The sequence below is a fragment of the Sardina pilchardus genome, chromosome 6 (assembly GCF_963854185.1).
Source record: "Sardina pilchardus chromosome 6, fSarPil1.1, whole genome shotgun sequence".
NCBI lineage: Eukaryota > Metazoa > Chordata > Actinopteri > Clupeiformes > Clupeidae > Sardina > Sardina pilchardus.
This window is the reverse complement of record NC_084999.1, coordinates 30,501,418-30,618,875: the sequence shown is the minus strand read 5'-3', so window position 1 is coordinate 30,618,875 and position 117,458 is coordinate 30,501,418. Positions and strand designations below refer to the sequence as shown.

The window sequence follows — 117,458 nt, the reverse complement described above, 5'->3', positions numbered from 1 at the left end:
ATGACGAGGAGGACCCCAACGAATTTCCTTCCACAACATCGGAAATCCTTAAATAAACAGTCTGATAGTCTATGGATAGCGCTGCCATATCCTACTAAACATGCCTTAAACTTCGTCAAACTATTTTATGTCCCGACTCGACTGTATGTGGCCTCGACACTTTGCGCACAGTAGCCTAGGCCTAGAGCCTAATGAAAGGGAGCGAGCGACATCTTTAGCCTACTGTCTATGAGCGACAGAGCACAGCAGCCAATTATGAAAAAGACTAGGCCTACCGTTAGACCAAGTTAACTTCACGCTAGGCTGTCGTGGTTAGTAGGCTAGGCTGTCTGTCAATGTTGCAGTTGAGAGAAATAAGAGAATATGGGCTACAATTCTCTCAAGTCAGTCGACAACGAAAGATAGGCTACAACATGATGCAATTGGATCGGTCTTAAATTAAGCTATGGCATAGGCTTCTTGCAAACGACCGCTACAGGCATCAAGCTTGTGTTTTTTTGTGCTTTCACAGACTGCACGACAAGCTTTCACTGGAAGCAGCATATGCAGCGTGTTTTACAATTTTGATTATGATCACTGCTTCTTCATTACTCACAACACTGTTCGGTCCTGTTCTGGACTCCCGTTTTGGCCTAGGCTTATAGTGGTTGTCGTAGGCTACCATGTTACTTGACTTAGCCTATACATTATATAGTGATTGGTAATGCGCCAGTGGCCGTAAACAAAGGTTAACTTAGCCTACGGATAGAAAATAAGAAAAAAAGATGATAATATAACGTAGCTAAGTTAGTTTGCCTGCTAGCTAGCTTAACAGAATCTCCCAATGGGAATTGATGTGATCTATCCAGCGCATTTATAGGCCTACATTAGCCTATCTGACTAAGTAAAGGCCTAGGCTATTACCTCCTTATTCAGTGGAAAGTTGAAAAAATTATAAATCGTGCCTTTCACACGGCCAGATCTTGCAGTTCATTACCGAGTAAAAAAAAAAAAACAGCTGACAACGGCAAAAAACAGCTGTTTAGGTGGGTTTATGACTGAACTGTGTCTGAAATGTTGCGTTGAGTTTACCACAGTGGCGCGCCTGACGTCGAACTCAGAGCTTCATTCTTTTGACGTAATAACTGATCAATCTGGCTCTGTTCTAGAATCTTTGGTTTGTTATTGTTTTGGTGCACATCCTGCGCCCCTATTGTTGTCAACGTTTGTTTTGAGGATCACAGCCCCTGTGTTGTCTTTTGATATCGGGTTTTTTCACATCGTATTCAGTGGACAGACAGCAAGCTGATCAAGGGGAGAAACATACGATTTGAGATACAAATGAAATCTCGCTAAGATCAAGCAGGATCTCATAGTGCACCTTTAACCATCCTTTGTGTAAGATCCCTCCCGCCCCAATGTCTTCAAACTGTTACGTGACTCCCTGTTGGTGGTACTGTTGATTGAAAGATCACTGCCCAATTTAATGCACAATAGTTTATTCTGGGAATGTGTTTGAATTGTGCATAACCTCACACATCATGTTCTTCATCTTTAAAGGGACACTTCACCGATTAGCATTAAGCTTTGTATCTTCATTCAAAAACATGACTGGTTTTCTGGTCATGCATCATTCCCTCAGTTTGCCTTGAGATGGGAGAAATACGGATTTCAATGAAACCCATGAATAGGACTTCCTGCTTTCAATGATGTAAAATGATGATTTTTACATCATTGAAAGCAGGAAGTCCAACATTGAAATCCGTATTTCTCCCATCTCAAGGCAAACTGAGGGAACGATGCACGACCATTCAAAAACATGACTGGTTTTCTAAAGATACCATGCTTAATGCTAATCAGTGAAGTGTCCCTTTAAACCTCAGTTACCTTCGCATAGCTTGCTGACACATGTGGACAGCCTTATGCGAGGTCCTGGCTCCACCTGCATGTCCCTTAAGCATGTCATGAGCGTTTCTTTTTGGGTCTTGCCCTTTCTGAGGTAGGCCACCAGGGCATTGGGGGAATAGCCCTCCGGTGGCCCACACCTCCTACTCAGTTCACTCCTAGTCACTGTATATCTGCAATATCAGTGGAAATTGTAAACAGGCATCTAGTTAAAACATCTGTAACACTTTACTTGACGGGGTTCATTCATAACAGCTGTCATGAACTGCACATGAAGCATTCATGACTGATTCATGAAACACGACTCAACATTCATACCAACACTTTCATGAATGTGGAAGACAAAACGACAAAAACATTTCAAAATAAAAGTCCAACAATCTAGTAATCCATATACAGGGTATTATGATTCCTCTCCAGCGTTTGTAAACATCTCATGAATATTTTATGAAGTCTACTTCAAATGTCACTTTAGTAGCCTATACGAGTATTCATCATACTGGGAAGTGAACTACTGACCATCTGTGGACCTCTGAATGGTTGGACATTCCTGTTTTATATATCTATACAGTCATTGGTGTAGACAATTATGCATTCTTCAGAGGTTACTATCATAAAATAAACAAACAGATAAACAAAAAACTAAATTCTCCTGGACACTGGACTTCCCTGTTGACTAAGATGTGACATGATCAGGTTAGCTAAAACAAAAAAGACAGCAATGCTGCTTTGCGATAGTTGGACTTTTATTTTGACAAGCTTTTGACGTTCTGTCTTCCACATTCATGAAAGGGTTGGTATGAATGTTGAGTCATGTTTCATGCTTCATGTGCAGTTCATGACGGCTGTTATGAATGTGTTATGAAGAAACCCGTCAAGTGAAGTGTTACCAAACAATTTTCTACCATATAGAAATGTCAGTAGCTAACACTTTAGGTAGAGAAGAACACATACATGAGACGTTAAAAAGGGTTCTTCATTACTCATTCCTAACAGCCTCTTAAGACCTGACTCGGTATTCCTGACTTTGGGTTATTATCTAGGTGAAATCTGGTGATGTGAAATTAATGAGCTTTGGTAAGGATTTTGGAATATGACATGCACCTGTCCCTACAGCTAGATTCATGGAAAAAGAGGACAAATCATCATTTGGAATATCAGTAATTGGCCGGGTTTCCCAGAATTGTTAAGAAGCTCTTAAGTGCCAAGAACTTCTTAGGAGCGTTCTTAGAACATTCTTACAACGCTCCTAAGAAGTTCTTAGCACTTAAGAGCTTCTTAACAATTCTGGGAAACCCGGCCATTGTCTGTAGAGAAACAAATTTCTGCTTAAAATTACTGCGGTGTTCTTCACTGATGCCTGGTTACCGGCCCCACATACAAGTTACCTTTTCGCCTTGGTCCCATCGGGTAATCGGAGAAGACTCTCCACATCGAATATCACCGATTCCGCAATGCCACCATCTGCTGTATTTAAGACCAATTAAAGAACAGCATTCACTGAACGTAGCGTATTGAGAGTAACACTTGTGTGCATAGATTTGCATGTGTGCTTGTCTGTGTGTATATTACTATAGCAGTCATGACCAAACGTTAGCGATTGGGTAAAATCAGGCCCAATCGTTTCAAACTTCAACAGAGTTCATGCCTCCTGCCTGAAATCGATTCTGAATGGAGTATGTCCAGACCCTCTGTGCAATATTAGTACGAGAGTTTGGTACGACTATTGTCTATTGGTACGACTATTGGCAACCAAGGGCCCGAGGAGGTGAGATAGTCTATGGGCACTCACTCCCAACTCACTCCCAACACTTGCACACACAGCACAAAGGTTCATGTAATTGGCGCACACACACAAACACACACACACACACCCACACACCCACACTAGTCAATTCCATTATCTTTACCTTTTCAATAACTTTGTGTTTACTTTCTGTCTTTTCTGGTAGGTGCAAGAAGAAGAAGAAGAGGAAGAATAGAAGATCAGGTGTAGTGTACTAGCCTGATTACCATCGACTTTCAAAGGCTCTGCGAGACTTTAGTCTGACAAAGAGCCTGTGCTAACACGGTTTCTCCAAGCGCTGGTTGACCCGCCTCCTTTAAGTGCCTTGATTTGCTACTATTCGATGTCAGAAAGCGGTTTGCCGAGTTTAAACCAATAACAACACTCTTTCCTCTGCCTTGAACACGCCTCTACCCAGAGCCATTGGAGCTGCTCAAAGTTGATTGGTTCTCGACCAAAGGCGGCAGTTCCGCAGATTTCGGGAACTCAGAAATCCTTCCCTATTAGCAGTTGACCAGACCAGCGACAGCCGAAGGTGTTACGTCACTGGGAGGGCGTGCCAGGCTAGTAGTGTACATGCCCATCATCATCGCTATAGTGGAGGCAGCAGCATCTGTAGGGCTTCATGTCATAAATGTCACCAGTGACATTGGGAGCCCCAACAGAGCAATGTGGCATGCGTTTGGGGTGACATGTGATGAGCCCTGGATACCTCATCCAGTAGCGCCACACCGGCGGCTCTATTTCATGGCAGACGTTCCACATCTTGTGAAGAATTTGAAGAGCGCCCTTGTGCGCGGTCACACCATCACCATACCACAAGATGTCGTGGACAAGGAGAATCTGCCATCCAGTATGGTCTCTCTTGCTCCCTTGCAGGATCTGGTGTCCTTCCAAGAGGGTATGGCACTGAAGCTGGCTCCAAAACTCTCCAGGGGCGTGTTAGAGCCTAACCACTTTGAGAAGATGAAGGTTAGTTCAGCAATGCATGTATTCAGCAAAGCAACAAGTGCTGCCTTAAAATACTTGGTACAAGAGGAGCAGCGGCCTGAATCGAACCTCACCACATCATGGTTCCTGGAAAAGATGGACCACTGGTTCGATCTCATGTCGTCTCGCCATGTTGTGACTGCCCTTTCAAAGTTTAAATTGGAGGAGTATGAAAGACACACATTGTATTGTTAGTGTCATTACTCCAACATTCCATTTGTACAGTACGGTGGCCAACAGTTCCTGCGTCACATGTTTTGAACCCCTTTAACAAATGCTAATGTAAATTAAATGAATGAAGTTAAATCAAAAACACTTTGCAATTCCTAGGGGTTTATTCATTAAATTTTGCAATGAACGGTTAGTTTACTATACTTCATTAAAAATGGGTGTCTCAACTTTACCACATAGGGTACAGTTGAGACGCAGTGGAGACAAAAATGCACCTTATGTTTATGCTAATTGTGGAAAATAAACTACTTATGGGTATTATTGATTGATAAATATTAAGTCTACAAGCTCATAAAACGTCATGTGGAAATTCACTTCTTTTCATTATCTATTTTTGTGTGTAAAATCAAATCGCAAAAAGTGTCTCAACTGTACTCAGTAAACATCGCCAAGGTAGGGTGGACTAACCAAGACGTTGCTAACATTTGCACCATGCACGTGTGTCCTGCTGTTGTTTACCTTCATTTCCGGATTTTCTATGATCTCCACGGTTAACGTCACAACACTTTGAACTGTGGGTTAATTCCCTTAGGTTAAGTCTGCACCAATGCAGACTCACAGCAAGGGCTCGGTAAGTGTGTACTCAAACCCTCACGCCCGTTGTAATTCGACATCGGGACAGCCCTAAGCCCTTACGAATTTCGCGAGAACGCGCACCAAAGTCCGTGAGTCCGGACATTGGGATGGGCCCATAGTCACCTTTGCAGTGGGTGGAGCACAGTCCATGATGCATGAGGCTGCTTCTCTCAGGAAGCCCTTCCCCGATCAGTGTGTCCTCCGCCTTGAGTATGAGGCAGCTTGTACGCTGCTGGTCAGGAGAGGTGCGCTGCGCTGAGGCTGAAGAGCCCCACTGAGAGCTGCATGTATGGGCGCAGCTGCAACCTCATCAATGATGGGGCCGTCCTTCTCCTCATGGAAAGCTTGATTGAGAAAGGGGCCATCACGGCCGACAACAGCCCCGTTTATACTATGGGCTGAACCCGGTGCTGGAACTTAAAGGGATAATCCGGAGTGAAATGCACTTCAGATCAATTTTTCGGACTATTGGGAGTACATACGTTGAGTTGACACCAAAATCATGTCATTCGGATGTATTTTGAGAAAGTTCGCGCTCACCGTTTTTAGCCAAAACTCGTTAGCCTGGAAGTGACCGGGGCGTGTCCTTTCGCCGCTACAAAACGCTATTTTTATACCTCTTCTACTGTTCCAAACAACACTACACTTACGTGGTAGTGAGTAGAGGTTCCCTAAAGCCAAACCGAAGTATCAGCACGTCTTTATGTGGTCGGATAGAGAGTCCAGAATGAATTTAATCGAGTCCGTACCTTTCCGGAAATGTTAGTAAAGTGTTGTGAAAACGTTGCTAGCTGCAACAGCGACATTTCCGGAAAGGTACTGACTCGATTAAATTCATTCTGGACTCTCTATCCGACCACATAAAGACGTGGGGATACTTCGGTTTGGCTTTAGGGACCCTCTACTCACTACCACGTAAGTGTAGTGTTGTTTGGAACAGTAGAAGAGGTATAAAAATAGCGTTTTGTAGCGGCGAAATGACATGCCCGAGTCACCTCCAGGCTAACGAGTTTTGGCTAAAAACGGTGAGCTCGAACTTTCTCAAAATACATCCGAATGACATGATTTTGGTGTCAACTCAACGTATGTACTCCCAATAGTCCGAAAAATTGATCTAAAGTGCATTTCACTCCGGATTATCCCTTTAAGCCCAGCCCAGGTAGGAGTTTATACTAGACGGGGCTGGGCTTAAACAGGGCTTAACCTGGAACTATTGCCCTGACAACAAGCCCACCTCAACGGTCAGGGCCACGATCCAAGCCCCAGTGCTTACATGTCACGTCGAACTGGTTACTACGGCTACCGTTCTATTTACTAGCTGCCCGTGCCTGCTGCCTGTAGAATGTTGTTCACGTTTCTATGGATCCAAGTTTGACAGTTGGCTACATGGCCCATCCCAGAGCCACCCCAGTATAAACGCACCGAGAACTCTAGCCCTGGTGCTTATGCCAGAGAAGGTTAAAGCGGAGCGAGAGGCGCAAACGTTCGATCATTTCCGCGTTCTGTCTTAGCAAAGGGGAGGGGGGCTAAATCCCCCTTTAAGCAGACCTGTTAACATTCGAACTGAACTGCTTGCCAATCTGACAGAGATCGATATCCCACTATGACGTCTTTACGACACGCCTCTTTAAGCAGACCGGAACCATAGTTTCCATGGCACCATTTGACAAGAGCCATAATATGGAAAATAGTGAGACTAGTGAAATAGTGACTTTTTGCCACATTTTGTGCCACTGGCCGACTTGGGCAAAGTCTTTTTGGGAGTCCAGCAGGGGCCGCATTACACTTTCCCGAAGGCCCTTAGCTGCCCAGTTTATCAGATGCTCCAGGACACCCTTTTGGGGAGAATATCATCTATCCCTGACTGCCAGACCAAACCCATACTAGAGCAAGCAACCGACAACCGTGCAAAGTCTTCTTCTCCTCTATGCTCTCCAAATTCATGGAGAGGCCTGTTAAGAGTTCTATTCTTTGGAGCTATTCTTGGGTTTCCCTGAAACACCATGCTGGACTGGGGAACTTTATGAGGTGTATGTCAGCACTGCCAGTGCTGGAAGACTCCTCTTTATGGTTAGTGTCCAGCTTACTGTGCCATGAATAGAAAGTCCCAGGGGGCTTCCAGAACGATGGAGATGGACAAACATCATTTGCCAGTGGTCAGTTGGAGTTCTCTTAATGGTCAGAGTCCAGCCTGTTGTGCCGTCATGAACGGGAAGCCCTGGAGGCCTTAACCGGTGTGGTGGTCAGTCAGGCCAGGGATGAACTCAGATGCCGTAACAGTCGTCTGAAGGGTAAGTGAACCAGTCACACCTCAAAGCCTGAAAACAGGCTATTCTCATAGCACAGTGTGTTCATATGATTTTATTTTGTTCACAGGCACAGCTTCTGTGTCTAAGAGGTCCAACTCTGAGTTTAAGGGGGTATTCACACCTGCCTTGTTTAGTTCGATTAAAACGAACTCAAGTTCGTTTCTTGCTTGGTTCGGACCTTTTTGACTGGTGTGAATACAATCACTCAAACTCTAGTGCGGACCAAACAAGCGGACCGAGACCCAGCTGAGGAGGTGGTCTCGGAGCGGTTCCTATCGAACCCTGGTGCGGTTCGTTTATGGTGTGAAAGCAGACCGACCTCGATCCGACCCAGTTACAGAAATCTACCTTTTTTGGATCTGACGAGCTCCCGTAGTTTTTGCGCATTATGGGAAATGTAGGATAGCTCCGTGACGCACAACAGCTGAAAGCAGCAGTGGGCTAACGCTTTTTTGCCAACAATAATTTGATTTTGCATCTCCTACTCGTTCCGTCTTCCGTAGGCCTGCTGTTAGCATGTTGGACACACATGAGAGCTCTTCTCAGCTGTTTTGTTGCACGTCTTCGTCGTTGCAAAATTACCAGCATGATATTGTTAAACTTGCATCAAACGGTCTTGACGCTCAAGCACTTCTGCAAAGCTGTAACTGTATAAACTATATTGCTGGGATAATAACGAGTACAGTATGCAAACATAGTATTTACGTGGGCCAACTTTGACATTGGCTTCCTATTCTTCACCCCACCTACACGTTTACCAGCCAATGGTTGAACGACCTTAGCACATGTGCTTTTGTTTATAAATTCTGGTCCGGTTGCAATTAATCACGGTGTGAAAGCGAACCGCACTAAAAAAGAAAAAAAGAAAAAAAATTGGTCCGGACCAAATAAGTGAACTAACAGACCTTCCTGGTGTGAATACGCCCTAAGTCTGTGGTAAACAATCCCCCTGAAGCTGGGAAAGTGGAGCAGACCACAGTCCCTCAGGTCTCCTTTCCTCATGTGGACTCTGGGATACTGTCGTGGAAAAAACTCACTGACTTTAACTTAACTTCAAATTTAACTTAGCACTCTGAACAAAAACCAGAGGAGAATGATCTGAGATGAGAAGTGGCCGCTTGTGGCCTTTATTCGTGAAGTCCACCAGGACACAACTCTGAACAAGCAGAGACTAAGTGTCGCCAGGCAGGAGTCACGAATGATGGATGCCCTCTGCAGCGGGGATTTCCACGACCCAGGCCTTGGGGAGAAGGTGCGCACATTCTGCCGAAGCTCCCTTTGGGAGAGGGGTTTTAAGTGCCCCCAAACACCTCTTTTTTCTACTTCTAGCAAATCCTGCCTATTATGTAAAATAGAGGATCCTTGTCTTCCAATCAGTACTAAACAGTATCAGGGACGTGGGTGAAGCCCCTTGACCTGTCACTTAGTGATCTACAGTAGGCCTGGGTCAGTAGGCCTGGTTCATAGCAGGGACATGGCTGCGCAGCTGTGTGTGAGGCATCCTCCTTCCACTCCCGCCTGGCGGCACATAAGGCCTGCATGAAAATCTACCACATATTCCCCCCTTCGAGACTTATAAAAGTCTCGCCAAAGGTAAGCCCACCTTAACATAGAATATACTAGGAATATAAAACATTGCATAGTAAATATAAGGCACTTCATAATGAATATAAGACATTGGTAGTGATATAAGGCATTGGATAATAATACAAGGCATTGCCTCTAACCTACTAATGACTAATGCACCTCTGGAATTAAAAAAAAATACTATAAAGTGACATATAAGTCTCATAAAGCAATTCAAACCCAACAATACAACATACCACTAAAGTGCACATAAAATAGCAGCAATTGATAAATGATACCATTTACCAAATATAAACAATGGCCGGGCTCCGAGTCGGTTCCTGCCCTAAAGTGTTGTAACCAAAATGTCACTTCACTCGCCCTATCGTAAGACAGGCACTATTAACAAATTGAAACTATAACCACATCTCCATAAGAGAGGGAGCCACACTAGTCAATGTGTCAGTCTTCGATTGATTGCACAATTATTCTAAACCAAAATCCCTCATAATTGAAATGCCTATGTTTTCTTATATGTAAGGTTATAGTCCTTAGTTTTTGCAGAGGACATGCTAAAAACGATTAAATATGGTTAATTATGCTTCCCATGCTCCGCCTCCTTAGTCAATTTGATCTCAAGTGAGACAAGTTTAGTGCTGCGTGTGTAGCTCTGCACCCCCTGCTTTCCATTGTCATAGTCATATAGACCCACAACACTGTTGGGTATGTGAACAACACACACAACATACTCTGAGATCAGTACTCAGATAGGAAGAGGCTTCAGGCCGCCTTGAAACCAAACTTCCGTGGATTAGCAGTCTTGCGAGAGCCTGTGGCGGCAACCCCCCCTGCCATAGGTTGTCCCAATGCAGGCCAAAACAAGGATCTTACCCGTCATAGGGCAGAGTTGCCTTACTATTCTGATGAATCACACAAGAGCAGCAAATTATATTTCCAAATGAAGACCAGGGAGACCAAGCATGTGGCTGCAATGATATTTGTAAGTTAAATTTGCAAGCGAGTCTATCCAACAAATGTGGATGGTTGTGCTTGTGAGGGCTAGTCCTCCAAAAAAACTAAGTTGTGACTCTATGATTAATACAAAGTGAAATACATGCAATTATGGATGATTAGTATATAGGAAACATGCACTTAATATAGATGATTATAATCAGGAACATGCATGTTAATACACTTTCTATTTCTTCCCTACACATTTCTTGCCTTTGTTGCGCAATAGTGTTGTTCATACTGCCTGTAGCGTATCAATAATAGATCATTATTAATGATATCAATTAATATATGAGTTTCACATCATATCCTCATCAACGTGATATGTGGGCCATACAGCTTCATACATCCCTTATCATTCATTGTCATGCACATTAACACCTATTCGTTCACTCGAAATGATTAGTCTTTCTAGTCTTTCATTTTGGTGGTATTCCCTGTTCCATGCACATTCATATCTTGTGTGAGAAAGACCATCTCATTCATATAAATCTCCTGCATCTCCATGTACTCACAACTATTCATTTGATCATTAACTATATGGGTTATCTCTTCTACTTGGGTTATCTCTTTTCCTTCATTTAACACAATAAGTTGCCTGGATACAGAGTCTGAGCAACACTGTCCCACACATGGCAACAAACAACAGCAAATTACCCACAGTAAAATTATTCCAATGATGAACTTAAAAAAGTAGCTGGCGATTGTATATCCAATAGATCCAAGTCCGCTGAACATCCATTCAGTGAGTGAACCCCAACCAGGGAGGCCTGAGAACAACCCTGGGCTTTTCCCAGCGTTGTCATGTGCTTCCTTCTGAAGTCCTTTTAGCTTATCCATGGCCTTTGTGAAAGTTCCGTCGGGGGCTGTGTGCCCTGGTATGTAGGTACAACAACTATCTCCAATGATTTGGCAGACCCCTCCTTCTTTGGCAGTCAAGTAATCCAAAATCATGCGGTTTTCTAAAGCCATTTTTGAAGTTGCATTCAGCTGCTGTGCCAAAGCCCCCAATGCATCGATAGAGTAGTTCATAAATTTTAATTGGTTGTAGTATATCACGTTAATCCAGGCTGCGTTTGTTACAATTCCTATCATTGGAATAAGGGATTCAAAAGCTGTTGTCACCTCGTCGCGCACCTTGAATTCATCAGGGACTCCTCCTGGATTTCCGAGTGAGTTAAGAACTACTCCTGCAGCTGACAAGCTGACATCACGTGGGTTTCTTCGTTTAATTGGGGTCTGTGTAATTGAGGGAACATTCTCCCTACTTGTGAAGTCCATGGGAATAATTTGAGTTCGCTGGGCCACCACTACCAGGGCGCATTTCCCTACCCAATTTCTAGGGAGGGAGTTCCGTACGCCCCATTCTCTACCACAAGCCCACCATACATCCGTGATTGGAATGTCTTGTGGATAAAAGTTCAGATATTGATCTACTAGGTGTCCTTGCGCAAAGTTAAGGAAAGGTTGGGGATTACCTGCCGTTTCTTCAAGCCAGGAGGGGATTGGATCAAAATAAGTGTAAACCCACGTTCGCATGCATGGTCCTTCAAAGGTACCCACATCCGTTCCCTTTACTGCATGCGTGCCTCTCCTTGCTTTGACTAGGAAGCATTCATATCTGCCATTTTCTTCAATAGCATACTCGGTGATAGTTGCTGGTTCAGTTTGTGTCCATAAGTCAGGAAATTTTTTTGTACATTGTTCTGCACGGGTGCTTTCAGAGTCTGCGGTGATTATGAGGAGGTTTTGTCCGTGGGAGCTTCCTTTTGTTAGTAAACACTCAATTGGCAATGGCCGGGTTTTATTAGGATTGTACCACTCTTCCAGTTCTTTCATAGTCCATGGTGATGGTATGACCCATAGTTTAGGTTTTGCAGCTGAACATATGTAACAATTTTTTTCTGGGTGGAGGTTTTTTACAGTGTATTCTGCCCACAGTAGCCAGGTATTGTCTTGCCACTGTCCAGTAATTGCTCTTTGTATTCTTCGTGCGATTCTGTGACTCAGGGAAGGGGTAAATTCTGTAGCTTGGGTTGTGATTGTGCATGTATTAGTGTCTCTTATTGCTTTATTTCGCTTGTGCATACTCACAAGCGGTATAACCAAATCTTTTTTATATGGCTTATCCATTGTCATCGGGGGTCCAGTATTGGTCCATCTCCTCCAGGTCTCTCCAGACCAGTCCGGTATATCTGTAAGTGGGCTCCGCTTGTGCATGCTGCTGCTGGTCTGCTGGAGAGTTAGGGAAGCGAGGGCTGGGTCCTGGTTGCTGCTCCCCCCAAAGAATGTCTCTGAGGGTAAAAGGGTCGAGGGTGGTGTATTGCTCAGGAGAGTGCGGCCACCTCTGGGTCTGCGTGTTCCTCGTCGGGTACGCGAGGGCCGTGCTGGGCTCGGGTCCTTGTTCACCTTCCTGATTTTGATGGGGTTGCTGTTCCGGCTGATGCTGCTCGTTGATGTTTGGTTCCTCCCTGCTCCATTCTGCTGCTTCCTGGAATCCCGACCCCTCTTTCTGGTCAGACGTGGATGTTGTGGAAGCTGGTGTGACTGCTGTGGATTCTGGCGGTTGGCTTCCCTCACTGGCAGTGATGGTTGAGTGGTTGGCTGGCTCAATCCATCCTGGCTGAAGTTGTTGGTTGGATGTGTTTTCTCCCGGGGCCTCTGGCTCCACTGCATCAGCATCTGTAGACATAGAGAGGGGAGAGAAAATACCAGACAGCCTAGGCACATCAGGGCCATGGCCAGCGCTAGGAGTCGACGCCATCCTCCCCTCCGGACCCCCATTTGCATCTGGACTCCCTGCGTGCTCCCCACCATCATCACCCTCGCTGGACGGTGATTGCGGCCGCGGGATGGAGGGCGGCGGGATGGAGGGCGGTATGGAGGGCGGTATGGAGGTAGGCCACTGGTTTCCCCCATCACCATCTAGCTCGTTTGTCGCGGCTCCTCCTCTGGATGCGGCTCTGAAACATGAATTAAGATGATACCATACATTTGAGCCTTCAACTCTTACCGCTGTCGGGGTGGCTTGGATCACCTTGAAAGGTCCTGTTGCCCTAGGGTCAAGGCATGATCTTTTAAACACCCGTACATACACCAGGTCTCCACGCTGAATTGGACCCTCAGTGGTCATCCTGTCCAGTCTTTCTTCACTCTTTTTTTGTTCACTAAAAATTTCTTGGTGAACATGAGACAGTTGTTTAATGTAATTTCTAATTTCTTGTCTCAACCTTTCCAGGGATGGACCCTGGCCCTCGGAACGGATCCGGGGAACCGGAAATGAGCGGCCACACAAAATTTCAAATGGTGACAAATGTGTACTACGGTTTTTTTCACACCGCATTTTCATTAATGCAATGGGTAAGGCATCCAGCCATTTCATACCAGTGGTAGCGCATATTTTTGACATCTTGTTCTTTAAAGTTCCATTTGCTCTTTCTACCATTCCCTGGCTCTGGGGATGATAGACACATCCAAACCTGGTTCGAATGCGTAGCGCCTGTGCAACCTTTTCCCATATTCGAGCTGTAAATGCCGTACCATTATCACTGCTTATGGTTTCAGGAATGCCAAACCTGGGGAAAACTTCTCTGGAGAGAAATCGGATTACTGTGTTTTCATTTTGCCCACGACTGGGGCAGGCCTCTACCCATCTAGAGTACCTGCACACCACTACAAGCACATGACGATGTCCATTAACTACTTGTACCATGTCAACATAATCCATGACTAAGTGTTTAAATGGTCCTTCAGGAAGGGGAATGTGACCTAGAGGTCGCGGTGCCATCCCTTTCCTTATGTTATGTTTTGCGCAAATATCGCAATGTCGTAAGGCATGTGCTATACGGTCCTGCAGTGAAGGTGCCCAGAATCCATTATCACGAATTTGTTGCTTTACTTCCCCCCTTGCGCAATGATCAGAATCATGCGCATCCATAATCAGGAGGGCAAGTAATCGGTCTGGGGCTACAGTGAGACCTTCATGATTTCTCCAAACACCATCAGATCCTTGTTTGGCACCCTTGTCACGCCATGTCACTTTTTCCCATTCAGTAGCACGTTCCTGTATCAATTTAATGTCGTTAATAGTAAGACGAGGTTGTATTAAGGTGATATTGACATTGGTACCATCGCCCAAGCGACCCACAGGTGCCTGTATAGCTCCGGCGCCTGTTGGGAAATCTACTAGCAGAGACAGTAATTCCTGGGGGTAACGGGGTTCGCAGGGAAGTGTTCCACATATCATACATTCCCCCCTTTGACACATGGCACAACACAGAGGGTCATTGTGATGCATGTGATCCTCATCAAACCACTGGGAACACCATTTGCACTCCTCAGGTGAGGAGAAAGGGCATGGTGTTGGGCACAGACTACTTCCACCTAGTAGCATGACATGCTGTCCACTTTCACGAGGGGCCCTGTTGATTTCTCTGGCCTTGAGAGCGGCCTCCTTGGCAACTTCGTCTGCCTTGGCATTACCTAGTGAGACATGATCCTGACCTTTGCTGTGAGCTTTGCATTTGCAAATAGCCAGCCGTGTAGGTCGCATCATGGCTGCTAGTAGTAATTGGATTTGATTTAGATGTTGTATAGGGGAGCCATCAGAACGCTTGAACCCCCTCTGTTTCCACTGAGCACCGTGAACGTGACACACATTATGAGCGTACGCACTATCTGTATAAATGGTTACATCCTGTCCTTCTGTGAGGGAGCATGCCGCGGTCAGTGCTTTTAATTCTGCCAATTGGGCTGAGCATGGCTGGGTGCAGGGCTCACACATAATTGTGACCAGAGTATTGAAACTTGTCATTTTGATAACACTAAAACCTGCATGAGTTTTATTATCATAATTATGGCTAGACCCATCCACAAAGTAAGCCGCTCCTTCTGTCAAAGGTTCACTAGCTAAGTCCGCTCTTAATTTGGAGAAAGCTAATGATTCGGCTACACACTCATGAGGGTTGCCTTCATACTCTAGTGGAATCAAATCAGCAGGATTGGTTACTGTGTCACAGGTTTTGATGGTGACATCTGGGCACAAAGATAAGTTGTAATATTTCAGCTGTCTCTGAGGTGTTAAACAAAACTTCCCTCGCTCTGCAAGCTGCGCAACTGCATGACTAGTGTGTATGGTTATGGGATAGCCCATGGTGATCCCAGATGCCTTCACATAAGCAGCATATACTGCTTCCATGCCCTGGATGCAGGGTGGATAGCCTTGGGCCACCGCATCAAGTCTATAGCTGTAATATGCAACTGCCTGCTTGCTTTTCCCTCTGCATTGAGTCTGCGTTAGCATAGCTGCCATGTATGCATCCTGCCCTGCTTCCTTTTTTACTGTCACATATAAATTAAATGGTCGGTCATAGTCAGGTAGTGCCAAGGCGGGGGCTTGTTGTAATTCTTGCTTCACAAGGTGGAAGGCCCGTTCGCCATCCACTGTCCATGTGAGCGGGTTCTTCAAGTTGTCAGATCCTGCTTGTATAATCATAGCACGCAAGGGAGCAATCTTCTGCTCGTAGCATTCCACCCATTCGCTGCTGAATCCAATTAGTCCAATAAATGACATAATCTGTTTTACAGTAGCAGGTTTTGGAGCTTTTGAGATTGCTGTTGTGTGCTCTGGTGCTATGCCCTTTTTCCCTTGAGAGATAATTCTTCCCAGGTATATAACTTGAGTTTTCACAAACTGTAGTTTCTTCCGGGAGACCTTGTAGCCCTTTTCTGCTAACAATTTCAGTACTTGGATGGTGTCTGTCACGCAGGTGTCTCTGTCAGGGGATGAAATCATGACGTCGTCTACAAATTGAAGAATGGTGCTGTGGCAGGTGAGTTGCCTTAGATCCTCTTGCAGTATGCTATTGAACAACATGGGACTTAATTTCATGCCCTGTGGAAGCCGGGTATATTGGTATGTCTTCCCCATGTACTGGAATGCAAATAATTCTCTGCTTGCTGGGGCCACTGGAATGGCAAAATATGCCTGGACAAGATCGCAGACTGAGAAATATTTATCCTCTGCCTTAATGTTCGACAGTAACATGTGTGCCACGGGGAAATCGGCAGGACAGTCTTCTATTATGCGGTTTATTGCTCTCATGTCCGAGACCATTCTCCACCTAACGCCGTCTGCCTTCTTCACAGGCAAGATGGGTGTGTTACATCTCGCAGCTTGTGTTTCTTCAATTACTCCAGCCTTCAGCAAATCTTCAATTGTTCCTCTGATTCCTTCCGCTGCTTCTTGGGATATCGGGTACTGAGTTTGAAATGGGAAAACAGCTCCGGGTTTCAGGTGTATCTCTATAGGGCTGACTGATTTTACTAGTCCTATGTCGCTGTCACCTGTTGAAAACACTTCGCTTGGCACCTCCCTCAGTAATTTGTTGATTTGGTCATCGCTTGTCTCCACCAGTTCTTCCAAAATCATCATCCTCTGTGTTGGAATGTTCTGTTCCTTAGTGTCAAGTAGTCCTTTCCAGAGCTTGTCTGTGTCATCAAAGGGCCTATGATTCTTTTTGTTCCAACATCGGTATCCAGCTCCTCTGAATAGGCCATGCATACAGTATGGGTTGCCATATGGGCAGTCTATCACATATGTTATGTCTTGCAGATTGGAGCATTCTGAGTCAGTTATTTCAACCACCTGGGGAGCACCCCACACCGTAATGGGTTCGTGCAGGTGGATTTTGAACAGACGGTTTTGTCCCTCTCCTGTAGTCTGCACGTTGTTGTCTGCTGTGACAGACCACTCAGCATGTAGAGCTTTCAACATCACTGGTCCCAGGTGTCTTGCTCTGAATTTTCTTCCAACTCTTAGAGTAATATGGGGTGCAGTTCCTGAAACATTGAACAGACCACTCAGGTCCCATCCATTCGAGAACTGTACTGCTCCTGCTACTCCTTGCTCTGCCACAATTAGGCTTGTAATTTTCAAGGGAATGTGCCTCCATTTTTCCATTTCTGTTTGCCAGTGCATCTCCTTTTCTTCATTAGGTATTGATTCAAATCTCAGGGTACAGTGGGTAGGACATCGTGGCATGCGTAGATGTGAATGGATTTTGTCAATGATGTGTTCGTAATGTTGTATATACATGTGCTCTATGTCTGGTTTTAGTTGTCCTATCCAATAGACTTGATGTGTTGTTTCTACGGGTTCAAGAGGTGTCATCATAGTTAGTTGTGTTGTCAGTCCAGTGATGGATATTCCCGAGGGGGAACACTCAATCTGCAGTTTTAATTTGCACAGTGCATCTCTGCCCAATAAATTGACAGGGGTGTGCTCTGCAACCAATACAGGAATTCTGATGGCATTGTCGTCTATTTGAATCAACACAGGGGCAGTCATGGGTGTTAATTGTGTTTGTCCTGAGAAGCCAATGGTTTTCATAAATTTTCCTGTGGACTTGGGGAGGTGTTGAGCATCATGAGGCTGAAGGCAGGTGTATGTAGCGCCTGTGTCAACTAAGCATATCACCTCCTTTCCTTCTACCAGAATGCTCAGCATGGGCTCTCCAGTTCCCTTGGCTAGGATGGGGAACTGGCTCTCCCCTGTCCGATCAAAGCGTCAGTAATAGGCTCCCCCATAAGGGGAGGCTGGCATGCTTGATTGTGCTCGAGGTTGTGGTTGATGTGAAAGAGGGAGGTTTCCCATGTTCCTTCTCTCTCTGGGATTTCTGTTGTTTTGCTTGGTGGGGCAATTTCGTGAGATGTGACCTGTTCCATTGCATATCCAGCATACAAAATCCTGCCCCTGATAGTCTTGTTGATTATGCTGACCTTCCCTGGGTCCCCTCCTGCTGGGGCGCGGATTTTGGCTCCAAGGATAGGGAGTTACTGGGTAGGACATGTTGTTATATCCCCCTGCCCCAGGGTGTTGTTGTGGTTGTGGCAGTATCATTTGATGTGAATGCGGCTGTTGTACCATTGGCTGTTGTGTCATTACTGCTGGTGACTGCTGACCTTGCGGTGACCCCGTGGTTGTTACAGGAAATGTGGTGGAGAGTGCCATCTGCTGGTTGTGTATTGCTGGTTGACCTTGTAAGTGCTGCTGAGTTGCCGTGACGGGAGCCATCGTCGCTACTGGAAGTAACGGAGTTTGTGTTGCTATTTTCTTAGCACCCTTTGCGTCCTGCATCTGCACGTGCACAAGCTTACGCTGGGTGTCCTGATCTTGTTGACTCTTTTTTTCTTCTGTCTGTCTGTGTTGATTCACAAAGTGGGCTACTGCTTGTCTAAACTCGTCCTTGGTCATCACTCCAAGCCGCCAGTCATTTTCCAGTTGTTGTTTTATGGGCCGAGGTAGTGCATCAAGTATTGCTCGTCTGAATTGCGATCGGGCAGCATGGGATGCTTCTGGGTCTTGCTCCATTTTGCAGCGCCATTTCTGTGCTGCCTTTTCTACAAAAGCAGCTGGGTTCTCACTCTCCTTCAGATTGTCAATCCATACCGCTGTGGGGCTGTACTGATTAGGATAAGCAGCTCTCAGAGCTCTCCATATTCGTGTTCGGTATCCATCGAATGGCACTCCGTCCATGGCATTATCGTTCATAATGTATCCAAGGTGTTCTCTGTCTAGCACAGTTGTGGTCTCGTCCTTTCCTAATGTCATACTCAAAACATATTTTATGTCTCCCAAAGCTAGAGTTTTTCCGGTCATCTCCCTCTCAAGTTCCCCTATAAACAGGCCTGCTCCGTCATGCAACACAGGCAATCTTGACATTAATCCACTGACGTCTGAGTGAGACCATGGTTGGTAATGGGCCTGTTGGTTTTTTACTATCAGCGGAGCCATTACTTTGCTCTGTCCTTCCGTGTCTGAGTCATCTTCTTCATCCTTCTTCTTCTGCGCTTTAATCTTCTGTCTTTCTTTCTCTGCCTTTTCCACCTTCTTTAATTCCTTTTTTGTTTCATCCAGGCTCTTCCTAACTCCTCCTTCTATTTCATTTAATCCTCTTCGCACACCTCTTTGGATTTCGTTGAGTCCTCTTTCCACTCCTCTTTTTACTCTGTGAATTCCCCATAGACCTGCCTTTACCATACCGGCTGGGACTATAAGTGGGCATTCTAGTGTGGCACCTGCCACTGTTCGCTCCTTGCATGTCCTTTGGTGAACTCGTAGTCCGGTTCCACCCTTAAACCATCTTCCACAGTCAAGGCATTTGATTTGGATAGGTTCTCTGTGTGGGGGGCTCTGTAGCTCTTCAGCAGAAAATCCATGTTGTTCCATTCTGTCATCTTCCAATCTTTCATTTTCTTCGCCCTCACTGTCATGCTCTTCCTCTGTTTCAAGGTCATATTCATGCATTCTGCTGCTGTCAGCTTGAGCTGCTGATCCTCCTTCTATTTTCAGACATACTGTTCCTAATTCGTCCACTCCCGTCAGTGTTCCATCCACTACTCTTACTGTGCGCTGTGGGGGGCTTCGACTTCCTTCCATCTGTTCCAGTATATGTTGTCGATAATTCATTAGGGTGGTGCTGTGTCCTACTCTGTGGGCAATAAACTCTTCGGATACGTGTTCTCCCACCTCCTGCCAGGTGAGTGCTAATTCAGTGTTTATCCTACTCAGAAGTAGTTCTGCCAATGTCTTCCGGTCAATGGCACTTTCTGTTCTTTTTAATGCATGTATTCTTTTTATAATTTCACATTCTTCTTCTCGTCTCTCCTTCCAGAATTCTTGTTCATTCAGTTCAGTGAGAGATCTCTGAGTTCTGGGGGAGGGGGAGGGTCCTCTCTTGGGTATAATAAAACCTTGGGCACCATATGCTTGTTTCCTTGTTCCTTGCAGGATGGGTGGACTTCTTCTTGATGGTAGCTGTTGTGCAGCATGTAATAGGTGTTTTTCTAGGGAGATTTGTGAGTTGGATCGTGGGAGGGTAGTTGCTGCCCAGCTGAAGGCGCTTTTTGCTTGTCCTTCTGAGTCAGACCGTGCATGCTGTGGTCGTATTTTAGGCCTGGCCCCCGTCCTTAGCTCCTGAGGCGTTGGAGGCGGGGGTATTGGTGGGATGAGTGTTGGCTCAGAATGAGATCTGCCTGCTGTCTTTTGTTGGTCCCTAGTTATGTTTCGGAATTCTTGTGGGTTATGAATTCCCTCCGTTTCGATGCATGCTGCAGTGACGTCAGTTTCTGCTGCTTTCATGGCTCGTCTGAAATCTTCCATATATCTTAAGCGGTCTCTCTCCACTTTCTCCAAGTCAGGTGTTCTTTCTGTTTGCTGTCCTTCAGTGTGAAATACATTCCGTGGCGGTGAGGGAGAGGGTGAGGATGATGTTGGTGATGCCACACGGTTCCGGAGTGGCACTCGGGCTTCTTCTCGTCCCCTTCTTCTTATTTTTACTATTTCCTCGGCCAGCTCCTCCTCTGTTCCATTTAGAATGATACCTGCGAGATTCAGAAACTGTCCATTTGTTTGTTCAGTCCTTTTGGAGGTGTGTGTTTCCTCAGGGAGACACGGATACAATGACTCCACATCCGCGTACGGGGGAGGCCTCATCTCCTCCTCCCTGGGGGATCCGGGTGTTTTTTCTTTTGTCAGGTGTTGTGTTTCCAATTCCTGGTCTTCATTCCTTATGTCCTTATCTTTGCGGTTTTCGTTGGCTGTTGCAGCGAATAGCTTTAGTGTGTCTAACTCAAGTCTTCTTTTCCGTTGTCTATCCATTCCTCGCTCATTTCTTTTGTAATTCTTCAGTTTTTCTTCCATTTGGACCAGCATAAGGCTATCAAATGTCCCTGTTTTGGGCCAGGGTGAAGCATGCTTCTGAGTTCTAAGGAACCATTTATGATTGATGTTGTCAATTATCACCTGGCGTTCGGGAAAATGTTTTATGACTCTTTCCACTGGACTGTATTGTTCTAAAGTCATTTTGGTAGGCTCTGTGTTGTCTCTCTCACCAGCATATATTACTGGCAATGAACACCAGTTGTCATATTACAGAGTTCTTTTGGGTTCAAAATCCTAAGCCTTGGCTTTGTACTGTTGTGTAGTTATGTGTTCCAGAAGTGTTTCCTTCAATAAGGGTTTCATGTGCTTGCAGGCAGATGATGAGAAGGTGCACAATTATTCCGGTTAAACTCCAAACTAGAAGGATCCAACAAGCAATTAAGATGCCAAAAAGTAGATCTTCAAATGTCATTTTGAAGGTTGCTTGTTTGTTTTTTTTTTTTTTTTTGCAATCCCTTGGTTTTGTTAATACTTTAAGGCAGTTCCATAACCACACAACTGGTGTGTTAGTCTTCCTTCGTGGTGTGGTGTTCTTGTGGCGTATTCACGCAGTTGTTTTCTTTAAGGATGAACGCCTCATTCATGAGTGGGGCCAGTGGTCAGTTTCCCCTTCCCTGATGCTTCTGTCATCTGATGCCTGTTTGCTCGGATCTCTGGCTGAAGTCGCTGGCTTCTGTGGATCATCATCTGGGTCCTGCACAGAAACTTGAGATGCATTAGTTGTGTTCCCTTGTGGATGTTCATAGGCGTTGTAAAAATTACTTGTTACTGCAGTCAGGTATTTTCTATGTTGTTTGTGCCTTATGCCATTAGGCCCTTGCAACTTCCATTGCTATATATTGCATTAAGTCATGATATTCCATTATTGCGCTAAAACTAGTTCCCGTCTCTGCATCTCTCATCATAAGGTAATATCTTCCGCTAAGTAGTTTTATGATAATTAGGGTTTTCCCAGATATTATTAATTCCATTTTGTGCCCATCTGTCTTATTCCTTAGTTGTTGTTAGTGGTCTGGCTCATCAACCAATTGCCAGTCCAGTGGTACCTAAAGTCCACTGACTCATGACCATGATTTTAATTTCTATTTTATTAATGGTTCGGCTCATAACCAATTGCCTGTCCAGTGGCATCTAAGTCCACTGACTCATGACCATGATTTTAATTTCTATTTTATTAATGGTTCGGCTCATAACCAATTGCCTGTTCAGTGGCATCTAAGTCCACTGACTCATAACCATAGAATTTGTTCTCCAATTTATGAATGGTCCGGCTCATAACCAATTGCCTGTCCAGTGGCATCTAAGTCCACTGGCTCATAACCATAAAGTTTGTTCTCTAATTTGTGAATGGTCTGGCTCATAACCAATTGCCTGTCCAGTGGTATCTAAGTCCACTGGCTCATAACCATAGAATTTGTTCTCCAATTTATGAATGGTCCGGCTCATAACCAATTGCCTGTCCAGTGGTATCTAAGTCCACTGGCTCATAACCATAGAATTTGTTCTCCAATTTATGAATGGTCCGGCTCATAACCAATTGCCTGTCCAGTGGCATCTAAGTCCACTGGCTCATGACCATAAATTTTGTTCTCGGCCTGCATCTCTTAAATCACATGGCTATTTGCTTATGTGTCAATCTGCAAGCCCTTCAAAAAGTCGGCCCCAGCTCTGTTTTTTGATGAATGTGTTTGGTGGCCCTGTTGACCTCACACCACCCAGCCGTCTCACACTGGCCGCTGCATGCGTTCCCACGAAAACCTTGTTTTCACTAACCCTTTTGGTCTTGAATTTATCTTTATTGGTGAGTCTTTCCCATTACAATTACTCATGGACACCAACAATACCGACAGTACATGGCGCGCGATCCTTCATGGCCTGGCCCGAAGTGTGGGCTTCATATACCACATCAACAGGATAAAAAGTCAAGATTAATTTTATAATAATGGCATATAACAATTTCAGCGCTATCAAAATATGCATGCCCATACATAGTACACGTGTTAAAAATGTTGGAACTACAGCTCAAACTCATTGATAGAGGTGACATTACATTTCCGTATAGTGTATGTATATTTTCTATAGTATAAGAACAACTCAGCACATCAGCTGTGCTTGTACACTTCAATTGGGATTTGCTAGACCTCGTATCATTGTTTCCATGTCCAGGCCCATGTAACTAATTACCACATCCAATAGTTTACTAGCAATTCGGGTCCTGGCTTCGACAGTAAGGTCGGCCCTTTGATCTTCTCCAATATACTTAGTTTCTATTCCAAGACATTCAGGCTGTTTAGTCACTATGAACTGATATTTTTCTTCCTCAAAAATTGTGATCTCTGAGTTATGAATGTCTGGAAAGTTTGGTGAATTCCCCTGTTCTTGCTCTTGAACTGGTATGTTATCATTAAAAAACAAACCCTCATTCAAATCATCAAAGTCAGAAAAATCACTAATCAAGTCAAAGTCATAGTCAAAGTCCTCTCTCCCTGCTCCGATATGTTCCAAGTCTGGAAGGGGCCCCTCATCAGGCGCCGCAGAGTTAAACACTAATTCACCGAAGTAATCTGTCGTCGAGTCTGGCAATGTTTGTGTAGTTTCTGGCGTGTGAGGAAGGGATGGGAGACACTCAAGGCGATCCTGCAACTCCTCCAGGTCAATTCTCTGTGATTCGCGATACCCTTGAATAAAGTCTAAAATCTCCCTGTAGGCTTCTTCGTCTTCGGCTGGACTGTACATCTGCGTTAAGCATGTGTATAAGAGGGGGAAAAAAAGGATACTTTTTTAAGTCCCCCTTTTACAAACATGTGGCCTCAGGTCTGTCACAGTTACTTCCATTCATAATTCCCACACGCTGCATTCTCTCACATTCATTCTTTGCAACGCTAAATCCTTTTATCAAATTTGTCTTATACTCACCTGTTTATTCTTATTATCCGGATTTTATGTATAATTCCTGACATTATGGATATTCTATAGTTTGCATGAATATATTTTATCCTAAAAGTTTGCGGCTAATTTATTAAGTTTTTCCTCACTATTATTATTCTAATTATTAAACCCATGCAATCCCTGATAGGCAAGAATGCAGCACACGGGCCCATATACCACAACCCCACCCACCAGAGACCGCACCAGTCCAATAAAATGTTGAGTCTATTCTGGAGACTGTTTTAATCTGATAAAATATAAATTTAAAAAACTTCATTCCTTATCGAATATCGCATCAATTCGATACACTACACGTTTAAAAATAACATTTCCTATCGAAGATCCCATCAATTCGATACATTACACGTTTAAAAATAACATTTCCTATCGAAGATCCCATCAATTCGATACATTACATGCTTATTAAAAAATATATTTCCTATCGAAGATCCCATCAATTCGATACATTACACGCTTATAAAATATTCCTTATCGAAGATCCCATCAATTCGATACATTACACGCTTATAAAATAACAATTCCTATCGAAGATCCCATCAATTCGATACATTACACACTTATAAAATTACATTTCCTATCGAAGATCCCATCAATTCGATATATAACACACTTATAAAATATCATTTCCTATCGAAGATCCCATCAATTCGATACATTACACGCTTATAAAATAACAATTCCTATCGAAGATCCCATCAATTCGATACATTACACGCTTATAAAATCACATTTCCTATCGAAGATCCCATCAATTCGATATATAACACACTTATAAAATATCATTTCCTATCGAAGATCCCATCAATTCGATACATAACACGCTTATAAAATATTCCCTATCGAAGATCCCATCAATTCGATACATTACACGTTTATAAAATAACAATTCCTATCGAAGATCCCATCAATTCGATACATTACATGCTTATTAAAAAAAATATATTTCCTATCGAAGATCCCATCAATTCGATACATTACACGCTTATAAAACATTTCCTATCGAAGATCCCATCAATTCGATACATTACACGCTCATAAAATAACAAATCCTATCGAAGATCCCATCAATTCGATACATTACAAAACTATAACAAAGTAAAAAATGTTTGCTAAGATTGCATCAATTAGATAAAATTGTAAAACTGTGAAAAATAAAAAATGTTATCGAAAGTTGCATCACTTTGTTGAAATGATAAAACTATGAAAAAATGAAAAATATTATCGAAGATCGCATCTATTCGATAAAATTATAAAACTATGAGAAAGTAAAAAATGTTTGCTAAGATTGCGTCAATTAGATAAAACTGTAAAACTGTGAAAAAATAAAAATGTTATCGAAAGTCGCACCACTTTGTTGAAATGATAAAACTATGAAAAAATAAAAAAAATTATCGAAGATCGCATCTATTCGATAAAATTATAAAACTATGAGAAAGTAAAAAATGTTTGCTAAGATTGCGTCAATTAGATAAAACTGTAAAACTGTGAAAAAATAAAAAATGTTATCGAAAGTCGCACCACTTTGTTGAAATTATAAAACTATGAAAAAATAAAAAAATATTATCGAAGATCGCATCTATTCGATAAAATTATAAAACTATGATATTTGTCAGCAACTTCTTACCCCAGAGTTCTCCTTATTTTTTTATTTTTTTTTTTTTTAAAGTTCTTTTTGAGGATCAGGCGAAAACGCCTGTCCCGAGATCTAGCCAACCCCAATGACAAGTTATTATAAATAAAGCAAATATGCTCACCTTGGCGCCTTTGTCACCAGAGAAGGCCTTTCTCCCGGGGCAGGACGCTTTCCCGTCCTAACTTTATCTCGGTAGGACCTCCAACTATGTCGTGGAAAAAACTCACTGACTTTAACTTAACTTCAAATTTAACTTAGCACTCTGAACAAAAACCAGAGGAGAATGATCTGAGATGAGAAGTGGCCGCTTGTGGCCTTTATTCGTGAAGTCCACCAGGACACAACTCTGAACAAGCAGAGACTAAGTGTCGCCAGGCAGGAGTCACGAATGATGGATGCCCTCTGCAGCGGGGATTTCCACGACCCAGGCCTTGGGGAGAAGGTGCGCACATTCTGCCGAAGCTCCCTTTGGGAGAGGGGTTTTAAGTGCCCCCAAACACCTCTTTTTTCTACTTCTAGCAAATCCTGCCTATTATGTAAAATAGAGGATCCTTGTCTTCCAATCAGTACTAAACAGTATCAGGGACGTGGGTGAAGCCCCTTGACCTGTCACTTAGTGATCTACAGTAGGCCTGGGTCAGTAGGCCTGGTTCATAGCAGGGACATGGCTGCGCAGCTGTGTGTGAGGCATCCTCCTTCCACTCCCGCCTGGCGGCACATAAGGCCTGCATGAAAATCTACCACAATACCAAAGATGTGTAGCTATAACTTGGGTGCTCAGGATACCATGAATGATGTGAGTGTAACCCAATGAATTGACACTTGCTAATGTGATGCGCAATGTAAAGCAGAGGGCACACGAGAAAATCTAAAAGAAAGCAATAGAAAACCATCAACCAGTGAATTAGAAGAAATACCTCTACGTCTGATGAGACACGGAAATAAAAGTTCAAGAAGAATTTAAAAGATGGACAACTTTGAACTACACCTGGATCTACGAACACTTGGAAACTTGGATACAAGATAGCCTACTTGGATACTTTGACGTGACCGTTGAAAACACTATAAAGATCCTCTTCGATTATCACCGTTGACAAGAAGGAATGTGGCAAAGTGGATGGTTTGCTCTAGATTGCAACATGTCGACTACGCCATCTGAGGCCCTTCCCCTCAGAATATGAATTCTCTGAGACTGGTTAATGGGTTAAGCTACCAGGCAACACAGGTTTGGAAACCAGTGAGGCGTGTGTCCAAAAATAAACTCTTCTTTATTTTCATTAAAAACATTCTCTCCAGTGTGGGTTCGCTAGAGTCCGTAGTAGTACTCTCCAGTGTGGGTTCGCTAAAGTCAATAGAGGTGGCTATCGTCACTTCAGTTAATGAACTGCTAAACACAGCCGATTCAACAAACGGAATGAAACAGACAAAACAAACACAACATTTTATCTGAGTTCTTGGCTGGGCTCTGTTTAGGCCTTCAGAAGACACATTTTTACTCAACATATAGGCTCTTGGGGTTTTTTCTTATAGAGCTCCACAGTCCCGCCCCTCCTCCGAGAGAGGTGCTTGTCCGGAAGAAAATTTCTCATTCATTTCTCCCATTGACTTCTGGAAAAATCCGGATATAAAGAGTTTTAGACCATGCCTTAGGCTAACCAGCTACGATGTGACTCATAAGCATATAACTTGTAATTTCGAGTGAAAAAATGAACAGAAAATGTAAAAAAAGCGAAAGGTACAAGACTGTGTACATACCATAGGGCGTATTCACACCAGAAAGGTCCGTTAGTTCACTTATTTGGTCCGGACCAATATTTTTTTCTTTTGTTCTTTTTTAGTTCGCTTTCAGACTGTGATTAATTGCAACCGGACCAGAATTTATAAACAAAAGCACAGGTGCTAAGGTCGTTCAACCATTGGCTGGTAAACGTGTAGGTGGGGTGAAGAATAGGAAGCCAAAGTCAAAGTTGGCCCACGTAAATACAATGTTTGCGTACTGTACTCGTTATTATCCTGGCAATATAGTTTATACAGTTACAGCTTGGTCCGCTTGTTTGGTACGCACCAGAGTTCGATTGATTGTATTCACACCAGTCAAAAAGGTCCGAACCAAGCAAGAAACGAACTTGAGTTCGTTTTAATCGAACTAAACAAGGCAGGTGTGAATACCCCCATAAATTCCTAGTTAGAGAACTCAAATCCCATGATGCTTTGCAAACGTACACACATTTCCAACATTTGCAGCCTAACGATAGTTTAACATGGTTCCATATTAATCTGAGAAAAGAAGATGATTACTTCATACCATTTCCATTGAGTAAATTCAACCTTCAAGATGAGAAAACTGTTCTTTTTCGGAAGACCACACATCGGTCCTGACAGCCCTGCAGCCATTTTAAGTTTTGAAGTTCCAGCGAGACGTTAGCCGGACGATAGGCGCGGGAAAAGTTGAGCACAGTTTGTTTGGGATTGCCATGGCAACGGCGATCTCTACCAATCAAAGGCTCTGCTTTCACCAGTTTTACACGGTAGGGTGTTGGGTAGTGTAGTACTCTCTCGTTAAATCGTGAACAAAACATTGTTTTCTCAAAAACAAGGTTGATGCCCCGTTAACTTTTGACATGTATATGAGCCGGTATAATCGCTTAGTCACATCGTAGCTGGTTTTAAGTCTACCATGGACGGTTACGATTTTATGGCTTATTCTCCAGTTGTCAATGGAGAAATTGTATTGGATTTTTACTTCCGGACAAGGCTGTGGGCGGGACTGTGGAGCTCTATTGAGATAAGTAGCAACACTCTCCGAAAAAGCAATAGCCCTATTCGCACGGGATCAGTATTACCTGTGGACCTCTGGTCATTTTCAAATTATCGCCCCACCTCTGTGTTACTTGCAGCGCATTCGCACGGGATAAGCAAAGTCTGTAAATTACTCTATTTTCACTGACATTACACCCGGATATGTCGTATCCTAACGTCCGAAAACAACGTAGAAAGTATAAAAGATATGCAATTGCAATAGCAATCACTGAGATGCAGATTCGCATGGGATTAGTATTATCACCGAACGTCTGTGTTTGGCGAAATACAGTAGGTAATTTGCGGCGGAATTTTTACTTTACAAATTACAGACATGGCACATTCGCACGGGACGGCCTATTCGGACGGGATTAGTTTTATGGGGGGACATACAGTAATGCAGGTTTATCATATGACCTCTGTAATATAAATGTCCAATTCGGACGGGACTAGACATCTCTGTCATTTTACTTGACATGGGAGGAGTAACCACGTTTACGTTCTGCCGTCACATCTTCGTGGCCGTGCACGTGATACTTTGCGTCAGGTATGTGCGGCATTTTCAGATTTGAAAGACTACACAAATTGGTTAAACTAGCAAACGTTAGCTTTATGTTATGCCAAGTAGTTTGAAATGGTGGCTAACAATATCAAGCTATTAGGCAAACTAGCTAACGTCCTATTAGGAGCATCACAGCATGTTATGTTTTCATTCAGACTATGGTGGAATTGTTTTCAAATCAGGATGTGACGAAATATTACAGACATTACAGTGGGTCGCGTTCGCACGGGATTAATATTACATATGGTAATTTCTCCAGACCGTTTTACGGAAGGTAAAAGTGTCTGTAAATGTCACCGACATACTCTGTTATGTTTACTGACATGGCGCGTCCGGACGGGACTACATTACCTGGTAATTATTACTTTACTTTACCATAAAACTAATCCCGTCCGAATAGGCCTTAAGATCTCAGGCATCCTCCGCAATTATCACAAATCACCAAAGGTCCACAGGTAATACTAATCCCATGCGAATAGGGCTAATGAAGAGATAAGAGAATCCATCAGAGACTGAACAGCAGACCTCACAAGTTTGAAAAATACATTTGGATCTCATATTCAGAGCACCCCAACACCTTGTGGGAATATACGAAGATTTTTAAAAATATATTTTTCTGCATTACCTCTTCTTTTTAAAAACACCAATTTGACTTGTCTTATGCAAATCTTTCTTTTTCGTTTCACACCCTAAACAAGGGCAAAATGCACCATTGAGATCTATTGAGAGATATGTTTTGTACAGAGTAACCACTAAGTGCCTAGCCTGACTCTCGCCAGACCCTTGTAGTTCCGCCATGCTCCACCAGAGGCGTTTCGCTGAGCTCCACACAAGGGTCTGGACGCGAGGGCAATCCAAACCCCTGGGCCAGTGATCAAAAAATAAGCAACCAATCAGGAGCGCCGAAGCGAGTGTTTGATTCAAATAACAATGGCGGCACGCAGCGAGGAGTCTTGTGCTGACATTGATTCTGCTATTTCAACCGTTTTGTCGAATCTATCGAGTATTCATTCTTTAAAAGTTTAACAGAGAATAGTTTTGAAGACATTTATTGGTGGCAAGGATGTTTTTACTCTTCTTCCGACCGGGTTTGGCAAGAGCTTGAAGAAGCCTAGCACGTCATTCAAGATAACAGGCAAGTGGTTTATCGAATCACATGCGAGGATGTTTTACAAGGACCCGCCTTCAGAAATACATCTCCTATCGAGAAGTCCCAGATCCTTGTGTGAAGCAGACAGCGAACTACAGGATCTGGCGAAAGTCAGGTTACTAAGTGCCACTAAAATCACTGAATCGCTGAAATTGCAGGGGTGGAGACAAAACATATTGATCTCATTGATGATCTGACGTTGTCATGGAACTGTGATGGTATATCCATCTTTAATTCATCATTATTCATTTTGGCTACTTCAGTTCAGTATCAATGAATCGCATTTTACGCAAAGAAAAGACAATGTTATGGTATCTGCTATTTAGTTTGGTTCCCAAAAACCCAGTATAGATACAGTTTTAAAGCCCTTTGTTGACGAGTGCATTGACCTGGTTAAAAATCCATTAGGGCCTATGTAACCTGCGTTGTGTGGAACCACCGCGGTCCAGCCCTGCACACGCCCGGACTCGAACCCGCGAGACAGCAGCACCTCGGATCGGGAGTCGAGCGCGCTAACAATCCAGCTAAAAGCCCAGGCTACTAGCTTTCATGCCAGCAGCGCTCTTGAAGTGTCGGGGAGTGAGGTTTACTAACGTTCCACAGCATAGCTAAACAGCTAGCACCCGTTACACCTACTGTGGATAGACAGTAGAGCAGGGGTCTCCAACCTTTTTGGGGATGAGGGCTACCGGAAGAACTCGAAATCATATGGAGGGCTACTCATTTGAAACAAACAGCCCCTCACAACCTTTTATGCGAGGGTAACCCTCCTAAATAGTGGGTGATTTACAATGTCAAATTATCAATATTATGTGCTGTAGGCCCATACGCCTTTATATATTTTAAACAACTGTTTTTTCATCTGATTCTTCAATATTTTAATATCAGTATGCAACACTACCAACATCTTGTTCAGTTTGTTCATTTCAAAGTTTGCATGGGGAACCTAATTTTTTAACAACAACAACAAAATGTTTTGTGCTACTAATAATTTAGGTTGGCTACATTTTAAGGCATTACTCACCAAGTCACCATTAAGAATTTTGAGGCTGTTTAAGTTCTGATTTCAGTGGACAACTGTTTCTTTTTAACATTTCAATAGCAATCACCAACACCACCCTCCCTAACTTATGAAGACGCATTTTATAGTTATTGCACGTCTCCATGATCTGACAACATGTTGCGCCCGGCAGGATAATTGGATCATGGCATAGCCTACATGCCACACGATTTCCAGCGCTACAGTAAAGCAAACGTTTTTCAGTCCTTGAACAATCATGCACGAACCGTATGGGTCCGGGACAAACACAGAATGGGCACTGAACTTTTGCGAAGACATGCTTCAATTTGCTACATCAGCCGAGCGAGCTTGTTTTTTCTGCATGTGTGCGAGCAGCATGTATATGCGCTCCACTTCCGTTGTCGATTGAATTGGAAAGGTATTCGGAGCCAAAGGCTAAAAGTTAACCAGCTAGGCCTACAACTTGTAAGGTATCACCACCAATATCAAGTTAATATTAATGTAGTTAAGGCTACAGATTGTTGTCTGATTAAAACGTCACAACGAAGGATGTTTTTAGAGCGTGATCTGCAGACGACTTGTGGGCTATTTTAAGAAGGTGCGCTGCGGGCGCCTCATATGCATCTCGCGGGCTACCTGGTGCCCGCGGGCACCACGTTGGAGACCCCTGCAGTAGAGGCATATGCCACATATCTAGAGTGTTTTCTTTAGTGTGTTCATCTGATCCTATAGCAAGGACAATTCTCCGTAAGCAGTTTAATGGGAAATTTGGTTGTGACTGGTGCTTGCATCCTAGAAAAGGGGAGAAGATTTGTCAGGTCTTACTTTTACAGTGAACATGCACAGACAGAAAGAACTCAAATAAAAGTGATGCCACAGAAGTTTACCATACAAAATCCACAAACTATTGAGTCAAGGGACTGCCCATTCTTTTTTTGCTACTACATTTTGATATCGTTTCAGGTTTTATTCCTGACTACATGCATTGTGTCCTATTAGCAGTTAGCAAACAAATTATGGGTCTTTGGCTGGACAAATGTAACCATTTAAAACCATGGTATGTTGGACGAAATATTTAAGTATTTGACAGTCGATTAGTACCAGAAAGTATTGGAAAGCGTGAGTGGTGGCCATTTCTGACATATGCTTTTATGTATTTCCTGGGCTTCACCAAGCACCTTACTCGGAAACCTTTTTTTGTTGTGTTGTAGTATTAATTAGTTATAGCAATAGTCAATTTCCATTAGTGACATACAAATATGAATGGTCAAAGTAACAAAAATTCAATAAAAAATAAATTACAAAGTAAAATGTCATGTAAGTCAAATCACCAAGTATCAAATTTAAATCCATCAACGGTCATTAAATGTAATCTAATTTGAAGTTTAAATCAATGTCATTTGAATTTTGAATTACATTAAAGGAACTGTATGTAGGATTTTGGCCAAAACAAGTACTGCAATTACTTCCAAAATACTGTAGAGCGGTATATCGCCTCCCCCTCCCCTCTGAGTCGCGGTTGCCAGCTAGCTGCAGGATCCAGCAGGAACGTAGGCTGCTTGAGGAGACAATCACAGGGATTGCTAACAGTGAAAAATCAGAAATGTTCAAAATTTGAGCAGGGAAAGCCCAGCTAACAATTTCTGGTAAGGAAAAAATTTTTAGAACGTTTTTTTCTTGGGTAGGGGAACGTTGCCTGAAAGTTGCGAATGTTGCCCCATGATTCCCCAGTAAAGTTTTCCTAACGTAAATACTACGTTTTTTTCCTGGTTATTCATTTTGGTTAGCAGAACGTTCTCCTAACCTTTAGGGAACGTTACAATATTTGGTTGCACTAACGTTCCCCTAACCTCCCAGCAACAACATTTAAAGGGGGAAAAATATGTAGGTTTATCGTGACAGCCATCTAGTTGTTTGAATGATTAGCTCCGTTTCTTTACACTTGCCGTCTGCGACGACATGTGGGCACTGAGGGATAGAATGAAGGTCAATGATTAAGGCAATGATCATTCCCAGCAAACAATTAACGTTCTGCTAACTTTCACTAACGTTAGCTTTTGGTTCCCCTATGGTTCGTTTTTCAGCAACCTACTAATAACGTTTAGAGAACGTTATCTCCAGGTTGTCAAAACAAATAACGTTCCCCTAACGTTTTTACAACTAAAGAAAAAAACGTTATATTCTGGTTGAATCCCAGCAAGCAAATAACGTTAGCCGCTGGTTCTCCTGTGGTTAGTTTATCAGTAACCTTCTAATACCCTGGAGAGAACGTTAGCTCCAGGTTATCAAAGTTTCCCGAACGTTATTACAACTAAAGAAAAAAACGTTATATTCTGGTTGCATTTCTCTTTTCACACAACGTTGCTACTTAGTTGTTTTTAGGTATCTTATTTGTATAACCATATCGGTATTCTCTGGTTATGTGCGTGGGGTTGATTGATGAAAATCGCCCCAGAGTTTCTATGAGTTTCCAATTGAACACGGCCAGCAGCCACACTGCAAAGTCGGAATAATTTGTTGCAAAATCGACATATAGCCCTATTCTATTCTTCCCCCCTCTGTTGGATTGATATTCGGCCGACCAGCCAGCCCGTCAGCTAAAGGGGCCAGCGAAGCTAGGTTGAGAAACTTCCATCTCGGGTCCGTGAGTGGGGTGTTGGTGTTTTAGCAGACTCAACCTCGCTAACTTTAAGACATTTGGATAACACAGAGATAAAGTTACTCACGTAGGCTGGCTGTATGGTATCGATCACATTCTTCACATCTCCATGCACTTGTTCCATTAAGTCCAACAGGCTTTTAAAAAACACTGTACAGGGTAAACCGGGTGGAAGAGCTAGCTAGCCATAGTCCCAGGCAGGCACACAACGATTTCATGCTAACTAATCTGACGAATAGTTTTGGATTAATCCATAATCGATTAGAGTGGCACCTGAAATGCATTCATGTTTTTAAAGCTTTATTTGTTATGAAAATATGATGATGAGGACTCCAATGAATTCTTTCTCAAACGTTGAGACTGCATCTTAAACAGCACAATGTTCCCGGGGGAGAATTGTTTTATATTAACACGTAGTCCAAGTTATAGCCTATGTTACTGTGCTGTTCACTCAGCCTATCCCACAATTCCCAGTCCCAATTTAAAACAAAATAAACCAAAATCCATCATAATTCTGAACCGAGGACTTTTAATGGCAAACGATGCAATAAAAACAGCCAGTTTTGAATGTTGAAACAGTGTGTTAGGCTAGCGCCTGCTCTGCTTATGTTTTGATCTGACTAATCGTTTATTATAGGAAAAGACACCGTAGACAAGAAAGTATTAGACCTAACCGCATTTAAGTACTTAGCTGACATATAGATACATTAACGGGCCGTATTCGTCGCAGTTCAGCAAGCAGCTAATGGTAAGTGAAGATTCATATACTATATATAGTCATTGCCTTAGCCATTAGAGACGTTCGCTCTCCCAGGCTGCAGATAGGCTGTCGTCGCAGACGGCGAGTGTGCAGCGAGCAATACAAGGATGTCACGATAATTCTACATATTTTTTCCCCCTTTACACTTTGTTGCTGGGAGGTTAGGGGAACGTTAATGCAACCAAATATAGTAAAGTTCCCTAAAGGGTAGGAGAACGTTCTGCTAACCAAAATAAACAACCAGAAAAAAACGTAGTATTTTCGTCAAGAAAACTTTCCTGGGGAACCTTGTGGCAACTTTCAGGCAACGTTTTCCTAACCAGGAAAAAAACGTTCTAAAAACGTTCTCCTAACCAGAAATTGTTAGCTGGGTTAACAACACGTATGTTTTCTCATTTACTGTTAGGTGCTTGCTGAACTGCGACGAGTACGGCCAGTTAAGTATTGAATGTGTTGGCTAAGGTTTTACAGCGGGTTAGGTCTAATACTTTCTGGTCTACGGTGTCTTTTCCCCCATAATAAACGATTGAGTCAGTCATTTTATTGTTCAAAACATCGGCAGAGCAGGCTAGCCTAAGCTGAAATGTCCCAACCACATTGTTTCAAAATTCAAAACTAGCTGCTTTTATTCCATTCAAAGTCCTCGGTTCAGAACTATAGCCCTTTTTCCATTAAAAAGTTAATTTGCTTAAAAACGATGCGCATCAAAAGTTAGTGCGACAAATGTGATGGAAAATGGCTTATATCGCTCTAACCTCGGTTTTGTCGTGATAAGTTAATTCGCTCACCAGAGGTGGTTTAGGAGTTAAATCGATATAAATGTGATGGAAAAGGTTTGTAGCGATATAAGTTACTGTGACGCCTGCTCAGAATGTTCACAAAGTCGGCGCAAAAAATTGAGTTCTGTCTCGCGCATACAAAGACGTTTACCTCACAATGGTGTACCACTTGCTACCTTTGATTAATTCGCTAGAAGTGTTCCATTCGCTACAAGTGTTGATGGAAAACCATCTAGCGCAGTAGAAATATGCGCATTAACAGGGCTCTGATGACATCATTTTAAATCGCTAGAATTGTTCTTTTGAATGGAAAACCGTCTTGGCGCTTCTTATATCGCTAAAACAAAATTCGCTTTAAGAGTTAATGCGCTTGAAAATCTGATGGAAAAAGGACTTATGATGGATTTTGGTTTATTTTGTTTTAAATTGGGACTGGGAATTGTGGGATAGGCTAAGTGAAAACAGTAAACTTGTGGGCTAACTTGGACAGCCGGAGCCACTTGCACTGAGACAGACAATTGTTTTTGTAAGCAAACTGGCTGGTGGAGATAACCAAGATTATAACTTGGTTTGATTGCTCAGCCCAACTGTTGACATTCTGTGCATGTCTGAAAGACTGCATTTCACAAATGAAACCAGTGCGAGTCGAGAGTTGACTGCAGGGCAGAGTTTGTTTTCACGGCAGTCCGGGGATTTCTCCCCCGGGAAATTTTGAAAATTGTGCTCATCATCATATATTCGTAACAAATAAAGGTTTAAAAACATGAATGCATCATTTTCAGGTGCCACTCTAATCGCTAACAGTACATGGATTAATCCAACACAACTCTTCGTCAGATTTTCAGTTAGCATGAAATCGGTGTTTGCCTAGGCTAGTGACTATGCCTAGCTCTTCCACCCGGTTTACCCTATAGCAGTGTTTAAAAATAAAAATAAAAAGTAAGTAAACAGTATTTGTTCAATCAGTGCAGCACACCCACGAACGTAATGTTTTGGACTGTTTGACATTAGTTAAACATGGTGACTTTGTTCGCTAGCGGGCTTGTGCTGCGTTCCTAGGGTGACCAGATTTCTCTGAGCTAAAACCGGGACACTTTGTGCGTGACCAAATGTAACGTCAACATGTGACGGGCGAAACTTTTTTTTTTCCGTAGCCGTCCTTAAGCCTAAATGGTAGTGGGGGTGTGTATCAGGATAGCCTATTGTGTGTAGTGGGGGTTCGGGGGTGTCACCCCCGAGAAAATTTCTTAAATATTGCTGTGTAAATGCACAAATTCTGTGCACTTTCAGTCAGAGATTAGGGCCTGCACTGTCTGATTCCTAAACATTCCTCACCTGTTATCTAGCCTATGCATGAAAACATTTTTTGAAAACGAAACTCAGGCATATTATATTCTCAACCTTAGTTTACATTATGTGTGATAACTCTAAACAGCTACTCTTGTCAGATGGCCATTATACATCATTGAAAAGCTGAGATTCCAGGCTTTCAGAAAAGGTATGGTTTGCCACCTTTTTGGTAACGACCAACCCCTCTGGCTCACGGACTAATAGGTTATTGAGAATGATGACTTTCTCTTCAGCATTGTCGTAGCGTAACCTGCTAGCCATTAAAATGAGGCAATGAAACAATGTAACGTTGACGGCAAAGATTGTGCAGACTGTTGCGATTGACTGGCACACTATCACACACACACACACACACACACACAAATCATATCATACGTCGGACGCTTTATGCTAGTTTCTACATGGGTTTAGGTAGTGATCGGGCTATATTAAAACCACACTTCAACAGTGGTTGGTGAAAACCGGGACATATTAGCGTCCCGACAGGCTTTTGTCGGGACTCGGGACACACCACTCAAAATCCGGACTGTCCCAGGAAAACCGGGACGTCTGGTCACCCTATGCGTTCCAGACCTCATCCAAAAGAGTGGGAGGTGGGACGTACCCTACCTGAAATGTCCTACCTCCCACTTCAAAGCGTTCCAAACATTTTGGAGTGGGAGGTTTAGAAAACATGGGTGACCGCTGTAACGTTAGCGTTACCATATTAGGCTAGGCTAACTGTATAATGTTATAACGTTACTTTCACAATACGTTGTATTCTTTGTTGACACAATTTGAAGTCATAATATGAAGAACAAGTTAATTATCGTGTCTTAAACAGCCCTACCCTAAAGTTGATAGCGTATTCCTTGAAGTTACCTCTCACGGAGCATATGTCTCCATGGGCGCCGCCATAATCCTCGACTTAATTTTATTGAGGTCGGGGCAGGTCGAGCTCCTAGGAGGAGGAGGTCCCACTTCGACAGGCGTTCCAGTGCACCTTTCGTAGTTGGAGGTAGGATACATCCCACTAGACCATTAGCTTCTCGCCTGCTAGCTTCATGTTTAAAAGTGACTAAGATTTCTGGTAATTTTCCCATTTAAAACGTATCTCCTCTCAAGTTAGAAAGTGCAATAAGACCAACTGAAAATGAAACCTGGCGTTTTTCTAGGCTGATTTGACATGGAACTACACTCTCATCTGGCGTAATAATCAAGGCAACTTGCAAACGTACCATAGGCGCAGTGATATCTTACGCAGCATCTGAAAATAGTCCCCATAGACAACAAGCAGTAGTAGTGCCAGTAGCTGCAAGTTGCCTTGATTATTACGCCAGATGAGAGTGTAGTTCCATGTCAAATCAGCCTAGAAAAACGCCAGGTTTCATTTTCAGTTGGTCTTATTGCACTTTCTAACTTGAGAGGAGACACGTTTTAAATGGGAAAATTACCAGAAATCTTAGTCACTTTTAAACATGAAGCTAGCAGGCGAGAAGCTAATGGTCTAATCCGATTCAATGATCTATGCTAGGCTGAAGCTAAAAGTTGTATCGCCAGACTCACAGAATGGCTGGATGAACGGGAACAAGGTAAATATCGATTGTTTTGCTCGAGGGAAGGTGGAAAATGAGCGTATTTCCAAAAATGGCGGAATATCCCTTTAAAGTTAGCGAGGTACAGAGTCTGATAACACACCAACACACCTGAGCTGGCTGGGTTTTTTTCATGGACCCGAGATGATAGCTTCTCTCAACCTCTCACGCTGCCCCTTCTTGCTGTTACCTCTCTCGGAGCATGTCTCCATGGGCGCCGCCATAATCCTCCCGGTTGAGCTCCTACGAGTTCGGGAGTAGGAGCTCCCACTTTGACAGGCGTTCCAGTGCATCTTTCTAAGTTGGAGGTAGGATAAATCCCACTAATTTAAATGCTGTCTGGAATGCACCATTAGTGTGGGCACAAACTCTCCTTCTGTCTGGCTAAGTAAAATGGCACCGGAAACAAGCCCCTTGAAACGCCATGTTGAAGCCTGAAGAAATTGTTCAATTTTGGCAATTTTCACTAGCCTAGCATTCCCATTGAAATGAATGGGGGCGGGACTTGTTCACTTTCTCCAGTTCTTATTATACCTCCATGTCTTGATGCATCCTTGATAAAAGCCAACAATTCGAGAACACTTCCGGGAATTGTATGTGTTCTTGAACAAATGCAAACTTGTGAAATGGAACAGTACTTCGGCAGTGTTTGATGACGTTTTTTAATGGTTCTCGAGTTCATGAGAACACAAGAAAAGAACACACATTGAGAAACGGCTCAAGTCTACTATTACTCTCGTTTGAACTCTTGAGGTCACTTACTCGTGAACTCGCGATCAGAAAGATGTGGCACGCATGTCAGATGGAAGGGGAGACACAGAGCTATCCACAGATACCAAATACAACCTTCTAGTTCAGGGGTCTCAAACTCAATTTATCTGGGGGCCGCTGGAGGCAGTGTCTAGGTAAGGCTGGGCCGCATCAAGTATTCCACAAAAAAAGGGTTTCATATGTTAAAAAAAAAAAAGTACAACTGATCCAAGCAGAACATGAACAGTTCTTTGGTTTTTTCTTATTTCCTCCTACTCCTTGCTGCCAGAGACTTTGCAGCACTTCCTCTCACACAGCTGAGCAACATTTGGCTTGAGGGAGGAAGCAACTGAGATCCTTAGTATGGCTTTAAGATGCTCATCTTTAAGTTTGGACCTGAACCTCGACTTATTAAAGTTCATTGTGGAGAAGAGCTTTTCACACACATAAGTGTTGCCAAAAAGGCACATGATCTGCTTGAACATCCTGTAAAGCTCAGGGGCAATTCTTTCAAAAATTGTCAAAGTCTGTCTGTTTTCCCATTCACCTCTCTGAACTTGGCTTTAAAGGAACACTTCACCAAGTTAGAAGTGACCAAACACCTCCATGTTTTCCCTAATAAAATACAGTTACACGAGTAGTCATACGACCAAGTATGGTGAGACAAAATAAAACATGGTGCATTTCTAAGCAGGTAAGAGAGCTCCACAGTCCCGCCCCTCCTCCCATTGACTTCTGGAAAAATCCGGATTGAAAGAGTTTTAGACCATGCCTTTGGCTAACCAGCTACGATGTGACTCACAAGCATATATGTTATAATTTCGAGTGAAAAAATGAACAGAAAATGTAAAAAAAGTGAAGGGTACAAGACTGTGTACATATTTTCCTTTCCGAGCGAAGGAACTACTCGTCCCATAAACCACCGCGCCTCACTGAAATTATATAGTCGAAGACGCAGCCCGCGGGAAATCCTCTTGAACAACTTCCAAGGAGACGACAGGCTCGTGCATTTTTCTTCCAAGTTTAGTGATTCGAAGTAAATATTCTTTAGTGAATGCATCGTTAACAACAGTTCTTTCATTAGTAATCGTGTTAATAATAGTGTTTTGTATAGATATTTGTGCATTTTACAATTTTCATCTTGTATTTTATATTTTAACTGCGAAAGCAGTTAACGTTTGCAACATGGTGCAGTGCTTTGTGCCTGATTGCAGTCATCGCTCAGGTGTCGACTCTTGCAGTTTCCACCGATTCCCTAGCCTGGAAAACCAGCGCCAACTGCTGGACGGCAAAATGTTTTGCCTGCATTTGGGTCTGGCCTCGGACCATTGAACATTTTGAAAACACTGCCCTGAATCTGGCAGATGGCAACTAAACCAATCACAACGCAGAGATGTGTTTTGAATCAACGCGGGCGGGGCAGAGGGCTCTGGGGCGGGGTTTTGAGGGAGCGTTGGCCTATAGGCACAGACACGGTTTGCAGGGATGCAAACAGCTCGCTTTTCGGCGCCCCCCGCTTTTTTCACGTCGCTTTGTGGGACTTGTGTGAATCATGCAAATCCGAAGAGGTTTTTTTAGAGGGGGGGGGGTCTGTAGATAATTGAGATGCAGTAAATGAAGAAGAAAATAATTCTTTCTACTTCGAAGTTGTCCGCTGAATTGCATGTGACAAGGGGAACCATCTAATGACATCAAAGAATTCACTGAGGGCAGCGACGGAGAACGGTAGAAGCTAGGCTACTTTGCCTATGGATAACCAGATTTCGCACCTTTACGCATGTCCTCCGCTTGCCATGTGGATAAAGTTAAGTTCGTCATGCACACCTCTGGATGGGTTATAAAAGCTGACTCTGCTGATATCATCAATAATAAAATCAGGATTAAGATCAGATCAAACAGCTCTGTGTCTACCGTAACATGTCCAAAAATAGCCTTAGTCTTTTAAGTGTCGGGAGGAGCACATCTGTCTACTGTGGAGCATAACCTAGAATTGTTTTTTAGACTATGCCTACTTAGCCTATTATGGGAAGACAATTACGTGAGTGAGGCTAATTTTTCATGTTATGTTGTTTAGTAGTTGTATTGGAAATCATGGCCTTATTGTAGTAGTTGTTAATTTATGTCAACATCGTTTGAATTGTAGCAATGTGGCTATAATCGCGATTAGCATAATTTTGGTTTAGCCCTTATCATTTTTTGCATTTAGATTACCAACCACCTCTGTTTTTATTGGCCTACTATGTTTGGATTAGATGTAGCTGGCAATGCAGCAACCTGCCTTGACAAAAAACTTGCATAAAGAATAGCTAAAGTATAGAATATAGAACACAATAAAGCAATGTTGAGAAGAGCTAGTCTTATAGAGGAGCTGGTTGGACATTAGCTTATATAAAAAATAGTATTCCCATCATTTGTTTGTACTTGGCAGTAATTGTTTTGTCTATATTATTAGTGGTGTGCCAATATTTCACTGAAACCTTAGAATGTGTAGGCATGGGCTAATAGGCTATGTAGGCCTAAACAGCAAGTTCCGAGCGCTCTCTCTTTTTTGACCACATGTGTGTTTGCATCCCTGGGTTTGAAAGACAACGGGTTGTGCTCATCAACAATATTCCGTTGTATCCATTCATCGAGGCCAGACTAAATTAGACATCCAATCCATTTAGGCTGGTTTATCAGGCTACCGATTCCCCAATAACAAGAGTGTTACGGCAAGGAATCAGTGGGTGAGATATATCAGGTAAAGAAGTTATTTATATCATATTTTTTAAAATTGAACGACCGAATGCAAATCAGGGGTGTTGTGTTAAAAGTAGTAGGCATACTGTAGGCAGGGTTGCTGTGGAGTTAGCTAGCAGCTAGCGGTGTTTCTTGCTGTGCACATGTGCTTTTAAGATGTGCTTTAAAGATGTTACATTTTCCAATTGACTCATCAATATATATTTGCACAAGTTAATATGTATTGATACAGTAATGTATGTATTTATATTAATGCATTTGTTCATGCATTTATGTATACACCTGTCTTATGCGTTCACGTGAGTTGTTGAGGTGTATACAGTGAGGAGAAAATGTATTTGATACCATGCTAAAGTTGCCTAAAAAGAGGAATATAAAATCGTCATTTGACAATTGATCTTAATGTCTTAATTCAAAAATTGAGTAAAAATAAAACCGCTAAGTACGCCAATTTTCTTTGTGATGGAAGAATGTTTCGTAAATAAATAAATGTTCTTCCTAAATGCTAGGGGGAAGTAAGTATTTGACCCCCAATGTAACCCTATGGGAATTCAACACATAGGGTTAACATAGGGGCGGGCAGATTTTTATTTTTTAAGGCCAGCTATTTTATGGATTCAGGATATTATGCATCCTGATAAAGTTCCCTTGGCCGTTGGAATTAAGATAGCCCCACATCATTACATACCTTTCACCATAGCTAGAGATTGGCATGGTGCTTTTTCCAGTAGGCCTATTAGCCTGTTTGATGCTCATTGAGCTCAATGCAAATCAAACAGGCTAATAGGCCTACTGGAAAAAGCACCATGCCAATCTCTAGCTATGGTGAAGGGTATGTGATGATGTGGGGCTATTTTAATTTCAAAGGCCAAGGGAAATTTATCGGGATGCATAATATCCTAGATCCATGAAATAGCTGTTCTTTAAAAATAAAAATCTGCCTGCCCCTATGTTAACCCTATGTGTTAAATTCCCATAGGGTTACATAGGGGGTCAAATACTTCCTTCCCCTAGCATTTAAGGAAAACATTTATCTATTTACGATACATTCTTCAATCACAAAGAAAATTGGTGTCCTTGGCGGTTTGATTTGTACTAATTTTTTGAGTTAAGGCATTAAGATCAATTGTCAAATGATGATTTTATATTCCTGTTTTAGCAGGGTATCAAATACATGTGCTCCTCACTGTATTTAAGTTAATGAATGCATGTTAATGACAAAAGTGCATAAAAACCTGTGTGAAATGCACTTGGGTAGAAATGTATTTCTTCAGGTATTAATGGTAATAGCCGCGTTGACCATTACGCTCAATAATGTGCCCGGATTTGAAGTGGTTTTCACCCCGTTGAACGCTCTTATTTTCATCTTTAAAAAAAGACATTATGGCAGCGAGGGATATCATGCTTGCAACTGGTTGCAACAAGAAACCAACGCAACACTACACAGGATTTTTTTTACATTTTTTTTTTATTGAAGATCGCTACGTAGACAGTAACGGTACAGTAGCCGTAACACAGAACAGTAGCAAAGATTCTAACAGACTTTCGCGGGGTTTAACCAGTTTCACCAATTAGAGCCATCACTGTGGGATTGTTGGGGATTGTGGGTGATGAAGTGCTTATACAAGACATCGCGAATAAAAGACAATTCTCTCAAAACAAGGTTAGTGCCCCATGAACTTTTGGCGCCTGTAGAAGTATATGCAATCCCTTAGTCACATCGTAGCTGGTTTTAAGTCTACCATGGATGGTTACGATGTTATAGCTTAAACGCCAGTTGTCAATGGAGAGATTACATTGGATTTTTACTTCCGGGCAGGCCTGTGGGCGGGACTGGAGCTCTATATTGTGTCGCCCAGTAATATCCTCACTCTTGCACTTTTCAGTTTCACTGCACAGAGTCTAAGTGCTCCCAATGTATTACTGGCAAGTTTAATATGTTTAGCTGTAATATATATGTGTTATAAAGAGCATGAACACTCTCTAGTTCACCTGTGTGGATGCCCTCTGTCACTGTCGCTGTCAAGATTTTGGAGCAGCTGCCTGTTCAGGACCACTCTTTGGAGACTATGAAAGGCTGTAGAGTCAGGATGGAGCCACGGGCGCCTGCTCTCCTCTGGGGTGTAGGGATGGTGATCACATTTGGTTATTGTCTCCCCAGTCACCCACTCATGCACATTTGTTATGTGGTGGTGTAACAGAGATATCCATCCACCTGTCCCTTGGTCTTATTCAATCTCCCTCACATGAAGAGACAGAAAATCACAACTCACTCAGTTCAGGATCTCTGCATCTTAACAGCTTCTTTTTTACATTTTTGACAATGTGCCACAGATCATATTCATGTTTGATGTCCTGGTGTTTTCTCTCAGTGCCTTCTACACAGATGGGTGGCAGTTGGTGGCCAACACAGAGATGGACTCGTGCCAGATTTCAATCTGTCTGATTTAGCCCTTACCAATGACCCTGGATTATCAAACGAACAGTTTTCGAGATAATCTGTTGTTAAAAAAATGCTCGCTACAGACTCTAAATCCAGGGGCAGTCGGAGGGCTAGCCAGTTTTAAGGCAGCTAGCCATGAATTTAGAGCTGGTTTCCTCTTCAAAGGTAGCCTGCAGAAATGTATTTTCACCCCAGCTGCCTTAGCCTATACATCTCATTACCATGCCAGGCAGTGACGTAACCGATTGTTGAAATCCAATGTGGCGGCGCCCATGTACCAACAACTAGTGTTGCCACCTCTCCTGGTTTCACCTGAATGTCCCGGTTTTTCTATATGATGCGTAAAATTAGTATTTCTGTTTAATCTATTATTTTGTTGGTAGTTTAGACTACATTTATCCACTACATGGAAATTATTCGCTGCACAGACTTGGAAGATTTGTGCGCAAGCTTACTGGCTCTGACGTACTGTAGCGCGTACTCTATAGAGAGGGACAGCGAAAACCAGCGCCCCAAGCGGTTGCGTTCCTATCAAAGAGCAGCTCCAATGTTAAGTCCCATCTAGACCGACTTTTCAAATAAATACTACGCAGCTATGCCAGCGATCTTATCCACCAAAAATATTTTTCAGTCTGCATACTGTAGTAATCTACTAACTGTGAAAATATCAGACCCTATTTCGCCTTATTAAATAAACGTAATTGCTCTTTTCATTTCATAAATGGACTACAACTACAAGTGACATAACACCCTTCAACGTTACCCAGCTCTTGTGTGAGTAGGAGCCCAACACAAGTTATCCCAACATAAAGGTAATTACCACGTGGTTTACACTGCTCTCTGTTATTACAAAAATATGTAAAGCCAGTTTAACAAACTGACGTTTTGATCAGTTGGAGATGATGCGCCCAAACTGGTGACGTCAAATGCTACCGTAGCTACTGTAGTTTGTTATCACCATGTTACAAACAAACTCAAAACAATTAAACTGACACTAAAAAATAAAGTATGACCACTAGAAGCAATAGAGCTGACCTAAATGCATAGCATATTGAAGGCATTTAACTAAGATCCAGAAGGCTTTACCAAAAAAAAGTGTGTGTACAAAAAGCTTTAAAATTGTTATTGTTTTGATTACATTGTTTAAGATTTACACTAAATCGTTTATTTAACTGCTACTGTATAAACAAAATGCTGATGTTAAATGTTTGCAGATGCTATGGCACTCATTATATGGCAGAACATTTAAAATAAAAATGTGCTTTATACTACTTTATACTATAAATTGAGTTTTGCATATAATGCGATTAATCATGATTAATCAGGAAAATCATATACAATTAATCGCGATTAAACATTTTAATCGTTGCCCAGCCCTATACTATATAACAATAGTATATGCCCGATGCCTTAATCCCAAGAACAGCAGACTTTGAAGTAGCCTACTAGCGAGATAGTTGAACTTAAAGGGATAGTTTGGGTTTTAAGACACGAAGTTATATGGGTTCCCTGTCAGCAACGTTGTGCATCAGCACTGACTTACCCCCCGACAGCGTCCTGTGAGCCGAGATCCAGCCGGTCTTAAAACCCGAACTATCCCTTTAAGTGCAATGGCTAACAAATATTTATGTAGGCCAGCAATGAGTAGGCCTAGGGGGAATTGTTATTAAAATGGCATTTTTTTTAAATTTCAAAACAAAACATTGTAGCCTAGTGACTAGTCTATCTTATCTACGGGAAATAGAACTCTGGACGCCCACAATGATGGCATGCATTTACAGCACTATTATTGCCGTGAGCCACGTTACAAGCATCACTTCCTAACTTAACATGACGGCTACATCGCTCTCATGATGGTCTAAGCAATCCCAAAATGCACTTGTCCTTGATGTGGGTTGACATCAAGCCCCGCCTTCCCGCAAGCCACAGCGAGACGCTACTCGGATTTTGGTCAGAGATAGGGTGGCACAGGCTATCCTCCACTCTTACCTTTATGGTCTACAAGTTATCCACATAGGCTATCCTCCAGTGATAAAACAAAGCATGAACTCATGACCGTCTGTCCTATCAAGCTTTTACATGATCACATTACAACTGATGCTAGCCACATGCCATTTAGAAGCTAGACAGAGGACATAGCTAAACATAAGGACAATTAACTTTTAATTTTATGGTCTACAAGTTATCCACAGTTATCCATGGTTATTTCCGTCATGCATTATTCTATATATAAGCTAGTGGTAGAGCCTTTAGCATTTTAATTTGCTAGCTGGTTTGCTTGCTTGGAGTTCATTGGCCTGTTATGTGCTAGTTTTTGTACTTTGCCAAACGTTCAAAGGGTTCTGGTTATACTAACATTAACCTTTAGAGCTTAAGCCTACCTTACATTGACAGACTTTGCAAAGATTTTGGAGAGATGGGAGAAATACGGATTTCAATGTTGGACTTCCTGCTTTCAATGATGTAAAAATCATCATTTTACATCATTGAAAGCAGGAAGTCCTATTCATGGGTTTCATTGAAATTTGTATTTCTCCCACCTCAAGGCAAACTGAGGGAATGATGCAAGACCATTCAAAAACATGACTGGTTTTCTAATGATACAAAGCTTAAGGCTAATCGGTGAAGTGTCACTTAAAGGGATATTCCGCCATTTTTGGAAATACGCTCATTTCCCACCACGTCCCCTCGAGCAAAACAATCGATATTTACCTTGTTCCCGTTCATCCTAGCCTCGCGAGCCATCCACGTACTTCCGGCCAAGGATTGCCTCCACTACGAGTCTGGCCGTGCTCCTCTGTGGAGCATTCTGCTCGGTAGAATTGTAACAGAACGCCCCCCCTCCAGAAAGCAGCCAATAAACGAAGAGACGGGTTGGTGGGGGCGAAAGGGGGAGGGCGCTTGTGACGATGACGTTTAACGCCTGCGCTATGTTGTTATGAGTAACTATCGCCGATTGGGTGAGAGCTGTCCAATCAATTCAAACCAGAACTGGGCGTTACTTCCCGCTTCCTGCAAGCGCTTCAGAGCAAAGAAATTCCAGACCATAATACGAAATGAAATGGTAGTATTATGGGATGGTTAGGACCAGGCTACGTTCATCCAGCCATTCTGTGAGTCTGGCGATACAACTTTTAGCTTCAGCCTTGCATAGATCATTGAATCGGATTAGACCATTAGCTTCTCGCCTGCTAGCTTCATGTTTAAAAGTGACTAAGATTTCTGGTAATTTTCCCATTTAAAACGTGTCTCCTCTCAAGTTAGAAAGTGCAATAACACCAACTGAAAATGAAACCTGGCGTTTTTCTAGGCTGATTTGACATGGAACTACACTCTCATCTGGCGTAATAATCAAGGCAACTTGCAAACTACTGGCACTACTACTGCTTGTTGTCTATGGGGACTATTTTCAGATGCTGCGTACGATATCACTGCGCCTATGGTACGTTTGCAAGTTGCCTTGATTATTACAAAAGGGGGTTGTACAAAGCATTAACATCAGGGGTGCCAATAATTGTGGCACACATGATTTGATGTAAAATAATTATTTTTTAATGTGGGATTTTTGTCCTTAAATGAATGCACTTGTATTAAAGGTTGGATTTTATGCTTTTTTTCATTGTGGTCCTATATTATTTGGAAAAAAAATGAATTTATTAGAAGCTAAAGAACACATCTTAACCAGGGGTGCCAATAATTATGGAGGGCGCTGTAAGTACTAATCAGTCTGGTAGGAGGAGAAAGTGGTAGAAGGAGGGTGGAGAGGATGGAGGTAGAGGAGAGAAAAACATGGTAAGTAAGTGCACATCAGGTGTGTCAGAAGCGCTAGGAGAAGAGGCATCCTTGAAGAGTTGTGTAGCTGTGCATCTAGTCCCATCTTTCTGTGCTTGGAACATATGTCCACATGTAGGCTAAGAAGTTGTAGTGGGACACTCTGGTTGCATGTCATACACCTACCCTTAGGCATATCCTTGAATTCAGAGGCAGTGAAGGGAAGGGGGGCAGTGCTGAGTCTATGCTGTATCGGCATGATCTACATGCATCCTTTGCCTCCCCAGGCCCTCGTCAGGCCAGCCCCTGTGTAGCCCATCTCATCAGGGGAGATGAGGGTCGGCGCTGACCAGAGCCCCCTATTTCTGAATAATTATAATTCTGATTACTGGAAATGAACACAGAGGGAAACTTAGAAATACACAAATTCAGGGACATGTTAACATTGTTTACCCATAGCTTTATGGAGCATCCACGCTCCCTCGAGGTGACATATTTTGGGGTATGCCGCACATAAAAGATCAGTTATCTGTGAAATTTAAACGTTCAAGTAAGACTTTAAAAAGGCCTGTGTGGTACTTCAAATGGCATTTGAGAATACAAAATATACAGTTGTCCAAATTTACAACAAGCTTAAACTGTTATTTACACGGCTTAAATTGAGTCCTAAGTAAATCAACTCAAATCCCTGTAGGAGAAAGGACATTTAAGTTTTATTTCCTTGTAAGTCCATGAACTGCTATTTGAAACACCCTGATGTGAACAACATCCAAAATTTTGCCTGATTCTTAAAAAAAAAAAAAACTCATAAGTCACCTCCTGATGGTCAGAGTTCTCTGGGACATTTATGGTCCTTCTGCCTAGGCCCGCCTGCAGAAGAATCATTTCTTCTGAAGGCTTTGGGGTCTTTTCCATTGCCGCATCCAGTAGAAAGAATTGGATTTGGGAAACTTTCCCAGCCGGTCTCTTCCTCTGGATCCTCGGCCCATTCCTGAACATCCCAGGGAAAGCCCTGGACGATTCAAAACAATTCAAGACCTCTAAATTTGTTTGATTTCACTTCACACAAGCTGGAACAGAAGCTATTCTTGATCAGGACCAATCATTAAAAAGTGTTCCTGTGAAAACTGTTTTTCCATCAGGTGCGCTGGATGCAGGTCATTCGTTTAGTAACTAGAAGTTACATCGGTGTCACATTGGTTTTCTTTGAATGTTGTGGTTTTGGTCTGTTTTCAGATGTTGGTAGAGAGTGCTGCTAGCAAAGATGGGGCGGGTGCAACTACCACTTCAGAGCCTGAAGATGATGGAGATGGAGACATCTCTACGATGGACCCCGAGCCAGTAGTGGTCAATCGTGGATCACAGTGCAACATAAGATGTTTATATCGTTCATTGGGTAATTATCTTATATCTAGCATTCACTATACATGCCATACAATCACAAAATAAGGATGACATGATTCTAGTTACTATTTTTGCGATTTACACTTTTCAGGCAAACATTACAAATTATGAACTTCATCATATTAGAAAATATAGTTTGTACTGGTTGCATTACATATGTGTTATCACTCAAATTAAATTCTATTAATTTGTTTGCTCTATGTTTTAGGTGGCCAAGTGGGTACGGGAGGAACTGTGTTCAAAAGGAACATGACAATTCTTTGACATCTGGCATATTGGGAAAAGTATGTATTGTTATGTTGGTAGTTATATAAAAAGGGTTGTTTTTAAAAAAAAAAAATGTTTTAACTTTACTAATAATATGTTTGTTCTGCTCTGTTTGTCTGCAATTGAACAGGCGTACAGAAAGCACTGGATGCTGCTGCCAAAGAGAGGGACTGTGAAGATCTGAAGCTGTGGAGGCCAGCTGTTATAAACCATCTATACTGGACCGCAGCTTCCACCCCTACAGGAGATCCAGATGAGATGCAGGTGAAATGGCAGAGCATGATCAACCATATACAGGATATACTGTACATCAACACAGCACTCCTGAATTTCCCAGTTACGCACATCCACCGTTGGAAGGAGAGGCGAGAGACGAGGAGTGGCTGGAACCAGGTACAACATAGTAGCCTATGTAAAAATTTTAAGAGGCGAAACATTTAACAAGCATGTTTTAAAATGCTTGTTAAAGAATGTTTTATCAATACATAACCCCATGTGTACTAATAATTACTTGTGTTATGAGATGCGGCAGACTATATGACAGAATATGTTTCATGCAGGATCACCAGCAGCCATTAAACTGGAGAGTGTAGCTGCCAGGAAAGCACTGGTGAAAGATGTAAGACAGTTATCCCCTCAGCACCAGACATTCTCCCTAGAGGCCTACCATTCCCTCATTCTACACTTCGCTCCCAAACACACCGGATTCTCTTTTCTTGGGATGTACAGCAGGTATTGTTCTCACTTAAAAGTATCGATTGTAATAAAACTGACATTTTTTAATTTCAAGATATTGCTATGCTTTTGTACTTTCGTGCATGTGCAACACTAACAGCAGGTAAATGGTGACGGAATGAATATGGTAACAGCATTTCATATTGTGCGCAAAATAATTGCAAAGTTGAATCATTGTCTTAGACCCATTTGAACAGACAAATGCACTCATTTGCACGATTCACTTACTACACACTCATTGATGCACTTGTTGTGGTTCTTGAAATTGTTGTTAGAATTGCTCTTAAAAGCTTTACATGTTTTTACCATGTGGTAAGTCGCTTTGGATAAAAAGTAATGTAATGTAATGAACTGTAAACATTAATCTCATGTGTTGTATTTCTGTTGCATTAGACTACATTGGGTTATCTTTGGAGACCTAATGTTCTTTTTACTTGTCTCCTACAGACTTCTCTTGGCAGCCCTACATTTTAATTGTAACAGAAACAGAGATGTAGCTCGAACCAGTGAGGGTGAGGCACGCTACGCCGTTCGCTACCCGCGGTTTAGGAAAGGTGGCTGGGTAGTCCGCCCCATCAAAGAGAAACCATCCTACGGTTAGTAGTTTCACTTAAATTCAAATAAAATATATTGAGAAACTATGTTTTTTATGTGTGTCAACCATTTTACTAAATGTGTTCTTAACCTGTCTTTCCTCAAGGATACGCAACAAATCTTATGGTGGCCTTAGTAGAGGAATACTCTAGATCAGGGATGGGCAACTTTCATGACTAAGAGGGCCACATTTTTTTATCATCACCATCAGAGGGCCAAATGTGGCCGCGCACTTCCGCACATCTGATGCTGCAAAATAATTCTGAATAATTTTTTAACATAGACTCCCTAACAACAAATACAAATATTTTACAGCCAGTGATAAGTATTATTTTCAGTGCAAAGGGCTCACATAAATCACCATTCAATGATGGCACAGAACTGAAAAACAATGGCCCATCATGAAGTGCAACAAGCCTCATATTCAATGCATTTGCTCCCACTCCATTTTTAAGAATTTATAGACATTTCCTAACATCCATAATGAGAGTACAGATGTAACATGTAACATCCATCACATCTGTACTCTCATCCAACGCCAAAAAGTAAGCTACAGTAGGCCTACTTGCAGTCATGCATGATTTGTCTCAGCTCCGCCCTCAACATTATCAGAATGTCAACAATTATGCCAGTTGCCCATTCTTGCTCTAGATCACCACAGGCCCTGCAAGAAAGAAGTGCTGTCTTGTCTTCTGCTGCCCCGCCCCCCCTCACCACTTCCCTTCAGATGGTTGCCAAGGATGAGGCAGTCAGCCTCCATCTCGCACGACACTCACGATTTGCAACTAACATGCAATAAAAGATCAGTTTTACCAACAGTTTGGTTCGCTATGAATTTATTCATCATCTTCCAAAAGGGGCCATCGGACACCTTTATATGCTTGTACTTCATCTGCAAATTGCCTCCTTATAGCTGCAACAACACATGAAGGTATGGCTTTCCTGATGTCCCTTCCTAGAATTCCGTACGCCCAGCGGACAACCTGCCTGTATGCTGTGAATCGAAACTGTCTGGTGGAGATGGGGACATAATTTAATTTTGATTATGCTATGTTTTCAAAGTAAACAATTTTGATGGTAAATATTGCATGTCCTGTTGGCTGATATTCTACTGTACTATACAACACCAAATATGTTTTTATAGGAAGTACATGGAAACCTCAGAGTTTGAAAACCTACTTAACAGGATTTACTGTTTTTGTGTAGAATAGTTGGCTATTTAAAATTACAGAGAAATTATTTTTGCCCAAAACATACTCTGGTCTGTTGGCTTGGAGAGGACCATGCTCCTGTCTGAAATTCATGTAAGCTATTTTATACTCTGGTCTGCTGGCTTGGAGAGGACCATGCTCCTGTCTGAAATTCATGTAAGCTATTTTCAGGCAGCAGGCTTCAAAAGCTGGATGGAGTGTGAGGCAGCAAATATCTTCAGGGGGTCGAGGTTTTGGACAAGGGACCAATAGGCATCGACCTCCCTACAGCACACACTCTCCACTGCTGACGGCATAGGGTGCCTCTCAACATGCCTCCTCGATCCTCGAGGGGCGTTCCCATAGACCTAAAAGAAATGGACAAACAGACTCCGTCGTTCTCAATGAGAGGGGGCTGAAACAAAAAATCGTTTCCTGTTCATCGTACTGCGCAGACTCAAACTCATTTTGTGACGTTGGCCGCCCTGAACATTGCTGTAACTCGTCTGATAGATGTTCATACAGATATTTTGCCATTCGACCTCGACTGACTGCGATTTCTTGGATCTTGTAAGTACAATCTGATTCTTTTTTAAACATATTTTTAGTCTATGTCTGAATCACTCATTTCTTGCAAAATGGTATTTCTGTAGGCTACTGTTAAGTCGATGATCACGTTTTTAAAAACCTACATCGAATAGATTAATAAAGCGTTAGACTCGCTAAAGTCTAGCTATGGCTAAAGTCTGAAGTGGATAGCAAAAGAAAACCGTTAGAGGCAGACGGGCTAACTTTTTACTGTTCATTATAGTTTCACTAACGTCAATCGTAATGTCGACCGTCAGTATTTATCAGTATTTATCAGTAGATTGTAAATTATTAGAAGTGTTATTTATGTAACTAGTTGCATACTGAATGAATGAAATTAATGCATGGCATTTTAGCGGGAGCACGTCTGGTCATGGCAAATATCCACTTCTAGCTAATCCTTGACCTTACATTTTCGAGGTAACGCATTGGCCTAAATACATTATGTTTGTTTCGTTCAATAAACGACCAAATGTACATTAAGTGTACGATATAGACCAAATAGTAATACATTATGAATTTAGGACATTAAACTTGTTTTGCATGTTACAACGCATGTTACAACGCAAACTTGGAATGAAATGTTCAATGTATGTTCATGTAACTTATAATAGGATTCTTACTTTTTTAACTTGAGCTTTTAGTGAGCATAAATGTCTTTAATTAAATGAAAAGTTCATTAGACATTTATTATAGTAAAATGTGTTTTAAGCTGTTTTGCTCTCATAGTAAAAGAAATAATTTTATTCAAGAACACTATCAAGTTGAAGATGTGTTCTCTGTCCTATTCATAATGATTTTTTTCGTTTATGTATTTCTTCGTTTATTGAACGAAACATGAAACATAACATAATATTTAGGGCAATGTCTTTCCTCGGAAATGTGTGTTTTTCAACATAAGCAAGTGAGTGCTTCATAATTGATTAATTTTCCTTTTTTTTTTCTTTTAGTGTTAGAATGACCCAGAGGACTAATGGTAAGTGTATCTCAATGAAATGTGATGTGAAAGGTGGTATATTTGCATAGTGTTTTTCCTCTTCTGTTCTGTTCGATGTATCACATTAGTTCATTTATTAACACTAGAGGGGAAGAATATTTATTGTATCTGTTGTATCTGTTTTTTTTTTTATTTTATTATTATTTCTGTTCCAGAACGCCCGCACTCATCCCCGCCACCACAGGTGTGGATTATGGGGTCCAGTTACATTCGTCGTGGGGGAGAGAGGGCAAGAGAGACCGTGGGGGTCAATCTGCATGGCATGCCCAACCTAATGTCAGACAAGGATAGTGAGCAGCACATATTTACATTTCACATCAAGGGTAAGACGATCAAGAGATATGCTCATTATTGTTCAGTAGCTCGAAGCAAAAAATCAGTTGTAATCCATATCATGTTCAAGAAAGAACATTGAATAATTTGTGGTTGATTTCAGTTATTTACATTATTAAATGTTGTTTCTTGCAGTGATGAAGCCGGGTCTGACGCTGTGACTCCAGATGCTCCATCTCTGCCTATCACTCCCTCACCTCAACCTGCTGATCTACAGAAGACACCAGTTGGCATCAGCATCTACAGAAGCCATCAAGGGTAAGACTAAATTAAACGAGCAAGAGATATGCTCATTATTGTTCACTAGCTCGAAGCAAAAAATCAGTTGTAATCCATATCATGTTCAAGAAAGAACATTGAATAATTTGTGGTTGATTTCAGTTATTTACATTATTAAATGTTGTTTCTTGCAGTGATGAAGCCGGGTCTGACGCTGTGACTCCAGATGCTCCATCTCTGCCTATCTCTCCCTCACCTCAACCTGCTGATCGACAGAAGACACCAGTGGGGCATCAGCATCTACAGGAGCCATCAGTGGGGCATCCTCCTCATCATCCTCCTCATGTTTCAGTTTAAGGTATCCACTGACCCAACCCTGAAGGCCTCTCAAGGGAGGTGGACGTCTGTGCACTGCAAGATGAAGGCTATACTAATTTGCAGACCTTGCAATTTGCCACTGCATTACTTTGGACATAATTTGCTTCAAAGAGTGGCATGGCCTGAAGAGCACACACTAAAACACACTTGTACATATTTGTGAAAGAGTTGCTAACTGGTTTTGGTGAATGGAGAGGTTTTCAGTACATTTTGGATAGGTAATGAACCATCATGTTGATTGAAATTAAATGAATGTTAATATTAGTCTGAAATGTTGAGATTTGTCTGTACTGTGACACAATATCAAAGCAACACACACAGATAAATAGTGACAGACACATTTTTGTTTTTTGGAGTTTTGAGAGGTTTTGGACACTTGAGAATGCCTAAATGCACCTATTAGGAATTGCTGTGTAGCACCTACAGTACATACAGTACCCTCCAGAATTATTGGCACCCTTGGTAAAAGTTGACTAAAAATAGGTCTAAAAAATAATCTTTAGGTGATTTATTGTACTCCCACGATGAAAACAATGAGGAAAAATACACCCTGCAAGGGAAGCAAATTTATTCTGAGAAAAAGGAAAATCTCATAAAGAAATAAATGTTTTTAATAAAAACACGTCACTCACAATTATTGGCACCCCTACTTGTAATACCTTCTTAAACCTCCCTTTGTCAATAAAACAGCATGTAATATTCTTCTCTGACACCCCATAAAGATTGAGAATACAAAGTAAGGGATTTAAGACCGTTCATCTTTACAAAACCTCCCCAGATCGTCCAGATTGCTAGGTCCACACTTGTGCATTCTTCTCGTTGACTCATCCCACTGTTTTTCTATGGAGTTTAGATCAGGGAACTGCTATGGCAATGTCTGAAGCTTGATTTTGTGTTCAGTAAACCATATTTGTTTTGATCTGTGCATTTGTTTTGGTTCATTGACCTGATGAATGATCCAATCATGACCAACTTTTAGGGCCTTGGCAGAGATTGTTTGATTTCCTTTGAAAATGTTCAGGTTTTTCTTGGTGTTCATGATGCCATGCACCTTAATTAGGTTCCCAAGGCCTTTGGGAATTAAAACAGCCCCACAATAGCGCAGCCCCTCCACCATAATTCTGATTAGGCATGGGGTTCTTTTTAGTATAGTCATTCTTCTATGTACGCCAAAGACACCTTAAGTGTTTTTAGCAAAAGAGCATAATTTTATTTTCATCTGACAATAGACCACACTCCCAGACATGTCATGGTACCATTCAGTAACTCCTGTGTCACGCCCGGCTTTGCCATGCTGGGTGTGCTCACTCCACCATCTGACAGTGTACAGTGGGTACGGGTTGAGAATGCACCTTCTCCCGCGGGACTCCCGAAGAGATCCCGCAGTGCGTCAAGCCGATTTTTTTCGAGGCTAAGGCAATGTACCCAAACAACCACCAGGTGGCAGAAAGTTTCAACTGCATTTAATGATGAAGACCGCATATCCGTCAATAGTCGACTCCTTAATCTCACTGAATCATTAAAATGAAGGTGAGGACTGGCGAAATTATTCAAACGACACTTCAATGAACCATTGTTGAAATGAATGAAAATGGTTATAGAAATCGCCTACAGCCAGCGTTATAAGAAATATATAAGTAATAGTTAAAGTCTTCTTCCGTATTAAACAGATAGCCTACAGGACGCTCTTTGTTCCGTAGGCTATTTTAAGGAACTACTCAATGCACACACACTGGGTAAACTGGCGCGCTACAAACATTAAAATGTCAAATCATATTTATTTCTCTTTGTCGCCATGATATTGGGGGAAACGCGGAGAGGCGAGATGGTCAGTCCTCGTATTTGTTCTTCGCGTTTCGTTATAAGAAATATATAAGTAATAGTTAAAGTCTTCTTCTGTATTAAACAGATAGCCTACGGGACGCTCTTTGTTCCGTATTTTAAGGAACTGCTCAATTCACACACACTGGGTAAACTGGCGCGCTACAAACATTAAAATGTCAAATCATATTTATTTCTCTTTGTCGCCATGATATTGGGGGAAACGCGGAGAGGCGAGATGGTCAGTCCTCGTATTTTTTCTTCGCGTTTCGTTGTAAGAAATATATAAGTAATAGTTAAAGTCTTCTTCTGTATTAAACAGATAGCCTACGGGACGCTCTTTGTTCCGTATTTTAAGGAACTACTCAATGCACACACACTGGGTAAACTGGCGCGCTACAAACATTAAAATGTCAAATCATATGTATTTCTCTTTGTCGCCATGATATTGGGGGAAACGCGGAGAGGCGAGATGGTCAGTCCTCGTATTTTTTCTTTGCGTTTCGTTATAAGAAATATATAAGTAATAGTTAAAGTCTTCTTCTGTATTGAACAGATAGCCTACGGGACGCTCTTTGTTCCGTATTTTAAGGAACTACTCAATGCACACACACTGGGTAAACTGGCGCGCTACAAACATTAAAATGTCAAATCATATTTATTTCTTTGTCGCCATGGTAGGCCTATTGGGGGAAACGCGGAGAGGCGAGATGGTCAGTCCTCGTATTTTTTCTTCGCGTTTCGTCATAAGAATATATAAGTAATAGTTAAAGTCTTCTTCTGTATTCTCTGCCACATTCGACAACAGCATTCAAGTTCCTTCTCAGCACGATGACGTGACTTTGCTTGCTGTTGGCCCAGATTAGAACAACATGCTCGAATTCACCAACAGAGTCGCGGCAACGTTGGTAGATACCAGTGATGCGCGGGTACGTGTCTCAGACCTGCAAACTTGTCGCTTTTCGGCGACAATCGCCGTTTTCTTGGTCAATTGGGTCATTCACGTGAATCGTGCAGAACCGGAGAGTTTTTATTTGGGGGGGGGGGTTGGTGGTGAAGGCTGCCCTTAATCTGTATGTAACGCGGGCTAGAATTGCGAAACATTATTGGCTAATTCTTGTAATTGACACTTCTCTGGGCCAATCGGAGTCTTAGCACTTGCTTCAGAATCTTGAACGCAGCGCCAAGTTGACGTTTGGAAGACGCCTGGCTACCGCGCGAGTCATTTTTGTCAGGGACGACACCGCGTTCGGTTCACAAATGAACGTAGAGGTAAAACGGCCCATTCTAAGTGCATTTATTTCTTGGACCGAACACCGTGGAGTCCATTATCCCACTTATTCCACTGTTACCATTTGTTTTGTGTTAATTTCCTGGTATGATGTAAACGTTTAAACAGAGACGGTGTAACAATCTGTGGTTTAAATCGCTAAAAATATGTTGTCTTGTTAGTAGAACTAGGATACTTCTTTCCACCACATATCAACTAATTTCTAAACTTGCAATACAAACTTCCGTTGCTAGTTCTAAATGGATGATTGCTATGGCCAAAAGCCAGTCAGTTCTATCTCTTTTCTATGAACCATTAGCTTTGAAACATCGCTATTTTAATTGCCATCCAACTAGCTAAAATCAACCAGCGTCATGTGCGACAATGTTATGTTCTGAACGTCTACAGCTTGGATGCAACGTGACCGTTCATTTAAACTTCACAACGAGTTTGCCAAATTAATAGGCTATTCCAGTGTGATAAGGCCAACAAATTGGATCTAGGTCATAGGTGTGCAAATAACGTTTAATGCACCCTCTGTAGAACGCAGGACGCGCATTGATTTGCATTGAGCTCAATGAGCATCAAACAGACTAATAGGCTAACTGGAAAAAACACCATGCAATATCTAGCTATGGTGAAGAAGAGTATGATGATGTGGGGCTATTTTAATTCCTAAGGCCAAGGGAACTTTATCAGGATGCATAGTACCCTGGATCCATGAAATAGCTGGCCTTTAAAAATAAAAACATAGGCATATAAAAAAAAATCATCCTGCACCTATGGGAATTGACAGGGGTCAAAACAGGCCTACTTACTGTATGCCCACTGTATTTAAGTAAGAAAATTTATTTATTTACGATACGTTCTTCATTTTTTGAAGAAAATCCTTGATTTTTACTCATTTTTTTTAATTAAGGCATGAAGATGATTTTCTATTCCTCTTTTTAGTCAAGCATGGGTTCAAATACTCTCCCCTGTGTGTGTGTGTGTGTGTGTGTGTGTGTGCTTGTGTTTACATACATCATACATGTGTTGTATATAATAATATAGTAAAACATAACAAAACAAGCAGTTTTCTTTATACCCCCCCCCCCCCCCCCGCGCCGTCGGACACTGTCACCTTTTTTTCGCTGAGGGGTTTGCAGGTCTGGTGTCTGAACGCCCCGCCCCGCCCCGCCGTTTACAACTAACCCGACCGCAACTCGGACCGCAAAAAAAAAATATTGAAATACAGGTTCCCGACCCGCTTATTGTAAAAAGTAGCCTAGTCTAACTTAGTCGTAGCGTCATTGAGCTATGCAAAATTGGTATCTCATATGCATGTAAAACAATAATATAGCCTATATTGCCTAATTATATATAGCCTATAATTGCTCAGAATTTGGGAAACATGCATTTAGTCTACCTTTTTTTTGTTCCGTGTCAGCATTCATCCAAAAATGTGGCTGTTTGACTCAACATTGAACATAATTAGCCTAGGATTTTCCTATACAAATTCTGTCTCAGCCGTTCCTCACATGAATGCCTTGAAGCTCTCCCAAGCATGAAATGCAGGCATAGAATATTATTAAGAAACTCTTTATTAACGTCTTCATCAATGGACCAAAAGTCCATTGCTCCGCGATTATAAATTGCAGCGAGATGAAACCTTTATTGCACGACGTGGGGAAGAGCAGACGTGGGGCTTTCCAACGAGCCACTAGGCCTATAAGTTGCGCAAGGACGCACATATTGCATGCTCATACCAATTGTAGGCTATATGCCTTGATGACATTAAATTAAGAAATATTTCCTGATTTGGGAAACTTTTAGTTTATTTTTCTTTCCATAATACCATTCGATCTTGCTGGAAATTATCAGACTTGAGAAACACGCATTGCATCGGCAACTTCGCTGCTCAGTAGACGATTCTGCCACTTTCTGTAGAGGCCAGCAGTTCGAGATAAAAGCTGCAGATCATAGACAGAGAAAGCATATGCTCTGAGAACAGAACACAACTGCATGTCAAGTGTAGCCGAGGGTCTGTCTACGCAGAAACAACAAGTGCATTTCTACATGTTCGTGACAAAATGTGGGGGATAGAATCGCGTTTCAGTGGGAATGCTGCAACTTATGTCTTTTTCTTCTAAAGACAATTGTGTACGATATAAATGACAATTTATTTTTTTTACCGACCCGACCAAACATGACCCGCATATCATTAAAAATATTTTTTCTTGACCCATAACCGCGGGTGACCGCTCGATTTGGATCAGCCCGCGCATCACTGGTAGATATACGGATGCCTGCTCTTCAGAGCCATCACCACAAAGGAGCACTAGAGCCTGGTGCAAAACCACCAACTGGGATGGATCAAAGGGCAAGCAAGCACTGCCACACAACGTCAAGACCTTTGTCAACACTAAGCAGAAAGTTTCCTACGATGGGGAGAAGTGGCCGCAAGGACTGCATCGATAAGATCAACGAATGCCTTCGCAAGCCCCGAAACCCTGGCGATACATTTTCTTTCCTTTAATTCAATAAAACATTGTTTATCTGAAGAACTTTTCCGAGGTTGTCTTGTCTACCAAATCCTAAACTTAAATAGAGTAAACATTTTATCTTATGAAAAAACTCTTAGGGGGAACAGTTAGGCAGCCCTTCCTCCATTATCGTAGTACTATAGGCAATTTATTAGAGGGGTCAAAAAAAACTAATAAAGTAGGCTAGACTAAATGTGTCACTTTAGTGATTGGCTCTTTCAAATGCAAATTAGGTGGATGGGCTTTTGAATGGGCCTGCTGCAGGTGAGAGGACAAATCCTACGAATTTATTGTTTTTAGAAAGTGCCATTATCATTGCCATATTCTCTTAAAACATAGGCTATATATTTGAAAACGAGTTGATTAAAGGCTTCTAATGGTGTCTCTATAATATGATAAAAGCAGAGATTGAGATGTGTGTTTGGAACAGTTTTTCAAATCCCCCGGGGGTATTTAGACTCCAGGGTGTTAAGCACTCATTCACAACTGTCCCATCGCTAAATGCTCTCTTGTGTTGCGTGATCACACAAGTATACCTGTCGTAGTGTGCTTTTAATTTGATATGCCTAATTATTATCTCCGCCAAGGATATAGGATGAACAAAGTCTATGGATTTGCTATCCAGTAGCCTAATAATTAGGCTATGTGCCACGTCCGATTTCGCAAGTGGTGTAGTAGGCTACATTTAAAAACAGACAGCCGCCTGCACTGTAAAATGTTTCACTGTGAATTTACTGTAAATTGCTGGCTACTAATTGCATGACTTTCACAGTAATTTACCGGTACTATCTCACAGTAAATTACTGTGAATTTCATGTTTTACTGTAAAAGTCATGCAACTCAGTAGCCAGCAATTTGCTGTGAATTTACAGCATCATGTTGTGTATAATCACAATACCATACTGTACATTTTAATTTTTACTGTAAAAGTCATGCAATTTAGTAGCCAGCAATTTGGAGTAAATTTACAGTATCATGTTGTGTATAATCACAATACCATACTGTATATTTTCATTTTTACTGTAAAAGTAATGCAACTCAGTAGCCAGCAATTTGCTGTGAATTAGTGAAAGATATTGTACATTTGAACATTTGATTAGTGATTTACCTGACCTATACCAACATGTTTTGGATCTGGTCAATAAAAGCAACAACAAAGAAAATACCATTTGAACTTTTAATGAACACTTTTCAATGAAAATCATTGAGCAGGCCATACAAACATTATAATATGAAGACATAGGATTGAACAAAAAAATATTGTACAGGCCTGAGACGGTGCAGCATAACCTTGTCTGATTTGACACGGAATGAGTCAGGGGGTAAATAGTGCAGTGTGTAAGTGCAGTATGGCAAGTCCATGTAATGTAGTATGTGTGCTCAGGATGCGAATGGCATGAGGAAAGAAACTCCTCCTCAGTCTTCTGTTTTAGCCAAGTGGGATCAGACGTCTGCGTTACCTCAATGGTTTAAATAGTCCATGGTCAGAGTGTTAAAAAATGTTGGCCCCCTGTCCGTCCTCTTCTGGTCCTGCAGGGGTAGGGTGGTGCTCTGATGGTACCTTCGGCAGTAAATCAAGTATCTGTAAAAGAGTACAATAGGCCCTGTCCATGAATATAACTAATACAAACTACTCAAACTAGTAATCTTTTGTGACAAATAAAAAAAATACCCACATTAGCAACCTATAAGTCAGATGCAATAGTTACAGTATAAGTAATGCAGATGTCGGGTGCTTTTCTTTTGATAGGAAGGATATTTCAAAGTGACCCCACAGTTCTGAGCAATAGTATATCTGTGTGATATCATACCTAAGTGCAACACTGTCTCCAGCAGCTCCAGCCTTTGTACGTACACCACCTTTCTGATGCCTTACATCGATCGTCCCCCATCTGACTTGCAATAGCAGCCTTTGGCTCCACACTGAGATTGTGACATGGCACCTAAAAAATAAAACAGCAATTGTCATACACCTTGTCATTGTTGAGCAAGATTAAAAAAATTAAGCATTAAAAAATAAGTAAGACAAGTCAATGAAATGTACAAACAGATATTATAATTACCTTGTGAAGGCACCCTTGCCACCACCACCATCACCATCTACTGTATGTTAATTCCTGGTATCAGTTTATTTGTGAGGGCTCTGTCAATAAAAGATAGGATTTAACATAAGTATGCATTCTATACAATACACTTGAAAATATAGCTGCAAGCAGCAATGTGGGGGCCAAGCAGGCAAGTCAGAAGGCCAGAGTTGTCATGGTAACTCAATGCTGTTGCTTCAGGTATGTAGCTTTAAGCAGTCACAAGAATTTTGATGTCAAACAACCCAAGATTGGCCGAGAAGCGAGCTCACTTCCTGTTCGGCGGCTTCGCCGTCAATTTCGATTTGCTGTTGCGGGTGAACGGTTTAAGATATCCTTCCGAAAATCAAGTCCTATGTTACACTCGGGCTGAAGATCATCCGTGTGAAGTTTTGTGCAGATCAGATCAATTTTGTGACCTGTGGAAATGTTTAAGGGATTTTGATTAAATCCAATATGGCGGCCGAATCAAATATGATGATGTCACAAATTGAGCTGGGTCAGCCTAAGGACCTCCAACAGTATAACCAGACACCAGTAGCAAGTTTAAATTCCAAACACATCAACAGCTACAGGCCAAAATGCCTTTTTGCTAATTACAGCGCCCTCTAGAGGTCAAAGGTCACCACATTTCTTGAGCCTCCTCCTGATGGGGTCCTGAGTCAATGTACAAAGTTTGGTTCTGATGCGTGCAAGGGTTGCTGAAATATCAGCCCACTTCCTGTTTAGCGGCTTCGCCGCGAGATTCGATTGGCTGTTATGGGCCAACGGTAAAAGTTCCGAAGACAAAAAGCACGACCTAAATAGGTCATAGTCTGAGGATGCTCTGTGTCAAGTTTGGTGTTGATCGGACAAAAGTTGTGACCGATATAATCTTTTAAGTGTTTTTGATGAAATCCAAAATGGCGGAAAATCCATCATGGCGGAAAATGACGTCACAGGGTGCGTTGAACTCGGGCTGGTCCAAGGATTCCAAAGATACCTGATATTTGAAAATTGGCCCAAGGGTTCAAAAGTTACGTGCATGAACGCATGTCCAACTTTGACCTGTTGGTGGCGCTAGAGCATATGAGGTGCCGACATGAAACTTGGGGATATTAATCATTGGACTGTCCCCAATCAGTGTGCTAAATTTCACAACTTTTCACCAGTTGGTTCTATGGGCTGCCATTGACTTCAATGGCAGAGGAATAATAATAGTTTATAAATATAGCTGCAAGCAGCAATGTGGGGGCCAAGCAGGCAGGACAAAAAGGCCAGAGTTGCCATGGTAACTCAATGCTGTTACGTCAGGTATAGAGTTTTAAGCAGTCACAAGAATTTTGATGTCAAACAACCCAAGATTGGCCGAGATGTGAGCTCACTTCCTGTTTGGCGGCTTCGCCGCTATTTTCGATTGGCTATTGCGGGAGAACGGTTTAAGATATCATTCCGAAAAACAAGGCCTTGTTAAGACTCTGGCTGAAGAACATCTGTGTGAAGTTTCGTGAAGATCGTATACATTTTGCAACCTGTGGAAATGTTTAAGTGGTTTTGATTAAATCCAATATGGCGGCCAAATCAAATATGTTGATGTCACAAATTGAGCTGGGTCAGCCTAAGGACCTCCCACAGTATAACCAGGCACCAGTAGCAAGTTTTAATTCCAAACACATCAACAGCTACAGGCCAAAATGCCTTTTTGCTAATTGCAGCGCCCCCTAGAGGTCAAAGGTCACCAAAGTTGTTGAGCCTCCTTCTGATGGGGTCCTGAGTCCATGTACTAAGTTTGGTTTTGATGCGTGCAGGGGTTGCTGAAATATGAGCCCACTTCCTGTTTGGCGGCTTCGCCGCGAATTTCGATTGGCTGTTACGGGCCAACGGTTAAAGTTCCGAAGAAACAAAGCACGACCTGAATAAGGCATGGTCTGAGGATACTCTGTGTCAAGTTTGATGTCGATCGGACAAAAGTTGTGACCGATATAATCTTTTAAGTGTTTTTGATGAAATCCAAAATGGCGGAAAATCCATCATGGCGGAAAATGACGTCACAGGGTGCGTTGAACTCGGGCTGGTCCAAGGATTCCAAAAATACCTGGTTTTTTAAAATTGGCCAAAGGGTTCAAAAGTTACGTGCGTGAACGCATGTCCAACTTTGACCTGTTGGTGGCGCTAGAGCATATGAGGTGCCGACATGAAACTTAGTGAAATTAATTATTGGACTGTCCCCAATCAGTGTGCCAAATTTCACAACTTTTCACCAGTCGGTTCTATGGGCTGCCATTGACTCCAATGGCAGAGGTATAATAGTTTATAATAATAATAATAGTAAGAAAACATAGAAACACAATGGGTGCCTTCGCAGCTTCGCTGCTTGGCCCCCAATAATAATAAGAAAACATAGAAACACAATGGGGTCCTCGCAGCTTCGCTGCTTGGCCCCCAATAATGAATATGATCAGTTTGGCAGATATTCACAACACTTTACATTACCACCAACACAATGGTAAACATGGATATTTCAAGAGTATAGTATTTTAAGTAGCTGCATTCATTCACAGTAGAGCACTCACAATGGTACCAATAAATACATTCAAAACACATTAACACTTACGCCACGTTGAGGGAAGCAGCTATGGCTTCTAGACGTCATCAATTAGCAAGTAGTGCAATCAGGACAGACCGACTTTACCCGGGATGGTTGATGGAGCCCACTACACAATCATAACAACAAACAGACAAGGAAGAGAGGGGATAAACGTACAAATAAATGCACACATCATAATGCTATATGTAATTCTGTACATTTTTTGTATGTGAATGTGTGCAGGGCCGGACCTACATTATTCTGGGCTGTCTTCGTATGGAAGTGGCACAAATTTGGAATTTTCGAGAATGCGCTCAGTGTTCCCAGGGCACCAGTCCTCACGATGCAATGTCTGTAAACAGAGGGAACAGAGGGAGACTAAGATTAATAAGTTGCAAAACACACAGAAGATAAAAAGATCATCACTGAAGCACTACTACACTCATATGCATTTTAAATAAACACATAGTTCGGCGCAGATTAGGTATATCAAACAAGGGATACATAAGGGCTATGAAATGAAGAACATGAAGCCAAACACTACCCTTCACAACCTAAAGTGCATCATACCCCCATTCACATACTTGACACGTCTGTTAATGACAATGGCCATACTAAACTGCAGTTTAGTTAAGGTTAAGGTGGGAGATAAATTACTACATTCATTAGTTTTACTGGTCCTCTTTTCCTTTGTATCGGCACTACTGTATATCAAATTTAAATTAAGTTATCTACCTAAGCCTATGTCCCATGACAATTCTTAAAAGTCACGTTAGTTAGGAAAGTAACGTTAACAACTCTCATCTGTGTCTGCAATGTTAACTTAATGTTAGCCTGCATGGCTACAATCAGCCACTTTAAAGATAGCTAACGTAAACGTTACTTGCGCCTGATATTTCATTCAAACTAAAACTACATTCACAACGACATCTTACACAGACGTATTGTTGGATATGATATTAACTACCATTCCAGATATTGCACATAATCGTGAAGTTAGCTATAGAGAGCCGAAGTCCCGCCCCTTCCGTTTGCCTCCATGGGACCTATCCTTGGATTTTTTTTTTATGGCAGTCAATGGAGAAATATAAATTATTTTCTGGTCCCGATTGTCTTGTGCCTTGAATTACCCATATGATGTTTGTCAATTTTAATGACAATTTTTCATGTAAAGACATTTGAAAAGTATGTTGTAACTAGTGAATTACAACATTGTGAAAGATCGTGTTTCCAACGACTACAAACACATCAGTCGCGTTAGTGACGTTAGACCAATTCACAGTCACGGGCGCCAGCAACAGGTCTTATTTGAGCTTCCCCCTCGCCGATGAAAATATCATGAGTCAGAGGATTAAACACATCAGATAAGTTGTATTTCATTCATAGACTGTACAAACACTACTGTTAAGTGACTTAGCTGGCAGCAAGATGTAACCGTTAACTAGCATAATAGCTAGCTAACTAGCCAGCCTCTCGTTTACTAGTTGGTGACGTGCATCGCTTGAGACGACAGATGTAGTCCACTGAACGGATTCGCACAAAACTTACATAACTTTTAAAGTCTAACGAAAAACAGAACTTTATTAATGTGAAAAATTGTCTTTTAAATTCCCACACATCATATGTGAAATGCACGGTCCAACTCGAACGGGACCAAAAAATAATTGTTATCTCCCCATTGACTCCCATGCATAAAAAATCGTGAAATAGGTCCCATAGACCGGAAGTAGAAGGGCGGGACTTCGGCTCTCTATTGAAAAAGCTAACTCTGCAAATGTTAGCGATTCTTAGCTCGCTAGCTAATGGCTAGCCAGCCACTTCTAACACAACAGGTTTTGGTAAACATTACAGTATAACACCAATATATTTTTTAAAATTAAATTCCCGTTTCTAAATAACATACAAAAGCACTGTACTTCTTACCTTGGATATGATGGCAGAGTTTGTACAGCTTACACATGCAGAAAAGTGATGATTGAAGTCACTGGTGGACGGCTGAGTTGAAAATTCAGTTGAGGGTGGGTGCGGGATAGCCTGGCACGCCCTCCCAGTGACGCAACGCCTTCAGGCTTTTGCTGCTGGTCTGGTCAACTGCTCATTGAGAAGGATTTCTGAGTTCCCGAAATCTGCGGAACTGCCCCCTTTGGTCGAGAACCAATCAACTTTGAGCAGCTCCAACGGCTCTGGGTAGAGGCGTGTTCAAGGCAGCGGAAAGAGTGTTGTTATTGGTTTAAACTCGGCAATCCGCTTTCTGACATCTACCAGTAGCAAACCGAGGCACTTAAAGGAGGCGGGTCAACCAGCGCTGGCAAGAAACCGTGTTAGCACAGGCTGTTGGTCAGACTAAAGTCTCGCAGAGCCTTTGAAAGTCGATGGTAATCAGGCTAGGTGCGGGAGGGAGGGGTGAACGTTAGAAATCGCCCCATAATGCTGTGCGGTTCAAGTGCAATTCAAATTTCACAACAAGGTGCTGTAATGTGATAGAGCTACTGTGATTTTACAGTAAATATTTGAGTACAGTAATTTACTGTGAAATAATACCGTAAGGTATTGTGAAATCACAGTAATATTTAACAGTGTGTGAGATCCATTTCATGAAGAGCATTATTGTCTTGTGCGATCATTCCCCCTCCCCCACACTCGTCTAACCAGTTCACTACATTATAGCCTATAGCCTATGCGGCACTGAGGACGACACTTGAGCCCGACACTATGTCAATGTAAAAATGTGTGTGAGTGCGCGCTGAACCACGAATTAACATATTAACTTTTCTTTTCAGCAGACATCGCAAACATAAAAAGAATCTCAAAACAGGAAATCTTTCATTTCTTTTAATAAATCGATTCCTTTTGTTTTGACGGGTTCCGGAGAGGCTCTTCGACTGGGTTTCGAACCCCGGTCGCTGGCGTACGATACCTATGCTTCAACCACATGCGCCACAACTGGATGTGAATTTCGAGAGGCTTTATTCGGCATATGTACTTGAACGTCGCCGTAGCCTACTTGAACGTCGCCGGTTAAAATGAACAAGCCTCCGTTTTAAAATAGCTTAGGCCTACACATTTCTAAGTATTCCTAGCATGTAAATGTTGCCAAAATGTCCATCTTGTCCATCTCTTTCGTCTTCGCCTTGACGTTGACAATAATAGCCTATTCACGGAAATGCGGTCTTGTAACCGTAGCCTAATGAATTCATGAATTAATCTAAGGTTGCCTTTCGAGTAGCCTATTTCAGGTTGAATTGAAGTCTATTTCCTTCTGATAGGCCTATAGGTTTCTAAAACCATTTTCATTCATTTCAACAATGGTTTATTGAAACGTCGTTTGATTAATTTTGCCAGTCATCACTTTCATTTTAAGGATATAGGATGAACAAAGTCTATGGATTTGCTATCCAGTAGCCTAATAATTAGGCTATGTGCCACGTCCGATTTCGCAAGTGGTGTAGTAGGCTACATTTAAAAACAGACAGCCGCCTGTGAGATCCATTTCATGAAGAGCATTATTGTCTTGTGCGATCATTCCCCCTCCCCCACACTCGTCTAACCAGGTCACTACATTATAGCCTATATGCGGCACTTAGGACGACACGACACTTGAGCCCGACACTATGTCAATGTAAAAATGTGTGTGAGTGCGCGCTGAACCACGAATTAACATATTAACTTTTCTTTTCAGCAGACATCGCAAACATAAAAAGAATCTCAAAACAGGAAGTCTTTCGTTTCTTTTAATAAATCGATGCATTTACTTTTGATGGGTTCCGGAGAGGTTCTTCGACTAAGTTTCGAACCCCGATCGCTGGCATACGATACCTATGCATCAACCACTTGCGCCACAGCTGGATGTGAACTTCAATAGGCTTTATTCGGGAAATGTACTTGAAACGTCGCCGGTTAAAATGAACAAGCCTCCGTTTTAAAATAGCTTACACATTTCTAAGTATTCCTAGCATGTAAATGTTGCCAAAATGTCCATCTTGTCCATCTCTTTCGTCTTCGCCTTGACGTTGACAATAATAGCCTATTCACGGAAATGCGGTCTTGTAACCGTAATGAATTCATGAATTAATCTAAGGTTGCCTTTCGAGTAGCCTATTTCAGGTTGAATTGAAGGAAATAGTCCTTCTGATAGGCCTATAGGTTTCTAAAACCATTTTCATTCATTTCAACAATGGTTTATTGAAACGTCGTTTGATTAATTTCGCCAATCACTTTCATTTTAATGATTAAATGAGACGGATATGCGGAGCATTTCTCTCCCTCTCCGTTGACCAAAACGTTGCTCTGGCATCTCTGCTGGACTGACTGAGTTATAGGCTACGTCGAGTGAGAGAGCTGTGAGGTAGGCTGTAAACATTCGAAAACTCGGGCGGTCTATGTTGCCCCCTTGCGGTTGCAGTTTTCCCGATGCTTCGGGAGTCCCGATGTGCGGGAATGAAAGGAGCATTCTCAACCCGTACCATCTGTAACTTTGGGCAGTCTCTCTCCCCCGAGTCTGAAGGGGGAGCTGTCTGTTTTCTAGCTCATCTGGGCTGGACAACAGCTGATTGGCGGGACTATTCAAATACATCTCTCACTTGCTGTTCGGTCTCTGATCTGGTCTGTCCTGTTCTGGACCCTGCTGGTGGCAGCAGCATTATATTCCTTTTGCCTTATTTGCACTACACATAGTCTACATGTTACTGATCTGCACAACACATTTGATTAACCTTTTCTTACTTCTCATCCACTGACTTGATACACGTCTTGATTTAGATTATGTTTTAACCGTAGGCCTTTAACTTCATGCTTTAATAAATTATTTTTGATTTAACGGTACAAACGGTGTGGTCTCCCTTTATGTCATGGCTACTGTGAGCTAGGTAGTCGTGACACCTGCCATTTACATTGTTCATTAAATGACTCTACTGGCTTTAACCTGACATGCTAAATAAATAATCTATTAGGAGTGAGGTCACTTTTGAAGATTTTTGGGGGGGACTTGGTGACCCCAAGATGATAGCTTTGTCTGTAACTCTCAACAGTGGTTCTTATGGATTTTTTTGCCTATCATACCATCCTCCATACTGTGCGTGGGAGCAAAATAGCCATGGGTCTTTGTCCAAGCATGTTTGCCACATTTCCAGATGATTAGAACCTTTTAGTCATCATTTTAACTGGAAATATAGGCATTTTCAACAAAATACCTAGTTTCCATAGACATTCTCTTACTTACAAATGTCAACACAATTTCTTTTTATTTCAATTTAGTGTATTCTCTTGTCTCTCCAATGTTGAAAAATGACTAGAGGATTTAGCCTCTGAGTGACTTCATTTTCATACCATAGTGAAAAAGAACGTCATGAACTACTTCTGAAAGTTCACAGACACTCTGATTTACTTTAAAACGTTGCATTTACATAGGAAAATGCTCCTGTTAAATGTTGTACATAATATGTTTCAGGGGTGCCAATAATTGTGAGCAAGCTGTTTTTGTTAAAAATATTTATTTCTTTATGAGATTTTCCTTTTTCTCAGAATAAATTTGCTTGCCTTGCAGGGTATATTTTTCCTCATTGTTTTCATTGTGGGAGAACAATAAATCACCTAAAGATTATTTTTTATACCTATTTTTAGTCAACTTTTACCAAGGGTGCCAATAATTCTGGAGGGTACTGTACATCTATATGTCTGCTCCAAACGTTGTGCAGTACCTCCCAAGACCATGATGAATCAGGAAATGCATGACCTGCACATACTGTAAACTCTACGACAGTAAACCTCAAAAACAATAGGCAACTTTTATTTTTTGTATATGATGTTGTGAAAAAGAAACTTCATGAAGTAAATAAAATCCTGAAGGTAAATCTATATCTTGGCCCATGTCATGTGTCTTTAATTTAAGCCCTGAGTGATCATTGTGCTGCCCGTGGAACTTGGCATAATGGCTGTTATTGTATAAAAACAAATCGTTAAAAATTTGTTCAAAATTTGGCAAGAATCTCCATCTGCATTAAGAGGTTAAAGGTAAGTGCAGTATTTCCGCAGTGGAGGCAACACACTACTGAATTTGTTATCACTTATTACTATTTATTAAGCTCTAGTAATAAATAAACAGTGATCAGTCATTAAAGTTAAACATTTATTTATGTATGTATTTATTACGTTGAACATTCATTACATATCAAGCAGAGTAGAAGATATCAAGTCGTGTTCATGTTGAAAACTACCACACATGATCATCTTCAAAACATTAATGGAGGAGAAAAAAGTTTGAGTCTTCTTTTCCAACGTTCGTTTTTAATATTAATATTATGTTGTCTTGCCTATAGGTAATGCTTTACCCTATCAAACAGTAGGCTACCGTGGGCTATACGCTTTTTCACTGATCTTGTGAATGACTTTCCGTCATGGTTTTCGTGCAGGCTGGACTGAGCAACAGCTCTAAGGTCCGTGTACGTCGCCGCCATTCGATTTCCGTTTTGAAATGGGAAATCAAATATCGGAAAACGATCGTTCTCCGATTTTCGTTTTGAAATAAGAAAACGAGAAACGAGAAACGAACTGTAATGCGTTTCTTGTTTCAGTGGTAAAAACTGGAAATGGGAATTAAATCCAATATCTGATTTCCTTTTATGAGTTTATGAATGAAAATAGGGAATAGGATTAGGCCTACTGGGCCGTTTTTTCATAACCGATTTTGCATTAATATCTCCCTTTTTAACCGGAAGGTCTTCTGGCTATGAACTTGAACGTTAGTCTTTTGCGGTAGCGGTTGCTATAGGCTAGGCTATTTATTCCAAGACTTCAAGTTGCACCAGTTGAATGTAAGTTTCATCTTAGTTTAGTTCAAACAAGCCACAAATAGGGGCAGTGGCGGTTCTAGACTGAATTACTCCCCAGGCGAGATCCTCCACGAGCGCCCCCATGAGTGTTATTTGACGCACTTTGCGTCAGTCGGGCTCATAGGGTTAAGCGCTCGTGCCGCCCCATACATGATGCCGCCCCGGGCGACCGCCCGGTTCGCCCGTACCTAAAACCGCCACTGAATAGGGGCACTCAGGGCCTACTCCACCAATTAAATTGCACTGTTGTGCGTTTGTTTTCCACAGTTAACCGAGTGAAAAAAAACACTGTGATTTGAAAGAGTTGACAGAAAGTCTGGGTCATTATGAAATTATTTCCATGTTTCAATCAAAGCCCCGTCTTGCACTGCAGCCTCACATTGCACCTGTCAAGATGCAGCGCGCTTTACGCACTCGTTTAGGTTCACACTGGACACTTTTAGCGGTTCGGTCCTAGCTTTCATAGCCTACTGGAGGCAGCAGGAGATCTAAAATCGTAGGCCTACTGCTCAAAATTAAGCGGCAGTAGCAGAGACCGTATATGACAATTAAAAAAAAAAAAAAACGTGCAGTCATTTAACGAATAGCCTATAGCACGGGATACAAGCGGTTATCAGCGTTAAAAACAAAGCATCATCATGACCGTGGTCCGTGTCCTATCACCTTACATGATCACATTAACAACTGCTGTTAGCCACATACCAACAAGTTAAAAGCGAACAGCTAAACGTAGGACGTACCTTTCTGGTCAGGTTAATTATCCAGTTAGTCCAAACAAAGTTATTTCCGTCATGCATTGATCTCGATATGAGTGTACCATAATAGTCATCATTGCTATTTAGGCCAGTCAATCTAGCTCAAAAAAGGGCCAAAACTTAAACTAATTGCAATAGTAATGGTTCATACTTTTTATTGATCCTTAAACCCTCCTGCATCACATATTAAAAATCTACCCATTTATATTTAGTGGAACATACTTTTATTCAAGGTCAAAGGTAGCAATTTCCAATGCATTTTGCCATTGAGATTTACTACAGGTGAAATGGGGAAAATTTTAAACTATAGATATCAAATTGAAACTTTCACAGTTGTTTACTCACATTAAGGCAAAGATTTTTTGTATTGCAAGTTTTCTGAAATGTGATGTTTAGATATGCAAATGAGACCAGTTTTACTTAAATATGCAATAATTTGCATATATTTCTAGAAAACTAAATCTGAACAATAGGTACAGTCAACTTCAAAATAATTGCTGAATTTTGCTTCTATATTGGATACCAAAAGCCTATTCAAAGGGAATATTTGATATCACTTCATATCACCTCAGAAATGAGGAAATCAAGTCAAGTCAAAATCAATGCGTTTCAATGGAAGTACATTATAGAACAAATGATTGTCAATGATATGGTATGATGGAAGCATCTCAGTGCATGCCAACTCACTTGATATGTTGTCTAAAGGTCAATATCTTCCTTATGTGACTTGGCATGTGACTTGAGATGCTTCCATCATACCATATCATTGAAAATCATTTGTTCTATAATGTACTTCCATTGAAACGCATTGATTTTGACTTGACTTGATCTCTTCATTTCTGAGGTGATATGAAGTAATATCTAATATTCCCTTTGCATAGGCTTTTGGTATCCAATATAGAAGCAAAATGCAGCAATTATTTTGAAGCTGACTGTACCTATTGTTCAGATTTAGTTTTCTAGAAATATATGCAAATTATTGCATATTTAGGTAAAACTGGTCTCATTTGCATATCTAAACATCACATTTCAGAAAACTTGCAATACAAAAAATCTTTGCCTTAATGTGAGTAAACAACTGTGAAAGTTTCACCAGTAGTAAATCCCAATGGCAAAATGCATTGGAAATTGCTACCTTTGACATTGAAAAAAAGTATGTTCCACTAAATATAAACGGGTAGATTTTTGATATGTTAATTAGATATACCTAGGGATCACAAAAAACTTGGAATGATTACTATTGCAATTAGTTATGGGTCAAACGCTAGATTGACTGGCCTAATTCTTCTATACAGGTCTGACTAAATTCAAAGTTTCACTCTAGATGGGCCTTGCCCAAAACTTGCGGCACTGGCTTTACCCTTACAAACTGTCATTTGCATTTTCTGACACATTTGTAGATGAATGGCCAACATAACACAACTCTACTGTGTCTCATCTTCAGGGAATAGCGTTACTGTGCGTTCACACCAAGACCGTCAAAAGCGTCAAGAGCGCCGGAAATCATTCATTTTCTATGGAGGGTCGGCGTTACCGGCTTCAAAAGCGTTCCGGGCGTGAGCGTGGCTTCATGAGCTTCACGGGCGTCAAAATAAAGTTGAGCATTCATTTGATTAACGGGCTAGTGCCTGCACACTGACGAGGCTTTTGTTCGTCACATTTTATTTTCAGTCGTCGACAGTTATGGGGGTAATCATAGACAGTAAATGGGTGAAATATTTAGATAGATAGATAGATAGATAGATAGATAGATACTTTATTGATCCCCAAGGGGGAATTCAAGAAATTTGGACAGTAGCCTCTGACTATCACTACACGGCTGCTGCACGTAACATATTAATTTGCTACTGCTAGCTGCCTGGTACTGTCTATGCACATGGATGGTGCAGCAAAAAGACGTCTCTTCTTTTCCGGGTTAGGCTATAATGCAAAATCGGTAATGAAAAAACGGCGCGGCTGTTCCTATTTCCTATTTCCATTAATGAATTCCCATCTACAGCTGTACTGCTGAAACAAGAAACAGATAACAGTTCGTTTCTCGTTTTTCGTTTTCTGATTTCAAAACGAAAATCGGAGAACGAGTCGTTTTCCGATTTTGGATTTCCCATCTCAGAACGGAAATCGAATGGCGGCGACGTACACGGACCCTCTAACAGGGTCCGTGGATCGGTCCGTGTATATTTTGGTAATTGGATTTTCTGTTTTTGAATGGGAATTAAAAAACAAAAAACGACTGGTTTGTTTGATTTTCGTTTTAAAGCCCAAAACCAACAATTGAAAAACGCAGCATTTTTCTTTCATTTTTATTTTTTAATTACACTTTAAAAAATGAAATTCAAAGTCAACACAAACGGAAAAACGGACCAAAAACAAGCATTATTCATTTTTGATTTTTGTCGGAAGTCAGACAGGAGCACATGTCATGGTCCAACCGGGACTGAAGAGGAGGACTAGCATAGCATCGACGACTACAGCAGTGAGTTGGAGAAATATGGATCAAGTTCAATACAATTTATTCAGGAAGAGTAAGCGGGTAAGCTTGCGTGAAGAGGACATGACGGTCCTCAAGTTGAGCAGGATCTTTCAGGTAAACTACCACCCACTATACCACCAATACTACGAATAAGTATATGCCTAATGATAGTAATATCAGAGCCTCTAGCCTAGCCTACTGTGTTCGTCATGGTAGATCTTTTTTCAACTCAAGTAGAAATAATTAAAAGTTTTGGCCAGTTAGTTTGGATCGCTACCCTCATAACATTGAATAAATGGTTTTGAAACGTGTGATGCCGCTAATATTATGCCTAGTTGGCTAATTTTATTTGACTTTTGTGTTTTTAGGTCTCCGTTGACAGTCTGTACCTTACAGACGACGCCAATGTGGCGATATTTGCCAGCGATTCGTCAGGAATGTTCAGCTCACTGGACCTGTGTCCAAGGGGGCATTATGAAGTCCACGGGGAGGACGATGTCGCCGCCCCAGGATCAAGTACGGGGCAACGCTTTGCCTTCTCAAGGACTAGTACAGTGACCAGTGGCTCACTGCTGGGTGCCGCTGCTCTCCCCAGAGCCTCAAACAAAACGTTTCAAAGGTAACTTTTTAAGTCACTTATGAAATCGGAAATGATAAGCTTACTGTAGCCTATAATAGGCCATAGCACCATTACCCATGCTTTGGTTTGTAGACTAGATATCTCTTATCTTGTTATTGTTGACATAAGTGGCCTAGTGGAAAGTAGGCATGTAATTGTATTGAAGTAGGCTACTGAGCACTTGAATTCTTCTACCAATAGGCCTACATTCCAAAACCATTGGTTTGTTTATGTTTCCATTTTCTGTCTTGTGTGATATGCCCTATCTTGCCATGCGGTCTGGCATATTCCGTGGGAATTTGGTTTGTGTTTAATTTTGAAACCTGTCTCTCACCTGTTTTGATTATCCCTCCCTGTGTATTTAAACCCTCTGTTTCCCCTGGGTCTTCATTGGCCCGTCTGTTACTTATCATTTGTACTTGTTTAATTCATCCAGATCCGTGTACCTCGCTGAGGCTCTTAGCGGCAAGCTCAGTGTGAGCCGGATGGTCATGGTGAGATTTTCGGAAGCTGAGGCCTCTCCTCAGGGGATCGCTGCCAAAGTGAAGGAAGCCATTGGGAGTCCAGAGAATTTGATTTTGACGGATTCTCAGGGGAATGCTATTGTGGAATCGGAGGGAACAACAGGTGGGTAACATACATAAATGCTTCTCTGTTTTGAGTTTGTGCTTTTGATTATGAATGAGTGATCCGCTTCAACTGAAATGTTTTCTCCTGGCCTCCACTCCTACTCCAAGGGTCACCTTATTGGAGACAAAATGCCAGAAAAGTTCTTGCTGTCCCAGAAAAAGACTTCACAGACCTGCAGGGCACCAAGAGGAGGAGAATGAGGTAGGCTCATTTACACTGAACTGTGCTCCTTTTTGTTGCTTTATTTTTTCTGTTAGATTAATCGGTAACACTTTCTATGAAGCCCATATCTATTGCGCATTATGAGCGCATTTATAACAAATTATAATGCACATTATAATTACTTACAACGCATTACGACTACACTGATGATGTTTCATGATGCTTTATGTTAACAGTAATGAATAACCATGAATCTAGCTTATAACACTTTATAAATCCAAGGGTATTATGAGTGCTCATGACTGGATATAAACTACAGGCGGCCTGATGGGGCTTACAGTACATTATGATGCATTATAGATGTGCATTATACAGTGCATTATAGATGCATCCATATGAACTTCACTTTACTTAGAGCACACATTGACGACTTATGATCTCACATGAAACATTATAGCATCGTATGAGCCCTTATGACAGTTTATCATCCAGGTCTGTGCATAGAGGGGTATAGGTACTCAAAATGTAGGCCTACTATAAACCCCATCAGGCAGCCTGTAGTTTATAGCCAGTCATGAGCACTCATGACACCCTTGTATTTATAAAGCATTATAAGCTAGATTCATAGTTATTCATAACTGTTAATATAAAGCATCATGAAGCATTATGAGTGTAGTTATAATACGTTGTAAGTAATTATAATGTGCGTTATAATTTGTTACAAATGCGCTTAAGTAAAGTGTTACCGATTAATCTTTACTTCTCTTTTCAGACAATTTTGCCATTGCCATCTTTGTATAGGCCACACCATACATTGGGTTTGCATTCCCTTATACCCTGTCTGCCACTAATAAACCAAGTCCCCCTTAAGGGTGCACCATGTAACATTTTAGTAGTCAATTTCCAGAATTCATCCTGGCCATTCACAAATGTGACCTTTTTAACAAATACTTACCACCACCATTAAATTCTAAATATTCCTTGTAACTGGAAAAATTGTGTTTTACATACATGAAAAGGCGGATCTTCTCCATGATCTGCCATTTTGAATTTCCAACAATAGACATTGCAAGACGTGCTGTCCTTTGGTCATGCTAGTAAATATTGGTTTATTATTCAGTAATATTTATGAAAAGATCAAAATTGGCAATAGTCAGCACAGTTTAAATGAGCAGCATAGTTGCAATACCTACTCTGGCCACAATCTTACACAGTACACCTTTTAAAGTATGAAATCCTGCCAAATACACTTCCTAAATGGCTGCTCTTTTTTATAAATCAAATACTTTTTTTTGCAAAGGTTACACTTCTACCCCGCCATCATCAATCCTGCTCACCATATCAAGTACATATCTAACCTCTATTTTTTGTGTGTGTTATATCCTCTGTGAAACAGCCGGAAAAACGAAGAGGTTGGAGGCATTGCCGAGGTCACAGAAAAAATTGAAGAGCTGGTTCTTGCATCTCAGAGTCTCCCGGATGTTACATCAGCAATCAGGGAGCTCACCGATCTGGCTGCAGTTAAAAGACTGACCCTGACTCAATCACAGCTACAGGCCATTAAGCATGGGTTCTCTTGTGCTATTTGCTTGAGTAAGTACCCAATGGATCTATTTTATATGGTGTGTGCCACAATTTCATTAACAAATAAACACTTGTGTTTTATAGTATCTAACCAATGTTTGCTGTGTGCCAGCCACTTTATTTTTGTGATGTACAGTAACAGATATTCTTATAATTAACAAAGTTGTTACATAATGCACATCCAATACACCAAGAACATTTAACCGAAGACACACATGCATTAATTGACAAGTCTTTCTCATTTTGTGTTTTAGAGTTGATGACAGAGCCAATCTTCACGCAGTGTTGCCAAACCCTCATTGGCTGCAAAACTTGCGTGGAGGAGTGGCATAGGAACTCCGACACCTGTGCAAAATGTAGGGGAAGTGTTGAAGGAGACAGCATGTTTGAAGTTAAGGGCCTATCAGAGGCACTGTCTGTCCTGAGGTCTCTTTTTGAAGAGGAGTAATATGTATTTGTTTACTCGCAAACAAGTATTTTTATTTTGTTTACCGAGTATCGAGTGATACAGAGTGTTTTTATTTTGATTTTATTTTGTTTACCGAGTACTGAGTGTTTGTTGTTTTTATTTTGTTTTATTCTTTTTACGTGGGTCAGAGTTCATACGCCCACTGCCACTAATTCCACTCATTTACATTCTTATATTTTTTACAAATCCCAACACAAATGTTTACACATTGCGCCGAGTTGTGGTAATGAGAAAGAGAAGCGCCTCTTTGTATGGTGTGTAATCATTGTTGACTGCTCTAGACAACAGTTCAGAAATGTCAGAATATTGTTCTGCAAACTGGTTCTCAGCCATTAGTTTGTCTTCTTCTGTTAAAAATGGATCTACTCCAAAGGTAGATTGTGGTGTTAGGGTGGATCCAAGCTGCTGTCTGTAAAGTTCTGCTGCTTCAGCTGAGTGAGGCAACAGCTCCTGTGGGATTTTTTTGGGACACCCACTGCCAGCCAAGTCGTTTGGTGTTCCTTTTCCTGTAAAATAAAGATACTGTTGACATTGAGACGTACTGTATGTGTGTCTGTTTTTAATTCTGTTCTAATTCTTCTGATGTTTGCAATACTGGTTATTTTACCTGGAATACGGTGAGCATTCCAAGACTCCACCACTCTTGTAACACCAATCTGGCACAGCTGACCAGTCAGGCAGGACACGCAGTATTTGACAAGACTGTCATCCATGTCAAGCAATTCCTGGTCCACCAACTGCAGAAGGGCTTTCTTCAGGGGGTAGTTGACACGGCTATTTATCTCTGGCCAGATTCGTTCAACTGTGTGATTCTGAATATGAGGAAAAAAACATTTTACACTACATTTTGCAGACTTCTCTACAGTAAAAGTGTTGGAAAGCATTGCAATTCTGAAAAATAAGACTGTGTGCTGCTAAAACAAATTATTGTTTTGAAATAAACAATAACACATATTAACAAATAATTTCAACAGGGATAGCCACAGTGTGTGTTGGTGAAGCAACTATAGAATATACTGAACTGTACCCTTGTGGATGGAGTTTGCAAGTAAGGTCTTCTCTCTTGAGTGTAGCGTTGAGGTGACAGCAGCTCCTGAATGAAGAGCGTCAAATAAAACTCCTTCCCGTGGTCCACGCGAACCTGGTCCCACATCCCATTAGCTAGTATTGCAGGCCTATTGGATGAAAAAGTTGGTTTTAATTTGAGCAAAGCTTTTCATATGTAACCATTCAAAATCATTCTTTTAAAAATTTAAATGATTCGGCTATAAAGTAGGCTAACTGTTACGCTGACATCATATTGTCACATTCGCCTTTGTGGGATACTATTTCCAGTGGCAGTATAGCCTGTCAGTTATAGGGGACTACAGCTCATATAAATGATTGAATACTGTTATATGCACAAACTACACAATGTTACCTGAAAACATCTTCATAGATGGTAAGGTTATTTTTTATGGCCATGGTGGAGTGACCAACAATCTTTTTGCTATAGCCGTCAATGGCTACAACATGTGTAACCCCAAACATTTGCAACTTTTCATTCTGGTCCAGATGAATCTTCTGTCCCATGTAGTCTGCTTGGTATGGTATGGGGTTGAGGTTGCGAGCACCCTAGAAGAAGACAAAAATAATGTGACAAAACATAGGCTTTAACAGATCCGGACACAGCTACACCTACAACCCTTAGGCTACTTGAGTCAGTTTCATGCTTGGCTATTTTAACTTACAGGCTCAGTCTGGATGTGGCCAATTGGACTCTTTGGACTCTTTTTAGCCCATGAATTATTTTACTGTTGAATAACCTTGAGAGAGGATGATCCATGTTTAGTTTTAGGGCCATTGGCCCACCCCAGAGAAAGGATGCTGATGTTAGGCCTATAAACAGTATAATATGGCCACTGGGTGGCAGCGTGGGGTTGCGCATTGGAGGGAGGCAGGATGACCTTACACTTCAGGGCTATCCTATGCGCACTACAGTCATTGATCCATGAATTGATTTCTCATCAGCTTCATCTACAAGTGTATGTCTTAGTAATTGCGATGGTTATAAAGTAGCCTAGGAACACAGAAGTAGGCCTACGCCAGTAGATTAAGTGACACACCGCTACCTCAAACATCTTGAATTTGTATAGCCTACCTGGCGTCTTGCTTCATTGTAAGGTCGGTGAATAGTTCTAAGCACTGATCCTATACGTGTCTCTGCAGCATGTACCCCTTTCACGGCGAGGTACCCCTTCATCATCCTTCTGCCAAATGTTGGTCCTGTCTAGAAACAACAAATGGCCTGCTTTCACCATTCCGATCGAAATAAATTGCTTTGCACATGCACACACATAGGCCCATCAAAGAAGACGAGTGCAGTTTTCATACCTCGGCTATGGCTTTTGCCACCTCCAACTCCAGATGTTCGTCGGGCAACCCCCTCAAGTTTACGCAGTTGTCAGCACAGTACTTTCGCACATTCCGGGCTGAAAATCCTCTTCCGCCCCCACTTTCCACTGAAAGGCGCGCAGAGATTTCTGACGATGACAGGCCTTGTTTAGCCAATTCTAGAATAATTTCTGAGTAGGGCTCCAAAGACATTATTATCGCTTTATTCGCGCTTTATTGCAGTCTGAATGGCAACTTCCGGTGCGAGAATAATGAATAATGCTTGTTTTTGGTCCGTTTTTCCGTTTGTGTTGACTTTGAATTTCATTTTTTAAAGTGTAATTAAAAAATGAAAATGAAAGAAAAATGCTGCGTTTTTCAATTGTTGGTTTTGGGCTTTAAAACGAAAATCAAACAAACCAGTCGTTTTTTGTTTTTTAATTCCCATTCAAAAACAGAAAATCCAATTACCAAAATATACACGGACCGTGGATCTTCTGGCCAATTGTTTATCGTTTCATGAATGAGAATGGATAAACAAAAAATAAAGAATATTTCACTTTTTAATTAGAAAATAGAAAAACGAAAAACGCAGATCTAGTCGTTTTCTGTTTTCATCAGTATTTTCCATACATGGAATTAAATTACAGACAACAAAAAAGGTCCGTGATTTTGTTCAGTGGCGTAGCGTAGTTGCCCAAGGCCCCGGTGCAAGTCTGGAGCTGGACCCCCACCCCCCCACCCCACGCTATCTCGACAATCCATCTCAAGACACACACCGACCGACCACAGAGGGAAAGAACGCACGCACGGTCATTATTACATGGACAGCTACTATTTGCGTAACTTGCACACAGCCTACGATCAAAAACAGGACGCATACAAATTCATTCAACTGAACACACCACGTTCCCTTGCAGCACAACAATGGCCTCATCAAAGAATACAGGACGGCTTGACGCCGAAACGTTTTTGTTTTATAGGCATGGTGCTACAGTATAAGATAATTAGTTAACTAATGAGTGCGGTTCTTTTGCACATTGGAATACGATATTTAACTCGCACCCGAAGAAGGAGATATTTTGGAGTTTGAGCGCGCCTCTCTCTGCAAACTCATCAAAGAACAGACACATACATTATGGCACAGCGGCCATTTAACTAACCTGTACGCCGATCAGTTGCCGTATAAGCAAAAACACTTGCACTCACCCGTCAGAAGTGTAGGCTACTTTGCGTGCCTTCTGCTCAGCAAACTCGTTAACTATTGTGGTGAAATCCAATTTCCTCGCCCTGTCATTTTCGATGGAGAGTATGGCCAATCCACTCAATCGCTCCTGACCCATGGCACTCCTCAGATAGGTCTTTATTAATTTGCTGACTTTCCACGACTTTAGTAAGAGTAGTAGCCTACCTATTTACATTTGCTAGCATGTGCAGCAGCCTATGATCAGAGATGACGTAAAGATGTTATGACTGGACAAACAGATTTCCCAGCAGGCCATGTTACAACATCTTGTAAATTGACGATAAAATAATCAATAATGGTATTAGTTTTATTGATTAATTTTGATTCTAACGTTGAAATGTCATTAGTAAAATCAAAATGATATGAAAAGTAGGAGAAAATACAAGAATTGGGGAATGGATAGGTGCCATGAGACCAAGTTGCAGAAGATAGTGAAGCACTTAAATAGCAATCAGATTAGGCCTACTCTACATGGCAATTCAGAAGAGCCGGCGTCGTTGATGACAGTAAATGACTTTCTGTCGTATAGCTGGGAGGCGCTGGGCAATTTGCGAATTATAAAGGGCCCTGCGAAGCTCAGGGGCCCCGGTGCGTTGCACCGTCGCACGCTACGCCCCTGATTTTGTTGTTAAGCATTATTGTTTTTCATTGGGTGTGATGGACTGGGTAGGTGGCGCAACACAGGAAGTTAAACTGTATGTGATCATGATTGTAGCAAGTTATGACCGATCATGTACACTGCCTGCTCGTCAGGCTGTCTGTGGCCACCTAGTCTGTCTGTAGCTCACATTGTGGAAGCATTGCAGATCTAAAAATATATAAATATAAAAGCAACGGATATAGGCGAGGATTGAACCCACAGATTAGCCTATAGCATAAAGTAAACCTCCAAGCAATAACCTGTCACGCCACAACACAATCCAGTGCACAGCATGAGACATAGGCCTACTATAGCCTATTCTAAAACATCTATCAAAGCCATGTTTACATGTCAGCAACATTATCGTTAATATCCTACAAGTGTATTATTGAGTTTTTACTATCCTTGTGCGTAAATGCGCAAAATATGGACACTTTTCCTGCCCATGCGTTTCAATGGCAGTGTTTCATGAACAGAATTCTTAAAAGTATAGTCTAGTCTAGGAGAAAAGGATGCACAATTAGACAACACATTTTTATTTCAGCTGGCGTTCATGTTTCTGTTACAGACGGCCACTGCCTAACGTTTGTAAAACGTAACCATGATAACCAACTTAGAAGGTCAACTAAATGGCTTGGGCAACGGCAAAGATAACTCGGTAGCCAGATACTGTAACATGATCAGTCATGTTAACTTGCTACAATCATAATAACATGAGTTGACATGTTTTAATGGTATAAGTAAAATGCACTTCACGTTCCGGTCTTGGTTGGTTCGTGGCGTAAGCAGGTGCGTGGCTGGCACCATGGTTGTTTAACTTTGGTATAGCGGTTCGATATGGAATCATAATTATTTTATTTAAGTAATATGTTTTGGTGGCATATTCATAATCCAGTGCACGTAGCCTACTACAATCAATTTTGACATTTAAAGATGTCATGCATATTTGTATTCGTTCGTCTCCAGTTTATATCAGAAAGTTGACAAATCAAGGTGCCACATCTGTCGTAGAAACGTCATCAATCGTGGAACGTCATCAAGGAAGCCAGTTGACAGATGGATTTCAGAATTTACAAGATGCATTTCAGGATTTTGGGGTTTATTTTTATTGTCTGTGATTCCATGTGTGAAAAATACTGGTGAAAACAGAAAACGACCGATCTGCGTTTTCCGTTTTTCTATTGTCAATTGAGAAAGTGAAATATTCTTTATTTTTTGTTTACCCATTCTGATTTCTGAAACGAAAATCGATTGGCCAGAAGATCCACGGACCTAACAGCCAACACTGAGCTTCTGATCCAGACATTACGGGAAATGTGACGTCGAACGTTAGCTTCCCTACAACCGACATGCTAAAATACTTCTTTACGGGAAACCAACGTAATATACGGGGAAACAGTGAATTAATTTTGACTTCGATACCCTATATAGAATACACAGAAGCTATAAGGGAGACAAAGGGCACATGTTACATGAAGTTATGGGATCGCAAAAATCTGAAAGTCTATGGCCGTCCAAGGGAGTTAGCAGAGTGTTGATCACCAGCTCATTTCGTGTTTCTACTTCCGGGAATATGCCTGCCCCCTTGGGCGTTCCCACTGATCGGGAACGGAAGTCAGCGGCGCAATGCATTCTGGGACAAAAGGGGCGTTTTCCTCCATTAGGTGAGGCCGCGGCGCGAATTATAAACAAGAAACCTATGGTATTTCGAAAAAGATCGGCTAGCCAAAACAGTAACACTAGATGTAAACATTTAGGCTACTATGCTAAAAACTAGTAGTAGAAGTAGTAATGGACCGTACAGAGACAAGCTCCTGCCGGACGCGAGGAAACGTTATATAGAAAAGATGTCTTTGATCGGTAACATGGATCCCTATGACAGACCGTCTGGAGAGTGGACGTGAGACCCTGAAAGTAATACAAAAACACTCCGTTGTTGATTTTTTTTACCTGACGATCGTAGGCACGGACGTTACATCCAACAACACAACAGGTTCGTCCCATGATGTGTGAAAATCAGTGTTAGAAACAGCGAGTTAGCCATGTTTTACAATGTTTACAATGATACAGCATTGGCAGCAGCGTACAAGTGGCCTCACTTATGTATCCCAGACGCCACCGCGGCGCAACCGCGAAATGTCCGCGACGTCACATTCCCATTCTCTATAACTAACACTGGATAGACTATCCCATTGTTTCCCCCCCATCATTCTTTATGTAGATCAGTCAGTGAGGATCGAGGCATCGAGGAGCGAGGGAGGACGTATAAACGCTTTTACTGTCTATGATAAACGCTGCATGAGAGGCACCCATCGCCTCACATCTACCACACAAGCACCTGTTAAACAAAATGTGCTAAGATAAACTCACTCTCCTTTCCTCCGTGTAGCTCTAATAATTGTTGTAAGGCCTTGTAAGAAATGACATGTAGACTACGTCAGAAATACTAAGGAGCAGCCTAGCAGGTCTGAAAGCAGCAACTGATTAAAAATCAGATAGCTGCTAGCAACAACATTTCGAGATATCCCTATCCCCAGACTAGCCGACCACCACAGTAGGCTAAGCATTTAAAATCTGAAACATTTACTACACATGCGGCTTAGATGGTGACAATCTATGGATGCTTGAAAAACAAAGTAGACAGTGGATTTGCTACATATGATTTATTAAAAACACTGCAATGAGATAAACAAGGCATCTCGTTTTGGACAAAAGCGTCTGCTAACATAACCGTAACCGTAAACAAGACAACGTTAGCCGCCGTTAGCCCGTGGTCACTCACCAAGACACTTGCCCAATTCTCCACCGATTATCGTCACACCACAACTCTATCTCCCTCCTCTGGCCATTCACTCTTCCCCTAATCTCTACCTGACCCCTCTCTCGTCTTGGCGGCTCATAGTTATAGGTCAATGGCCCGTCGAAAGAGTCGACCGTAACCTGCTCTTCGCTATCAGACTCCATTACAAAGAGATAAGATTCACCTGTCCCCGCGTCACGTTCGATCAGGCCGGTTATTTTACTGGCAATTTCTTTAAAACACTTTTAAAATGTACATATGTGATTAATTTCTTCACAGAAATCGAGTTCATACACTATTTGTCTACACATCCAATCACAGGGGTCTTCAAATTGAAAGTTGGTCTTTAAGGTAGGAGACTGAACATGCACAAGCGACCGCCCATCTTAGTACAGTAGGCCTAATTGGATACTGTAGTAGTTTGTGCATTGTGTTTTGGATGTTTATGTGTTTCTTTGTGTTTTGTACTTCCATGATGACCATTTTGTTTCCACATACAATAAAATTTGTTCCTCCTTCACACTGACACCAACCTTTATAGTAGATTTCAATCTACAGCTGCCTGATTGTTTGGATTTTTAACTGATTCTGGGGTGGATCCCTTTAAAGTAGCCTAATGTTTATCAACGCAGTCTGCTGTTGGCTGAAATTAGTGGGTGGAATTTCAAAAAACATGAACTCTTGGAACAGGGGAAAATATTTGTCTTGCATAGTGTTGCAACAATTTTTCTACTTTGGTATCATGCAAATGATGGTCATGTGAAGGACGGATATTATACACTGGCTTGGCCTTTTGTGTAAAGGTTGATAACCCACATTGGGAAGATGGCTCATGTTTGTTTTTAGTGCATTTGTTATTATTTACTCTGCAACATGCTCAAAATTGGTCTTGAACATTGACAGCAACTATGCACACAACAATTAAAAAATTAAATCCAGTGTCCTTATACTACACAGCTCTATTGCATTTAGTGCTAGTGGAAAAAGCATTGGAAAAGAAAGGCATTTCAGTACTACAGTCTACAGCCTACAATGTACTCTGAATGCCTCACTGATTGCCTCACCTCTGTCCATTATGAACCTGTAGCCCACTATTCAGCAACCTGTTTAGGCTACTGGTGGTGAAAACTGTTCATAGTTTTGCCAAAAGAGTGGTCAATTCAAGAAATGTGTTCAGGCAACTGATCATTGGGTTCAAAGAATGGAGTTTTAGCAATTGTGCCAAAAATGGAATTGAGGTATTTGAGACTTTGTTGGGCACCAGGTTTGGTGACTGTGACTTTAAATGGTGCTGGCCTACATTATCTTTTATGAGCATCATTTACATTAATACTGAATATTCTCATATATCAGACTTTTCAGATTAAAGCCCATTTAATATTGTTTATTGTATCATTGCCTGCATTAGTATGTTGATTTTTCTTTAACCTTTCTTCTTGCTTTCCTTAACCATTAACAAAAGACAACTGACATTAAATTGACCACATTTTTTTTTTTTTTTATTGAAATATTCAATGGTTTGAAAATTATATAATTGATAAATGAGGTGGTCAGCTACAGTGGAGAGAGAGAACAACAACGGTTGTCAGGGAGAAGCCTTCTGGAACAGTCCATGAAATTACCCTTCAAGGGAATAAAGAGCTCTGTTAAGTAGCCTACACTTCAAAGTATTCATATTCTCAAAGTATTCTTTAAAGTTATTCAGTGTATAGCTGAATGACAGTAACTTCTTACTTTTTCATGATATGAACAGTGCTTCCCACAACAGGCCCAGTCCGTGGTACTTTTGACACAGGCATGCTGGCTCGGTGTGCAGCCGAGAGCAAGGCTGAGATAGTGGCATTCAACCAGCCCTACTGAACCTTGTCAATCATGGGAGTGTTCGTAATGGGAGTAGGCCTTTAAAAAGAAGATTTTTACAATGAGTAGCTCTTATGATCTATGTGCTTAGTATCATCTTGTATCCAACCTTTGATCCAAATATCATTATAATCTGTTACTTCACGTAAATGTTCTTTTGGAAACACTTGCTGGATGAACCCACCAGAAATGAGATGGTATTTGCTGCCTGCTCCATCTACAGCGGGCCTTTTTCATGTAACAATTATCGACTCAGCAGCGTTGTGAGAGCTCAGTGAGACTCAAAGTCTCAACCCACCAACTCTGCTTAGTCTCCACAATTTGACAGGAATACTGTTTTGATGTTAGACGTATTCTTGTGGACTAATACACCTCCTTGCGGTTCTTGTGGAGATGGTATTTCCCATGGCTTTCCTTGTCCAGATGTTCTGAGGCTTTGATGCTGTTCCTTAAGCAACCTCCTTCCCTGTCACTCACTGGTTTTGTATGAAAAGATGTTAGATAACACGTACACACATGGTAAGAAGAAAATGTTTTTCATCTGTGAAATGTGTAACATTTTGATTCACTGTCGATTAGACTTCATTTGCCTTACAGTTCCTCCTCTCTCTCCTTGCTGTAACCTAACCCTAGTCAGCTGAGAGCCACTTGTGCTGGAGAATTTCCTCCAGGACTGGCCGTTTGGATGGGTCTTTCTTCAAGCACCAGTGAATAAGATTACGGCATTCTGTACAAGTTATATTGGACAGGAGGGCACAACAACGTCATGTTAATTCACCTGAGCTTCTTTCTGACCTCAGCTTTTGGGAGGTGTTGATCTGAATGTCTATGGACAGGTATGATTACACTCTGGAATGTTTAAACGCTCTTGCGTTGGCTCACCACTGGATAGACCCCTCCTGCAACGCAGTCGTCTGGTGACGATCTCAACGTCGTCCACAAATGGCAGCTCCCCACAGAGGAGGACATAGAGCAGCACACCCAGGGACCAGACGGTGGCCGGACGGCCCTGGTAGCTGTTATGCAGCCACCACTCGGGTGGGCTAAACGCCTCCGTGCCTGTAAACAAGAGGTCATTTGGGGTCATTTGAGACTCTATTCAAAGGTCAATCAGAATATCGCCATACCAATCGCCATACCAGCAAAGGCGTTGTAGGGGCCCTCTTTCAACAGCTCCCCACAGCCAATGTCAATGAGCTTGACCGTCACATCATCGGTGTTGACCAGGATGTTTTCTTGCTTTACGTCACGGTGTAAAACGCTGCGGTCACGGCAGTGTTTCAAAGCAAGGACCACCTGGCGGATGATGTGCTTCCCCTGGCTTTCAGTGAGCCGACCTCCCAAAGTCTCGCAGTACTCGTATAAATCCATGCAGGGCATGGGGCGCTCCAGGATGAGAATGAACATGGTGGGCAACGCAAACCATTCCACGAGCTTGAGGATGTTAGGGCACTCTGGTGGCCTGGACACTATGGTCATGAGGGCCACCTCCAGAGGGAGCTGTTCACCGGTGTCAGGCTTAGAAAGAGTTGGAGGAAATGAGGGGAGTTAGAATACAATTTTGAAGTTGTAGTTGAAATCAAGATCCAATTAAGAAATCAAGGCAGTTGGGATATGGATAATAGAGGTAACATGGATTACTTTATTGTTCATATGCCATAAGAGTGTCATTCTAGAATTCTATTCCAGGTTGGGATGATTCAGCTTCAACTAGATGGACAAAACTTTAAAATGATTACTTACCACAGTTATATAACCCATTGCATTCTCCTTGGGGATGAGCTTGATGGCAACCTACAGGGAGTAGGAAAAGTGTTCAACTTTGGCTGATTAAGAATTACTGCTAAAGACCAGGCAGTTAACAAAACTAGAATGCATTTCCCGGTGGGAAAGTGCGAAGTGTGCTTGCTCCGACGCGCCGCGAGAGCGCCCCGGCAGGATACGCGACAGCTCGCCCTCAGGTCAAAGCGCCAAAGTTTGGCCAAGACGCGAAGCTGCTTCGAGTTTGGCGACGTTGCCCTCGATTGCCGAATTCTTACACTGACCTGACGAGTTGCCTAGGTTTATCAGTGGTATGTCCCAGAGCACCTCCAATGTAAAAATGTAGATGTCATCCCAAAGACGTAAAGAGATATGAGCCAAAATGCATTTTTGCTAATTGCGGCGCCCCCTAGTGGCCAAATTACAACACATTTACTGAGGCTACTTTGGATGGTGTCCAAAATCATCCCGCCAAATATGGTCTCGATACCTCACAGCGTTTCCGAGATTTGACCTCACTTCCTGTTTGGACGCTTCACCATCGAATTTGATTGGCTGTCACGGGCGAACGCTTTGATGTATGAAAATGAAATGTACACCTCTAAGGTCTGTAGACCTTGTGTTGAATTAAGTATGAGTTGTTCACGTGTAGCTAGCATGAAACACGTAACCACTGAAGGAAGGAGGGAGCCTAAGGAACTAGGCATGTTTCTAGAACAAATACGAGTAATGTTAGGAGTATAGCTATCCTGTTATGCGGGAACATCCGCAGTTTACTCACTGTTGAATAAGTTGCAATGTGTTATAGCCTCAAATGGATGGTAAAATAAACAGGACGACTCACCTGTTCAAATGATGTAATAGGATAAAATTTGGTTTTGATATGTCAAAGCAACCATGCTGTTACTGGTTAACGTTTCTGAATATGAAATCGATTTTGGATTGGTTGCATGTGATAAAAGCTATGCCATTTCCTGTCCAGACAGCATTCATATTCAGAAATACTGTACACCGGCAACAAAGACACACACACACACACACACACAAACACACACACAAACAACTCTTTCAAACAGAGACGTCAGTCCGTTACATCTGCCTCTTGTCCACAAACTGCATGTCGCTGAGTTGACTAGCAACGAAGACTTTCACATAAACACACACACACACACACACACACACTTACACACACTTACACACACACAGACACACCACCCCTTCAAACACAAATATCTGTCTGTTACGTCTGCCTCTTGTCCACAAACTGCATGTTGCACAGTTCACCCACATCTACCCACAATTCTTTGATTTATAAATAACCCCAGCATTAAAAAACTGCAATGTGTCAAATCTTATTATACAACAATTGGGTTCTATGAAGCTGTTTCTTTGTTTCTGATTGGCCGAGAGACGTTCCATGAGTTGAAATATCCCACGATAATCCACTCTGACTTTTCACAGCTAATAATAAATCACTCCGCGATACAATGTCAAATTGTCAAGTGTAAAACGACGTCACGTTGCATCCAAGCTGAAATACAGATACTCAGAACATAGAATATGACGGAGGTGGATATTAGCTAGTTGGATGGCATGTAGGCTAAGTAAAATAGTTATGTTTCAAAGCTAAAAGCATGTCCTAACCAGACGCAATGCGAGCTAACGTTTATTAGGCTATATTCTGCATTGCTTGACAACGGGAGAGATAGAACTAACGACTGGCTTTTGGCCATAGCAACGTGCTTTTAGAACTAACGACTGGCCTTTGGCCATAGCAACCATCCATTTAGAACTAGTAACGGCAGTTTGTCCTGCAAGTAATAGAACTTTGTGGCGGAGAGAAGTTAGTTCTACAAACAAGACAGTTTTAGCGATTTACATTATAATGGGAAATTAGCGCAAAAAACAAGTGGTAGAATTGTTGTATAAAAGCAATATAGCACTTGTGATCGTGGGTTGTTGCTGGATATTTACACGGGTGTTGTTGCCTGCGCCACTCGGCCTCCGGCCTCGAGGCTACGGCCGAACAACACCCGTGGGAATATCTAGCAACAACCCACTCCCACTCGTGCTATATTGCTTAAATATGTATACTGTATGTATATACTGTATGGGCAATTCCATGCAAAACTGTCAAGTCCATAACCCCACACAGCATCATACTATGATGTGGATGATGATTTCTTAAAAGCTTACCATTTCGCTCTTCTTGTTTGTACAACATATTCGATGACATTGTTAACATAATCATTTGCATTATATAAATATAACCCCCTTTTCCACGTCTCAACATATACTGGAGTCACATTCTTAAACATAAACAGGATCCTAGGTTCTCAATTTGCTGGACTCACTGTCTACCATAAAGTTAAAGAATAGTAATAACAGAAGAAAAGGTAAGAAGATGTTGATAGCGTGATTAACTAGTGTGGTGCCTCCACTGAAGAATTTCTATACCACTGCACTGATGGAAATATGTAAATCCTCAGAAATGTCAAGTGACTACAGTTACTTCTACCTGCTTTGATATATCATTTCATAAAAACAATTTTGGCCATAATAATTATATTGCAATAATATCAATTAAAGTTTTCTTTGTAGCACAAACAACAATAGGCTACAGTTTACATTACTTCAGGGCGTAATGTCAACAACTTCGTTAACATTAAGTTTGTTTGTTCTGTACTTTGCATGACACAGCAACCATTTACTTCCTGTATCATGGTTGCGGTGTCATGCAAAGTGTGCTGTGCCATGCCGCCATCTAGTGGTTAAGTAATATTTCACACCCATTATTATGATAATAAAAGCTGCGCGGTTGAAAATTGGCACAAAGTCGTTTGGGTGATCCATGTGATAAATTGTGTTTTGCTTTCCATACTTCGTTACTTTATGAATGGTGGTGTATTATTAAGGTATCATTTTGAATGTCATTACTCTGACATTCAAGAAATAACGGCTGCCATTTTTCGTGACCCAGGGTCAATGGGGAATTGCATTGAACATGGGTCACGGATGTAATGTTTTTGTTCTCCACTAAGTTTCTCCACGTTGCGTCGATAAAATTTTGAAATTCTTGCTCTATTATGTCGGACAAAAATGTAGGTTATTATCAAAGTGAAATGGTTACTGTCATATGTCAGCAGCGTTTGTTTCAGCACATCGATCGGAATCAATTGGAGTCAATGGGGAACCGTAATACTTTTAATAGCGGCGTACAAGGAAGCTTAGTGCAGGATGACGTGACGGCGGTTTTTCAAGTGTTACTTGCCCTCACGGACTTTGTACCTTTCCTCAAACGACCCGTGTTAGTGACGCTAACGTCGCTACAGTTTCACAGCACATATTCACAGCAGAATGAACGTATTGGTCCGTCCATTCATCTTTAAAAGTTCGTTTTTTTCTAATTGTTGAGCAAGCCATTTTCTCTCATCTCCTCTCTCTCCCGCTAGGCCTATTCTCTGTTGCTGAAAGGTAAACAATCGAGTTGATTAGCTTGGCTACGGACGATGCTCTTTGATGATATTAGGCTGACAATTAGGCTGGGTCCGGACAGAACCGTCACTGTGTCCGGACCCGGACCGTGGTCCTCCATTTGGTGATGCCTAGGCTACTCTTTGGGGTGGCCTGACCAGCGATCACGCAGTCCACCACTGCAGTTTACATGGAACAGTACTGCCTAGCCTACCACACAAGTACCTGCCATACACAGCTTACTTTCTCCCTCTTTTGGTGAGCCATACCCTGACGGAGTCAATGACAATCAATCAGGAGGAGTAGTTATTGAAAATAATCACGCTGACGGTGTCAATGACAATCAATCAGGAAGAGTAGTTATTGAAAATAATCACACTTTAGACATGACCAGCCTACTTCAACTTGGCAGCAGCTAGCAACAGGGGGATTCATAGGTGCCACATAGACCATAGCTAGCATGAGTGCAAATATTTTTAGATCTTCTGAATAAGTTTACTGTACTTATTCAAACGACATCAGCACCACTGTCACTGGATATAAAGCAAACGTTGACTTTCACTCGGTGCTTCACTGACGGTAAAAAAGTGTCATAATATTATCTATGCACTGCCTGATGTAGACTAGCTTGACAGCAATTGCTAGCTCGATGAGTTGCGAAACGACATCAGCAACATGTACCTCTCGTTCCATATTAAATTTACAGTTAACATAGTTTGGCTTCTTGGACCATGCATTTAATTACCTTTCACTGCCTTCACATCTGCCAGGCTCCAAACTGTCTTTGTTACTGAGGGCTAAAGGACTGTATGGAAATGAGGTTTTGTGTTGCTTGGGTGGCGTCAGTTAAAACACCGGTTGAAGCAGTCGTTTCTTTATTTTCTCTTCAAACAGGTTCCACACAACAGTGTGGATGAACTTATACATATAGGAATGTGTGGTCTGTAAAGAACCAAATAAAATGCTATTAGTAATATGATTACCAAATAAAGTGTATCTCTATCTCTCTATGAGCACAACTTGTCTTAATTACACACGTAACATAAACAGCATTCATTCATCCCCTGAATGCTAAATCTCCGTTTAGCATGCTAATCACTTGCATTATATTAACGTAAACGACACATCCCACCTACAATACACATAACCAAACATTACTTTTACTTACTTTGTTGTCATGGACGCACACAACTTCAACTTACAGGTAGTAGACTCACTCTGTATTAGGCTGAATCCCAATACTCTATCTTACCCCTTTGTCTTACCCCTTCCCCTTGGTGTTGCGCGTTCATGTGAGATCAAGGGCCATCTCAATTCTCATTTTGATCGAGGGGGAGGGGTAAGGTTAAGGGTTAGATACCCCTTAAAACCAAGCTAGTTCGCGGGCTCACTTGAAACCAAGGGGAACGCAAAACACACGGCGAAACCGGCAACAATGGCGGCCAAAACATCGAGGGAGTCCCACAAATGTAAGTATTTTCTGTTTAAATAACATCTTGTTTTGTGCTGTATACAATCATATACATCTATATTTGCAACCATGTTCTTAATTGAAACTTTAATTTAAATCGCTAGTTTGACAGTAGCTAACAGCTATCGCTAGTTGTTTGACAGGTTGTGATTGAATTAGGTCACTCGAGTCCGTAGTTTACGCTGACTTTAAAACAGCTAGGGGAGAGTGGGGTAATGTGAGACACTGGGTAATGTGAGACACACCCTGTATCTAGGCAACAGAACACATTTGTGCCCATGTGACCATTTTGTTTTCAAGCCCTTCCCATTTCCCCTTGGCCATGAAGGAGAGAAGCTCGTTTTACTGAGGTAAGCATGTTTTTTCCCAAAAAATGTTTTTTGTGCATGTAAAAGTAAATTTTCTTGCTGTCAACTTAATCAGCTGCTGTGCCAAAACGAATTGATTCAGGTAGAAAAACGTATATCATACCTGTTGATGAACTAACAACATATACAATCACGTGATGATGCTAGCTGAAGGTTAGCCTGAATTGCTTAGAGAGGTAATTTTTTCTAAAATGTTGGAGGTGGGGTAAAATGAGACAAATGGTGTGGGGTAAAGTGATACAGTGTCTCACTTTACCCCACCATGAGGCACAAGTAAAGTTTAGTTTTAAACATATTTTAATGTAATTAATCATTATTATTTTTATTATTTATATATTATAATATATTCTAATATTTATATAATGTATTAATAATGATTAATAATACATCATTATTATTATAATTTATTACATTTGAATTCATATGTAATGTTAAATTTTTATTTCAAATGTGATGAACATTGTAGAAAAGCCATCATGCCAATGCAATACACCAGGAAGACAACCTGGGGCAAAACACCCCTCGAGGAGATGGAGAGTGCAGCTGCTGAGGTCAAGGAAGGAAATAAGTCTATCAGAGCAGCTGCAAGGGACAGACATATTGACTCCACTTAAGTGCCGTCAACTTGAATTTGAATATGCAGAGAGAAAGAATATCCCTGTCCCTGCCAATTGGTCAAAGACACAATGTGCAGGTAGCTAGGGTGCAAGAGATCACATGATTATATAGGTTAATTAAGGCCTAACTACTAAAGCAACCTAATCTTATAATAATAATGAATTGTCTACTCTAGGTGAAGATTGGTTTCGCAGCTTCCTAGCACGTCGCCATCTCTCTGTCCGAACTCCAGAGGCAACATCCCTGGGAAGGGCTACAGCCTTCAATAAAACTACAGTCAGGGAGTTCTTTGACAATCTGGCTGTAGTGATGGACAGATGACTTAATTATTTAGTTGCAAATGCTTTACGAAGGCTTTACCTGTGAGATCTTTGATTCTGATATGGTTCTTACTATGCCTCTCATCTTTAACAGGCATGCATTCCCTCCACACATGATTTATAATGTGGATAAGTCAGGTGTCTTTACAGTACAAAAGCCACAGCAGGTAAGCTACACATGGACACTAGAGGGCATATTAAAGGAACACTTCACCGTTTTTTCATATCAAACTGTGTTATTTCCCTAATTAAGACGATTTGATACATACATGTCACGTTTTCACATGGAGGTGTTTGGTCACTTCTAACTTCATCTCTGTTTGGATCCTAATGAATGCAATGGGCTAGCTAAGTGCCATCAAAGTTGTGCCGCGCGCCAGAGCCAGTGAGTGCATGCATTGAAGCGTGAGAGGTATGTATCAACTTGTCTTAATTAAGTTAATAACGTAGTTTAATATGAAGAAACGGTGAAGTGTTCCTTTAAAGTGCTAGTACATATTAAAAAACACATTAAAATCCCGTGCACAGTAAAGTGTTGGTACATGTACAATGCTATGAATCTGTGAATTGGATTAAATTAAAAAAAGATGTGGCATATGTTTCCAAAGCAGATGTGGTGAAGAAGATGCCTGATCCTAAGAGGCGTGGAGGAACCACCCATAGAGAGCAATGGTTCATCTTCGCTTGCAATCTGCAGGGCTGGAATGTAGAGTAGTAGAGAATGACTGATGCTCTAATTTAGGATCTAGTCCTGTTGAGTCCCAGGCTGTTCTGGCTCTAAGGGTCCTGTGTTCTGACCCACAGACTGTGTTCTGTTGGCTGAAATTGTTTTTTATTATTTGTATTATTATTATTATTATTATATGTGTGTGAGTGTGGGCTGTGTTCAATAATATTTTTATATTAAGACTTTTATACAGCCTACATGATGTTTTGTAGTGTATAAGTTGAATTACAGCAAGGTGATTTCTATCTCTCAATTGAATGTTAATTAAACATTTTGAATTACATTATGTTGTATTTGATTTTGTTTAGAATCACTTTCAAGTGCCTAGGAAATAAAATGCTTAATTGACCAATCCCCATGATTCTATTACTAGTCAGAATTCTAACTGTTACAACATCTGTTGTTGTTTCAGAGTGGAAAAACTAAGTGAATCAGTTTACCCCAAGCTGGTTCACTTTACCCCATTGACTTCTCTGGTCTGTCTCATTTTACCCCGAAGCTGGGGTAAAGTGAGACACAAGACCACTTTTTTAAAAAACATTATATTGTCACTGCCTTTCATCCAAAATACATTCTGATCATTACCATTGCAAGGAAACATCCTCAATTAATGGGAAATGTGTCAATTTCACCGATATATCATTTTAGCTCGCTTGGAGGGGAGCAAATGTAAAATATAGCCGCAAGCGGCGATGGCGGGCCCGAGCACCTGCGGTGCGGAGACCTGTGACATTTCGGAATCTAACAAAGCAACATGAGGCGTGTTGGTGGGCATGTGCATGAGCAACACATGGCCACCAAATTTGGTCAATTTTCCTGAATGTATGTGTCAACCACAACAGACAACGCGCTACGTGGCGCTATAGAGTCCCTTAGCCACACCCTAGGCCAGAGCTGTTTTTCACTAGCGGCAGTAATAACTCACAAGCTCATGAAATTTGATTCATTTTCGTGAATGTAAATGTCAACCCAAAACGGGTAACACGCTAGGTGGCGCTATAGAGTCCCTAAGCCACATCCTAGGCCAGAGCTCTGTCTCTGACAAGCGATGGCAATAACGCACAAGCCCACCAAGTTTGGTTCATTTTCGTGAATATATGGGTCAACCACAATAGACAATGCGGTAGGTGGCGCTATACAGTCCCTAAACCACACCCTAAGCCAGAGCTCTGTCTCTGACTAGAGATAGCAATAACACACATGCCCACCAAAATTGGTTAATTTTGGTGAATGTGCGTGTCAACCACAACAGACAATGCGCTAGGTGGCTCTATAGAATGTCTAACACTCAGTAAAGCGCCATGAGACATGTGTAATGTATTGGCGCTCTATAAGCGACATTAAATTGAAATTGAAATTGAAAATAGAGTCCCTAAGCCACACCCTAGGCCAGAGCTCTGTCTCCGACTAATGGTAGCAAAAACAATTTTGTCTGTGAAATTTCTAAAGTACGCCTTCTGCCACGAAGATAAGTTGTAGGGTTTTAAATGTTCAAAAAAAGAGTAAAAGGTACGCAGACTTTCTCATACTTAATTTACTTTATTTGATTTGAAATTTGATACAACCTAAGCCGAATACTGAACCAGCAAGTATCATTAGGTTAACTGAATGGGGCATAGAAAATGAGTGTTTGCTGCTGCTTTGCCATATCAAGTTTCCTTGTTCTTTATCTTACTGACAGCACTCGATGATGTTGAACAGCATGGATCGATTCACACTATATTTCAGGGGTGTGATTGGCAAAGGACAAAAAAGAGGAAAATATACCCAGCACCCCCAGGAGAAAGTTTTTAAAAATTACCCCTTAAATGATAACATCAGATGACTTTTATGAGAACTATTGATAAATTGTGATACATTTATTTCAAACATTAGAACATATATCGAGGGCTGAGAACCAAAGGGGCGGTTGCATAAGTGACATTTTGGTAAAAATTGAGTTATCACCTGAAAGCTCTTGATGAGCTCTTTTTAGCTTACAAAATTATAGAAGTAAAATATTTATAAATATAAAGTTATTGAACAAAAACCAAAGGTCTTTAACTGTAAACATAAGCAGTTAGATTTGTTTTGGCGCTCTTGTAAAGTTGGTGAAATGTCACTTACGCCCCTGTGGTTCTCAGCCCTCGATATATATATAGATATATATAGACTATATTGTAATAAGTCTATAACTAATTTATAGCAAAGTAGCCTAGGCCTACTCAAGGCTAAACCAGATATGGCTGAAATATGTAGGCTATCATGATCATTTTGCCAACAATGATGTAGAACCATGGATTTTCTCAGTTCATGACATGTTTTGTTTTCACTTAAACCAACATAAAGTTATAATTTTGACTACATGTTTGACTATAGGCCTACTGATAACATATAGCCTGCCCCCTTACAGTCCTCTAGCTCTAGTCCTGTACAATAATATATAATAGTGAATAGGCCTATTGATGATGCTGTTTGAAGAGGTTGCTTGATGATATTTAAGTTCCAAAGAAAATCAAATTGCACCACTTTCTCTCCTTCCAAAGTAACATGTCCTATCCTCCTAAAAATAAATGTCTGGCCCTACTGTTATAGGCTACATCACTTGTTCAAGTGCACACACTAAATGGAGAGCTAGGATTAAAATTCAGATTGTACCTTTAAATAGGCGACTTTTTCATCTATCAGCACAATGCTACAGGCCATTTCCACTAAAGAAAAAATCAGCTCAATATTATGTGCAAGACATGTTTACCAAGCATGCCAACGTGTTAATCTGTTAGCACTATCGTCATACGTTTTCTCATAGTGAGATGGCTATCCCGAAATATGTTTTGAATGACATGGGGCGCACGGAGATGAAAGGCTGGAAAAACGCGAAATGACTAGGTGTTAACTAAACGATTTACTGTAGTTTACCTAAGGTAGACAGGCTTTGTGGCTAAAACGATGAAAACCAGTCGGCTAGTCTGTCTCAGCTAACTTCAGGCACTGTAGACTAGTTTACACGCGCAGAAATTAAAAGTCGCCATCACGAGATTGTTGTCATTATCGGAAAATCCGGACACGTCAAACTGGATGCGAACGAGTGGAAAAGCCAACAACACTATTGGCCTCACAAGAGAGTTGATGGGCAAAATGCTACGTCTTTTAAATAAATAATTTGAGCTTTACCGTTTCATGCCTAACGACAGCAAATTTCGAGGTAGCCCATCATAGCCCAGGTTATTAATGCATAGGATAGCCTAATTAAACTAGGCTGTAAGTGATGGCAGATCAGAAAGAAAAAAAAAACGTTTTGAAGTCTACCCAGAGCATGTTTGCAAACGTATGCAAAGGGATAAACTATGTTCATACCATCTTAAATCCTTTCAAAAACTAGGACTAGGCAGTCTGCCTATGCTGTTTGCATGGGTATGGTAGAGTTGCAGGAATAAATCGTTTGTTATATCGTTGCTTCTAGCCTCGTATGGTTTCACGCAGGGATCCCACACACATTGCACGACTGCTCATATGAATCCGTGGCACCAAACTAACGTATTTCCAGATAGGGGAAACGTTTAGATTATTTTGAATAGATAGATGGTTCACTCAATGTAAAGGCAATTGATCGCCACAACTGAATAACAATAACCTGCCCTGCTAACACTGGAGGGGAAAGTTCTTACGTATACTGTACCTTCCTTGAAAGCTAGCCAGCTAGCTGACGGCCAGTTCTAGCTGTTCTGTCATCTTCTCTCCTGCTTTCTAGATGTCCATGGAGAAACATCCTCAGATATCCAGTAAACGTCATGCTGTCTTTCAGAGTTTAATCCAAGTTTGATGTAAACGTAGTCAAGATGTAAACTGTAGCCTATGCCGAATTTAGAAAAACATAGTGGGCTAATTAGCTGATGAATCCTGCTAAGGTTCAAACGCCAGTTCAGGATAAGCGACCAGTATTTACAATGTAGGGACACAGATATGCTAGTTATAAATAGAGTAATCATTCCTTTAGTTACGCAGAATAAGTTCGTTGTTGTTTCAATTCAAACTCATTAATGGTAACGTCCTCCACTGATAGAGGCATAGCTATGTGGTTAGCTAGTCTATGTGAGCCACATTTCAGCAATGGATAACGTCATACTGCAAATTGTAAAACATGTTTACAAAATAACAGATCGGAGAGAGATGATACGTCGCATTGCTATAACTGTCACACTATTAAAGTAATACATTTTCAGTCACATTGTCAAAAGTTAAGAGGATAGGCTACCTACACTGTAACAACGTGACAATTACTAGCTTATTCCGCTTCACTCACGGTTTATTTAACAGCACCAAAACTGGTAGTCACAAATTTTGTCATGCTTATTTGAGTTAAGAGAACTGATGGGAATGTTCTTTTATTTGTTATTCAAGCAATGTATGTCTCGTGACGAACTCACCATGAATACACTTCACCGATGGCCTCGCTCCAGGTTATAAGGTTCTCTCTGTCCGACGCTCGCTGGATGTGTTATATACACGAGTGTTACAAACAGAGACAGTGTAGAGTTCCCTCTGGTGGACAAACTACAACGCCAACACTAATGACATGCACTATGCAACACCAACACTCATGGCTTGCATGAAGGGTGTTTCATCCGTTTTTACTTTATTTTCAAAATATTAATTTATCAGCCATTATAAATGTCACTACCAATAGATTGGAAAATGCCTAATATCAGCCGATAATATCAGCCAGAGGATAAATATTTTAGATTTTAGGTAAAACTACATGTCAACCGCAATCCTTAATGCGCTATTGAGTGACAAACAACACCAAACTCAAAATGTGTATATGACTGACACTACAAACACACTAACTACTACTCCATTAAATTTCATCCAAATTAGTCACTGTTTTCTGCCTATAACACCAACTTATTGTTCCTTTTATAAGACACCTAGGTTCAAACCTTCGCCATTTCAATATACTTTTGAAATTCAAAAATCTGGTCGCAATTCCTCTTGGGCAACCCCTCAAGATCATTTTACTGCTGAAATGACATGATTTCAATAAACCGTCTAGGAGAAGTATTTCAAAATACATGATGTGCAAAAATCAGAAAATCTCACATAATTCAAATTCTTTTAATATTTACTATATAGTTTCAATGTAAAACTTGTTTAGAATAATACAACACACATGTCCACCAAATTCGGTTCATTTCCGTGAATGTATGCGTCAACCACAGTAAACGGCGCGCTAGGTGGCGCTATACAGTCCCTGAGCCACACCCTAGGCCAAACCTTTGTCTCTAAGTACAGTTAACAATTCCACTTCTAGATGCCAAATTACAAGAGTTTTAGTGCATGTCAAGTTGGTGAAAAAGGGCGAAAAAGTTAAGAGTAAGAGGAATAGAAGTATAATAATAATAATAATAATAATAATCTGAGCAAAAACAATAGGGCCTTGCACCTACGGTGCAGCCACTTTCAGTGGCCGCACCTCGGTGCTCGGGCCCTAATAAAAATGTCTCACTTTACCCCACTCTCCCCTACAGGGTATTTTAGGCCTAAAACCCCCCTTGCTGTTCTACAATTACTATAAACTTCGTTGTGTACACAATGATGTTACATATGGGCACTGCACCGAACACGGTTATCTAACGTTATCTAGAGCTAACGTTAATGCTGGTGATATCGATATGCACCTAGCCTAGTGTTTTCTGGTGGCTGTTACTTTATTTTCGGCTTAAATAATTGATAAAAAAAATTACGACAGTCTTGTTTTGTGCTCTATACAGTCGTATACATCTATGTATAGCCATGTTCTTAACTGAAACTTTTTTAAAAATCGCTAGTTCATCTGGTAACCTAAACACAAACAGCCCCGCATTCCTCGGACTAGATAAGCATGTCTACGGTTAACAGCCGCGAATTCATATCATATCTTGATATCAGTGAATGACACTACTTGCTTTTGGACACAACGACACATGTTTTACATGTATTGTTCTGTATTATACAGGGACACCGGAGGAAACCATGATTCATTTTCGGGCAGAACATGGCCATACGTTTTTGAGGTCCAAATATGCTGCTAAGCAACAAGTGAGTTATACATTTCAAAACGTTGATGCCCTTCTTGTATCAACTATTTTCTGAATGTTTCTTAAATGTTAACTTGACATTAAACCACACTCCCAGGTACCTAATAACACTGACTTGCTTTAAAGACTGGTTATATAGCTTTTATTCTAGTGTGGGATTTACCTTTTTCTTTGAAAAACAAATTAATTGAGTCTTCTCCACAGACAAATGAAAACCCCACTCACATGCCCATTTTTTTACCTTTTTATGGCAGCTTGTAATGCAATTAATTATTGTATTAGCATTATTGTAATCGTGTGTAATTCATTCCTGTTCATTGTTGTTGGTTATTATCCAGGACACTGGTAAAAGAAATGAGGTTGGATGGAAGAGCTAGATCTTCTAAATCCAAGGCAATAAATGCATATAGTATATGTAGGCATTATTTAGTTTTGTGTGTTGTGTGCCCTTCCAGGAACTGCCAACACCCAAAACTGGGCCAGGTCCTACAGACGGGGGGGAAGTGACCGCTGTGTTGTTGGGTGCCAGGCCTTCACTCGACCCTCCTGTTGTGGCATCTTTTTCTGCGGATCCCACGTCAATCCTCATGGTATGTAATGAGTGTATTGAGTGGTCTGGATTTTTTTTAGTAGCATAATGTGAACATGTTCTTATTGCAATGAGCAGTCTCTCTTACTGTCTCTCATACACACACACACACAGTCATGGCTAAAAGTTTTGCCACCCCTTATTGGTTGGTTTCTGAGCAAAACTCACACACCTTTGAAGGTTTTGATGTGTGTTGAATTTGGGGAAATCAATCGATGTGTTAGTTGCGTTGAGCTATTGAAAATAGCCTGGCTTAATTATTTAATAAACAAAACCCTTCAAAAGTGTAAGTGTAAGAGTTTTGCTCAAAAAACAACTAATCCTAAGGGGTGTCAACACAGCCATGACTGTGTGTTTGTGTATAAATATCACACACACAGTCTACATGTGACACAACCAAAAACATCACATTAATCAACATTCATCTTGTTCCATTAGGAAATTGTTGAGCACTCATCCCCACCCTGCACCTCTGCAACCAGCCCTTCAGCACCCTGCACCTCTGCAGCCATGAAAAAAATCAACACCATCCTGGATTTCCTCACTGAGGAGTCCAACAAGGAGCATAAGCGGAACTTTGCTATTCGCATAGTTACTTTGATTTTACAGTTCAATTCCTTTTGTACAGTATGTACAGTTCCGTGCCTTTTGTTATACTGTACATGTGACATTTAAGTCAAGTTCTTGTGGTAATGATTCTGTTGCATATAGATTGTTTTTTTTATGTGTTTGCCCATTATGTTAATTGTATTGGGCAATAAAGAGAGAATTTGGTTAAAAGACAGTGTTTCTGAACATCAATGACATTCAAAACAGTGAAGACTGAAACAGATACAGAACACTATGCACTGTCACTGTGTATAAAACTATTTATTGTGTGAACAGACCTAAGTATATACAGATAACATCTAAAGAAATATAACAATACACACTATACGCTCATGATGCTTGAACATTTTCTGAAACTTGATGGCACAGTATCTTCTAGCTGGAGCACCAGTCTGGAAAAGAGAACCATTACACACCATTAATGGACTGAGTTGGGACATAAATGCCTATTCAAACTACTTAAAACATTTTTTCTACCCCACAAAGCACATAGTGGCTACAGTTAACAATATGATCCCTCTGCACAAGATCATAGTGACTAGCAGTGGTGTAATCTGTGTGATACCATCACCATAATAAGTATCTTATACCTACTTAAAATGGGCAAGGATACGTATTAACATTTTGGGTTGATCACAGCATACCCACTACACCTAACTACTACTTCACAGTATACCCACTACAGCTAACTAGACTACCACATCACTGACTATGCTATGGTGCATCGATATCGAGTGCCATTAACGTCAGATAGGCTAACGTTAGATAACCGTGTTCGCTGCAGTGCATCATTGTGTTCAACGAAGTTTACAGTTATTTTAGAACAGCAAGAGGTGTTTCAGGCCTACAATATCCTGTAGCTGTTTTGAAAATCAGGGGAAACTACGGACGCGAGTGCCTTATTGCTTAATTCAATCACAGTTGTGCAATAATGTTAACGTTACATCTTGGATAGCCTACGGCACAGAACACGGTTACAGTGCTTTACGAGTTGCATAAATCCTTAACATACAGCCAACCTTCATTATAGTCCAGGTGATATGTGCCAAATTTGAGGTGAATCGTTCACTTTTTTTTTTTTTTTAAGTAAATCTTGTGTTCGAGACATTCTATTCAAGCTAAGTTGTTAATGGTCATATTGAATATTATTCTATTCTTTACAGTCACTGTTTGGTCAGGGTTAATGAACAAAAGGATTCCCAGCTAACAATTTCTGGTTAGGAGAACGTTTTTAGAACGTTTTTTTCCTGGTTAGGAAAACGTTGCCTGAAAGTTGCGAAAGTTGCCACAAGGTTCCCCAGGAAAGTTTTCTTGACGAAAATACTACGTTTTTTTCTGGTTGTTTATTTTGGTTAGCAGAACGTTCTCCTACCCTTTAGGGAACTTTACAATATTTGGTTGCATTAACGTTCCCCTAACCTCCCAGCAACAAAGTGTAAAGGGGGAAAAAAAATGTAGAATTATCGTGACAGCCAGGCATGGCTCGCTGCACACTCGCCTGCTGCGACGACAGCCTATCTGTGACCTGGGAGAGCGAACATCTCTGATGACTAAGGCAATGACTATATATAACATGTATATTTTTTCACTTACCATTAGCTGCTTGCTGAACTGCGATGAATACGGCCCGATAACATGAATATGTGTCAGCTAAGTATTTAAATGCCGTTAGGTCTAATACTTTCTTGTCTACGGTGTCTTTTCCTATAATAAACGATTAGTCAGATCAAAACATAAGCAGAGCAGGCGCTAGCCTAACACACTGTTTCAACATTCAAAACTGGCTGTTTTTATTGCATCGTATGCCATTAAAAGTCCTCGGTTCAGAATTATTATGGATTTTGGTTTATTTTGTTTTAAATTGGGACTGGGAATTGTGGGATAGGCTGAGTGAACAGCACAGTAACATAGGCTATAACTTGGACTACGTGTTAATATAAAACAATTCTCCCCCGGGAACATTGTGCTGTTTAAGATGCAGTCTCAACGTTTGAGAAAGAATTCATTGGAGTCCTCATCATCATATTTTCATAACAAATAAAGCTTTAAAAACATGAATGCATTTCAGGTGCCACTCTAATCGATTATGGATTAATCCAAAACTATTCGTCAGATTAGTTAGCATGAAATCGTTGTGTGCCTGCCTGGGACTATGGCTAGCTAGCTCTTCCACCCGGTTTACCCTGTACAGTGTTTTTTAAAAGCCTGTTGGACTTAATGGAACAAGTGCATGGAGATGTGAAGAATGTGATCGATACCATACAGCCAGCCTACGTGAGTAACTTTATCTCTGTGTTATCCAAATGTCTTAAAGTTAGCGAGGTTGAGTCTGCTAAAACACCAACACCCCACTCACGGACCCGAGATGGAAGTTTCTCAACCTAGCTTCGCTGGCCCCTTTAGCTGACGGGCTGGCTGGTCGGCCGAATATCAATCCAACAGAGGGGGGAAGAATAGAATAGGGCTATATGTCGATTTTGCAACAAATTATTCCGACTTTGCAGTGTGGCTGCTGGCCGTGTTCAATTGGAAACTCATAGAAACTCTGGGGCGATTTTCATCAATCAACCCCACGCACATAAGCAGAGAATACCGATATGGTTATACAAATAAGATACCTAAAAACAACTAAGTAGCAACGTTGTGTGAAAAGAGAAATGCAACCAGAATATAACGTTTTTTTCTTTAGTTGTAATAACGTTCGGGAAACTTTGATAACCTGGAGCTAACGTTCTCTCCAGGGTATTAGAAGGTTACTGATAAACTAACCACAGGAGAACCAGCGGCTAACGTTATTTGCTTGCTGGGATTCAACCAGAATATAACGTTTTTTTCTTTAGTTGTAAAAACGTTAGGGGAACGTTATTTGTTTTGACAACCTGGAGATAACGTTCTCTAAACGTTATTAGTAGGTTGCTGAAAAACGAACCATAGGGGAACCAAAAGCTAACGTTAGTGAAAGTTAGCAGAACGTTAATTGTTTGCTGGGTTATGTTTTAGAACTAACATGCAACATACATGATATTATAGTCTAGCCGAGATTCTCAGATAGACCTACTGTAATTTCCTGTGACATCACTGAATTCACCATTAACTATTCACCTGAACAGTTTATGATGTTGTATATGGTATCATAGTAATCCTTGACCATCAAAACATAGGGGTAGACATCACCTTTTCTGTGTTACCATGTTTGGTTCAGGAGATATGAGGCAAAATACATAATTCGTTAATGGCGGAAAGTAAAATGGCACTTGCAGCAAGCACACTAATAAAACCAGAACAGAAATGGGAAAGTAGTACAGAGGTGAAGAATCTCACTTGTAATCCGTCAGAATTTCTGGTTCCTTCACAAACGCATCCACACCCTCCTTTACCAAGCAGGTCTCCCATTGTGTACTTGCGGATAAAGGATGCTGCAAGCAAAAATTAGCACATACAGAACTGTGAGTCAAAGTAATTCCAAGAGATGAGGGATGCACGCAGAGTTGTGTTTCTGCCATGGAGGTATTATATATAACTGGAGAGCGTGACTAAGTCCCGCCCTCCATACAAATGAATGGCCGATGCTAGGCTAGTAAATCCGGCCAATTTTCGTCAACGCCATATTGAACACTGGAGCTCCGATCCAGCGCCAGTCGGCTCTGACCATGCGCAAAGATCCAAAGCTGGAAATGACGCATGGACCTACATTGATCTTTATTGGACATTCTGTAAAAAGAGAGTCATCCTCCAATTCAGAGGGTGGCGATAATGCACATACCTTGCTTGCAGCGTAACAACAAGCAGAAAAAGTTGCTCGGGAACGCACACCTGAGTCCAGTGGAGTGTCGCACGGAGTAATGATTGGCTGTAGGTACCCGTTCACCAACATGTACGCGCATGAGAGCTCGTGCCCAACACGGATTTTCGTGCACGGAGCTGGTTCTAAATGCTCCATGAGGCGCCATAATTGAAAATGGCGCTTGCTAACTTGCCGAAGCTAATCAACACAGCCTTGACCCCCTGGTTTCTGCAGTGATTTCAGGAAACGTTGAATAAGCGGTGATTTTTTACAACATTTGTTAACCTTAATCATTGGGTGGCTTGTTGGTCCTCCTCGGCCTCTTTGTAGTGCGGGGCTCAGCACGTGTCCTTTTCAGCACTGATGGGTCCACCGCACCGAGGTTCTCCCTAGAGGTCTCCTGGGCTGACCCCACATTGCTGTAGTCCCTCTTTCTCTTGCTTTTGTCAGGGACTGCAGCTGGTGGAGCCATGTTGCCCTGGGTTTGCTGCTGCCTGCAAGTTCTCTCTGGCCTCATGGGTCCACGCTGGGTGGACTGAGAGGTGGAGGCTGCAGCAGTGGGCTCCGAGGAGTTGCCTGAAGTGGAAGGAAGGACATCTGTCCTATTGGGGCCTCTTCCCACCACTTCCTTAGCTGAAAACAACAAGTGTGGCTGAGAATTGCAGTATTTCAGAATTTCCTAAATTGAAATATTCCTCATCACAGCAGAGATTATATGCACAATCATTCTAAAACAGCCTATTTCAATTCCATTCTTTGGAAAACATCTTTACAAATTGAATGTATTAACAAATAAAGCTTCAATCTACATTTGTATACGCCTATATATAAATACTTGAACAACAGCTTCCCAGCTAACAATATCTGGTTAGGAGAACGTTTTTAGAACGTTTTCTTCCTGGTTAGGAAAACGTTGCCTGAAAGTTGCGAAAGTTGCCACAAGGTTCCCCAGGAAAGTTTTCTTGACGAAAATACTACGTTTTTTTCTGGTTGTTTATTTTGGTTAGCAGAACGTTCTCATACCCTTTAGGGAACTTTACTATATTTGGTTGCATTAACGTTCCCCTAACCTCCCAGCAACAAAGTGTAAAGGGGGAAAAAATATGTAGAATTACCGTGACTTCCTTGCATTGCTCGCTGCACACTCGCCGTCTGCGACGACAGCCTCTGTAACCTGGGAGAGCGAACGTCTCTGATGGCTAAGGCAATGACTATATATAGTATATGAATCTTCACTTACCATTAGCTGCTTGCTGAACTGCGATGAATACGGCCCGTTAACAAGTCTATGTGTCAGCTAAGTATTTAAATGCGGTTAGGTCTAATACTTTCTTGTCTACGGTGTCTTTTCCTATAATAAACGATTAGTCAGATCAAAACATAAGCAGAGCAGGCGCTAGCCTAACACACTGTTTCAACATTCAAAACTGGCTGTTTTTATTGCATCGTATGCCATTAAAAGTCCTCGGTTCAGAATTATGATGGATTTTGGTTTATTTTGTTTTAAATTGGGACTGGGAATTGTGGGATAGGCTGAGTGAACAGCACAGTAACATAGGCTATAACTTGGACTACGTGTTAAAGGAGTCCTAGAATTCAAAACCACATTCACCTTGTTCCTATTGAATTTAGGCTGCGAGCAGTGTCTAAAGGACAACACCAAAGAGTTTACCGCGTCTCCCGCCTGCTTTCGTATGCAAATTGGGAAATAGAAACAGCCGTGTTGAAATGCTCCAATCTGAACAGAGCTCAGATAACACGTAATAGGCGCCCATCCCCCTTTAGATACACCCCCTCTCATTTGCATACCTTCGATTAATAATTCTTTTTAAACTGCTCTTACGATGCTAGTATCTAGATATATGGCAGAGACGTTGTAATGCTAGCGTTATTACAGCTAGCTAACTTTGGAGAGTTACTATACTAAGAAATGTACTGATAAAACTTACCAATCTAACACATTCATTCTGTTGGGGAATCTGCTGCACTTCATCTTCCTCAGAACCTTCTTCTGACTCGGTTTATACATGTACGGCTGTATTCCTTATTTAAATCCATTGTTGATAGCTTTATCAAAGACTTTTACCAGCAGTAAACGTAGTTTCACTTTGCTCTAGCTTCAGACCGGTGGATTGAGCCAATCAACTTTCAGGACATATCGGCCAATAGACCAATCAGCGCGCATCTCATTTGAATATTCATGAACTTGCTGAGTGGGCGGGAAAAACAAACTGTTTCATTGCAAGGCTTATTTATGACCTTGTATTAGGCGATCTAGCAGTGCCCCTGGGGCGTTTTCAGCCCCACAAATTTACATATGACATTATTTAGGCTCAAAGATCAATTTGTAATGGTAAAAAAATGCGTTCTATGACTCCTTTAATATAAAACAATTCTCCCCCGGGAACATTGTGCTGTTTAAGATGCAGTCTCAACGTTTGAGAAATAATTCATTGGAGTCCTCATCATCATATTTTCATAACAAATAAAGCTTTAAAAACATGAATGCATTTCAGGTGCCACTCTAATCGATTATGGATTAATCCAAAACTATTCGTCAGATTAGTTAGCATGAAATCGTTGTGTGCCTGCCGGGGACTATGGCTAGCTAGCTCTTCCACCCGGTTTACCCTGTACAGTGTTTTTTAAAAGCCTGTCCCCCCCAGCACACGACGTCATTTCAACGTTGATATTTGGGCTAAATCCCGTCGGTCCGTCATGGCCCTGATTTCAACCAAAATTAGACGTAGAATAATGGTCTTGTTTTGGCCGGCCCATTTTGGTCTAAGGAAAGACGTCTTTAGCACGTCCTTTTTCAGACCACATATCAACTAATTAAATCCTGATGTAAATTATCAGTTATAGTCTACCTAGGACTACATTATCGTTCCTGTCGACCATCTTTCCCCCCTGGGGATTGCCCAAATCCGCCGCGAACTCTACGGGCGCCCGGCGCCGCCATCTTGGCTGCCGTTAACTGCGTGTGTGACTTTTGTTTGTTTACTCATGGCAACAGTTGATATGGACGGACAACTCTGTTTTTAGCCTTCTCCCCTCTGAAAAAAAAATCAGAGGAAAAATTCAGATGGAAAAAAATCAGTCATTGAAATAATGTGTAATTAAAATTCTGATAAAAAAAAAAAATCACATAAATGTTCACGTAAAGGAGACAGGAGTGAACTCTGCGCATGTACAAGAGGAACGGAGGCGGGAAGCCGTAGCTTTGTTTGAAACACAGTCAGTTGAAGCCGTTGAAGAACAGCGTGAAGATGGAACCTGCTACTGAGGTAAGTGAGTTTATGCCTATGATTTAGGAAGTAGAAATGTAACATTTTGATCGAGAGTCAGTTTTGCCAAAACGAGACGAATGCTCTGAACACCATCAACAGTGCTATCAGAGATGATTATGCGGACAGCGGAGTAATCGAGGATCTATATGTTACCATGCTAACTTAACCTGTCCTGGGCTAGTTTTACTTGAGTGGAGAAATTCTTCTGTGTTAATTCACTCTACCGCTGATAATGTAGTCGGACTTGAAACCCGTTTGTAATTGCTGTTAGGTCCCGTTATCTCTATGAAAGGAAAGTATTTTCTGTCTGATCTATTCAACACAATTTAGGGCCGTTTGTGGTAACGTAGGAAGTTAGGAACCTGATTGCAACACGCATGATTTCGTGGACCTGCTTAGAACGTTCACAAAGGTAGCGCGAAAATTTGAATTTTTTTCGCGGCTAGATCTACCCGTCCCGAAGAGTCCTTTGTAACCATGGATATCTCTCCACCGTCCTGCTAGATACACTAGACTAGAGTAGACAAGCAGCGCGCTGTTATCCACACAGGACTATTTTAAATACCAGAATCGCTATTAGGCCCACTCTCCATTTATTGTTTATGGTTCATAGCAAGCAGTCATCATTACCAGACGTGGAGAACCTGTTGACCAGTTGTGCAGCATGTTAATAGTGTTATTGTTGTTGTTGTTGTTATTATTATTATGAATAATAATGATAGTAATATCTATCTATTTATTGACTGTCATTTGGCACAGAGTAGTAACAGAGTGGTCAACATTATCGAGGCTCAGATGCCCAGGTTGTGCAATATGTTGGTATTTTAAAGTGAAAGGTAGGGGAAACTAGTTGTGTGTTTATGTGATTGTATTGTAGCGCCGAAGCTATGTACCCCCTTGTTGGACTATCCCCTGTGGTCCCTTGTGTCCCCTGGTTTCCTGGTCTGTGTGTGTGTCTCCCTCTTCCTCCTGTGTTATAGACTGTGTCAATAAGTTCTGATGGGTTTGTGTTTAATGATTATTTTTGGAAATTGGTTATGTAAGAAGTGACACTTCCAGCGTGTTTTTACTAGACGCTGCTTTTGAGGTCTGGGATTCCTGTCATTTTTCTGTGTAACTGTTGCTTTTTCTAAAGCCTTTGCTCATTTGTCTTCTCAGCACATCAACTCTTAAGTGTGTCCCTGGAAGATCTACCATCAACTTCCAGAACTGCAACTGCTAGTACTGTCAGATGGTGAATGCTACTCAGGGTAAAAAAAAAAACCTTTAAGTAAAACCATTTTCATCTATTATTTCAAGTTCTGTCTCAAAATGTGTTTGAAGCCATTATTCTAAGCTAAAGTAACTGCTGGATGACTTTGAAGAATCTGAACAGTGTACGGTTCACTATGTACTGAATTTTATTATTTCTAAGTGTTGTAGCAAGCAAAGTTGTTTTATTCTAACTTTGCTTTTTTGTCTTTTTTTTTTGAAACAGCAAACACCATTGTTACACCACTTTGAAGGAGAGCCTGGTCATTTGGTCCCCTCAGCTTCTCCCTTTCTCAGTGATATGTTCATTGTGGCTGGGATAATTGTGGGGCACTCTTTCCTTCATGGAGGACCCTGCTTGTCTGGACTCTGTGATGTGGTTGTCCATACTGCTTCGTGGGAGCCCAGACACGGCTACAGTAAACCTGGAGGACTGTGCAGACCTGGACATTAGAGAAACAATCAGGTTTGTATGTTTACATAGAAAATACTAATGTTTGATGTTATGTTGTGTTTTTATTTTGTTTTGTTGTTGTTTGTGTGTTGCCCCCAAAAGACTGTGGGTCTTTGATTTTATAATGATTTTAGAAAAACTGAGGAGTCAACTGGTGGACCCACTATTATGATTCTATAAACTTTTAACACACTGTCTAACCATTATGTATCTCTTTCATGCTCTCCATCTTCAAGCTGGAGGTGGAATCAAACCTATCAGCTGAAGAAATGGGAAGGGTACAGAACGTGGCCTCTTCCTGGGACCTCCCTCCGCTAACCACAACCAACAGGGCCCTTAATGCTGTGAGTGAAATACATTTATATTTCCCAATGCTTTAGTGTGCTATACATTTTCCTTTCCCCCCCGCATTTGGTAATTTAGTCAATCAGCAGACGCTTCTATCCAAAACAACCTAAAACTACACTTTGGAGGTGTGTTTTTTTTTATGTCGGTCTGGTTTGACTTGATGTAGCCGTTTTAAGACGACTGCAGACGTGATTATTTCTGAGATTCTGATAAGTTTTCAACCATGACGTATGCACAATACATTCCAGTTTTGAAAACATATCAGAATCTCAGAAATAATCACGTCGTGACGCCTTCTAAATGCGGCCGCGCTGTCAGCTGTTCATTCACGACAGCGGAAGAGAAAAGTACCTGTTAGCATGCTAAATTCGACATCCAAACGTAACGAGGAGACTCGCGCGAGCTAAACTGCTATTAATTCTGCTTAACATGCTGCGCAAATGTGTTCAAAACGGCTGCTGTACGGTCCTAAAATGTATACTGCTGCATTCAAGTTAACTCTGCTAACGTCTCACAACGTAGCCTACATTAGGGAGACTAAACTAAGTTATGCATTCGAGCTGTATCTCCAAGCGTTAGAATAGTGTCAACGAAGAGACTCTTGTGTGGGGGCGGATCTGTGGGGGAAATCAATGTGAATTGGAATTGTACATTGTAATTGATAACACCTGCGTGTTCAGGGCTGCCCGCGGTGAAGCCAGAGAGGGTTAGGAGACGCTAGCTAAGGCCGGGGATGTAGGAGTGAGGACTGATTGTCGCTTCCCAGTCAGGGGGTTTTCCTCGTAAGCTGCTATGGAGGCAGCGTTGGATCGGGTACTTCACCGGCCAGCGGGCCGGTCAGCGGTTGAGACCACACGAGTCTCTTCGTTACACTATTCTAACGCTTAGAGATACGGCTCGAATGCATAACTTAGTTTAGTCTCCCTAATGTGGGCTACGTTGTGAGACGTTAGCAAAAGTTCACTTGAATGCCGCCGTTTTGAACACATTTGCGCCGCATGTTAAGCAGAATTAATAGCAGTTTAGCTCGCCGTATGTGGCAACAACAATCCTTCAACAATCGTTAATGTTTTGTTAAATGCACATGCAGAGGCAGTGGTTTCATTCGGGCAAAGAAAAAGCTGCGTGCGCGCAGCTCAATGAAAGTGATTCAATTGATAACATGATTTAAAAATAATTTCAATCGTACAACATAGAACATTATTTCGTGGCGGCCCGCCACAGATTACTCAATGTATGGGAAACACTGTTAATGAAAATGTTTCCTGTCATTTCAGCTGCGGTGAAAAATGGAGCAACAAGGCTGACCGTGACATCGGGAGAGCTGAGGCAGATCATCTTAAACATGATGCACCTGGACGGTCCGGTGGCGGAGACTTCAAGAATTAAATAAAATTACAATGAAATGGATAACGTTTGTTTGACTGTTTGTTTACGCCTAGCTTGCTATTGTAATGTAGGCCTATTAGATTATGTATTTATCATCTAGATGGTTAAGTTGGTAAATGAAAATGCTTAATGCACATTTTAAAAGCCTATAATAGGATAATATAGGCTTATTTTAACAGCAATAGTATGGGTAATGGTAAAGTTAGTAAGTGCTTAATGCACATTATTTAAAAGCCTATAATAGGATAATATAGGCTTATAAATTAATATATAACAGCAAAATTCTGGTTGAAAATAGGTCCATGGCAGCACCTAAACAAGACGTGGTTTCAACAGAATTTAAACGTTGAAAATGCGTCTTTCCATAGACGTCTTTTCAACGACCATGAAAAGACGTCATCTAACCTTTCACTTTTAAACCAAACTGGGCCGTTGTTTCGACGACTTGACAAGACGTCTTTTCAACGACTTTTCAACGTGATTTTGCTGGGGGGGGTTGGACTTAATGGAACAAGTGCATGCAGAACGATGTGAAGAATGTGATCGATACCATACAGCCAGCCTACGTGAGTAACTTTATCTCTGTGTTATCCAAATGTCTTAAAGTTAGCGAGGTTGAGTCTGCTAAAACACCAACACCCCAGAACTCACGGACCCGAGATGAAAGTTTCTCAACCTAGCTTCTCGCGCTGGCCCCTTTAGCTGACGGGCTGGCTTTGGTCGGCCGAATATCAATCCAACAGAGGGGGGAAGAATAGAATAGGGCTATATGTCGATTTTGCAACAAATTATTCCGACTTTGCAGTGTGGCTGCTGGCCGTGTTCAATTGGAAACTCATAGAAACTCTGGGGCGATTTTCATCAATCAACCCCACGCACATAACCAGAGAATAGGCTACCGATATGGTTATACAAATAAGATACCTAAAAACAACTAAGTAGCAACGACGTGTGAAAAGAGAAATGCAACCAGAATATAACGTTTTTTTCTTTAGTTGTAATAACGTTTGGGAAACTTTGATAACCTGGAGCTAACGTTCTCTCCAGGGTTTTAGAAGGTTACTGATAAACTAACCACAGGAGAACCAGCGGCTAACGTTATTTGCTTGCTGGGATTCAACCAGAATATAACGTTTTTTTCTTTAGTTGTAAAAACGTTAGGGGAACGTTATTTGTTTTGACAACCTAGAGATAACGTTCTCTAAACGTTATTAGTAGGTTGCTGAAAAACGAACCATACTGTAGGGGAACCAAAAGCTAACGTTAGTGAAAGTTAGCAGAACGTTAATTGTTTGCTGGGTTACTTCCACGTCTACGCTTAGCCGGCATTATTAATCGTGCCTGTTTTATGTCTAGTTGATATGAACGAAAACAGAACTAAACACTTATGTGTAGCAAAGTTATTATTCATAGCCTACACGTTATGACCCCTGCGTCATTTCGCGTCGGTATGTTACGTCATAATGCTTAAGTAAACAATCACGGACTGGGTAATTTTTTGAGAGTTTTTTTTATTAAATATTTTAGAGCAGGGAGCTCTATAATTTTTGGCTTCTATCTAAATCCGAGCTTAATCTAAACTAAATTTCACTAATGTTCTGTGTGGTGCGTTGCCGTTGTAGGCTACTGTGTGTTATGCAAAGGTGTAGGGGACTTGTGCCTTGCTTCGTCTTTACGCAGCGTCTGTCACCAACATGTTGACGTGCGCCAAATCCAAATTATTAGGCCTAAAGGTGAAAAAAGAAATCACATTTGCAGGTGATTAGAATGTTGCAAATTAAAGGTTCCATATGACACTGTCATAATGAACTCAAGCTACCTGTTTGAATGGCAGTCAATGTAAGTTCTAGATCTTTACAGTAGAATTCTGGAATGACTTGTAAAAATATTTTACTCCTCAAAGATGTTTATATTGTACAGCAAATATCTAGCCCCAGAGGTCAGATCTGAAGTGCCTCCACGTCTGAAATTAAAGCTTAGGGGGTCAAGATTATATGGTGAAACTTTCATGCTTTAGTCATAAAATGCACAATACTTCTTGTGAGATTAAAGGAATACGCCACCCAAAAATGAAATTAAGCTAGTCTCGGTCACCCCCAGAGTTAGAACAGTGAAAAAAACCCGGTTAAAATCCGTCCGGGCATTCTCCTGCTTTGGGAGCAGCGATTTTAGCTTTAGCTTAGCACAGTTGCTGTAGATGAAGGGTGTCAGTGAGCACGTCCTCTAAAAAAGTGACCGAGTCTAAATTTTTTTCTAAATATATCTTGGGAGCCGTGTGTTCAAAACGAGTACAAATCATAATGCAAAATCGAACGAGACTATTACCTGCTGGGCAGATCTTTACTTGGAACTATATTCAGCCTCATCGCCGACGAAGCACCGCTAGCTAGGCGCAAAGTTCTCACGTAGCAGTCTTGTAAACTCCCAACTTCTAGATTCGACTGGAACTTCACGGGATGGATTCAAGTGGTGCTACGTGAGAACTTTGCGCCTAGCTAGCGGTGCTTCGTCGGCGATGAGGCTGAATATAGTTCCAAGTAAAGATCTGCCCAGGTAATAGTCTCATTCGATTTTGCATTATGATTTGTACTCGTTTTGAACACACGGCTCCCAAGATATATTTAGAAAAAAATATAGACGTCTCGGTCACTTTTTTGGAGGACGTGCTCACTGACACCCTTCATCTACAGCAACTGTGCTAAGCTAAAGCTAAAATCGCTGCTCCCAAAGCAGGAGAATGCCCGGACGGATTTTAACCGGGTTTTTTTCACTGTTCTAACTCTGGGGGTGACCGAGACTAGCTTAATTTCATTTTTGGGTGGCGTATTCCTTTAACCGCTCCACTAAATTGTTTCCCTCAAAGCATGAAGCATTTTTGGTGCATGGAATCTCACCGGCAGTGTGCCTCTCCAGTCCAAGCAGATCCTCGCGAAAACATACGCCACTCGTAATGGAGTTATGGGAGTCGATTTAAAAGTTTAAACTTGGTGGCTGTTGTATTGATAACTGCTTAGCTAAAAACCTTCTGTTAATTGTAGTTAAACAGTGCCATCTAGTGGTGGTTTAGGTTGCGGTATTACCGGATGTTACCTGTGTCAGTAGTCTGAGTGTATAAAGAGTTGCAGACGTGTGGCAGTCGGTCTCCGTTATCTGTGCTGTTATGGATATATTAACAGTGTAGTTGCAGTCCAAATATATTACAGCTGTTAACTTGCATGCTATCGCTCCTGCAGCTGCACCTCAGCCAACGTTTTTAACGAGTTAAACATAAGCTCCATCTTAGCTTAGTTTCAACATAAATTGGAGTAGGCTATATACACATCCATCACCAGATGTCAAGTCCACTGTAAGTAGATTTGTGAACACGATCATAACATTTAAATGGTGGGAAACCTGTTTCGAATTTGAATTAAAGGAAGTAGAATTGAAATTCAATGAAATTCAAAGAAATTCATATACAGTTAAGCCCAAAATTATTAGCCCCCCTGAAATTTTGGAACATTACTCTAAAATTCTCCCTAAATT

The 117,458-nt window shown here is 41.4% G+C and overlaps 3 protein-coding genes and 3 long non-coding RNA genes across 6 annotated transcripts; 3 read left to right on the top strand and 3 right to left on the bottom strand.

Moving 5' to 3' along the window:
- Positions 1–61,499: 61,499 nt before the first annotated feature.
- LOC134083183 (uncharacterized) lies at positions 61,500–62,503 on the bottom strand. Its single transcript, XR_009939711.1, has 3 exons — positions 62,400–62,503; positions 62,148–62,279; positions 61,500–61,918 (listed from the first exon to the last, which is right to left on the bottom strand). It is a non-coding gene; the product is annotated as an uncharacterized LOC134083183 (long non-coding RNA).
- A 12,486-nt stretch (positions 62,504–74,989) lies between these two features.
- On the top strand, positions 74,990–79,024 carry LOC134083176 (uncharacterized). The gene is made up of 6 exons (XM_062539358.1): positions 74,990–75,155; positions 75,410–75,660; positions 76,097–76,287; positions 76,398–76,491; positions 77,849–78,045; positions 78,291–79,024. Exons 1-6 carry the CDS (start codon positions 74,991–74,993, stop codon positions 78,482–78,484), a joined length of 1,092 nt encoding a protein of 363 aa, XP_062395342.1. The 5' UTR covers position 74,990; the 3' UTR covers positions 78,485–79,024.
- A 448-nt stretch (positions 79,025–79,472) lies between these two features.
- Positions 79,473–81,091, bottom strand: LOC134083453 (uncharacterized). The gene is made up of 4 exons (XM_062539778.1): positions 80,879–81,091; positions 80,646–80,774; positions 79,926–80,119; positions 79,473–79,680 (listed from the first exon to the last, which is right to left on the bottom strand). The coding sequence occupies exons 1-4, from the start codon at positions 81,089–81,091 to the stop codon at positions 79,473–79,475; spliced, it is 744 nt and encodes a 247-aa protein (XP_062395762.1).
- Positions 81,092–87,787: 6,696 nt separating this feature from the next.
- On the bottom strand, positions 87,788–107,673 carry LOC134083452 (serine/threonine-protein kinase pim-2-like). Its single transcript, XM_062539777.1, has 6 exons — positions 107,580–107,673; positions 106,739–106,833; positions 89,168–89,218; positions 88,564–88,942; positions 88,307–88,483; positions 87,788–87,900 (listed from the first exon to the last, which is right to left on the bottom strand). The coding sequence occupies exons 1-6, from the start codon at positions 107,671–107,673 to the stop codon at positions 87,788–87,790; spliced, it is 909 nt and encodes a 302-aa protein (XP_062395761.1).
- On the top strand, positions 94,436–95,835 carry LOC134083191 (uncharacterized). Its single transcript, XR_009939720.1, has 3 exons — positions 94,436–94,480; positions 95,531–95,603; positions 95,785–95,835. It is a non-coding gene; the product is annotated as an uncharacterized LOC134083191 (long non-coding RNA).
- A 2,764-nt stretch (positions 107,674–110,437) lies between the features above and the next one.
- Positions 110,438–113,957, top strand: LOC134083182 (uncharacterized). Its single transcript, XR_009939710.1, has 5 exons — positions 110,438–110,488; positions 111,650–111,741; positions 111,969–112,212; positions 112,433–112,540; positions 113,822–113,957. It is a non-coding gene; the product is annotated as an uncharacterized LOC134083182 (long non-coding RNA).
- The last annotated feature ends 3,501 nt before the right edge of the window (positions 113,958–117,458 follow it).

Excerpts from the sequence above, each read along its gene's own strand:
- LOC134083176 (XM_062539358.1), top strand. The coding sequence starts at position 74,991 with ATGGTCCAACCGGGACTGAAGAGGAGGACTAGCATAGCATCGACGACT. Across the intron at positions 76,288-76,397 it reads GGAATCGGAGGGAACAACAG|GGTCACCTTATTGGAGACAA; the intron begins GTGGGTAACATA and ends TCCTACTCCAAG. Across the intron at positions 76,492-77,848 it reads ACCAAGAGGAGGAGAATGAG|CCGGAAAAACGAAGAGGTTG; the intron begins GTAGGCTCATTT and ends TCTGTGAAACAG.
- LOC134083453 (XM_062539778.1), bottom strand. The coding sequence starts at position 81,091 with ATGTCTTTGGAGCCCTACTCAGAAATTATTCTAGAATTGGCTAAACAA. Across the intron at positions 80,120-80,645 it reads ACAATGAAGCAAGACGCCAG|GGTGCTCGCAACCTCAACCC; the intron begins GTAGGCTATACA and ends GTCTTCTTCTAG. Across the intron at positions 79,681-79,925 it reads ATCTATGAAGATGTTTTCAG|GCCTGCAATACTAGCTAATG; the intron begins GTAACATTGTGT and ends TTCATCCAATAG.
- LOC134083452 (XM_062539777.1), bottom strand. The coding sequence starts at position 107,673 with ATGGCTCCACCAGCTGCAGTCCCTGACAAAAGCAAGAGAAAGAGGGAC. Across the intron at positions 89,219-106,738 it reads GAAATTCTGACGGATTACAA|GTTGCCATCAAGCTCATCCC; the intron begins GTGAGATTCTTC and ends TACTCCCTGTAG. Across the intron at positions 88,943-89,167 it reads CAATGGGTTATATAACTGTG|CCTGACACCGGTGAACAGCT; the intron begins GTAAGTAATCAT and ends ACTCTTTCTAAG.